Source organism: Xenia sp. Carnegie-2017, unplaced genomic scaffold, assembly GCF_021976095.1.
Source record: "Xenia sp. Carnegie-2017 unplaced genomic scaffold, XeniaSp_v1 HiC_scaffold_23, whole genome shotgun sequence".
Classification (NCBI taxonomy): domain Eukaryota; kingdom Metazoa; phylum Cnidaria; class Anthozoa; order Malacalcyonacea; family Xeniidae; genus Xenia; species Xenia sp. Carnegie-2017.
Window position 1 is genome coordinate 4,665,083 of NW_025813486.1, and position 144,179 is coordinate 4,809,261.

Here is a 144,179-nt window from a genome sequence, read left to right on the forward strand (position 1 = left end):
CAAAAAATGACGAAACTTATGACCTATTTCTCAAGCATCTGTGTAATTTTATAATATTAAACTTCAAAAGAAACAATGTCAAAAGCATTATTGTCATACTTGTATATATGATTCGTCGTAAATGATCTTTCCATTCACTCCATTTATGGCAATGTGGTCGATGTCACACTTCAGTATCACTATAAAAATTTAGCTTATGTAAAATTTTATGGACTGCCTTCGTTTGAGAACATTTTTCATTCTGCATGCCAATTATAATTCAGTTGTTAAAGATCTCAGTGGGAAAAATATACACCTGTACACACATATAACTTATAACTAGAAGTTCTAACGCAAGAGGATAGGAACTTCTAGTTATAAGTTATGAGTTTGCCTTCTGTCTCATAATGGTCACCATTTTGTAAACAAATAATCATTTTACAGAATTACCAGTATCGCATTTTCCCAAGGATAGTTCATTTTCCATATTATTTTCGTTCTTACTTCAGCTAAAATTTCCCGTTGATTTGCAAAAATTATCGAATTAAGCGCAGTAGCTGTTTTTCTTTTTTCACCAGAAAAAATGTTGTATTCAGTTAAAGTTTTACTGAAAGGCAAAATAAATATGCTGTACTTTGTAAGGTCTATATCATTTTTTAAACTTAAACCAGGAATAACATAAGAATTACAGAGAATTGTCCAAATTTTTTGACCAAACGGATAAAATCAATAATGTTACTATAAACTCAATGTTATTTACCTTCGGTTCTTTTAAATGAATGTTCAAAGTTTTATTGTTGTATAGCACTGTGCTTACTTTTGATTAATACAGGGCAAATCGTGTAAATTATTGAAAGCACAGCATTAGAATGTTGTCAAATCCCAGCAGCGTAAATGGATGCTGCCATTCCTCCTATGCAAAATATAAAGTCGCAGTTTTTTGCTACACTGAATGTACATCTATAATTGATTAACTTTTCAACAGGGTTTTTATGACTTAGTAGGGTGTCACACCACAGCTAGCGACCATCAGCATCAGTTATGCTCTCGTTATTCTTTGATGGAGATTGGAAAACTTTGTCTCTTCGTCATTGTGTTTATGATAAATTGCTAAATCTTCTATTGCCATATATGGTCACAAAATGTTCCAACAGAAAGATTCTGTTACAATAACTTCTTAAATGGTGAGAACACAGGAAGAAAAGAGTATTTTTGGAGCAAAATGAGAATAGACATTTTCATTTATTAACGATTTTATTTTCTCCCTGCAAATTGCCTTACATTTTACAGTTTCCTCATGAATATTTTGGTACATTCAATATCTCCTGCTGCAGGAGGTTGTCTTGGAAAGCGCACGAAAGAAAAACGTTATGGTAAATGTTAATCAAGACAGCACGGCACTGTGAGGGAAAATACTGCAAATTTAAATCTGGTGCTGCTTTGTTCATACGCAACCCATTGGGTCCCAAGCAAATCATTGCATCTCGAACAACTTCCGTTGAACACTCAACACAACAAGCAATATGTCCTAGATATAATTTTGTTACGTAAATGAGTTTCAAACAGGCAAGATAAGATAGGTGGAGGAAAATTTTTCTGTAATTTAATAACAAAATACCTAACTAAACTAAAGTTATACACCCGTGAAACCAGCTAAAATTTAAAATTGAAAATGTTCAAAAATGAAGGACATATACTCTGTGCGCTCTATTAGTAACTTAGTTTCTAAATTGGCGAATGTTAAAAATCTTTCGTCCATCAAGGTATATGCTCTGTTTTGCACCACTCTCTGGATCTATTCCTGCTCATCTCCGACCTTTCTAGTCAACAATCATCTTCATGAACAATGTATCATCTTTAATGTACTGGCGATTTTTTAAACTTTCCAATGGCATAAAAAGAGGTGATCCAGAGGCGATATTCATATCTGACTTTGGTCGCTGAAACGAGGAGCTTTGAGGATCTGAATGAAAAGCATCAATCATGTGATCACCGTTTCCTTGATCCATTAACATCATCGTGATCTTTTTTTGAAATGGCCATGTTTGAAGTGCATCGTAATCACCTAAGAATAATAATATGCAATTACATACGATCGTTAAAAGTATTTTGCACTTAAAAATGTCGACACAGTTCGGCATAGTGCTTAAGTTGAATTCCCACGTAATTTCTGAGAATTTCTAAATTTCCCTTATTAAAGTAAACGTTCTTCTCCTAAGGTTAAGTGTTCTGTCTCATATCAACGCATCTACTTATGGACGCTGTTTAATGTCAAGTGCATCTTTTCATGCTCTGATTTAAATTAAGAACGATCCACAAAATTTCTCCTAAAAACCAAAGGCGTTTAGCTTCATTCACCTTCCAACACAATTTGTTTTATTAGCAATTGTTATGTAACAATTTACGTTGCTCCTTTATACTTTTCTTTTCTACCTTAAGAACTAACTTAATGACTTGAAAGTTTATGGTTCAAATGTTGAATACTCTGTTTCAGTCAATTTGAAGATATCTAGTCTAAAATCAAAGACCACTATCTTCTGTGAAGTTAACAATCACATTGCGTTGCAGTGTTTTTTTTTGAAACAACTGGCCATGATAACTTTGATATATTCAAAGATACCATCAACTTCCAAATATAAAAAAGGTCATATAGACAAGCTGTGAATATTCTAGGCTAGTTTTTCCAAAAAAGAAGAAGATAGTTCGGGAAAAGAGCAAATGGCATAGAAAATCAACTTGAAAGGAAAATATTCGGCTTGTGCGCATGCAGCTACCCAAAAGTCAAAAGCGGTTATTTCTTAGAAAACGCCAAGTCTGGTCACAATAAGACTATCTATAATTCAAGACAGAAGGAAATAACGAGGGAGTCTTTGACTCGATCAAAAAAGGAAGTTTCCATTATGATCTGTACACAATACCAATGATGCTAGTATTTTAAGTTTATTATGTCTTGACTTTAAACATTCAAGTCCATATTCAATAAAAATAAGCATTGAATAAATTCCATTCTGTTAAAAAGTAGTTCTTCGATTGAGATTATCTCAATTCACATTCCCTGATAAATTTAATTTTAACCTTAAACATATCTTTATAATGATTGAGTTCATTCTTATTATATCGTAGCGTAATTATAGAAAGTCTACCTTAATCTTATCTTAGCTAAATCATAATGTCGAAAAAAAGAAACAGAAAAATATATACATCCACTACTTTCAAAGCATCAAAAATAAAACAAAGGAAAATGTCTATACCTTTCATGACAACAAAGAACAAAGATAAATGAGTTCCCTTTCCAAAACCATCACCATTCATATAGATCTTAGCACACATCTTGTAACCATATTGAGAACTGTAGAATGGTGGACTGTACAAGGCTGTTTTGATACCATTAATGGCGTCCTGTCTCTTTTTCTTGAAGTTATCTATTTTCCAAAGTAACGTACCATTGTAGCTGTGTATAGCCTGATTTGAACCTAGTGCTCGAGTACTGCGTTGCGCCTCCAGGTCCACAATCTTTACAGTGTTTCTCGCAAGTGATTCGTCATTTTGATCAAAACGTTCACGAAATCGTAGTATAGTCGAGGAATTATCTCTCACTTGTCGTTCTAGAGTCGCAATCCTATCACGCATCGAGGAAACTTCTGAGGACGTCTGAGGGTTACTGTCGTTACCACTGCGACTCTCGATGCTCTCAATCTTCCTTTCAAGACCTGTATATTTACCTTGTAACATTCCAAATTTTTCTGAGAGATTCGAACGAACAGCAGTGATTCGGTCACCCAAGTTTTGAACAGCAGTAGTAAACTCTGGACGTGGTACATAGTTACTTAGCTGTGTAACAAATGCCATAACATATCGTAACAAGGCGCTGACATGATGAATTAAATTGTCATTCATATGTTGACGGATCTCTTTTCGTTTTAAAGTCTGCAAGAAAGACCAAAATCACGACTGTGCTACAACACCATATGTTTCTGGAAATTTTGTTGTTTGAAAAAGTTTAATTAAAGCACTTCATGGCCTCTTACAAGTGGAAGATTGTTGCAGATTGTTACGTTGTTTTTGACATAGAATTTTGAATAAATTCAAATGTTCTTACTTTATCATAGCTGCATCCAATGGCTTGAAATTCACATTCAGCCAGCACTTCATCACAAGTCGTATTTTCATGCTGTTCAATATCCTTCCTTGGTATCTTTTCTTCACAATACTTACAAGCCACGGGATAATTTTCACACACATTTTCCAAGTGATGCTATTGGTTAAAAGGCAACAACAATTGCGTAATTAGCGTACGGTCTAACATCTTTAAAGATTTACATTGGTGGTTTCAGCTGAAAGGCGACAATTATGATGTTGGAGACAAACATATTTTGAAATATTTAAAAAGCATTTATTGTTGTGTTGATTGTCAGGATTGTTATAAATGCTAATTAAAATATTATAGAATTTCAGCAATTTTACTGGTCGAGAGCTAAGATCTATAAGACGACATTCAATCAGAATTGCCTTGTTATGGAAATGACTTCTTCTTATGACTATGAAGATGACTACCGCTAAGGTTGTCGAAACGCCAGTCAACAGCAACAAAAACAGTCCTTCTTAGGACTATACCAACCTGGACGATCTACATTTACAAACATGTATCTTTAACTGTACAAACAACGGTTATTTAACAAATGTTATCTAATTGTTAAATATTAGGCGATTCATCTCATCTCGTTAAGCTCCTACGATCCATTCTCGTATATTTTGCTTACCATATATGAAGCATACGGGACATCTTCAACACAATATTCACATTTCACATTTCGATATTCACAATCATTCTTCAAATGTTCGTCAAAGAGGGAGCGAGGTAACTGAATGCTACACTGTTTATGTATACAGCTTATGATCGCATGCTCACAAACTTGAGAATGACTCTAACGAAAAAAAAATTATTTGAGTATTTGAGTAAAAGTTTGCAATTTTTTGATAATTTGCTCAGCTCAACTCACTTTCAATTCGTCATAGTTACCAAACCAATCGCACTTGTCAGAGGGACAATGTAAAAGAATCATTTTCAACTCACGTTTTGTGAAAGCATCTGGGAAAATCTATGTTTTTAAAAATTTCAATGGTTGGTGGATGTTGGTATTTTAACTCACGCAGATGAAGCAGATTTAAGAATGATTTTTTACGCAATTACACTTAGCCAAATGATGTTATTTGTTAAAGTCTTTTCGAAGAAACTAGTAATAATATATGTGTATGGAATTTTCTTTCCACGTACTTTGTTCTTGGTTAATTTTTCTTGATCGTCGGGACATTTTGGATTTGGACCTCTAAACATTGAAGACTCATGAAATTTACGACTATTTTAATAAGTATGAAATTGAGGTTAGGTAAATAGACAATTCAAAACTTCCCCACCATTTAGCCACGATGATAAATGGCAGATTTGAAATTGTGATACAACATTTGGCTATGTGATACAACATTGGGATATGTGATACAACATGGGATATGTGATACTACAAGGGATATGTAATACAACATTGGGATATGTGATACAAAATTGGGATATGTGATACAACATTGGGATATGTGTTACAACATTGGGATATGTGATACAACATTGGGATGTGTGATACAACATTGGGATATGTGATACGACATTGGGATACGTGACACAACATTGGGATATGTGATACAACATTGGAATATGTGATACAACATTGGGATATGTGATTCAACATTGAGATATGTGATACAACATAGGCATAGGTAACACGCACTGCTTTGAGATATGTGATATTACATTACATAATATTGTGATTATAACATTCTAGCAATACCTGTTAAATGTTGTCGATCGATCAAGAATTCTACCGTAAATTATCGAATAAACGCCCGGGATGGTAAATAAATATCAGGGGCGAAACTAGAACATTAATTAAGGAGAGAATATTCATACATTGAGATCTGCCTTGCTGATTTCTTTTGAAATTATAAACGCTAACAAACCAAATAAGTCAAGCAGAGCTGAATATATGAATATTTGCTCCCCCCCCATTTTACGCTTTAGTTCCGCCGTGGGATGTGGTTTCTATTAAAGACGGGAAGATTGCTCAGAGAGGCGTCTAATACAAACTCACGTTTCAAGAAAGGCTTTTAATAGATACTAGTCGTTTATTTGATAGAGAGAGTCGCGATTATTTTATCATTGTCACACATTATTAAAACAACGTGTTAATTTTTACACGAAAATTTATCTTACCCAAGTAGAATGTCAATACAAGATTGACAAAACAAGTGTCCACACGAAGTCTGCATTGGATTGAGAAGGAGCAAACGACAATAAGTACATATAAATTTCGCATTAATTTTTTTCAGGTCTTTATCACGGATCTTTGTTCCAGGCATATTGAATGACGTCGATTCTTTCCAACAGAATAAAAAAAATCAATACGAATAATTCTTTGAATAAAGAATAATTTGTTGCTTTTTATAAAATTATAACAATTTTGTGACCACATGCATAACCTAATTGTGTTTCAGGGATAGGGAGAAGGAACAATTTTGCTGAGTAGCGCTGTATATCCTACACACAGAAAGCAACAGAGGGCGTTACAAGAAAGGCTTGCACAAGCAACTTTCTTGAGGCAATAAGGCCCGTTTATAGATTACTGTGCGAAGTACTTTCTAATGGAATCTAATATTATTTTAAGTGCAAAATCATATTAAAATTATGAATGCATTTCATTCAAAAGAAATGAAAATACGTAGCTACAAGACTTTTAATAGCTAATACTGCTTTTGAATTCGTCATAACGAATTCAATACCAAACTCATACATGCATTTCCACAGTTATGCACTATAACAAATACGATAGTCTGTATGTTCATGGAATAGCTAAATGATAAGATAAACGCAAGCCAGTCTTACCGGTAAAAATCGTATTAGGAAATGCGGAAATATGCAAGCTTTTTCACTCACTCTGTAGTCTACACGTATATTTATAAATAAATAGTGCAGCTATATAAAGGTTGTTTTTTCTACATGTAATCCACCGTATGTTTTCCAGACTAATCTGCCATATCGTAGCTAAATTTAATTCTTAAGCATCTTTCCTTGTGAGGGCACCTGCAATAAACATATGTACATCTTTAGAATTTCTGCTCTCGACACTCAAGGATAATCTTGTCTGAATACAAATCTTGTCTATATATACTTACATCCTAAAGTTTGCTCCGACAACACGAAATCACGAAAGCTATATCCAAATACGGTAAAGTGAAGAGAAAATGAAAACGAAAATGAAAGTATACATTAATCATTATTAGCAATTTTGCAAAATTGAATACAAGCAATACTAAGTAATTTTGTATTGTTTCCAAGAATTGAGTATGATAATTAAGATGCTCTTCTAAAAGGTCACCGAGGGTCACAACAAGTTAGGATTTCGACGCAAGGCCAAGTTCATTAAAACTGCAAAATCATGATAATTTCAAAACCAAAGGAAAAAAGTACTGTAAACATCGGGAAAAACCATGCTAGAACTCACGACAAAACCACGCTCATCATATGGCGGAAGTAAAACATACACAGGTTCAGTGCTGCCAGTCGTACGGGAAATCCCCTATAGTAGAGAGATTAAGTGGTTTGTAGGTGGTAGGGGAAACCTAGTTCCGAAACCTACGGGGAAAACTGTAAAATGTAGGGGTATTGTTGGGGAAAAGAAAATCTTTCAAAAATGAGTCTCATTTTTGCCCAAAATACTCTTTTCTTCCTGTGTTCTCACCATTTAAAAAGTGATTGTATGTAACAAAATTTTTCTTTTGGCACATTTTGTGACGATATATGGCAATAGAAGATCAGCAATTTAGCATAAACTCAGTGTGTCATTTGCGTCACTTGTATGCTATTAATTCGTGTATGCCACAAATTACTAACTTTGGCGTCCGAATGTTCCTAGTTTTCAATATAATCTACTTTTGTATTCATTTTTAAAAACAGATTTAAATGTTCTGTGGTGTGAACCGACGTAGGTATATAAGTGTGGGTATGTTGTTATGTAGGGAAAAGTAGGAGAAAACAAGGAAAATAGTCGTAGGGGGGGATGTAAGGGGAAAATAAAGTTTTGGTAATGTCCTCTGGCATTCCATATAGTTGCAAGGCCTTTTCTAACTATGCCTTATTGCTTTTAGTACAAAACTAAGTATATTGCTATTAACAAAGCAAGGGAATAATTGATCTCCTTTTAATTTTTTCTTCATACAACTTTTGGTTCTTTCATAAGTACAATCATTTATAGACAATTATTAACTGTCTACGATTTTCTATGGAAAACGTGTCGGCACATGCATGATGAACTGCCTATAAAGCTTGCAGAGAACAATATACTCGCCGTGAGGAGGTGAAAATCAAGTAATATAACCGTTGCACCGTTGCTTGACGGGTAACAAAATTTTGTGAAACCGTCGTGTAAACATCTACAAAGCTGAAATATTACCTTTACCCGAAGTATAAATGTATTAAATATAATTTATCACTTATAATAGCACAACAGAATTAATTCAGCCAAACTATTAGTCAATGAGCTCAGCTTCCATTGAATTCCGTGTACTTCTTGGTACTCTATCACACCCATCCATAATAGCCGAAAATCATCTGGTCATTTTTCGTGCTTAAAACTTTGTTGAATTTAAGAACGCGAGAGGTTATGTATCCAAGGCTTTTGAAGGTGAAAATAAAAAATATTTAGAGAAAATGAAAAAATATTTAAAAATATATTACAATTATTCTTCAAAAGTTGAAGGAGAACTGAGTTTGAAGTTAAGGTTATAACAACTTCTATAGGTTGCTTAGAAAGTGAAATGAAAAAATTTAAAGAAGACATACAGGAATTGTTTGATAAAAAGGAAGCTGCAGTAGGCAGTTAAGAAATGCAGAAATTATTTTTGTCGGAAAGTGAGGAAAACATTATCAGGAATGACAAGCTGAATGATTATTTGTAAACAATTAACTACTAAAGTTTGTTCGTTGATAAATATCCTCAAATATGCTGACGATAAACATCTGGCAATTAGCATATAAAATTTGTTAAGTTAATAGAACGAAAAACAGCAATAAAGAAAAGTTTACTCCATTTTTGATAACATTATCTCAATTGCAAATCTCTTTCTTGAAGGTAATATATAATCGGCCAACTGATTATATTAAACAGTGAAAATATTTAGAACAAAACGGATATGAAGTTACAACAATATTTTCAAATTGAGAAAAAATTAAGACCTTAATCATATTTTATTTATACAACATAAACTTCATTATATTTTCCACACAACGAATGATACAAGTTTCTCCTTATATTTTGGTTAAATTTTGCCTTTAAAAATGTCTAATTTGGCTCAATGTTTCATAAATTTTATCATTACAAAAAGGGGAAAAAATTAAGTGCGTAATCCCACTGCGAATATAACTGCACATTTCGAAACCTTTAAAGAAAAAAGAACAGTTGCCACTTCCAGAAAACATATTTTCAAGTTTTTCTTGAGTAGCCGGTACGAATATGCACAACATTAGTCTTGCGTTTTTGAAGCTGGCTAATGACAACGGTTTAAGTTTAACTTGTATCAATCAAGTATAAATTTAAGCAACAAATTCTTGTAATGGTATATAGATGCAACATGTTTTAATAATACCACCATATTGAGGTATGTATAACAAATTAGAGGTTTGCGTTATGTACAGTTGTTATGTACATAACACAAACCATCATTACCAAACAACAGCATTACTGTCATAAAACTCCAGTCCTCTATCAGTAATCTTGCTATATAGATGATTTGAAGCACTTTTGATTGCATGAGTAGTATTTTTAAAAACAAAGAGTAGCATTTTTAAAAACAAAAGTATAACATTCAAAGAAAGAGAAAAGTGTTGTGTCTATCAATATTGTTCTAATAAAATCCACCAGCTTTTGACAAACACATCATATGTATTATAATTTTAGGAAAAGCATTAATTTCCATTCAGAAATATTGCAATCTTATTCACTACAACACAAATTGATGATTTGAAATCAAAATTAACCAATGAAAAATTGCTTAACGTAAGCATTGATAGAAACATTTTTTATCTTTTAGTTAGAGTCAACCAAATGTTTTGCGACCATAAACGTTAACAAACGTGCGCCTCAAATCAAAAGTGAAAAAGGAATTTTTGTCCGGCATTTTGTATGTTTTCTAAAGCAGTAGTTTTATGAAAACGTCAACTATAGAAAACCTTTGAATTGTGGTGCTGAAAAATCTTGAAAGATCCGTTGTCAAAAAAAGCAATACTGAAGAAATACATTGCAATATCTCATTGTGAATGCACAGTTAACTACGGTTTGAGGAAGATACTGCAATTCAGATTACATCCTTTAGCACAGCACTTTATTGAAAAAAACCATTGCACCCTAAACCATCCATGATAACAACCCAAACCACTCAAAAGGAAATACCCCATTCGTTTCTATTTTGACAGTATTCACATTTAAACGCTCGAAATGTTTCTTCACAGGACAATATAAATACGTTAAATTGCTCTCAACATGCTGACTGAACATGCAGGCAACTTTCTAGACTTAACATGTTCAGAGCATTTGCACACCCTGCTGAGAAGTGTTGAGTGGCATTAAACGGTGTTGACTGCTGTTGAGAGAAATTTAAATCTCCTCAAACTTTCCACTCAACAACTTTTAACATTTTCTTTGTCGTGTAGTCACCAGAGCATAGCTCAGCATTATTTTGTGCGTTTGAACAGCACACTCAACAATTTTGAGCTGAAACATGTGCGCTGTGCTGCTTCTACTTTTGTGAATATGGTCTCAGAAAAGATAGAAATTGAAATTTCAGCAAATCGCTGAGCCAAGTAAGAAATTGTACGGACAGGTGTAATGGAATATTTTACTTCGTGATCTGGCGAATATGTTGAGCCATGTTAAGCGCGTTTTCGAACAATTCGCTTTAACATCACACAACACACTGCTAACTTTAAGGGTAATTTTTACCCCCCAAAATTTATAGTGCACACGCTAGACAATAATTAGTCAGCAATGGCAGATTATTAACTACGGGGCCTGTATACGCTAAGGCAAAGTTCTGGACCTTTAAGGCCAGTTTTCTTTGCTATTGCGTTTTATGTTTGTAACCCAACATGGTGGAAAATGGGGAAAATTTCATTCAAAAGTTCTAACGAAATTTCCAAATCATTGACATGGTCATTGATGAGCATTGCGCATTCTGAGAATCGCCAATTTGAACAGTAGATAGCCCTAAAGCCATTTTTACTCTGCATTCAATTGCTCGTAAGGTTTTCAAAAGCATAAATGATCTAAGTTGTACACATTTAGCTAGCCCTGAATAGCAAAAACTTCCAAATCCTAATAATGTCTAGATACAACGGGCTTCTCGAAAGCCCGGGCCTGTAGGCTTAAGCCTTCTTAGCCTACTGGATACTCCGCCCCTGAATGAGTGCATGTTCAATCATCAAGTTGAGAGGCGTTTGTAATTAACTTAAAATTTCCTTTGAATAAATGAAGTCTGTTTACACTATGTAACAGCTGGTAAATGGGAAAAAACTCTCACATCAATTTCAAATAAGTATACTTCATGTGCGTGGTATTATGCATGTCAGAATTTTGATCTCTTGCAAAACTTCCATCACAATTACAGTCAAACATGTATTAAGTTGCACTCTGTAAAGTCCCAAATTTAATCTCATGTATAGCTAATTTGTAAAAATGAGACCTCTATCAAGCAGACTCTATTAAGTGGACATTAATTTGTTCCACCAGGTGCCATCTTAATACAGGCTTAGCTGTAACAAGCTTCAAATTTCCAACCTGATTAGTCAAAGATGAGCTTGATAAACAGAGTATCATCTTTAATATACTGACGATTTTTTAAACTCTCCAATGGCATGAAGAGAGGTGATCCAGAAGCGATATTCATATCGGACTTTAGTCGTTGTAATAAAGAACTTTGATGATCTGAATGAAAAGCATCAATCATGTGACACCATTTCCTTGATCCATTAATATCATTGTGATCTTTTTTTGAAATGGCTATGTTTCTAGAGCATCGTAATCACTTAGAAAAAATAACTTAAATATAACATGTTTTCAATTAAGTTTTCTTTGTAGAATCTTGAAAAATTATTCATGAATCCACTTTAATACTCTCTACAAAACCATCAAAACAAATACACCAATAAGGCAAAAAAATTCTCTAAATAAAATAACTCTTAAAAATACCATTTATTTCATATAATCATTTAATTGTTATTCTCAAAGAAAAAAATTGACGATTGTAGTTACCTTTCATGACAACAAAAAACAAGGATAAATGAGTTCCCTTTCCAAAACCATCACCATTCATGTAGATCTTAGCACATATCTTGTAACCATATTGAGAACTATAAAATGGTAGACTATACAAGGCTGTTTTGATACCATTAATGGCGTCCTGTCTTTTCTTGCTGAAGTTATCTATTTTCCAAAGTAACGTACCATTGTAACTGTGTATGGCTTAATTTGACCCCAGTGCACGAGCACCACTCTGCGCCTCTAGATCTGCAATTCTCATCGTGTTTCGCCGAAAAGATGTTTCGGTTTGATGTAATCGCTCGCAAAACCGTTGTACAGAAAAGAAATGATGTCTCAATTTGGCTAGAAAGTTTCACTATTGTAGCTGTGTATGGTTTTATTTGACTCTTGTGTACGCACACCACGTTGACCCTTGTGTTACTTGTGTACGCACACCACGTTGACCCTTGTGTTACTTGTGTACGCACACCACGTTGACCCTTGTGTTACTTGTGTACGCACACCACGTTGACCCTTGTGTTACTTGTACGCACACCACGTTGACCCTGTGTTATTGTGTACGCACACCACGTTGACCTTGTGTTACTTGTGTACGCACCACGTTGACCTCGTGTTGTGTACGCACACCACGTTGACTCGTGTTACTTGTGTACGCACACCACGTTGACCTCGTGTTACTTGTGTACGCACACCACGTTGACCCTCGTGTTACTGTGTACGCACACCACGTTGACCCTTGTGTTACTTGTGTACGCACACCACGTTGACCCTTGTGTTACTTGTGTACGCACACCACGTTGACCCGTTACTTGTGTACGCACACCACGTTGACCCTCGTGTTACTTGTGTACGCACACCACGTTGACCCTCGTGTTACTTGTGTACGCACACCACGTTGACCCTTGTGTTACTTGTGTACGCACACCACGTTGACCCTTGTGTTACTTGTGTATGCACACCACGTTGACCCTTGTGTTACTTGTGTACGCACACCACGTTGACCCTTGTGTTACTTGTGTATGCACACCACGTTGACCCTTGTGTTACTTGTGTACGCACACCACGTTGACCCTTGTGTTACTTGTGTACGCACACTACGTTACGCTTCGAGATCCGTAATTCTCACCGTGTTTCTCGACAGTGATTGACCAATTTGATCAAAACGCTCGCGAAATCGTAGAATAGTTGAGGAATTATCTCTCACTTGTCGCTCGAGGATAGCAATTCTTTTGTGCATCATGGAAGCCTCAGTGTTATTATCATTGCTACCACCCCGATTCTCATGATTCTCAATTCTCCTTTCAAGACCTGTAAGTTTACCCACTAGCATCACAAAGTTTTCTGAAAGATTAGCACGAACAGCAGTAACTTGAACAGCCTTGTTTTAAACATGTCCACAGTTTATTACACAGCCTAGTAGTAAACTGTGTACGTGGTACGTAGTTACTTATCTGTGTAACAAATGTCATAACATATCGTAACAAGAGGCTCACATGATCAATTAGATTGTCATTCATATGTTGTCTGATCTCTCCTCCTTCTAAATTCTGTAAAAGAATAAAGACAAAGATGATGATAATGCCTTCACATTTATCTGAAAATCCCACGCTATTATACATCATTTGCTCGTAATATAAATCTAAATCTTAACCTTGATCCATGATGCATATAGCTTATGTATTAGTGATAAATCTATTTCGCTTCATACTTTGATAGTGAGTTGTTCAAAGACTGCGTCAAGATAGTTTTACTTTTTAGAATCTCTACTCTATGAACAATAATTTAATTTCTTGAGACTCAGGAATTGACGAAAATCTTTTTAATCAACACTCAATGTGCTGATTCTTACTCAGATGGCAATATTTGAATTAGGAAATATTGCTCATTATCCCAGCTACGCGTCGTGGAATCTGTATTGATTAAGTGATTTAAGTTGACTAATCCCTTGCTCTGCCGTCAAAAGGATTATGTCTTTAATTAACTTGCTGATGAAGTGATAATGTCATTCTTCCTTGTCTCCATTATAGAGGTAAATTTTGATTGTTCATATAAGCAGACGTGGCACATCGTCAGGTTTGGCGCCAAACTGATAAGTTTGAAGGCTACTATAGGTGGTTTGCATGTAACGTCAAGGCAGCCATGTTGGTAGTCAAATATAAAAGAATATTTTATTAATGCTATTGTTGGCACCAGCCATCGTAGGTGAGCGACATTATTCGGTAGTTCTCTGAAACATTGCAGCAAATACTTGTTTATTTTGAAAGGATTCAACTGGATGTATTCAATAATATACATGTTTATCCATGAATCATTTGTACGTACACATATTTACAGAAGCCTTTTGTTTGGGAAGATGTGACGAGTATTTATATGTCTTATCTAATTTATCTTTAAAACCAAATCTCATGTAAGTTTGAAATAAAATTGTGTTTTTCTAGAAATTTGTACGTCCACGGAAAAACATTAATAATGATTGTTTTAGGTGAAATACATTTACAAAACTGATGTATACTTAGAATTTTATGAGCATTTTTGTGCTACTTTGGAACAAAAACGCTTTAGTTTTTGGCACATTCGCTGCAGACATACCAAACAAATAATAACAGCAAAATACCTTCTAGTTATGGTTGGCTATGGCCTCCTTTACAAAAATATATTTGTCAAAAAGTTGTGTATACTTGGTGTTAAGCCTCATTTGTGAAAGTTTTATTTGCCAAATTAAGCGAAAAAAGACTTTATGTATTCGTAGTTTGTACAAGTTATTTTACGCTTCTGTCTATCGGCCGTGTGTTTAAAAATGCGTGGAAAGACTGGGAACTACAGGCTTCAAAATATCGACTGACGTAACCTTCCATCTATTTAGTTCAATGGTTTATGATAAGAAAGTTTATTTAATTATTATTAACATCAATAAGTTAAAAAGTATCAAATGAAATAAAAGTTTTCAGCTTAATTAACAATACTGATAAAAAGTAACAAGAAATAGCTAAACATATTCCTAGCTTAACACAACATCGTTTAATAAATTGATGTTGCTTAACATGAATATTAATTGGTGAGTATCTTTTAGTTAGCCAGTGGGAATTCAACAAACTTTCTCTAATTATAAACTTACTTATTGACCAGGTTTTTACGATCTAGAAATAGTTGTCCCATTATATTTTTATTCCGTCTATACATATAATGTTCTTCAAATTCCGCTTATCGTTGATCTTCATCCAATCAAAACACGAAATTGATTTCTAAAGAAGTAAATTATAAATCATTCTACCTAAAAGTTAAAAGTTTGATTTTAAATTTTAAAAAATTAACTGAATGTAAATTGAAGTCTAGCTAAGAATTAAGATTAAATATGATCAAAAACCTAAACTCTTTGAGTTATCGTAACCATTTCAGTCAACAATGAGCTTAATGAATAATGTATCATCTTTAATGTATCGACGATTATTTAAAATTTCCAATGGCATAAAGAGAGGTGATCCATAAGCAATATTCATATCTGACTTTGGTTGCTGAAATGAAGAACTTTGGGGATCCGAATGAAAAGCATCAATCATGTGATCACCATTTCCTTGATCCATTAATATCATTGTGATCTTTTTTCTAAATGGCCATGTTTGTAGCGCATCGTAATCACCTGGGAAGTAGAATACTTAGTTATGTTTCTTTTTAATAAAAATAGCATTCAGCCAAAACCTCAAGATCTGTTGCTGCTGTGTGACTATAAAATTGTCGATGTTGTTCAGTATATAATATGTGGGTTGAAATTCATCGCCATTTCCAAACATTTAGAAATACTCCTTACTAAATTAAATGTTAATTCTTCCAGGCTCCATGTTTTCAAGAGTTGATACCCAAAAGTTTTCTACCGAGGAAAACAAAACTGTATACGTTCAAGATAGCTCTATTCACATTCTAAATCAATTCGTTTTCATGATTGACAAGTAACATTTTACATTCCTTAATATTTTTCAGTCTTTCAAACTAGTTTTAAATTTTCTGCCTTCGCTGGTGCGTATGTATATTCTTTAGTGCGCAATATGCTCTGAATATGTTTTGAATATAAACAAAACGCCATCACCTAGCATCTATAAACTTTGCTCTCCTGTCCCATATATATATATAGAAAAAGTCATTAAAAGTCATTGAACATCTTCAAGTTCACAGATAGAGCATTTTGCAATAGCTTATTTCATTGAAAGGAAAATATTCGGCTTGTGTATGACATGCGTGGATCCAGACCTTGTCAACCGTCATATGCAGCTTAAAATTATTCGTACGCCCACAAGAAGGCAGTTATTTCATACACAACGCAGATTTTGGTTTTAAAAGCAGTTTGTATTTAAATAATTAGGATGATTTTGAAAGACTGATATCTCGTGAATAGAACTCAAAGTAAAATTCTTACATTTCTTACGTAGAATTGTCGTCTGATACTATGGAGAAACTAACGCCAGTCAAGCTTTAGTGAGTTGCACTCAAACTGAGGCAGTAGCAAATCAAGGGTTAGACAAAATAAGTTATAGCTGCTAATCTTTTAATAAGCTATCTTTATAACAATGCCACTGGTTATGAACTTACAAAGAAAAAAATTTAGTTATTGGATGAGCTGTTGTAATTTATTTTGCTTAACAAGGCATCCGCCACTGCTAAATCACAACCGTAACATCTAACTATATTCTCTGTTGCCTAAATCTTTAAGTCACAAGACATCCACACATTCATGTTGACAAGTTTATTTAAAAAGTGAAACAGAAACATCACAGGAACATATGTTTTAACAATTTCAAGGAAAATTTGTTATTCTTAGCAGGTGTATGTCTTAAATCAAAAAAAAACGATATCTGACGCAATGATTAAGCAGCCTTTTAACTCAAAATATCCTCTATAAATAAAAGAACTTTGTATAGAAAGCAAAACAGGAACATTAAGCTCACAAGTTCCTGGTAAAAGTATGCATTATGCTCTTCCCACACAGAGCTATAAGGGGAATACTTATTGCCATGCACAGGGATTCCCCTAATATTTGTGAAAGTCAAATAGAGGCAATTACACGATAATGACCACAATAACAATATCAAAGGTATAGAAAATCTGCCATTATCGTGAATTTATACTATATCTCGACTTTAAGCAATTGGGCACCGTTTTCAGTTATAATAACAAAATAACTGACATTCATAAGCAGCTATATTAACGCTAAAAAATATTCTTTCAATAAATTCCAATGATTGCTAAAATTATTAATTGATTGAAATGACTTTGTTAAATTTCTTGATGATTGCAAACATAGTATCAATTTGAGAACTTAATGCAAATAAATGAGTTAACATTTCACTCAATAATATTAAAATCTATACCTTGATTGAATCAGGCTGAGAAATGGCTCTCACAAAGCTTGCAACATATACACAAGCCAATTTTAAATCATTAAAAATTAAAAAAAACCTAAAAATGATTTTACCTTTCATTACAACAAAGAACAAAGATAAATGAGTTCCCTTTCCAAAACCATCACCATTCATATAGATCTTAGCACACATCTTGTAACCATGTTTAGAACTGTAGAATGGTGGACTGTACAAGGCTGTTTTGATACCATTAATGGCGTCCTGTCTCTTCTTGCTGAAGTTATCTATTTTCCAAAGTAACGTACCATTGTAGCTGTGTATGGCCTGATTCGACCCCAGTGCACGCGAGCCACGTTGCGCTTCAAGGTCCGTAATCTTTATCGTGTTTCTCGCGAGTGATTCGTCAATTTCGTCTAAGCTCTCACGAAATCGTAGTATATTTGAGGAATTATCTTTCACTTGTCTCTCGAGAGTCGCTATCCTTTCAGACATCGAGGAAACATCTAGATAATGGGTGTTATTAATATTGCTATTACAAGGATTCTCTAAACTTTCAATCCTCCTTTCAAGACCTGTAAGTTTACCCACTAAAATTACAAATTTTTCTGAAAGATTAGCACGAACAACAGTAACTTGATCACCCATGTTTTGAACAGCAGTAGTAAACTCTGGACGTGGTACATAGTTACTTAACTGTGTAACAAATGCTACAACATATCGTAACAGGAAGCTCACATGATCAATTAAATTGTCATTCTTATGTTGTTGGATCTCCTTTCGTTTCAGCAGCTATGAAAGAAAAACTATTATGTTTGCATACACAATCTTTTTCAAAAAACTAATATGAATACGGTTTTGACTGAATCTGTAGTTTAAAGACCGTCGCAGTGACCCTGTGCCGTTGATGACATGAATTGCAAACAGTTCAAATATTCTTACTTTAACGTAGCTGCAACCAATAGCTTTAAATTCACATTTCGTCGGCACTTCATCACAAGTTGCTTCTTCATGTTGTTCAATATCTTTCCTTGGTATCTTCTTCTGACAATATTTACAAACCACGGGTGCATTTTCACAAACATTGTCTATGTGGTCCTATATGTTAATGGGCAGGGGCGGATCTAGAGTATGTCAAATCCGTCGCGCGACTGATGTTTGAAATTCAAAAATTACCTATTCATATTAATTAAAAATTCATTAATTATTCTTACTTTATTATCGCATTTACTTCGTGATAAAAATCCAGCTTTATTTATTATTGAAAACTAATGACTAATGCAACGAATATCACCTTGGTAACCAGATCAGTTGAATTTTAATTGACCTGGAATAACCGACTGATAAGCGGGGTGGCTTGACTGGTTCGACTTATAAAGGAGTCTATGAACGCCAGAAACGCTATTTTATTGGTCAATGGCCAGATCAGTGGACAGTCTGGAATAATCTCGACCGATAATAGGGGTGGCCGGACCTATAAGGGAGTCCAATTGCTATCTTACAATTGGTTCATTTGAATTTTTGTCTTACTGTGATTGGTTTGACCGATTTCGAGTGATAGCCAACTGAACTAACATAGTCAAGCTCATTGTCTGAATTGAATGTTTGTTCGTTCATAGTAATTTTCTGAAGCATGATAGAAACTAAACTACAATCAGATGGAATTTATGGAAATCTTTTACAAATTCATATGTTGACATGAATGCTGCTTTCCAAACTGGGAATTTTTTCAAGAGGGTGAAAAATTTATGGATGAATTGTAAATGCTTGGCAAAGACGATCTCGCGAGCGACATTTCAGTCATTGATGTTCAAAAGCAAGCCAACATTGTTTTGAGTTTTATCAGCAGAAATTTACATCGAAAATCGTAAGTAAAGGACAAGTGAAGTGTATGCATGAATGCAATATATCAAAGTCAATTTATGCGAGTGTGTGATGCGATTTATGTCAATATGGCGTATGGTAAGCAGATTGATGCTTCTAAATTTTTTGTTGTCGAAGGACTTTTAGCTATGATTTCTTTAATGCTTCGGGAATCATGGCCGTTATATGGCAGCGAAATCCTACATTTCTGCAAATATATTTCAATGGACAAAAAATCTGTAGCCATAAGGTGCCATACTATTATTTACTTTATCATAAACAAATGTTTGGGGCTTTTCAGTTTATGATCATTGATCATTCAATAATTGGACAGTTATAGTACATATTGTTTAAGATTTGAGAAAACTAACATTGATTACATGAGAAGCTGTTTACTATAACCTGTGATTTTGAGTCTTATGATCCATGAAGCTTTTTATTTTGACAATTTGACTGGAATGGTATTAAACCTGAGTATTTCACATACATGAAATGTTGTCCCATGTCACATATTTTCCCCTTTTCTAACTGAACACCTCATGTAGAGATGTAAAGGTGTGTTAATCTACGGCTCATACCAGATTGCTTGCCATAAATTCCAAAGGGCTATTGATGTATGAATAGCATTTTCTATAAAGTAAAAATGTCGTCCAATGTATGCAGATAAACCTTGAAATTTGGCAAAACAGCAAAGTATTTTTCATGATCACTAGGTAATTTTTCTGATGATCAGTATAATTTCTAAACTAAATTATTTCAGATTTACATTTAAACGAGCTTTGATCATATGAAAAGATATTTATCATAACCAGTAAGCATGACACATGAACCAATTTTAACATTCATGTAATTATATAATTAAAGACATGTTGGTTACATTCTGTTTGTATTTGCAAATACAATGCTACTAGTGATTGCTATATAGCACACCTTGCATATACTTACAGAAGATAATAGTCTAGTAAAATGCCTAAGAAACATTCATGGCATTAAGCTGTCCTTAACTGCAATTTTTCACTTTGATAATTTTCTTAATCTTTGACCGAAAAAAATTTTGAGTTTTTTCTTAAAAAGTGAATTTGCTGGCTCTGATGTGGAGATGGGTAAAGGGTTACAATAAACTTACATGGTTTGAAGTCTGAGCTTTTCTATATTTATGAACTGTCACTTGTAGTACCAAATTTCTAACTTAACTTATTACATAGAGGTTTGAATGGGGGTCTCTAGGGGGTCTATGCCTGACAACTTGGTAGAAATTTTTAAAGACTATATCTGTTTTTGAATAGCATTATTGTAAAATACATTTTACGTTCCTAGACATGCTAATGAGCCATATATTTGGCATGATAATGAGCCTAAATATTTGGCAAAACATTCAAGTATTGTTCATTTCATTTTGTTTTTGAAAAATACGTAAGCAAAATGTGTTGTTTTTACTGAAAAACGATGCCCACAAAATACATCTTGTATTGCTCTAAAACGCTGAAAATGGCATTTTAGAGGTTCTGAAATTCAAAATTTCTCAGGGGAGAATTCCTCAGACCCCCCCCGGCGCGGAGTGTCTCCGACGTTTTATGACTGATTTTTGAAAAATCCTAGATCCGCCCCTGTTAATGGGGTATAAAACAACAACAATTCAGTAGGTATAATGTGCTGTCTAATAGTTTAAACATGGATGGAATGTTAACACCAAATTTCTAGATAAAATATCTGAATGGTTTAACTGTTTGCCATAAATCCCAAATCCAGATGTAAGGTAAACAGTTCAAATTGTGTGCCGCTTATCGATAATTTGAGGGGTGGGAGCTCATACGAATGCTTTAATCCGGAGAATACAATAGATTTAAAGAAACTTAATACGGCATATCATGCACATATAAATATAAGTCCCTTCAATTATTGATTGTACTGCAGCCCTTACGTAATGCTTCACATCTTGCAATGCTCTCCTTTTATCTGTGTGCAAATACTCCGCATACCTTAAGTAAAGCATACGGGACGTCTTTACCACAATATTCACATTTTACATTTCGATATTCACATTCATTCTTCAAATGTTCATTGAGGAGAGAGCGAGGTAACTGAATGTTACACTGATTGTGAACACAGCTGATGAGTGCATGCTCACAAACTTGAGAATGGTCCTAACGCAAAAGAAATTTGAATAAATAAAAATTTTACATTCTACAGATAACTTCCTTGAAAAAACTCACTTCCAAATCTTTGTAGGTACCAAACCATTTGCACTTTTCAAAAGGACAATGTGAACGAATAATTTTCAATTCACGCTTTGTGAAAGTATCAGGGAAAACCTACAAAAATATGGTAGAAATGCAACGGTTTGTATAGTAAATCTGCATAAATTCACATGAGCATGTTGGCAATGAGTTTTGTTGGTAATAACATAAGAGTAAGTTAAGTTTTTTTGTACTAAGCTTTCCAAAGCAATGATCGGTAAGGTTGTACCAAAATTTCCTATCAAAACTTTATAATATTCTGGCAGTTTAGTATAAAACATCACCTACGTCATCCTTGCTCAATTTTTCTTGATCTTCAGGACATTTTGGATTAGGATCTCTATAGATTGAACAAGCATAAAAAGTCTTAAGAAATATGATGAAAATATACCGTAACTGAGGTCATGCTAGCAGACGGAAAATACACAGACTGCTTAAATATAAATGTAAACTTTGAACTTGAAGATGTCTCTTCACTAACCAATGCAGGCATATCACTAGGATATGTCACACGCCATTGGGCTTTGTCATACTGGATACAACATTGGGTTGCATGATACAGCATGGCACAAAACGTTGCATAAAACATTGGGATATTTGAGTAAAACATAGGAATATGTGATACTATATTAATATGACTGGGTTGCTATGGTGACAAGCATTTTACTATTTCTGAAAGTTTAAGTTTACTAGAAACGTATAGCGATGTATGATATCAAACACGTTTCTCAAATTTTACTGGTAGGCTTCCATAAATTAATTTTGTTAATGTAGTAATAAGGAGCCAAACAAGCTAATTTAACATAATATCTGGTTGACTGGTTCATCGTTCTTGTCGTTGTCCGTGTTTTTATGAAGTGTTTTATAACAATTCAAATATATTTAATTTTATTATATTTTCACAAATTTTGACTTCATTGTGTGCAATCTGCCTTACTCAAGCAAAATGTCGATACAAGAATTACAAAACAAGTGTCCACACATTGTCTGTATTGGATTGATAAGAAGAAGATCACAGAAACTACATATAAACTTAGCGCTAATCTTTTCTCGATCTTTATCTTGAATATTGATTCCTGGCATCTTCGATGACGATAAATCCCTTCCTTGATATTTTGCATGACTTGAAGAATCGACTGTTGTGTTTTATGTAAACACCAAATTTCCCTTTCACCTAGAGTGTCGTCATTCAAGGAAACGAAATTCCGTTAGAGTTTAAAAAGGTTAAGTTCGAAAGGAACTTTCTGCTTGCGCTCAGTTTTAATTAGGACTGTGTTTATTTTAGACAGTTTAGACTGTTGAAAACAAAACGATCTACTGTGTAAATTTGGACTTCTCTAAAGTCATAAAGTAGTGGGTATTTCCAGTTTGATCATAAATTTCTTATTGTTTAGTTTTTTCCGGGTTGGCTGAATGTGCTTAATTTAGACAATTTAGGCTGTTGAAAACGGTAAAATCTATACTGTTTTAATGTGCAATGGTCAGAAATCAATTTGGAGGAACTCCGACTATCGTCATACAAGAAAATAAATTTATTGTTAGGTTTAAAGAAGTTAAGTTCCAAAGGAACTTTCCCAGTATTTTGTTCAGCACATCATTCATGTTTTCATGATCTCAATTCAGATCCAGTTATCAGACATCATAAACATCTGAGTATACGCTTTTCTGTACTGTCCCCCCCCTGATACGTTACTCAACTGATCAAGCCACAAGTCAACACTTCGGGGAATTCCCCAAATGCAGTAAGGGAATTTAGCACCTCTTGGTCTGAGTTGAACTACAGTATCCGTTTAGCTTTGAACAGCTGGCCTCCGTTTATCACTTCCATGGAACAAAATCCATATTCTGAAAGAACATACTTCAATATTTGCGACTGAAGACACCTTTATTGTGCAGTGGCTTATCCAGCTTTATAATTTATTAATGGTGACGATTGTTAAAAATCTGAATAGCTCTATAGAATGATTAAATTGTCATGTTCATTTTATAATTTATCAGTCCTCCGAGATCAACTGGAACGCTACATTCCGTCTGAATAAATTAGTAGACGTTTTATCTTTATATTTGGAATTAAGTAAATTGGAAGACTAGCCGCAGACATGATTAAATCAGATATAGGATATTTGAATAAGAAGTAGTTTATAATTTTGAAAATGTCAAATTTCAAGGTCCATGCAGAAACGTTTGATAATGTTATTAAAGTGGTTATATCACGAATTTTAGCCCCCCTTTTTTATGAGCTTAATTGAAAATTTGGATTATTTGAAGAACTATGACATGTCGCTGGACTTAAACAGATAAATATAAGTTGCTTAATTTTGCCTCCAAAGTCGGGTACTATTTGCGAATTTTTTACGACGCCATATTGATACTTGTGACGTAGATAGTTGAACACGTCTGTTTCCGTCAATAGACCCATTGCATATGACGTCACAATCCCAGTGACGTTACATCTGGAGGACAAGCAAACGCGACATGTAAATAACAAAGAAATATTATTGTCAAGGATGGTAAACTTTTGCGCAATTTATGGCTGTTCGAAGCGTGCTGATAGGGATAAGGAATTAAGTTCTTATCGCATACCAGCTGTGAAAACCAATGCGAGCAAAATATTGCAAGATTTACACAAGGAACGTCGTTCTTTGTGGCTTCGAAGAATTCGTCGGGCAGACATTGATGATTCTAAATGCACGTATTTACGAGTGTGTAGCCTTCATTTTGTTACTGGTAAGCCAATGAGTTGTAAAAAGCTTTGTTGTGCTCGCTTGTGTCATTTTATACCATTTGTTGTTTTGTTCACAATGGCAGGGAAACCATCGGCTTTAACGGACCAAACTAAGGGGGTGTTTACATGAATCCGGAATGAGTTTCGATCCGGAATGAACTCATTCCACTTTAAAAGAAATCCTATTGCATGTTTACATGAATCCGGAATGAGTCACAACTCGATCCGGATCGAATTCATTCCTAGTTTCATTCCGGATCGAAATTTCATTCCGGATGGAAATTTACTTTTATCTCATGTAAACGCGAATTGAGTTTCATTCTAGAATGATATTGTGATTAATGACGAAGCACGCATGTGCCATGGGTACTGTCTTCTGGCAAATTGAAGCTCGTAAGTAAATAAAGAGGCTAAATGGGTTAAAATGAGTGCGAAGAAAAACAACAATTAGTTTCATGTAAACACGGATTGACATCAAGTTTCGATCGGGATTGAAAGTCATTCCGGATTCATGTAAACACTAAACACCCCCTAATCCAGACTGTGCTCCATCTCAAAACCTTGGACATACATATGTCGAAAAAGTTGATGTCGATCGCTATGCTCGTATTTCGGAAAGAAATGAAAAACGAAAAAAAGTGAATCCGTTGAAACAGTACTGTCAGCAGTGACTCAATTGACCTTGACAACCCATCTTGTAGACGATGAACACGGAGTCATATCAGCCACATCTGCTTCATTGTCAGAATCAGAATCGAACACCAAATATTCACAAAGAGAACTGAGTTTAGATAAAATAACTGCAATGAAGAGTGCGATAAATCGCTTGACCCAAGAAAATCTTGAGCTAAAAAACAAAATAAGTGACATGACGCTTGACGAGAAATCCTTCTTAAATGATGATGAAAAAGTCCTTTTTTACACTGGTCTGCCAAATTAGAAGATCTTGTCAGCAACACTGGAGCTGGTACGCCCCTACCTTATGCATTCTCCCAAATGCTCTTTGTCACCATTTACGCAGTTGCTTTTAACAGTTATGAAACTGCGACTTAATTTAACTGGTGTAGATTTGGCTTATCGATTTGGAAACATCAACAAGGGAACTGTATCAAGAATTTTCTTACAAGTAATTGTTCTTTATAATTGATTAAGCCCTCTTATTTTATGGCCTGATAGGGAAGCCTTAGAAAGACCTTGCCCATGGATTTTAGAAAACACTGCCCTAAATGTGTTGCCATCATTGACTGCTTTGAGATTTTTTTGCATCGTGCATTAAATCCTCTTGCGAGGGCACAAACTTACTCATCCTACAAGCACCACAACACGATTAAGTACTTAAATGCTGTCACTCCCCCAGTGTACAGTTAGCTTTGTTTCCAGTGGCTGGGAGGGAGAGTCAGTGACAAACATTGGACTGAGAACAGTTGTCTCCTTGATAAGCTCTTACCTGGAAATGTAATCTTAGTTGATAAAGGCTTTGATGTCCAGGAGTCAGTTGGTTTGTACTGTGCAACAATCAAGATGCCAGCTTTTACTAAGGGGCAAAATCAGCTCAGTGGCATTGAAGTTGAACAAAGCAGACGAATTGCTAATGTGTAGATTCATGTGGAAAGAGTGATTGGAAACATTAGAAAGAAATATGCACTTCTGAGTTCAACTCAGCCAATTGATTTTGTCAATTCTAAAGAAAATGAGCCCACTACGATTGACAAAATAGTTACTGTTAGCTGTGCACTAATTAACATTTGTGATTCTGTCTTACCTTATAACTAAATAATATCTTTAAAAGATTTTGCATTCATACACTTAAAATTGTACTAATAATATTCATAAGACATTTGATTTCATTATATTTCATTTATTCAATTTTTTGGGTCTTCAGTACCATTTTCCAGTTAACTCTGGAAGGAGTCTACTCAACACAAATTTCTTTGCTGCCTCCATGTTCCTTTCAAGTAATTCGTTATTTTGCAAGATTTGTTCAACAAACAAGTTTTTCTCTGTCCACACAACAAATCACAGTATCTCAAACCTGTGCATGACAACTGAGCCATAACCTAAAAAAGTGAATTTCTATGCATTAAGCTTGTTAAAGGAATTTATGAAAACAAGTCTTTTTCTGTCCACACAACAAAATCACAGTAGCTGAAACCAGTGCATGACAACTGAGCAATAACCTAAGAATGTGAATTGCTATACATTAAGCTTGTTAAACAAAATTAGAATAATTTACAAATTTACTTACTTGAAAGTAATATGCATGATTCTTTTAAGTTGTTTTGTGCCATCACTTTTTACTTCAATGCAAAACAACCTTTCATCTGTTGAAGTTTCAATTGTCTCATCTTTATGGCAAAATGACACAATCAAAACAAAATCAACAGGTAATGTAATTAATATGTTGACCTTTCCCCCATGAAACATAGACACAATGACTAACAAACCTTTATTTCACAAATCCCATTGCCACAACATTGGCAAGAGACAAGTCCATCTTGAGAAGCACCAAGAGATCCATGGGTCAAATGAATCCAGAATCCACTGTTTGTTACTGAAACATTTTCATGGTTTGTGTTTACCCATTTCCGATATTTGTCTCTTGGCACCTCCTCATGCTGGCAACCCCATCTTGTTGAAAATTTCTTCAGCTCTGGATAGCAAATGCTTGTGATCAGACTCTTGGAAGGTGAATCTCTGTTGGTGCGACAAGCTGCTTTGAGCTATATACTCCAGATGATCCCGATGGAATTCTCCCTGCGACCTTAGAACAACGAAGTGATGGCGTAATTCCACTCGGTGAATGGTAAGTTGTTGTTTTCTGTTTGTAATATACATGAAGTTACTTTATAAACCACAATGCTCCCACGTTTCAGGTGTAATTGTCAATGCTGTCATACCGATTTGTTAGAAGGCGCATTAGAGTACAGATGCTGTAAGGAAATAGGACCAGCTTTGCAGAAAAGGACATTCGATGGCAGCATTGAGAAAATATCATGCATAACACAGCATGCCAAATTTGGGCCTTTAGTTCATGAGGCTGTCCTTGAAAATGTCGGGCCACTATTGAGAGATAGGAATGGACGTGCTTATCGCCGCCAAGCATCACAATCATTAAATATGTAAGATTGTAAATTGTATGAGAAACAATGTTATCATCAACATTGTTTCATCAACAATAATTAGTCCAACCTTTTTATTTACTTCAGGTACTTGAGAGCTGTGGCATACAGATGGTTGATGCGATGGTTTTGTGGGTCTATGGGATGGGAGAATGCTCGGCCTTTACCTGCTTGTGTTTACCACTTTATTCGGAAAGCATATCCAAGTGGTAACACAAAAGGTTACATACCATCAGAGGGGCGATGATGGAAAGGTCTTTTAACTTGTGCACTGTAGAGACTGTTGGCCTTCTTTGCTGAGTTTAGAATGGTCAGGAAATATGCCTAGATGAAACCAAACAGGAGATACATGGATGCACTATATGGTAAAGAAAATCTTTTCTTCAATGTCAGTCTGGGAAAAAAGACAAAAGAAAAATTATATGGAATTAAATCATAGCATAAATATAAAAATGGAAAATAGCAAGCCACATGAACTTATCTTATAAGGTCTTCACACTTGAGTGCACTGCATCTGCAAAGGGCATGTTGAGCATTAAACTACAATAAAAAAAATTATTCATGAAAATTAATTAGTTGCACAATTGAGTGAGATAGTCATCTTCAATCTGACAAGTATACATACCATTCAATGTTATATTAATACTGTAATCATCAGGAAAGGTGTGTATATCAGTGCCCAGATAGGGAGGCTAGAGGGTACTATCACTTGCCTAAGGTGAACCCTCAGGCTGGTGGTGGGAAGGAGGTGCCTTACTTCTCCATTCCAGACAGGCTCCAAGCAATGTCTGACCACTGCCCTATCATCTACCAACTTCAATTTATTCTTTTTCAGTGGAGCATTGACCTCGAGGATGTCCTTTCATTGGAGCTTTGCATTTAGTACATTTGCGAGTACTTTTATTCCCAGCGCTATTTAATATTTGATCCGCATCATCTGTTAGGTCTTGTCACTGCTGTCTTTGCTGTTCCACTAAGGAAAAAATGCAGATCATTACATCCTAAAATAATTGTAAACAATACCATTATCCCATACTTACAGCACGGATAAAGTGCATGACTGACATGCTTGTTCCTCGCAACATATTTTTTTATTGCCTCAGCCTTGGATCGTTTGGTGGGAAACTGGCTGCACAAAGGTTCAGGTGCTTTTCCTCTATATCTTTCCATTATAGTTGAAAGTTCTTGTTTATTAGACATGAAAAGAACATTCTTTACTTGTTCAACATATTCTACAAATTGATATGAAAAATAATTTGTTACTGATGCTTCAATTCTCATATTCTACAGCGATGGCTTATGGGAAGTATGTCGAATAATCTACAAAACTTATATCGAATTTATATGACAAAAGAAAAATTAACATAAACAAGCGTAAACTTACTTGTCTGCGCTTTCGATCGGTTATTTCGTCCTGTAATGGTTCAGGAATCCCAGCCACGTCAATGGTTGGGATAGTATCTTTCTTCAATCTTCTTTTGAGCTTGACTTGCACGCTCAAATTAAGGTCAAAACAAGAATCTTCAAAATGCGCAGAACACAGACACGAGGTAGAGGAAGCCTCAAAACCCGGTCTATGTTTACGCACAAAATTTACCCGTTTTCTATGTCTTTGCGGCTCTGTTTCTTTTTTAGGAAACAGATGCATCGACATTCCTTCGGTTTTTGAATCATTGGCGCAACTAATTTGATTAGGTCCGCCAGCAACACAGCGTTTTCCTCCGCGTTTCTTATTAAGATTAATAGTAGAATACGCCATGTTGATATATGTGTTCAACTTTCTACGTCACAAGTCATTAGCATACCGATCAAAAAGTTCGCAAAAAAATGCTGAAAATCGTGACTTTGAACCTCCGTAAAATCACTTTCACCAATCCAATTTCAATTATAATTGCAGATTTAAAATCACAAGGTCTTTCAATTTAGCTAATAAAAAAGGGGGGCTAAAATTCGTGATATAACCACTTTAAGTCTGTGTCGTGTGTGTGGTGAGTAATAAAATTGGGGTAATGGCTAGGTGGGCTGGGTACGGAAGCCACACCATGAGTTGAGAAGAAACTATTTTTGAGCAAAAAAATGGCAGAACTTTTGAAGTGCGTTGGATGACGATCTCACATATTTTACAAAAATTCAAACTTTATTTTCTACTTTAAAAGTGTCGTCAAAGTGCTGTAAATGACAATGTACAGGCTAAGAAAATGAAAAATGTCCTAAAAGTGTACCCCCGGACAACCTTATGTCTTTTAGCAACCAAACAACTTCGAAATCGGTGACAACAGGTTTTGAAAGGATGTGTGTTAATTCGGCTAATAATCTAAAACACAAAATGTACATGCGACGGTTGACCATAAATTACTTCATTGAATTAATGGCTCTTGAATACATTAGAAATCGTGAGTAATATCCTATCTACGACAGTATTCAGTTTTTATGTGCTGTTATTTGTTGTTTGCTGTGGTCGTACTATACGTATCATGTGAAAGCGTTCCGTTTGCCGCCATAATTTTTGTCCTGAAGATAGCTAATATTTGGCAGATTTTTGAATGGGGTAAAATCAAAAGCAGATGCGTGGGGGACGGTGTGATATTTTAAAGTTTCATTTATATTTTATTAAGTTAAATCTATACACAATTTACTTGGACACTTACGATTGATCATTAATACCAAAAACACAAACAAAAACACATAGGCTGCATTTCTTCAAATATAAGTTTATTGAGAAGAAATAAAATACACGAAAAATTAGTTACAATGTTATCTTCAAAACGAATTTATAAGCCTATAAGAAAGCTCGGTTTGCAATTGAACTACACAAGCATTTGATACAACCACGTTACATCTTTATCGTTTTCAAGAAATCTCCAATTTTCCTTGAAAATCACAATTTCCGAAAGACATCACAGTTCTATATACACATAACAATGATTTGAAATCAAGATAAAAAATAAAATGCACAAAAAAATTAGTTACAATGTTATCTTTAAAACGAATTTATAAGCCTTAAAAAGAGGTCAACCTAAAGAAAGATATCGTTGGCCAGAAAAATCAATCACATTAATATATCGGTTTGCAATTGAACTACATAAGCATTTGATACAACCACGTTACATCTTTATCGTTTTCAAGAAATCTCCAATTTTCCTTGAAAATCACAATTTCCGAAAGACATCACAATCCTATATACACATAACAATGATTTGAAATCAAGATAAAAAATAATAATAAATTGTTTAACATAGGCATTGATAAAAAAGCCCTTACTACTTTTTATGAAAATATGTTAATTGTCCTGCAAATAGAAAAAACGTCAAAAAAGTGCCAATTGTTGGATAAAATGGATAAAGTGAACAAACGGTCGTTAATCTCCTTCAGTCATGAGCTGCTTGAACATCTGTCTAACAGAGAAGAATTGATTGGGGGTTTATAGAAAAAATTCACATTTTCGTATTCCAGGAAATGGGTTGAAACCATTGTATTGAAAAAACAAATGAGGAGTACAAATGTGTAAGGATATCAGGTCAAGGCAAAACACTATTAGATTACTATCTATTGTGGTAGCACTGTGCTATAACAACCGCAATCTTTTTCCAATACCTCAATTGGAGTATCTCATTCTTTTGAAGCAAGTTTTTCTTGAGAAAGTTTTTACTGTCAAGAAATAATTGAATTTGAAGAAAACATTTCTAAAACAAATAATAAACAAATGTGCTTTAAAAATGAAGACTTGTTTCGTCAATGATCAGCTTGATGAACAGTGTATCATCTTTAATATATTGACGATTTTTTAAACTTTCCAATGGCATGAAGAGTGAAGATCCAGAAGCAATATTCATATCAGACTTTGGTCTCTGAAACGAGGAACTTTGAGGATCTGAATGAAAAGCATCAATCATGTGACCTTCATTACCTTGATCCATTAACATCATTGTGATCTTTTTTTGAAATGGCCATGTTTGAAGTGCATCGTAATCACCTAGGAATAATAATATAGATGACCGCTGTTGTTTTTCAACTCTTTTTATACATTGCCATAATTTCAAAAACTAATCGAGAAATTTCACGAGTATTTTAGAAACCTTAAACTCACGTATAGTAAACAATTTAACTGTAATGATTTACAGTGTCAGATCACCGAACTCGAGAATAAAAATTCAAGAAATTCCTGGGTGAATATCCATGTTAAAACCAAGTAATGATTTGCCTTTGTCAAATAAAGAAAGTGCATGGTAAAATGATAATTAAATGTTTTAATTACGATGCATTTTATGTATCAATTTTCAAAGCGGTAAAACTTTAAATATTAATGTACCTTTCATGACAATAAAGAACAAGGATAAATGAGTTCCCTTTCCAAAACCATCACCATTCATATAGATCTTACCACACATCTTATAACCATATTGAGAACTGTAGAACGGTGGACTGTACAAAGCCGTTTTGATACCATTAATGGCGTCCTGTCTCTTTCTATTGAAGTTGTCTATTTTCCAAAGTAACGTACCGTTGAAACTGTGTATTACCTGATTTGATACAGAAGCATGCGCAGCAATTTGCTGCTCGAGGTACGCTATCTTCATCACGTTTCGTGCTAATAATTCATCAGCCTGATTCAAACGCTCAGAAAGTCGAAGTATAGTAGAGGAATTATCTCTTACTTGTCGCTCCATGGTCGTGATTCCTTCGTTCATTGAGGAAACATCTACAGACAATTGGACGTGGTTACTATCGTTGCCAACACGACCTGTAAGCTTACTTACTAGCAGGGAAATCTTCTCTGAAAGATTGGCAAGAACAGCACTGATTCGGTCAGCCATGTTTTTAACCGCAGCGGTAAACTCTGGACCTGGTATCAACCTTGTAAGAAATGCTCTAACATTACGTAACATGGCGCTCGAGTGAACAATTAGACAACCATTCATATGTTGCCGGACGTTATCTTGGTTTACAGTCTGTGAAAAAATAACAAAAAGACATTATTTAATATAATACTTTAAAAATATAACTAATATGACTAATCTTTCAAGACATTGAAATACATATATATAAGGAATATACAGGCAAAATTCGGTTTCTCAGCCGCTACATATCTTCCAATAGACATAAACCTTATATTCGTCAAACCTGCACCATCATCTAATAGCATAACATATTGCATAATTGAGTTAGCAAATTATAAATGTCACAGCTGCTTGTATATGACTAGTGATAAGCTGCCATGATACATTGAATTTCATACTGCTAAAGTTGGTGTCGGTTGATTGTATTTGATTTCAAAGGGGCTGTTGTAAGGCAAAAATTTGGAGTAATATAGTGGCGGTGACACATCCCTAAAGCCTGTACAACGACTTTTTTACTAAAATATTGTTTGCAATCACCATCGGTGCGCTAAAGAGTATATCCGCATCAAGGCTTTCAACAATTAGAGCGTCCAAATTTAAATGCAAGTATATACAATCATGGAATAAGGTGGTTTACATATATGTCCAAACGCTGAGATGGGTTACACAATGAACGTACGAAGAGTGATTTGGCTTATTTTTCTTTCATTCTCTTTTGCATTGCATGTCTTGACCATCATGATTAGTTTTTGCACCTTGTCTTATGCCATGACTGGTGACTGATCGTTACAAAAGTGGAATTGATTAAGAGTAGACTTTTTGATATGGTGAAACTATAGTACACGAAAAAAATGCTCAGGTTTTGTCTAGTAGTTTTGAAAAGTAATGATTGTCATCCAAGCCAAAGATTGTGTTACTTAATAGACAGTAACGGATGCAAAGTGTAAGTAAAGCAAGAGAATAATCCAATAGTTATTTAACATACGATTATTTTTTGTTGTGCACAAACTTACATCTAATGTTTTTGCTCTTTGTACCAATTATACTATTTTCTATTGATGAGAATGCATGCCTGTGCATGTGTATATTTCTTCTTTTTCATCGCAATCCTGATTGTGCAGTTCAACCTCAAATTTTATGATAATAATGTTACAAATAAGATGTTGTCTTCTAAAATTGTTAAGCATAAAAAAAAATTATTGACATAAAAATGTGTACAGTCCAAATATACTTACTTCATCATAGCTACATCCAATGGCTTGAAATTCATAATTAGTCGTCCCTTCATCACAAGTCGTACTTTCATGTTGTTCAATATCTTTCCTTGGTATCTTTTTCTTACAATACTTACAAACCACGGGAGAATTTTCACACATGTGGTCCTATATGTCAAAATAAGGTACAAGGCAACGAAAATTTAGTTGCTGGATTAAAATTATGGTAACGTTATTTCACTGATTCGAAAGATGGTGAAAGAGAGCAGCAGCAAAATTATGGCAGGGAAACAGAAAATTTGTGTATTGAGATATAATATGTGTTTGAGACAAATGTTCGATTGTTATAAGAAATATATTTTGCGATAAATATCGCTATATATTTCAGCTCAGGTTTTTCATCTTATCTCAAAGTATTAATCCCTTTGATCGCTAATATTCCACGTATCTTAAGCGTACCAAAAGCAACAGCAGTTGCACAGTGCACGCAGGTGATGAGCACATGCTTATAAACTTGAGAATGACCCTGCATAAAAGAAACTGTAAAGTTAGTTAAAGGTTTTGATAGAACTTCCTGAAGACAACTCACTTCCAATTCTTCGTAGGGGCCAAACCATTTGCACTCTTCAGAAGGACAATGCAACAAAAAGCTTTTCAATTCTCGTTTTCGGAAAGCATCTGGGTTAATCTATAAAAGATTTATACAATTTCAAAAGGTCATTAAACAAACAGTTCATCACTCTATGATTAATGTCTGAAGAATGTGTTTTTTTTGAAATGACATGATACTGTATTGATACTATCAACGATTCATAAAGCTGTATATTGAAGTTTCTTGTCTAAACTAAGGAATACTTCCACATACTCTGTTCTTGTTCAGTTTTTCTTGATCTTCAGGACATTTTGGATCAGGACTTCTACAGATTGAATGTATAGGAAAACTTTCAACAATGTATACAGTGATACAATGGGCACCGGTAAGAAAAACATGTCCAATCTGTGGTTTCAGCTTAGATAAACTACATTTAGATTTAAATATCTTCAAGCATTGGACAAATTTATAATATGTGTCACCACCGAATGATCCAACTTTTACATACATATTTATAATAATTGGAAAAACTAGACTATAGTGATATGACTGATATCACATTGCTATTTGTTGTCAACTAAAACTATAAGTAAATTAGCAGAAATAGAATTTCTTTTCTAATGATGAATCATGTCTCTTTCATGCAATGGCCTCCACGTTTCTATATCGGATATGCTATTTCACATTTGAAAGAGAGGAAAAAAAAATGCTCGGCATTCATATGTATTAGCAGCAAAGTGACAAAATATCTTTATGTCGTGAAGAAAAACATTAATAAAAGTAAGATCAAACTTTGTTGAACTTATCGCGTTTAGCTACTTACATATCTCGGGTTAATTATGTTCACTAGCAAATCAGTTCTTAAAAGCTTTTGTTTGTATTATGATACTGTTGACAAAAGAACCTAGAGCAAGTAATAAGTACTGCCCTTTTTCAACACGTGATTTTGTAAAGAAAAAGTTATTATAAAAGTACTTTAGGAGTAGTAATTCTATATGATTGGAGTGAATTTTTTTATTTGTAATTTAAAAAACATCTGGATGATGTCTATAATATTATGTCTTATAGAATGAATCAAATATTTCCTTACCGAAAAAGAATGTCGATACAAGATTGACAAAACAAATGTCCACACGAGGTTTGCATAGGATTGACAAGGAGAAGACAACAGTACGTACAAATGAGGTACGGCTGGATTTTTTTCCTGTCTACATCACGGATTTTGATCCCAGGCATCTTGAATGAGGGTATTTCTTTTCACGAATAGAATCTAAAATTTGATAAAAAAAAAACTATTCAAATAAAATCTAAAAATACACGACAATTTGACAAAAAGCACTGGAACAGAGGTAAGTAATCATTTTAGTGATTTTACACAAACGTTTCAGCAATTTCACTCAAACACATGCTCAAAAAACTCGCTGTGTATGTCTCTTTTTTGATCGGATAATTTTCAAACAATACGGTGGCAAAATATGCAAAAAGCTCATTTTGCAATAAAATCTATTATGCTTCATTCACTTGATCAACCATGCCGGATTTACAATGCTTCATTCTCTTGCTCCACTATGCCGGGTTTATATTGCTTCATTCTCTTGACCCACTATGCCGGATTAATAATACAATGCAACTGGAATTTGTACCAATCTTTCATAAACATCATTGCAGATGAAATTTTGGTAGCAGTAGTAGGATTCTGTAATATTTCTACATTTTTTAAGAAGAAGCATCATGATATAATCTCCAGTTTGTTTCAAAACAATGCAGGTCGACCTTGTACCATCTCAATTTTCTGCGATTATAAAGCCAAGAAGACAAACGTTATAGGATTACATATATTTCTCAGTTGTTCTGTCCCTTACTATACTTTATACATAAATGCGTTATCCATTGTAATATACATATCAGTCCGAGGGTCTCCATTTTAGTACTTTTTTGTCCTGGATTGAGGATCGGCACATTGGCCATGTTGATCGTTATGGTAATTTTACTCAAAAACAGTTGAGATTGCTTAATTCATTTAAATGAAGTGCATAAATAGAAACTCTTGTACCGGTTTGCAATTTACTTATTGTATATCATTAGATTTTCTACTCTTCATACTCAATTCATAACTATATCTGATGTGACTACAAATCTTACATAATTACACCTATGTATAGTATGGATGTATTCAGAAATTAACTTTTAACTAACTCGTATATTTACAATACGCGGAAGTGAGGCAAATATATAGGTTGTCAGCACTTTCGCTATGAAGGAATGATGGAAATTTTCAAATGAGTGAAATAGAAGAGTTGCTGTACACAAATAATACAAAGCATTTGAGAATATGCACACGAAAGTTCTCTAGCATGGAAAAGCAAGGATGTCCCAACACTAAGCACATGGGGTGTATACATGGGTGCGTGTAAAATATAGCAACTCAAAAAATTGGAAAAAATTGAAAAACGTAAACAAGAGTTGTTAGCAAAAAATACCAAACTTTTGACCTGCACGTGACCTGATACCTGACTACATGGGATTTTCCCTTTGAAATATGCAAACTACGTGTACATGTTTCATGCCAGCCTGTTAAAGGTTGTGGTTGTGTAACAATTTTTTAGTTTCTTTCAATAACATTTCATACTTCCCTGTTGATTATCAACCGATCGAAACTAATTTAAATCTTACATTTCATATTTTTGAAAACAAGCGAAATACTACATCCAAACTACGTACCGATTAACGCATTCGATCGATGTTGTAATGGAAGCAAGCAATATCAAAAAAAAGAAAGTATTAAAACCTGAAACATATATTTATGTGCGCTTGACCTTTAAAATTTCAACTTTTCGTTGGAATGCAACGTTTAGGTAAAGCTAAATTAATAATGTTTGATATTTCTGACTGGGGGGATTTATAGCTATAGGCTACAAAAATACTATACTACAAATCATACTTTATATTATTGTTAAAAACTCACCAAAAATTAACACGAACATGACTATTGAATAGCGACAATATATGGAGAAACAAAATTTCTGTGACGTAGTTTAGATGTAAACATACAACATGAATTGTGAGGGAATAACGCTCAACTAAAATCCCGTCGCTTACGCAAACGTTACATGACTATTATTAAAAAATTTTGAATACTTACGTAAATATTTAGGAGTACAAATAGTCGCTCTCGCATACAGTTTAAAGTTGCCGTGTTAAACTCGGCTCTTTAAAACGATCAAAAAATTGGGGGAAATCCCTAATGCTTAAGGGGAAGTCCCGAATAAAATGGCACGTGATCCAATTTCAAACAATATATATTGTTTCCTAAATATTGCATACCATAGAAGCCCATGCAAAAGTCATATAAACGTGAAATTAAACAAATTCTATTTCGTCACTGTTCTACGTCACTAGGAGGTCATGTGAGATAGAGCGCGCGATATCAAGATCAGTTCGAGCGTAGCTTTCACAGCGTTATCAGTTACAAAAATTTTTTTTCCACACTATATTACATAAAATCGTTTTATTAAAGTCTGTAAATACATCCTTTTTTTGCATGAGGAGGTATCACATGATCATCTTCAGTTTGAGTCAATACAAAATGATGTTCCAATCAACATCAGTATCCTATGAATTTTTCCCTTTAACTCTAATGGATCAACTTATCTTTGTCAAAAGCTCTTTTATTTTTAAACGTAAAAAAATGTTTTACTGAGTTTAACAAATTGCTATCAAAGTTTATTTCTAGTTCTTAATTTTCTAATCAAGTCTTACGCCGAGCAACAAATTAAGAGGTTTTTTCTCGGCATTAAGTATTAGAAGGATTTTTTTAAAAAGTCCACACTGTTCAAGTTTTTCTATTTCCCTTCCAATCACAGGACTCTCGCACTGCGATTAGCTAGTTTAGCGTACTTATGGGTCAGATTTATAATTGTGGTTATCATGAATCAATAAAATATAAAATTTTTCAAAATAACAATTGTGGAACTGGTGGATGGGTCTCTTTTACGCTACATTTAATTAGCAATTTCATTTTTATTTATTTAATTGTACTTACAGAACATTGAAACGGTAGGTCATCACAGACTCTTTATTTATGTATGGAGTTTTTCAGATAAAACTTACAGTAATATATATTGCAAATAAATGGACATCATTTTATGATCTTGCTATATCAAAGCTGCATGTTAAATTACATTTACAATACAATATAACATAATATCAACACAATTGTATTATAAATTCACAAGGATATTCCATCATCGTGGATTTATGATACAATAAAAAAATACAATGAACATTTTTAAAAATTACCAAAGTATAAAACTGAATAGACAAAAATCATTTCCCCGAGTAAAAAATAATAATAAATTGGCAGGTAGTTACGAAAAATAGCAATAATTGCTTTGCATGATTTCATCAAAGTTCGGGAGCCGCATTTTGTGCTTCCATATCGTCTACCTCGTATTCCAAACGCTCGGTATTCCATTGTATAGCAGATGTATTAGCTCTCACTTCACGCTCTAAACTTTCAATTCTCCTTTCTAGGCCTGTAATTTTTCCAACTAAAATCACAAATTTGTCCCAAAGATTGGCACGAACAGCTGTGATTCGGTCGCCCAAGTTTTGAACAGCAGTAGTAAGCTCTGGACGCGGTACATAATTACTTAACTGTGTAACAAAGGCCATAACATATCGTAACAAGGCGCTCACGGGATTAATTTGACTCATATTTTGACGGGTCTCCTTTTGTTTTAAAGTCTGCGAAAAAAAGAAAAGATAATTGCAAAGCATTATTTTCCACAAAATAGCGTTACTTGCAACTATTTTCGGTTATCCTAATCTAAATATGATGAAGAACAAATTTTGTTTCCTCTAAGCACTGAAATCATTAAATTAATAAGAATGCACAAGCGTGCCCGTTTTCAAACAGAGAACCTATACAAATCAAAAAAATCCAAAAAACCAAAAAAAAAACATAATTTCATTTCTATACTCAAAATATTGGTATCGGTGGTGCTTATCTTTGTTTTGAAGTTCTATATTTTGGCAATAATAGGTAGTAAAAACCCATGGGGGATATGTAAAGAAATTACGCCCAGGTGGCTAAATACGGTGACTAAAACACCGTACTCAGAGCTTACATAATCTAAAATTGGTGACTTTCAAAAGAACAGATAAATCATTAAAAAAGCTTTTCCTTTTTTTTGGTAAAAAATTTGCTATGCATTAATTTTTTATGATCATTCTTGTCAGAGGGGTGCTAAAGCTCACTCCCCCCCATTTCAAAAAAATGCCATGAAGCACAAAATTAGTCATGTTACCTTACCAAAACGACTTATGTAATGTGTAAGTGTAAATAAGGCTATTTCAGTTGAAATTGGGATAATTGAATGTTTTATTTCATGTTTTTCCATTTCTTATGTCATGGTGGTTCATATTGACACAGCAAATTTCGTACGTCTGAGAAGTAAAAACCATAACAGCAAATAATCTATAAAATTATCCTAAGACCCATAAAATATCGCATTCTTTATAAGATTTTGATTACCGACAATGTTTGAAAACAGAAATAAGAACAGAAGTTAAGTCTAAATGTCCAAATGTGACGCAAGATTTAGAAGTAAAATGGCCTTCAATATGTTTTGTTTGTAGCATGAGAAATACAACATCTTTAGTAAAAGATTCGTTAGGTTGGTAGCAGTTCTCGCCTTAATTTGTCAAAACTCACTCTACCATCACACTTATGAAAGTATCCCAACTGCGTGCAATTAAAGTTAGGATAAACACACACGACTTACACGAGGCTAATTGAGAACAAAGCATTTACTTGTGTAACGGATAATTATTTTTACTTACTTTCTATTCCCCAAGCAAAAACATGTCATATGTTTAATATAACGGGGATAAATAAATGAAAGACAAGAAGTCTATCCTGACGATATGATCCACTGAAAATGTCCAACTTTTCAACTGTAAATTTTTTCAATTCTTAATTTTATAAAAATTAAGCGTAAGCAAATTTTGAAACACTTAAAGCCAGTCAGTGTTGCCAGATGAAATTTTAAAATTTCATGCTCGCCTGCGTCAAAAGTTCACAAAAATGGCAAAAGGTTCATTTTACATCTCATTTTTAAGATCGGAAGTTAACGGATTAACTCGGGAATTTTCGGAAAACCTCGGAAATTTTCGAAAACTCTCGGAAGTATTCGTTTTGAAAGAACTGTCGAGCTATGAAGATTTTCTTTCCATTGAACTATGATTTATCTATACATTCTTTATAAAAATGACGAAAATACAAAAATGCATAATATATAGAAAAGTTCACAAAAGTTCACAAACTTTTAATTATCATGAAATGTTTATGAACAGAGCAAAAAGCTCATAAATCTGTGATTTATCGCTCCAGTTGTTATACAGTTCACTGGCACAAACCAATAAACCAGGGACTGCGGAGTAACATATAAAGAGGCTAAGTCTTCAATTCTACTATAGTGTCTTAAAAAACACTTTTAAAGAACAATTTCAGCTCAGTCTAAATATCTTTATTGCAAAAAGTGGGGAACTTCAGCCCCTCCTGTTCTGGCGTCCCTGTGAACAACGCCACGACAAACGACACACAACGGCGAACTCTTCGGAAAAGATAATTTTTACAGCTGAAACTTAACTACATTGAGTTCGTTGTAACTTACAGCGTTCATGGAAGAAAAAACCTACTGAAAATCACACTGTTTGCTGAAAAGACAGTATAATCAGGAAATATGACGAAAAATACTTAGCCAAAAAATTTTCTTTCATTTTCTTTTCATTTTCTTGCATTTTTTTTCATTTTTTCATTTTTCCTCTCTTCATTTTTCTTTTCCCTTTTTTTTCATTTTCTCTTTTTATCTGAAACAGTGTTCGACAGTGTTCGTCATTCTTTGTCATTTAACTGGATTTAAAAATCTGTTGCTTCGTTCTTATTTTCAAGCAAACGCAAGGAAAAAAAAATGAAAGTCCAGTTTCAAACAAAGTGTGGAGTCAAACTTGCAATCATGCATTTTTAAAATTGAAAAGATTTTGTCATTTTGACTTTGATAGTGCTTGAAGTATAAATGGTTGTCATATCGATAGAAATGATTGAATATCTTTAAACACTTTAACATATATTAAAAAAATGACAGATCTATGATGTATGACAAAAATTAATAATACCAAAAAGTTGTGTTTGTCCTATATTTAAATTTTGTCAAATGAAAATTTATACCAACAAATCGTTTCAGTTTATTAGAAAATTTTTTATAGAACTTGATTGGATAACTTTACAAACAATACACTGGCAAGACATGCAAAAAGTTAATTTTTCTAATATAATTCACAATGCTTTTGCCGTCTTGTTCCGCCATGTTGATTTTTCAATTAATGCAAACCCCAACTGTGTTACACAGCTATAGTTTGAAGACCTACGCAAACATCAACAGCCGTAAAATTACTGATATAGAGAAGACATGTTGTTCATTTGTTAGATTGCCATAGATTGGTCAAAGAATGGCATATATTTTCGAAAAAGATCGGCCTTGGCGGTAGGTTATTTTATTTTAAAACTACACATCTTACGAACGCTTAGAATACAAAAATATAATAAAAATAAACGCTATTCATGAATTGTAAACATTTCGAGAGTTTCACATGACAACTGTAAGACATGATCATTTTAAATCTTTAACGCTCTGAATTTTCGCGTTTTTCATTCAAAAAATGCCATAAAAAAGATTTCTAAGAAATAAGCTCTTGCTCTGTCACAGTGTTATCCCGTAAAATATGTTTCACCTTGGAAGAAAGCGTCTACAATATATTATTGGCAAAAGAACCATGTCTTTTACCAGCAACCTACTCCTTCCTTTAGTAAGTTAGTATAATAATATAATAACATAAATAGTAATCGTTTGAATAGTTTGCGAAAATCAAACTCCATGGAGATTCGTACGATGATGTAGATAAACAATGTTCTTACCATCGAAGGTATCTAAAACTATACAATTTCTATGTGCGAAATATTCTTTATTTCTGTCTTATGACGTTTAAATTCTATCGAGCAGTAATGTTTGAAAACTACACAATCTAGAAACTTCGCATGAACAATGAAAATACCATTGAGTCGATTGTTTACTAATATGCATTTTATAAACTTGAGACTGTTTAGTGTAGGTTGTATTCAATATGTTTACAATACTTAATAATAACACTGCCAATATTTTTGCTCATCTTCAAATACATTTTCCCCAGAAGCAACAGATTTCATGGGGGTAACATAAACCACTGTTATATCACTTATAGCAAAGAATAGAGATCACAAACTCTCGTCAGAGCATTGAAATTTTTGTCTCCAAAACGCCATGTTGAGAGGTCTCGTTCAACGTGGCATCATATCGACATTTATAGAGAAATATCGGTTTTTCGTATTTATTGTTCCTACTATGGCGCTTTAACATTTAGAAATGCATAATGCCTTATGCGAGACATTTTCTTTACATTTTTTTGTGTTATATACTATTGATAACTTGGGTGTATAACTTTTTATGTACAATATCTGTATCAATTGCTTTAACATCGAATAACTGAATAAGGGTCCAAAACTTCTTGTTCTTGAACTACTTAGATGTTTGGTAAAAAATAATTAATGAAAAATACAATATAAGCCTTAAGAATTTTATTTTTACCACAATATAATAGTACTTCTAAGTGAAATTTCCCAGAGGCTTTCTCTCAATATGGCAGTGACACCGGAAGTCAAATGTATTTGATGGACAAAACACACGTGTCTCAAATAGATTGGATAACGCATCAAATTGTAAAAATTGAAACCGGAAGTAAATTTTAGCGAATCGAATTTGGGAAACCACCTTTCTATGGATTTGTATTACAGAATCGCAGTTTTTCAAATATTTTGCCTTTTACGCGTTTCTGATAGGATCAATTTTTTTATCGCAACTATAGAATGTGGAAAATATTTTGAACGAAAAGCTTGGGTTAATTCCACTTCACAACGCTGTGAAACTTGGTGTGAACAATTTTGATAATGCGGAAGTTTGTTCTAAGTTTAAGGCGGATGACTCTTAACAGAAAATCGATTCCAAATACAGAGTTAATGATCAGGTTTTACAACATTGTAAAATCGAAATATTTTTCCACATCCTTCAAAATTGTGCTATCATTTTATATTTTCATTGTAATTTTATTTCCATTTTAACTGTAATAAATTCGAAATATCACTATATCTTATTTTGTGCTTTCTTTAATCGTTAATTATGAGCTAAAGATGGAAATTATTTTGGGAATTTGTTTCGTGTTACGTATATAAATCTCAAAACGACAGTGAACGTTTTAAAACAGTTCATCTACACAACCAGTGATGTTATAATGCATAATTGTTGTTGCAAATTTATAAATATCCTTCCTTTTTGTGACATCTTTCTAAAGAAATACTAATGAAGTATTTTATATAATTAACACTTTACAACGAGTGAAGCTCTGTCCATTTGATGTAACTTATCAGCAAATATTCTTGATTATTCCATATCTCATTATGCAATGTGACGTCACTAGTTGTGCAAAACAGTCATTTCAAAACTTCGACATCTTAAGAAATACGAAGTCTACTGTCATGTTCTCTTCAATAAAAATGTTCTCTTCAATAGAAATGTCAATTTAAATAAGCAAAAGTTTCGTTTTACTAGAACTTTGAAATACAACTATGATCAACATGACATTGTCGTGAGTGTAGTGAGCCACAAATACAATTTCTTTTTATCTCTTTACGCAAATCTCAGTCTGTTAAACACTCTATAACCTAACTGATTTTAGTCGTATGTTTCCACTTGTTTGATATAATTTTATTTTACTCTGTTTTTCTAACATAATATTTTAATGATATACTAACCTTTGAGAAAGTCTTTATCTGTTGCCAAACATTTAAACTTTAGACTTTCGCTTCATTGGAATCTGAAAAATTAAAAACAGAAACTGAGCAATATTACCGTAGTCAGCTTGCTACTTCCGAATTAAGTGGCTTTATAGTGGCTACTATCAGGGGAGCGCTTAGTTTCGAGTTGTTGTCTTCAGCATCGGTTGACTCTAAATGCACTCTTTATAAAACGGTATTTTTTTTATTTGTTTGAACTTGTAAAGTTGCCATAGTTGACACAAATGCACAAATAAACAATTTCACCGTCAGCTACTTTGCATCGTAAAATATATTTCTTAGTTTAAATAGAAAGTTTGAAAGTAGTGTAAAGTACTCCTTCTTCCATCTAACAATAAGCGTTACTAGCTCAACTTCATGTTTCCATTATTGCGCCTGGTATTTTCAAAAATAAATCTCACCTAAAAAGTAGCACAAAAAATAAACCCTCACCCTCTGTAATAACTCTGATAGTTATAAGTCTACGTTTATTTAGCTATCTCTCAGCTTACACGTTCTTGCTCTACATGTGCTAACATAATAATGAAGTCATGCCTCAGTGCATGTTAATTATATATGACATAACGGAAGTTTATAGTTAATTATGTGCATATATTACATCCCTCTTTTCTTTAATTGAAAATAGTTTAAGTTTAAGTGTTCAGGTGCTATAGATAACACGTTTATATTTCAAGTCTTGTAAATTGGATTTGGGTTGATTCGTCTACCATTTTGACTTGTTTTCACTTGGTGATTTGTATCAGTTTGTGTAGGATTTGAGACGTTGTCTTTTTCTTTACTAGCTTCTTGTTGTTGTGGTGTTAGGACTTGGGCACCGTCAATATCCGTGGTGTTGTAATCAGATATTTCTTCATTTGTCTTTCTTAGATGTCTGCGATTCCGTCTGCATTCTGTCCCGTTTTCCCCTTTTACTATGTAGCTTCTGGGTGCTTCATGTTTTCGTGTTACCGTTCCGCGAGTCCATGGTGCTGCAGGATCTTTACGAAATCGAACAATATCTCCTTCTTCAAGTGGTGCCAAAGACTTGGCTGTGCGGTCATAGTGTTTTCTTTGCTGTTCTTGCTGTTGTTGACGTGCTGCTTTAAACGTAGTTCGGTTGATGAGCTTTGGATTAAGTTTTCTTTGAGAGGTGGGAATGGTTGATCGAAGTCGTCTGCTCATTAGTGCTTGCGCCGGAGTTACACCGTCAATAGGGGTATTACGATAATCTAACAACGCGAGGTATGGATCTTCGCCGTTAGCTTTGCATTTCTTTAGAATATTCTTCATTGTTTGGACTGTCTTCTCATGTAATCCACCAGACTGTGGATATCTCGGACTTATGGTGTTGTGGCAAAAATTATAGTCTTTTGCAAACTGTCTGTATTCTTCCGACGAGTATTGTGGGCCATTGTCGGACACTACAGTTTCTGGGATTCCATGACGACTGAATATGGACTTTGTCATGTTAATAACTGTTTGTGCTTTCGTGTCTCGAAGTTCAGCCACTTCGGGATACCGGCTATAATAATCAACAACTATTAGATGTGGTTTTCCATTACAATCAAAAAGGTCAGAGCCAATTTTTTGCCAGGGACGACTGGGAATATCGTGTGGATGGAGTGGCTCTCGTTGATTGGCATTTGCGTAGTACTGACATGTTGAGCAGTTTGACACTACTTCTTCTATTTGTGCGTTCATACCTGGCCAGAATATGCTCTCTCTAGCCAGTCTCTTGGTCTTCTCAGTACCTTGATGTGATTGATGCAGTTTCTGGAGTGTTTCAGCTTGCAATGTTGGTGGAATCAGGATGTTGTGGCTCTTGTAGATAAGACCATCTTCCGTTGTCAGTTCTTCACGGTCTGGATAATAAGGTTTTAACTCAGTTGGTATCAATATCTTATGAGGCGGCCATCCGTCTTGTATCTGTTGTACCAAGAGTTGCATAGTCTTGTCTTTGCGGATTTCATCTTTGATGGCTTGAAGTTTCCGGTCTGTGACGTAAGACTTTGATGACATCAGATGGATAAATCTTTCTGACGCGATGTCTTCTTCAAATTGTTCATGTATAATCTCGGGTGGAAATGCACGCGAGAGCGCATCAGCTATGTACATTTCGCTTCCTTTCTTGTACACCAGATTTATATCGTAGGATTGCAGCTGCATCAACATTTTCTGGAGTCGACTGGGTGCTTGAGATAGTGGTTTTTTGAGTATCATTTCCAGGGGTTTATGGTCGCTTTCAACGGTTATGGTTTTACCGTAGACATATTGATGGAAGCGTTTGCAGCCAAAGACGACAGCTAGCAGCTCAATCTGCGCGTAACGTCGTTGTGTGTCATTCATGGCTTTTGATGCGTACGCTACTGGACCCTGGTCTTGAATTAAAGCAGCTCCAAGGCCATTCTGTGAAGCGTCGACCTGGAGTATCACTGGTTTTGCTACATCGTAATAACGGAGAGTATTAGGATGAGTTAGTAAATGTTGTAGATCTTGAAATGCTTTCTCATGTGTTTCATGCCAGTGGAATTCAATGTTCTTCTTTATAAGTTCTCTCAGTGGAGCGGTGACGTCCGAAACATTTGGTGCAAACTTGGCGATGAAATTAACCATGCCCAACAACCGTTGGACGTCCTGCTTGTTTTCTGGTTTGGGGTAGTTCTTGATTGCTTCAACCTTGCTCTCATCAGGTTTGACACCATACGCTGTTAACGTTTCTCCAAGGTATGTTATCTCGGTTTGCCGAAACTGGCACTTATCCTTGCTTAGTGTCATATTGACGTCTGCTACACGATTGAGAACACGCTCCAGGTTGCGATCGTGTTCCTCCAGTGTCCGTCCCCAGATTAGTATATCGTCGATATCTGTTTCGCATCCCTTTAGATGCTGAAACTTCTCGTGTACTGTTTTATGGAACACCTCTTGTGCGAACACTACTCCAAAGGGTATTACAGTAAAACGATATCGACCAAATGGCGTATTAAACGTCGTCAGGTAAGAGCTCTCCTCGTCAAGAGGCATTTGCCAAAATCCCGAGTTTGCATTCAGTTTGCTGAAGAATTTGGCATTGGTCAAACGGCTGGTAATCTCTTGCTGGGTGGGAAGCTGGTAATGTTCTCTGAGGAAAGCTTTGTTGAGGTCACGTGGATCGATGCAAATGCGTAACTTTCCAGAGCGTTTTTCATTAACTACCATCGAGTTGACCCATGCTGTTGGCTCATTCACTTTCTTAATTATTCCTTTGGATTCCATATCCGTTAGCTCGTTGTGGACACGTTCTCTCAGTGCTGAAGGTATCTTACGAGGAGGATGAACGACAGGTGTTGCATTAGGCTTGATCTTGATATGATAAGGATCTGATATGCGTCCTAATCCGTCAAAGCATTTTGAGTATTTCTCAAATATTTGTTCTCTGGAAAGTCCTGTCAGTGAACTTATATGTGTAGTCCCGTCGTTCTGTTTACTGCGCAATTGATCTACATTGTGGAATGTTACGAGCTTCATACTTTTGCAGTTGGCGCATCCAAGCAATGATTTACCATTTTCAACCACTTGAAACTCGAGTACTTGCGTTGTTCCTTTGTATTGGCATTTTAAATAGCATTTCCCTATGACTGGAATATTGTGGCCTCCGAAAGCAGTCAATTTTGCTGTGCTGAGCTTCGGGTTTACTAAAACGTTGCCGCTTTGGAATAATAGTTTCATAATCTTTCTTACTCAGAACGTTTGTTTCTGCCCCAGAGTCAAGTTTCACTCGGATTGTCTTGTTGTTTATTTTTAGATATGCGTGTTCCTCATCACTGTCATTTGTGACAGCTTTCTTTACCATATCTATTCCGTGCGCTGAAGAGTCGCTTTCATAATCGACGTCGTGTATCGATTTCTTGTTGTTTTTTGTTTGTGATCGGCAGTACTTAGCGAAGTGTCCCAATTTCTGACAATTACATTTTTTTCCATATGCCGGACATGATTTCGGCTCGTGAATTCGACCGCAATTGCCGCATTTCTTTGGAGATCTTCCGTTTTCCGGTTTGTTGTTTTTGCTTTTTTGGTTGTGAAATTTCCCTTTATAACCATGTTTTAGCTGATCATTCCCCAATGTGTCGACATTGGCAGAATTCTGGTCGTTTAGAGATTTCATTTGCTCGCGAGATACTTCAGACGCTCGACATATATCTACAGCTTTCGGCAGTGTTAAATCCGACTCTCGAAGTAAGCGTTCTTTGATATTTTGGTTTCGTATTCCACATACTATTCTATCGCGAATAAGCCCGTCATGAAGTGCTTCAAACTCACATGTTGCGGCGAGAGTGCGTAGGACAGTCACATACTGGTCGATGCTTTCGTTGTCTTCTTGATTTCGTATGTTGAATTTATGTCTTTCATACGTTATGTTCTTTCTTGGGTTGCAGTAGGTTTTAAACGCGGATTTTAACTCATTCGTTGTTCTCAACCACGTTATTTCTCCCTCAGCATTGGTCTCTGTTTCTGGCGTTGCGAATGTTAAGGTTTTATATACTTCTCTGCCCCTTTCTCCTACACACAAAAGAAAGTAGGAACATCTTTCCTCTTCAGAGCGTCCTTTAAGTTCGGTCTTCTCGAACAGCGTCCAGTGCTCCTCAAACTTACGAAAGTTTTCGCTAACGTTCCCGTCTAATTTCAGAGGTTTGGGGGCTGCCCATTGAAGGTTACCTGATGCCATACTAATTGCTTTTTATGGTATCCCGCTTCTGACACCATGTAATAACTCTGATAGTTATAAGTCTACGTTTATTTAGCTATCTCTCAGCTTACACGTTCTTGCTCTACATGTGCTAACATAATAATGAAGTCATGCCTCAGTGAATGTTAATTATATATGACATAACGGAAATTTATAGTTAATTATGTGCATATATTACACCCTCTATCCTCCCCTTTCAGTAAAATGAAAAAATCACGGGTCAATCCCGCGATGAAATCAACAAATGCTAATTAAGATTTATTTTTTGTTACAAGCTTTACTCGTTTAAAATTTACGACTAAATGATAACTTGATTAATGTTGAAATTTCCGATAAAATTAACGTCATGTTTAAACTAATACCACAGAACAACGACTATACAGAATGGTTACTTAGGTGTACAAAGTGTCCTCATGTCGTCCATTATTCCAGCAATATGATTAGGATTTCTCACTTGTTTCTAACCGTTAAAATTACATGACGTCAATACTTAATAATTTAAATATATTTTGACTTAAGAAATGACTTTGGATCATTTTAAAGGTTTGGAAAAAGTCAAAAACCTTAATCATCTGGCTGGAATAATGGCGGCACGACATGCGCGAGGACGAAAACATCAAAGGTTCCGACACGAGGGACTCTTCTGTATATTCTTATTCTGTGCTATCATGTCTAAATTATTATGAAGCATGTGTTGCGTAATTTATTTTGCGCCAGCAATTTTGCGTGAAAATTTGTTATAGAATAGCTTCTTTTTGGACATTCTCCGTTCCATTAATTCCATAGTTTAAAGGTAGTAAAAAAACCCGGGGGGCTAAGTAGAGAAAATACACCCAGGTGGCTAAAATCTTTATGATGTTGTTCTGATCGTGAAAACACCGTACTCAGAGTTTACATAATCCAAAATTGGCGACTTGCAAAACAACAGATAAAAACATTGAAAAAGCTTTTCCTATTTTTTTTGGTAATAAATTTGCTATGCATTAAATTTTTTATGATCAATCTTGTCAGAGGGGTGCTAAAGCTCACCCCCAGGTCAGTTGACATCCCTACACTCATTTGGTTCACCCCTGATTTCATGTTCAACTGTGCTAAATATTGTTTAACATATAATGCTCATATTTTGGATACATTTTTATTAACTAGTTTAACATAGAAATCAAATATATTTTAAACTTAATAATTTATTTATTTGTAACATTAAAAAAACGACTGCTCTATTCTGCGACAATTACTGCTGTCCTTCAAATTGAGAGCAAAGAAGTCAGTTATACTAAATGGATAAACTATGAACAGTATTTGCCACTCTCAATCAAATTAACTGCAAATTTACTAGCAAATCAAAAATATTAAACATTGTCCATCCCATATTTAGATGTAAAACTGTAAATTACACATTTTTATTGTCAAGTATATAACCAATAGATATTTTTGCAAAATGCTCATTATTTGATATTAAAAATCACAGTCGAGAGAAGAACATGAGAGTATATCAGAGCAAAATGTTTAGCAAAGTCTCAGCAACATGTCTTAAAAATAAAAACTAATTCTTCACTAAATATTTCACTCTAGCTCGAAGAGAAAACTAAAAAAATCTCAATGGGAATTTAAAGGGAAACATAACTCCACCTCAAACTAAATTATCATCATATTGCAATAAGTTTTGACAATTAACATGCACTAGACATCAATATCATTAAAAAAAATGGGATGAAGCACAACATTGGTCATGTTACCTTACCGGAGCATGAGAAATACAACATCTTTAGTAAAAGGTTCGTTAGGTTAGTAGCAGTTTTCGCCTTGACTTGTCAAAACCCACTCTAGCATCTCACTTATGAAAGTATCCCAACTGTGTGCGATTAAAGTTAGGATAAACACACACGATTTACACGAGGCTAATTGAGAACAAAGACATTCACTTGTTTAACGGATTTTCATTCTTACTTACTTTCTATCCCCCAAACAAAACATGTCGTATGTTTAATACAACGGGAATAAATAAATGAAAGACAAGAACTCTATCCTGACAATATGATCCACTGAAATTGTTCAACTTTCCAACTGTAAATTTTTTCAATTCTTTATTTCACAAAAATTAAGCGTAAGCAAATATCAAAATATTTAAAGACCAGTGAACCGTAATAACAACTGGAACGATAAGTCAGGGGGGAATTGAAGCCAGAAGATGGCAGCCATGCAGGTCGCTCGTTAGGTTAGTAGCAGTTTTCGCCTTAATTTGTCAAAAATCAATCTAGCATCTCACTTATGAAAGATCCCAACTGTGTGCAATTAAAGTTAGAATAAACACACACGATTTACACGACGCTAATTGAGAACAAAGACATTTACTTGTTTAACCGATTTTTTATTCTTACTTAGTTTCTATTCCCCAAGCAAAAACATGTCATATGTCTAATATAACAGGGATAAATAAATGAAAGACAAGAAGTCTATCCTGACAATATGATCCACTGAAAATGTTCAACTTTCCAACTGTAAATTTTTTCAATTTTCTATTTTACAAAAATTAAGCGTAAGCAAATTTCAAAATACTTAAAGCCAGTCAGTGTTGCCAGATGAAGTTTTAAAATTTCATGCTCGCCTGCATCAAAGTTCACTAAAATGGCAAAAAGTTCATATTACATCTAATTTTTAAGATCGGAAGATAACGGATTAACTCGAGAATATTCGGAAAACCTCGGTAAAATTATCCTAAGACCCATAAAATATCACATTCTTTATAAGATTTTGATTACTGACAATGTTTGAAAACAGAAATAAGAACAGAAGTTAAGTCTAAATGTCCACTTGTGACGCAAGATTTAGAACTAATATGGCCTTAAATATGTTTTGTTTGTAGCATGAGAAATACAACATCTTTAGTAAAAGATTCGTTAGGTTAGTAGCAGTTCTCGCCTTAATTTGTCAAAACTCACTCTACCATCTCACTTATGAAAGTATCCCAACTGCGTGCAATTAAAGTTAGGATAAACACACACAACTTACACGAGGCTAATTGAGAATAAAGACATTTACAAGTTTAACGGATTATTATTTTTACTTACTTTCTATTCGCCAAGCAAAAACATGTCATATGTTTAATATAACGGGGATAAATAAATGAAAGACAAGAAGTCTATCCTGACGATATGATCCACTGAAAGTGTTCAACTTTCCAACTGTAAATTTTTTCAATTCCTCAATTTACAAAAATTACGTGTAAGCAAAACTTGAGAGTACTTAAAGCCATTGAACTGTAATAACAACTGGAGTGAAAAGTCAGGGGGGGAGTTAAACCAGATGACGGCTGCCATACAGGTCGCTCCAGTCCTTTTGTAAGCTAAATGGAATTTTTATATTTATAAAATTTTGAAAAGTAAACTTTGCGTTACTTTTTCTAAATACTATTTAATTTGAAGAATATTGGTAAGACTGAGCCCTAGTCTTTTGCGCGGTTTCTACGTCAAAACGCCACAAAAGATAAGTTTTTAAATGCAAAAGCACAAACCCAGTGAACTGTAATATAAGCTGTAACGATAACTCTTATAGTTTTGTCCTGTGATTGGTTGAAGCCAAACATTCAGCTAAATTTTAATGAGCTCCCCCCGATATAATGTGTGTTTTGATTGGTTTCTTCGCGACTGTCGTTTGTTTTCACTTCTTGGCAGTTAAAAAATTATTTATTGTTGTTTTTTTGACAGATTTGTGCTTTAAAATTGAATTTACTTTACTTAGTGTATGCTACAGCTAATACTAGCTATGAATAATGACGGACTAAATGCCATAAAATACATAGAAATATTTCAATATTTAAGGCATTTTATAAAACTGTGTGATTCACGTCCTTTTACATTTTAAAAATGTTCCAGTGATATATTTTATTTGATGACCTACAATTTTCCTTGTTCATTTATTGTTTTCTTTTTACAATACATACCAAGGTTACCGGCTCGTCTTATGAATGTGTTTTTTTTCTTTTCTCACTTTTTCTGCTTTACACAGACAGCACAAGAGCTATGTGTTATGTATTTAAAATAAAACCTTGGTTTTATGCATTTACATTATTAAAAAAAGGTTTTTAAAACTCTTTTTGCGAGGATCTTGAACTTTTCTTAATGACACTGAGCTGTATACATATTTGTATTGTAAATGTTTCATGGCATGAAAAATGCATATTTCTCTTTTGCAAATGGCTCACTATTTACCAAAAATTGTAGGTTTGTGTATTTAACATGGAAGTACGAAAGTTTTATGGTTTGAACGTTTGGCTATGTCTGAACTTTCAAAAACTCAGAAAAATCAACTAAAAATCGAGCGGCCATTTTCTGATTTTGGACTTTGGTTTCAAATTTTTTAGCAATACTATAAATTTCGGCCATTTTTTCCAACAACCTGTAGATTTGACCAATATTCTTCAAATTTAATAGAATTTAGAAAAATTAACGCAAAATCTACTTTTAAAATTTTATAAATATAAAAATTCCATTTAGTTTACAAAAGGACTGGAGCGACCTGCATGGCTGCCATCTTCTGGCTTCAATTTCCCCCCTGATGATCATTCCAGTTGTTATTGCACTTCACTGGCACAAACCAATAAACCAGGGTCGGCGGAGCAACATATAAAGAGGCTAAGTCTTTAATTTTACTATAGTGTCTTAAAAAACACTTTTAAAAAACAACTTCAGCTCAGTATAAATATCTTTATTGCAACAAGTGGGGGAGTTCAGCCCCTCGGGTTCCGTTGTCCCTGTGAACAACGCCACGACAAACGGCACACAACGGCGAACTCTTGGCAAAAGATCATTTTTACAGCTGAAACTTAACTACATTGAGTTCGTTGTAACTTACAGCGTTTATGGAAGAAAAAACCAACTGAAAATCACACTGTTTGCTGAAAAGACAGTATAATAAGAAAATATGACAAAAAAATACTTTCATTCTCTTTACATTTTTTTCATTTTTTTCATTTTTCTTCTATTCATTTTTTCCCTCTTTTTTTCATTTTCTCTTTTTATCTCAAACAGAGTCCGACAGTGTTAGTCATTCTTTGTCATTTCACTGGATTTAAAAATTTTGTTTTTAATTTCAAGCAAATGCAAGAAAAAAAACACGAAAGTCCAGTTTCAAACAAAGTATGGATTTAAACTTGCAATTATGCATTTTTAAGAATGAAAAGATTCTGTCATTTTGACTTTGATAGTGCTTAAAATATAAATGGTTGTCATGTCGATATAAATGATTGAATATCTTTAAACAATTTAACATATATTAAAAAAATGACAGATCTATGATGTATGACAAAAATGTATAATACCTAAAAGTTGTGTTTGTCCTATATGTAAATTTTGTCAAATGAAAATTTATACCAACAAATCGTTTTAGTTTATTAGAAATTTTATGCTATAGAGCTGTGGATAAACAAGAAATAAAATGAATATTTTTTTGGTAAAAAATAAATTTTTACTTGTTCACTCTTGATCGTCAGACTAGTCAAATATTATCAACTGAAGTTAAATTAAAGCTTAAAAATGGGGACTCAACGATTAGAAAAATACAAATAGTTTATGAACGCGCGAGAAACTAAGCCGGCAAGGAATTACGACACAGATTACAAATGATGGCGACAAAAGATTTTTTCTGGTTCCTTTTTTTGTCTTCAGTTATCATTCCAATTGAGTTCAAAGTGTACCAGATGTGTAGCCTGCAAACCCGCACAAAATGCCAAACTCCTTTTTAGCCCAAAAACTAAAAACATTCCGAAAAATAGCTATTGAAAGTTAGGGTGTTACGAGGCCCACTCACGCTTTGGGCCTTTCTCCCACCACCCATGGATAGTTTTAGTTTAGCTGAAACCTCTGGCAAGCAACAAGGCAAATTGCCTCTTTCCTGCCTCCTCTCCCCTCTAAAACTTTCCTTCCCAAATTTGCGTCAAAAATTTCTTTGAAAATATTTAATTGAAGTCAAATTACACATTTACAAATTTTTTGCTTTACACAAGGATGGATAATTGACATAATTGATAATTGATAAATGGATAATTTACACAAAGATGGATAATTTAGTGGGCCATATTCATATATATATGCTTTATGTTATTGAGTTTCTTTTGAAATAAATTGTGATTACAGATTATACATCATTATATCTTATAAAATACAAAAATAAAAAGCGTGCGCTGCTTGGTCTTTAGCACAACGTTTGCACTGCAAACCGCTCTGAGCTCAATCAACGAAATCAATTAATCAATCACGAATACATGTTACAGGAAAAACTACAACGTTTATGATTTAAATTTGTGTTTCGCATTATTGTTATTTCATAAAAGAATATTATCATCGACCTTATTATCGGCCTCCTGTCGTCCCTAGCTGAAATGCCCTTAAATAGATTTAATATATCCTGTGTCACAAAAAAAAACGAATAATAAAAAATCGTAAAAACATTTAAAAAACGTGTAATAGGAACACTGCTGAAAATATGTATCCTGAGACTTCAAGTCCGTCTACATCAAACGGTAAAATTTTAGAGGGTCAGTTTTTTCCATTTATAAAGTTTTTGGATGTCAATTTTCAATAAGCTGTAAAGTTTTAGGGTAAGAGTCAATTCTTTTTTCAACTGCAAAGTTTTGAAGTGTCAGGTGTTTTTGTAAAGTTTTTGGATGTCAGTTTTCAATTAACTGTAAACTACGGCATATTTGAATATTTTCTTTCTTAAAATTGAAAGCCATCATGAATTTTGTGCTCCAATTTCACAATGCGATCAGTAGCGTGTGCAAGATTTTCAGTAGCAAACAAGAAGAAAAAAGTATTTAAATACACGTATTGTTCTAAAATAGACAGCACACGCATGATATCTTACATATTAGACAAACGAATCAGTGTTTAATGTTGTAATTATGTCGTGTATGTTACTGCCGTCATCGAAGTAATTTTTACTTTGGGTGTATGAAAATCCCGACTGTTTGTTTTAAAGATGTTGTGAACACATGTTGCTACCTCAAGTAAGGTGTTTTTAACGGTGGCACAAGTTGTGTTACACAAGCTTAACTATCTAAAGCGTTTTTTATTTGGCAATGAGACAGAGTTGGCTGAGTAAGCCTATGAAAATTTAATGTTCATCATGCGTCGTTTTTGCAGTTGTTCACTTGAAGAAAATGTAAACATTTTGATGTGCGATAAGAATTGAGCACTCAATAACAAAAGATCACTGTTTTTTCCTCCAAAGAATCCAAATTAGCGCAGTTTTAAAATCATATAATTAAATTTAATTATTTTACATTGATATTTTGGTCTAATGCGACTTTTACAGGATATCACATAATGCAGGGGTGGGCAACATACGGCCCGGGGCCGAGTCCGGCCCCTGAAGGAATTTTGACTGGCCCGCCGACTGTATCCGACCACCGAATATTGAATATTATTATTGTAATAATCCGGCCCACCAATAGCTTCATTTTCCTAAATCTGGCCCGCCGACTGGAGAATTTGCCCACCCCTGACATAATGTATATGATCGCTTTTCTCGATTAAATACAAATTTTAAATAATTAAGAATAAACCTGAAATTGATTAGAGAAATAAGCTCGTAATTTTTGAAATAGATTCAAAGTTTTTTCTGTATGCTTTAATTTCGTACGCCCCTCTTGGAAATCCGCAAAGGATGCTAAAGAAAAAGTTTATTATATTTGGTACGCGACAACAACTAAAGAAACTGCCAGATGATCTGTCTATTCAGTTTCTGGGAGTCTCTCACACCATCCAAATCAGTAAAGGATCTTGGCGTAACTTTGGATCGAGAACTTACCTTTGATGAGCATATAAATAATGTGGTAAAATGCTACATGTAGTTACTCATTATGCCAGATCTCCATGCAGAGTTAGCCATTTGTTCAATAAAGAACACATTGAAGTTATTCTCAACTCACTAGTCTTCAGCAAATTATAGTTTATTTCCACTGTGTTGTCAAACACAAATAAGAGAAATGTTGCTAAGTTACAGCAAGTACAGAACTTTGCTCCTAGAATTATGGACAATAAGAAGAAATTGGAACATATAACCCCAACGTTGAAATCCCTTAAATGGCTCTCAGTATCTGATAAGTTGGTATTAAATAACGCTGTCATGAATTATAAAAATATAGTCGGTGAAGCAACGTCCTATTTTTGTTCCAAGACAACAAACATGTGTGAGCAAACACATCAATATAATACAAGATTTCACTCATCCGGCAAGATAAAACAACAACTTTGTAGAACATCCACAAGTCAACGATCCTTTTTAGTTAGAGCTATAGATCTGTGGAACTATAGTATTGAAAACAATATCCATAAAACAAATTTGTTCATTTTTAATAACAACTTTTTAGATTTTTAAACTAGTTTTTAAACTTGTAATAGTTCACTGAAAAGCCCTTTCAGTACTACTACTGCTTCTGTTAAAGTAAAGGTTTCCCATTGATCTATCTACGTACGAAAATAGTTTGTTTATAACAATATAAAGATCCAACAATGTAAATTTTCCTAATGCTATCTATGAAAAGTTATAATATTGGATATTATTGTACAGCTATTTTTGTAAAAATTTTATGCTAAAAAATTTGCCATTTTTTTAAATACCCCATAAAAAGATTATAAACAAAGATCTCTCAATCGCAAATAGCCTAACTATCCAAAAGCCTAGACTTCCACTGTAGATGGTAGAGTACTTAATGTACCTAAAAAGGCAATCGAATGTTTTTGTTGCCACGAAAAAGCGCTTGAATACGATGAGTAGGAGGCTTTGCTAGGCGAAACGGAAACTCGAGGAGTAAATTGCTTGACGTGTGTTGAATAATAAAGTGTGTTGAAGATAGACGTGTGTCGGCATCTTGAAGAAAACTGGCCCCTGTCTGATGAGGATCTATTGATAGATGATTCCTCGTACTTTATTTGATGAAGAAATTTTTTTGTACACCCTGTTTCGTACGCATCCTCTGCAAAATGGAGTGAGCAAATTCTGCTGTTCGCCAATGGCTCGAATGATCTCCTTTTGCAAAAATCAATCAATAGTTTTCTTCTCTTTTGCTGTGCTTCTGATTTTCGATGAGGGAACCGAAAGAAATGAATATCATTCTCCTTTTTTTTGAAGTCGCTGTTGGAACCGTACAACGGGCAATACATGTTTAAAAAGTAATCTAAACTGAAATATACCTTTCTAATTATGGGCAACATTTCCTTGTACATCAGCTTTTATAGCCAATGTATCGTGACAATAAATCCGTGCTGTGTGTTCGTAAAAGATATCTTTGGTGTTCATGTCATCAATCTAACAAGCATATTACGGTATTTTTCTTCTGATGTTATCACGAAAGACCGTAAATTCAAAGTCTTAGACAGACGCTCTTTGATGTTCTTTGTAGAAATGTTGTCTCCAATGTGGCTCGACAGTTTCACTACTGTAGCTGTGTATGGCTTTATTTGACTCTTGTGTACGCACACTACGTTGCGCTTCGAGATCCGTAATTCTCACCGTGTTTCTCGACAGTGACTGACCAATTTGATCAAAACGCTCGCGAAATCGTAGAATAGTTGAGGAATTATCCCTCACTTGTCGCTCGAGGATAGCAATTCTCTCGTGCATCATGGAAACCTCAGTGTTATTATCATTGCTACCACCCCGATTCTCATGATTCTCAATTCTCCTTTCAAGACCTGTAAGTTTACCCACTAACATCACAAAGTTTTCTGAAAGATTAGCACGAACAGCAGTAACTTGAACAGCCTTATTTTGAACACGTCCACAGTTTATTACACAGCCTAGTAGTAAACTGTGTACGTAGTACGTAGTTACTTATCTGTGTAACAAATGTCATAACATATCGTAACAAGAGGCTCACATGATCAATTAGATTGTCATTCATATGTTATCTGATCTCTCCTCCTTCTAAAGTCTGTGAAAGAATAAAGACAAAGATGATGATAATGCCTTCACATTCATCTAAAAATCCCACGCTATTATACATCATTTGCTCGTAATATAAATCTAAATCTTAACTTTGATCCATGATGTATATAGCTTATGTATTAGTGATAAATCTATTTCTCTTCACACTTTGATAGTGAGTTGTTCAAAGACTGCGTCAAGATAGTTTTACTTTCTAGAATCTCTACTCTATCTGATTGTATGAACAATAATTTAATTTCTTGAGACTCAGGAATTGACGAAAATCTTTTTAATCAACACTCAATGTGCTGATTCTTACTCAGATGGCAATTTTTGAGTTAGGAAATATTGCTCATTATCCCAGCTACGCGTCTAGGATTCTGTATTGATTAAGTCATTTAAGTTGACTAATCCTTTGCTCTGCTGTCAAAAGGATTATGTCTTTAATCAACTCGCTGATAAAGTGATAATATCATTCTTCCTTGTCTCCATTATAGAGGTAAATTTTGATTGTTCATATAAGCAGACGTGGCACATAGTCAGGTATGGCGCCAAACTGATAAGTTGGGAGGCAACTTTAGGTGGATTCCTTGTAACGTCATGGCAGCCATGTTGGTAGTCAAATATAAAAAAATATTTTATTAATGCTATTGTGGGCACCAGCCATCGTAGGTGAGCGACATTATTCGGTAGTTCTCTGAAACATTGCAGCAAGTGCTTGTTTATTTTAAAGGATTCAACTGGATGTATTCAATAATATACATGTTTTTGCATGAATCATTTGTACGTACACATATTTACAGAAGCCTTTTTTTTGGGAAGATGTAACGAGTATTTGTATGTCTTATCTAATTTATCTTTAAAACCAACTCTCATGTAAGTTTGAAATAAAATTGTGTCTTTCTATAAATATTTACGTCCACGGAAAAACATTAATAATGATTGTTTTAGGTGAAATACATTTACAAAACTTTTGTGCTACTTTGGAACAAAAGCGCTTTAGTTTTTGACACATTCGCTGCAGACATACCAAACAAAATACCTTCTAGTTATGGTTGGCTATGGCCTCCTTTACAAAAATGTATTTGTCAAAAAATTGTGTATACTTGGTGTTAAGCCTCATTTGTGAAAGTTTTGTTTGCCAAATTAAGCGAAAAAAGATTTTATGTATTCGTAGTTTGTACAAGTTATTTTACGCTTTTGTCTATCGGGCGTGTGTTTAAAAATGCGTGGAAAGACTGGGAACTACAGGCTTCAAAATATTGACTGACGTAACCTTCCATCTATTTAGTTCAATGGTTTATGATAAGAAAGTTTATTTAATTATTATTAACATCAATAAGTTAAAAAGTATCAAATGAAATAAAAGTTTAACAATTCTGATAAAAAGTATTAAGAAATAGCTAAACATATTCCTAGCGTAACTCAACATTATGTAATAAATTGAAGTTGCACAACATGAATTGGTGAGTATTTTTTAGTTAGCCTGTGGAATTCAACAAACTTTCTCTAATTATAAACTTACTTATTGGCCAGGTCTTTACGATCTAAAACTGGTTGTCCCACTATAATTTTATACCGTCTATACATATAATGTTCTTCAAATTCCGATTATCGTTGATCTTAATCAAATAAAAACACGAAATTGATTTCTAAACAATTAAATTAAAAATCATTCTACCTAAAAGTTAAAAGTTGGATTTTAAATTTTAAAAAATTAATTGAATGTAAATTGAGGTCTAGCTAAGAATTAAGATTAAATATGATCAAAAACCTAAACTCTTTGAGCTATCGTAACCATTTCAGTCAATAATGAGCTTAATGAATAATGTATCATCTTTAATGTATTGTCGATTATTTAACATTTCCAATGGCATAAAGAGAGGTGATCCGGAAGCAATATTCATATCAGATTTTGGTCGCTGAAATGAAGAACTTTGGGGATCCGAATGAAAAGCATCAATCATGTGATCACCATTTCCTTGATCCATTAACATCATTGTGATCTTTTTTCTAAATGGCCATGTTTGTAGCGCATCGTAATCACCTAGGAAGTAGAATATTTAGTTATGTTTCTTTTCAATAAAGATAGCATTCTCTTTTTAAAGATAGCATTCAGCCAAAACCTCAAGATCTGTTGCTGCTGTGTGACCATAAAATTGTCGATGTTGTTCAGTATATAAAATATGGGTTGAAATTCATCGCCATTTCCGAACATTTAGAAATATTCCTTACTAAATTAAATGTTAATACTTCCATGCTCCATATTTTCAAGAGTTGATACCCAAAGGTTTTCTACCCAGGAAACCAAAACTGTATACGTTCAAGATGGCTTTATTCACATTCTAAATCAATTCGTTTTCGCTGGTGCAAAAATCAATTCGTTTTCTAAATCAATTCGTTTTCGCTGGTGTCTTTGCTGGTGCGTATGTATATTCTTTAGTGCGCAATATGCTCTGAATATATTTTGAATATAAACAAAACGCCATCACCTAGCATCTATAAACTTTGCTCTCCTGTCCCACATATATATATAAAAAGTCCTTAAAGTCATTGAATATCTTCAAGCTCACAGATAGAGCATTTTGCAATAGCTTATTTCATTGAAAGGAAAATATTCGGCTTGTGTATGTCATGCGTGGATACAGACCTTGTTAACGGTCATATGCAGCTTAAAATTATTCGTACGCCCACAAGAAGGCAGTTATTTCATACACAACGTAGATTTTGGTTTTAAAAGCAGTTTGTATTTAAATAATTAGGATGATTTTGAAAGACTGATATCTCGAGAGTAGAACTCAAAGGAAAATTCTTACATTTCTTACGTAGAATTGTCGTCTGATACTATGGAGAGACTAACGCCAGTCAAGCTTTAGTAAGTTGCACTCAAACTGAGGCAGTAGCAAATCAAGGGTTAGGCAAAATAAGTTATAGCTGCTAATCTTTTAATAAGCTATCTTTATAACAATGCCACTGGTTATGAACTTACAAAGAAAAAAATTTAGTTATTGCATGAGCTGGTGTAATTTATTTTGCTTAACAGGGTATCCGCCACTGCTAAATCACAACCGTAACATCTAACTACATTCTCTGTTTCCTAAATCTTTAAGTCACAAGACATCCACACATTCATGTTGACAAGTTTATTTAAAAAGTGAAACAGAAACATCACAGGAACATATGTTTTAACAATTTCAAGGAAAATTTGTTATTCTTAGCAGGTGTATGTCTTAAATCAGAAAAAAGCGATATCTGACGCAATGATTAAGCAGCCTTTTAACTCAAAATATCCTCTATAAATAAAAGAACTTTGCATAAAAAGCAAAACAGGAACATTAAGCTCACAAGTTCCTGGTAAATGTATGCATTATGCTCTTTCCACACAGAGCTACAAGGGGAATACTTATTGCCATGCACAGGGATTCCCCTAATATTTGTGTAAGTCAAACAGAGGCAATTTATACGATAATGATCACAATAACAATATTAAAGGTATAAAAAATCTGCCATTATCCTGACTTTATACTATATCTCGACTTTAAGCAATTGGGCACCGTTTTCAGTTATAATAACAAAATAACTGACATTCATAAATAAGCAGCTATATTAACATAAAAAAATATTCTTTCAATAAATTCCATTGATTGCTAAAATTATTAATTGATTGAAATGACTTTGTTAAATTTCTTGATGATTGCAAACATAGTATCAATTTAAGAACTTAATGCATCATCCAAATAAATGAGTTAACATTTCACGCGATAAAAAGCAAAATCTATACCTTGATTGAATCAGGCTGAGAAATTGTTCTCACAAAGCTTGCAACATATACACATGCCAATTTTAAAGCATTAAAAATTAAAAGTAAACCTAAAAACGATTTTACCTTTCATGACAACAAAGAACAAAGATAAATGAGTTCCTTTTCCAAAACCATCACCATTCATATAGATCTTAGCACACATCTTGTAACCATATTGAGAACTGTAGAATGGTGCACTGTAAAGGATGTTTTGATACCATTAATGGCGTCCTGTCTCTTTTTCTTGAAGTTATCTATTATCCAAAGTAATGTGCCATTGTAGCTGTGTATAAGCTGAATTGATCCTAGTGCGCGCGAGCCACATTGCGCTTCAAGGTACGTAATCTTCACCGTGTTTCTCGCGAGTGATTCGTCAATTTGATCTAAGCTCTCACAAAATCGTAGTATAGTTGAGGAATTATCTCGTGATTCCCGCTCGAGAGTCGAGATCCTATCACGCAACAAGGAAATCTCTGAGGACACCTGAGGGTTACTATCGTTACCACCACGACTCTCGATGCTCTCAATCCTCCTTTCAAGACCTGTAAGTTTACCCACTAACATCACAAATTTTTCTGAGAGATTTGCACGAACAGCAGTAACTTGATCAGCCATGTTTTGAACAGCAGTAGTAAACTCTGGACGTGGTACGTAGTTACTTAACTGTGTAACAAATGCCATAACATATCGTAGCAAGGCGCCAACATGATCAGTTACATTGCCATTCATATGTTGACGAATGTCCTTTCGTTTTAAAGTCTGTGAAAGAAAAGCAAAAATGGTGGCATTTACCTTTTTTAAACAGATAGTTCTGTTAAAAACTCTTATATTTTAAGGGTTGTGATATAAATTCCAAGGCAGAGGGACTAAAGAGTCCGATTGGATGCTAAACTTTGGTTATTGTGACCACAACCGAAAGTTGGTACCTGAAAATTGAATTGCCAATGAAAATCTTTTATAATGAAATTTAAATATCTCATTATAAATCACAGATTGAGAATTCGTGGAACATAGTTTGCTTGGGAAATAATAATGTGCATGTCTTTATAGCTGAATCAATTATGCTCATGCATGCTATAACAATCTAGTATAAGAAACTTTGTTGTTTTTTGGGATAACAAAGCTATAAACCACCTTACAGTGACGAATAATAATGGTGGTAGTTATTTTAAGAGTGTTACGGGAAACATTGATGGGAAATGAGTAACCTAACACTCAAGGGCGGATCAAGTTTTCACGGGGCCCTAGGTGGTCCAAAAGCTACCCCCGATCCAACTGACATATTTTGTCCTCGAAAACTATTAAAAAGAATAATCCTTTTTCTTTTATAAAGAAAAAAATATGTGCAATAACTCATGTCGTATTTACTAAAAATGCTTAGCTGAAGTGTTTTACACAAAGGTTGTTTTTCTACAAGGGTTTTCTTACAATGATGAGCCAAACGTTTCTTACGATGACTAACAAACATAAAATTTGGTCCCATTCATACTATGTAATAATGCATCATTGTGACATGTAATGAAAGCACTCGACGTTTCGTCTGTATTTTGAAGTTTTTGTACTGGTTTTGACACGTGGGGCCCCTGACCAACGTCCATAACGCCCTCCCCTTAATCCGTTCCTGATAATACTTCATGGAGTCATTCTTTGGTTGATGCTTAGAGAGCAATTCTACACAAAGGGAAAACTAATTTTTTAAAAAGTGTTCACCACCATGTCCAAGTCCAGATTGCTCTCTCTATTATGCTGAGTTCGTAACATTGTCAGGCTGTCTAGACACGTTTGTTTAATCACTGACCAAACAAAGATTATTCTTCCATAAGACTCGTTGTGCTGAAATTGAATTTAAATTTAGCTCATGAAACGGGCAAAGTTCAGGCAAACAACGCAAAACACTGAAGCTCAAGAAAGACTTCTTTTAATTTCCCAAACGGCTTTGTAATTGCAGAAGACACTTGAAGTATTCTTGCTCCTTTTTCTATTAAACAAGTGCTTGAACGTGAGCACATCAGAGAGGAGTCTGGTGTTGTTGCAATTGAATAACTTTGCAAAAGCCACAAGAAAATTTTTCTTCACGAATTTCAGTTGACAAAGGAGACAAAGCAGCAGCTCCTTTCGGATCTCGTTGACATCCAGCAATTTACATATTGTAAATCTCCTTCCAGTCACTTCTTGAATCTCAACCTCGACGATAAAATCTCCAAGCTTGGGCTGCTTGTGGTTGTTGTTTTCTTCTTATAAGTTGTATATCCGACTTTTCAGCCTCTACCTAGAGCTTCTGAAATTCTCTATGAGGCTTGCAAGTTCTCTTTCAACAAAGGCTGAAGGCTTGCGTCAGATTATTGGTCATCTTATGCAGCATACCTGAAGCAAAGTTGACTTTCCACAGGATATATGTAATGATTAGCTGTTAATTACTGGACATTTAACAAAAATGTATTAAAAATTTTGTGTATTATTAATAAATCATAACAATACAATTTTTATGCTTTTCTCGCAAAATTTTGCTTCGATTATTTGAATAAAAATATTCGTAGCTTCCTGTAGTTAAAGATTGTCGTAACTACTTTGTGTGGTTGCCGAAATGAAATTGAAAGTCTAAACATACTTACTTTATCATGGTTACATCCAATGGCTTAAAATTCACATTTAGTAGGCACTTCATCACAAATCGTACTTTCGTGTTTTTCTATATCATTCCTTGGTATCTTTTGATTGCAATATCCGCAAACCACAGGAGCATATTCACATATATTATCTATGTGGTCCTATATGTTAAAAGACAATACAAATCAACAGCATTTAGATGTTGAATTTCTTGAACAATAGTAAAGAAGGGTTAACCCATCTGATAGGCTAAAACTAGAACGGCGGACAAAAAAGTTTGTCCATCAAGTGTTGGTGAACAGCTCAATTTTTTGCAAAGTGTTGAAGAGAGTTGGCTCCATCTACTTAGAGAGAATGATGTTCGAGTATCAGAACTTCATGTATCCTGAATCCAGATATTTAGTAAATGTCTTAATTAATAAGCTGGTTCTTAATTTCTGTAAAAATAAGGTTGAAATTTTCTGCTTTGGTTATTGCTATTTACTTAGAGCCATTGGTTAGGCTATTCATCACATTTCACTGTGTTCTTTTAAATTATTCCAAATACCTTAAGTGAACCATACGGGACATCTTTACCACAATATTCACATTTCACATTTCGATATTTACAATCATTCTTCAAATGTTGACCAAGAAGAGAGCGAGGTAACTGAACGTTACATTGTTTGTGTATACAGCTGATGAGCGCATGCTCACAAACTTGAGAATGACCCTGAAGAAAAAACATTATGAGGACCAAAGGGATACTTTTATAATAATTTTCGCAGTCCAAACTCACTTCCAATTCATCGTAGGCACCAAACCATTTGCACTGTTCAGAGGGACAAAACAAACGAATACTTTTCAACTCACGCTTTGCAAAATTGTCCGGGAAAACCTAGATAGGTTTCATAGAAATTCGTCAAGTCATAAACATATATTAGTAATATATTAAAATATATAAAATATGTTTTGTGAGTAAAGAAACAAAGCCCAGTAAAGTTTTTGTGCAAAACTTTGCAAAATAACAATGAAATTGAAATTTAAGTACTAAATGAAATTTCTTGCCAAAACTTTATTGGAATATTTTTTCACTTACGTCAGTTTTTATTAATTTTTCTTCATCTTCTGGGCATTTTGGATCTGGAGATCTACGGATTGAATGAATAAAAAACTTTGAAAATACAATGAATATGAATCAGGTTATGCGATACCGATGGGGGTATGTGACACCACATCAGGATAAATGTTCCACATAGTGATATGTGACACAACATCAGGATAAATGTCTTACATAGGGATATGTGACACTACATAGAGATATATGACACCACATAGGGATATGTAACACTACATAGGGATATGTGCCACCACATCAGGATAAATGCTCCACATAGAGATATGTGACGCAATATTGTTTACTTATACGAGTTTGTCAATGTCGTCGCCCGTGTCTCATGTCCTGTGTTTCAATGAACTCTTATGTATCATTTAAATAGGTTTTTTAGTTAACTTCAACAATTAAATAAGTTGTTGTTCCTATTCCAAGGAACGCAACAGTTTCTAACAAAATACAACTCTTGCTTATCATTTAGAAAAAAATTTCCTTACCCAAGAACAATATCGATACAAGATTTACAAAACAAATGTCCACACATTGTTTGCATTGGATTGAAAAGAAGTAAGTGACAGTAAGTACATATATATTTTGTGTCGATTTTTTGTAGGTTTTTATTACGGATCTTTATATCTTGAATAACTACAAATCTCTTCAATCTGCAGTTATAAATAAATCATTATCAATCAACATCACTAGAAACTGTAGTTCAACCTTACGAGGTTACACATTGTTAAGCAATTATGTGGTATTGTCCGGAAAATTTCATAATATAAATACTATTTAAGGGATCTTTATTGAACAGTAACCACTATTTAGTAGACGCAACCTTGTTTTCCAAGGTCCCAAACTAAATTTTTTATTATTTTGAAACTGTATTGATCGGTTAGGTAAAATAACGAGCAACATATTACACATATATAATTAAAATGCATAAATTAATATATAATTAAAACTTTGTTCGGAAACATTTCAACGTCTTTATGTTTGAGCCTTCAGGAACAACAAACAAAAAATCACGTTTGTGTTTCATCAGAAAGTTTAAGACCGATATCGGGCTGTCAAACTTGTACAAAGCTGGGAAATCCCCGCTAAAATGTATACATCCGCTATATAAATTAAAGCAGGTACACTAATCAATCTTGCCCTATTTGAAAAAGCATAAAGAAATTTTTGCTCATTTCTCGTTTATTTTCATCTAAATTAAAACAAATTTAATGACTTCTTCCTTTACCAATGTGAAAATAAACCTCAACAAGTTTATAACTACAGGTATTAGTTTATGAAAACGAATTCTCCAGGCGGAAATAATATTAAGATTTTGCACATCAGCAGAATTACTCGATTGCTATTGATGAAAACACCATAATTCATAAACAAAACGCATTTTCTCTTAAAAAACCTCTAGAGTTTTCAGGAGCAGTCGTTCTAGTAAAAATATATTTCACCACTAAAGACTGCAGCCCGTTTTCATAAGATTAAAACAAAAGGATAAGTTCTGAAGGCATCCTTACTTTCACATGCTGCAATACGCACTTGTTTAAATCATTTTTTGCTCACCATTCATATCTTTACCATCTCAAATCACATCTAAATTTTTGATACATCAAAAAGTGCATGCTTTGACTCTACTGCGTCCATTAACTTTTGCACATAGCTTTATGTTGCGAACGTTTTTATATGATTTAGTGGAAGGGAATTTTCGGGGGTTCCCTACATATTTACAATATCAATTTATGCAAGACAATACACACTTCGTATAAAGTAAACATTATTTAGTTTAAACGTTTCGACATGTGATATCATGCTTAGGGTTTACAATTACTAAGTTGCAGTTTTATCTGCGTATGTGGACATATAGAGTGTAGAATTATCACGAATTCGTGTTTGAAACATAGACACACTGATTAAACTATCCTTACCTTAATTAATTTCTTCGCCAATTTGAGATGTTTTTCTGATTTTTAGATCTACCACTGGCTTCAGTGGTTTTCGATTTGTACAAAATGTGTACAACTAGCACATATGCACATCTTTTCTGTTTGTGCATGCTCCCATATAAACCGATGAGACATTTACCTTTTGTCCCTTATACATGATCTCTTTTATAAAACTATCAAAAATGCCTCTCAAAATTCAAATCCTCCTATGGTAACTAGTCTGAGTAATATACAATATTCTTGACTTGCAAACAGCCATGTTAGTGGTATGATACAAAAGAATATTTCATCATTGGTTATTGTTGGCACCAGACGACGAGGGCGTTCAACATTGTTTGATAAATCTAATGAAAATGGTTTCACGTCAAGAATATGTCACAGCGCCTCTCCTAGCGTTGAATTTGCTCTTCTTGCTGTTTATGTTCTATTCTTGTGCAATCTGCGTCATGGCCGCCATGTTGGATGATTTTATCACAGCATTTTCCATTTTTCCTTATATATAATGCAGATGGTGGCAAAAATTCCATTGTTCTCTCACTCCCAAGAGAGTAACAGCACACCATCTATGCTATTCATACTTCATAAGAATAAGGCGTGCACTATGATTCAAAACACGTGGCACTTTTGCGGTTAAATGCAAATGGTGATCGTAACTAATAGTGATATTTAAAGTGATTTGACGCAACAACTCGAAAATAATCTTTAAATTTGCATAACACAATAGCTCTTTATCAACATCCAATAATTTCTTTTTTGAGGTTTTTCCTTGAGCATAAGCAAGGTATAATAAGACAATTAAAATTGCAGCATTTCTTAAGATGTTAGTTAATATTAAAGCGTAAAACTTCCATTGTCCCAGTCGTTAATAGATTAGATAAACCAAACAGAAACGATTTATATTTGCATAATGCATATTCAAACTTCGGGAAGATTTATGATAAGAGCTAGCAAATAGTGGCAAGCTATGTACGTTCTAGACCACCTTTTCATATACAGGTTGTGTGCGTGGGCTGTCATGTTAGGGAATAATACAGCCTTCGTGGTAAAGTCTTCAGAGCCATAGCCTATCCGGGGAAAGTTAGAGTATGAAAATGTTGTAATTGGGTGTTAAGTTCAATAAGTTTATAAGAATTTTTCATCTTTGAATTTCTTTGCAAATTTTTAAGCAACAGAGTCGTTTTTCTTACTTTAGCCTTGATTTTCGGTCGATTTTTAAAAACGTGCGTAAAATTTAAACTAAACATACTCTGAAAGATTGTCTTCCTGTGAATATATTACATGTGAGCTTCTAAGGCTATTTGCCATTAGTGTTTATCCTTAATGCGTTGGCAGTGAGTTTCACTCCGCTATGAAGAGAATTATATGGATAATTATACATTCCATTTAGTGATATAAAATGGTCATATTATTCTTCATATTTTCAAGCTTTATTGAAAAAAATACAATGCTCAAATGTCAAACATGAGCTTTTCGTGAAAAATTTAAATATTTTTCCATTTTGAGAGTCAATTTATCTTTTGATAGACAAACATATATAACTTACATGAAAAATTGTGTTCAGAATTTTTACTTCACTGTTTCTAATATGGAAAAGTAACTTTTTGCGTTTGGTGGAATGGCTTAGATCACGGATCATTTGTACAGTGTCTGGGTAAGGCCTTGATCATAGCAAAATCATTTCATGTTCATTTAATTGTATCATGTAACTCAAATATTCATCAATAAAAAAATACAAACAGAATTACTTGGTATGCTTTTATTGATTCAACACAAAAGATATATTCAACAAAAAGGATATATTAAGTTACAAGAATATTTTAAAATTGAAGAAAAATAACTACTTTAATGGTGCAGTCCCAAAAAATATCGTTCGTTGAAAAAAATTGCTAGCATTAATCAATTTACCCGAATGGTATTGAATTTAACTATCCTTAAAAACATTTTGAAGCCTTAACAAAATTTGATATATATACTTGCTTATTCAACAAGAAAATTTCTTACTCCACAAATCTGTCACTATAAAGAGAAATCATTCTAATCATCGAATAATGCCATAATGCACTCTAAATGTCTTTGCAGGCATTTTAAACGTGAATTATGTACAAAGAACAAACCATCATCACCTAACAACAGCAATGATGCCACACTGTTACAGTCGACAAACATACCATAGGTAATTTCAAGCACTGTTTACCTGAGTAGTACTTTCATAAAACAAGAATAATGAAGAAAACACCAAGAAAATAAGATAAATATCGTAGCTACCTACATCATTTAACCAAACTTCGCAGGCATTTAATACAAACACACACACACTCATCATATGTATTGCAGTTTAAGAAAAAACATCAATTTCCATTTGGAAACATCACAAGCTTATAATCACCACAATGTACATTTACACAGCCACTTCAAGCTCACGCACAGAACTCAGTATTTCAATTACTTAAGTCTGTTTTAAACGTGAAACTTTACATGCACCAAACGCATCAAAAACAAAAGAAAATGAGACAAACTTCCTTATTATCTTTGTTTTAAATGTGTTTGGTCCATGTAAATTCGACGTTTGACCCAGGACTAAAAAACAGAATTACTCTTCACAAAGTCGCAATTTTTTCACCTCAAATACCATGCACTATACAGCCACTGGCGTCAATCGAACATTATATAAAAGGGGATATTTCACATATTCTGTTAAGCCAGGCTGATTTCATTTTAAAGTGAAATCATTTTCAAAAGAAATTAACCATGCAATGACAGAATATATGAATATTGTCACCATGCCGCCAACTAACGTTCGACTGACGACAATGCATACAGCACAAAGTGTGGAAAAAAAACAATTTCCAACCTTTTCAATCATCAATCACCTTAATAAACAGTGGGTCATCTTTAATATACTGACAATATGTTAAACTTTCCAATGGCATGAAGATGAACTTCCCAATGGTGATCGAGAAGCAATCTATATATCTGACTTTGGTTGCTAAAATGAGGATCTTTGGGAATCTAAATGAAAAGCATCAATAAAGTAATCACGATTTCCTTCATCATTAACATCATCATTAACATCATCATTTTGGAATTATAAAACATATGTGTATTAGATGCTTGTACTTTATTCTATTTAAAAAGGCCTTTTTTGACCATTAACTGATTTGTCAATCTAATCTAAACACTTGCAAAACCGTTCTATGGTGGCTAAATTCTCCCTCGTTTCTCCAAAATTGCAAATTTATCGCAATCAAGGAAACTTCTACGGACAACTGGGCGCATTCACAGTTCACTATTGCTATTACCTCGACCCTCAAGGCTCTCCATCCTGTCATTCATATGTTCTGGAGCATCTTTTTCTTTTGAAGTCTGTGAAAGACAAAGATAAAGAAGGAATATTTTTTAAGGAAAGTATTTAGGAAATTATTTATCATCGATAAGCATTGTTCATTAGCAAATATATTCTAACTACAGTTGGATTTTACGAAAAATTTCGTGTCTCAAGGATAAGGTCTGTTTCCAAATCAACAAAATAAACATGCTTTTAACTGATTATTTCAAACCTCTTTGAAAGCTTTATCATCTAGTGACATCGCTTAACTTGCGAAATTAAGACAAAAAATTGCATTTCTTTGAACAGACGATTGTGCTGAGTGATACGACCTTTATGACATCAGTAAACAATACAACTGTATCTTTCAATACCGTTACTTGCACCTACATTGGTGTTCAGAATATCTAGATGTTGATATTGTTCAACTCTGATACTCGTCTTCATATAAAAAATTGCAAGTGCAAGTTTATTTAATGTAGAGTTACGATGCAGAATTATAACCCCATCATTTTTAACATATTTTTCTTTTTTTCTTGTAAGTTAGTAACTTTTAACAATTTCATATCTTACACGTACCATTACATCATGTCTATACTCAACAATTATCATTTTTTGTTTTAAAAAAATAAAAAGAAAAGATATCACCGAGGTAACTAACTAATGCTAAAAGCAAACCATACAGGGAAGTTTATTATTATCCCACTTCATTTTTAACCTTCCTATAACGTTGCCAGATCGATAGTTGAGGTTGAACTTTTCATAAATTAGTCTAAATATTCTCACGTGAATTTTGCGGCAAAACTTGTTCAGGTGGTCTTCAATATCCTTTCTTCGAATTCTATCTTTGCAATATGCACAGACCATGGGGGCATATTTGCATGTACTTCCTATGTGACCCTTTACGTTCCAAAAGAAATTAAATAGCAGTAAAATTTATAATGAAGACGCACATGACAAACACATTCTCGTTAACTAGAAAAGGACACTAAAGATAGAAAAGATAGAAAACAGTACTTTTTTGAAAATTTCTCAGCGCAATTTACCTTCAATTCTTGATAGGGGCCAAGCCATTTGCACTTTTCATTGGGACAATGTAAAACAATACAATTCAACTCCTGCTTTATGTCATCATTTGGAAATATCTGTATAAGTTCATAGAAATCCAAACTTTTTTTAATTTAACTGTATTTTAGTAAACGATACAACTGTATCATTCAATACCGTTACTTGCACCTACATTGGTGTTCAGAATATCTAGATGTTGATATTGTTCAACTCTGATACTCGTCTTCAAATAAAAAATTGCAAGTGCAAGTTTATTTAATGTAGAATTACGATGCAGAATTATAACCCCATCATTTTTAACATATTTTTCTTTTTTTCTTGTAAGTTAGTAACTTTTAACAATTTCATATCTTACACGTACCATTACATCATGTCTATACTCAACAATTATCATTTTTTGTTTTAAAAAAATAAAAAGAAAAGATATCCCCGAGGTAACTAACTAATGCTAAAAGCAAACCATACAGGGAAGTTTATTATTATCCCACTTCATTTTTAACCTTCCTATAACGTTGCCAGATCGATAGTTGAGGTTGAACTTTTCATAAATTAGTCTAAATATTCTCACGTGAATTTTGCGGCAAAACTTGTTCAGGTGGTCTTCAATATCCTTTCTTCGAATTCTGTCTTTGCAATATGGACAGACCACGGGGGCATATTTGCATGTACTTCCTATGTGACCCTTTACGTTCCAAAAGAAATTAAATAGCAGTAAAATTTATAATGAAGACGCACATGACAAACACATTCTCGTTAACTAGAAAAAGACACTAAAAATAGAAAAGATAGAAAACATTACTTTTTTGAAAATTTCTCAGCGCAACTTACCTTCAATTCTTGATAGGGGCCAAGCCATTTGCACTTTTCATTGGGACAATGTAAAACAATACAATTCAACTCCTGCTTTATGTCATCATTTGGAAATATCTGTATAAGTTCATAGAAATCCAAACTTTTTTAATTTAACTGTATTTTAGTAAACGAAACGGATGTTGAACGTGCATAGGTTTCTATCGCGCTCATGAATTCAATGAAGTTTTTCTTTTCAAACAACTTGAAGCCGACTGATAAGAGCAATGTGGAACAGTTTTTATCAAAACTTTGTCCTATTCCATTGAAACATTTCACTTACATTGTTTCTGTTCAAATGTTCTTCATCTTCAGTACATTTTGGATTAGGACGTCTGCAGATTGATCAAATATGAAAACTTGTTACAATTTTTAGGGGATTAATTTTGCTTGAACAACTTCATGAAAAACAAATATAGAGCTACAAAAATATCGGTTTATAGGGATTTATTTGAAAAGCATCATTGAAGTAAAAAATGATCGACATTTTTAACGTAGGCACAACAATGGGATCTAGATAATGTCTAGATAATGAAAAAAAGTTGGATTATATGAAGACACAAGGAGACAAATGAAAGCACACATAATCTATTACTGTACACCTGATTGGCCAATTTAATTTGCAATATGTTTGTAAATGATGATCGTCCAGGTTAATAAAGTCCTGAGAAGGACTGTTTTTGATGTTGTTGACTGACGTTTCGACAACCTTAGCGGTAGTCATCTTCAGAGTCAAAAGGGTTCTCCCGGGTTCAAACCATTTACTTTATTAATTTGCAATGTTATCTAGACACTACTTCCAAACATAAGATTAGACAAAAATTTCCTTACCCAAGAAGAATCTCGATACAAGATTGACAAAATGAATGTTCACAAGACGTTTGTATTGGATTGACAAGAAGATCATCACAGTAAGTAAATATATACTTAGAGTGGATATTTTTCCTATCTTCATCGCGAATCTTGGTCCCTACCATTGTTGACTAGAATCAATTTTATCTAGTTTAAAATAAACCATTAATCCCTTATCATCTAGTTAACTAGCATTTATCTAACTGATACAAAATTGCTCTAATTGCTTGATGAAAATGACATGAAAATAAAAAAAAAATTTTGAGAAAATCAATGAATGGAAATAAGATATAGTATCAAGATTAATTCTTACCAAAAGTATTTAAAACATGTCTACAATCATAAAGCAAATGCCATACTCTGGGAGAGAGAGAGCGGGGGCTCTCCTAATTGATGGAACGAACAGTCAAGTAATCAAAACATCCGAGCAACGAATTCATTTCTTAAAGTAAAATATTATGAGCTTTCATAAATGAAACACAAAACAAAATCCAAATACTTCGATAGCCGATACTCAAAGAAACGTCTATTTTACCCTTGAAGCCTAATTCACAATTGTCCTGAGAATGATACTTCTAAAAATAAAATTAAGTGCTTATAATATGCAGGCAAGTTGAATCGTCGGTTGTGCACTCACTATTTATAAAAAGTATTAATTTAAATAATGAAAATACGAAACTTCCATAATTGACTGTTTCAATTTACATTCAAAGACATGAATGTAAAGAGTGGAATTTTGATCAAAATAATGAAAATGAAGACCAACTATTGTCCAATTTATGTAAAGTAAATCAAGATTTTAACATCGCCATACTTACAAAACCACATCGCAATGCAACTAAATTGCTAAAGAAATGGACACCAGGAATAGCGGATATAAATTCACAAACTAAAATTGAAATTAATCATTTCATTTCCTTAGAAATTTATCATTATCTAAACAATAAACAAATGCCAAGGGTGCTACGCAAGATTATTTCGCATCAAAATTATGATGCAAAAGGGCTGGAGACTATGAAATATGAGTCGACTTCTTGGGCAATAACACATAATGAAAGTGAAAGAACCATATTGTGATGAAATCCGATAAAACACGAGTGCATCTCGTGAATTTGAAACCAGCTGTGTGGATCTGTTGTATGTTAACCCATTGGTTCAAATATACAAACAGATCAGAAATTTCAATAAAATCTACGAGCCAATATTTTCTTAACTCGTATTGTAAATGTAAATACTTCCCTAAGTCAGAAAACTTCGAATGGTGTGACTCGATCTTATACAAGTTTCATACAACTGCGAAGATTAACTATCAAAGGACGCTTTCTTATTTATGCCCATCAAGCATTTGTTGAGTACCTCACCTATCTACCATTTCCTTTTATCAGGGTTGATGTACATAAAAAGAAATGGTTTAAAAAGTCAAATTAAAAACAGCTCAAGATTGCAATTCAAAGATTCAAAAAATCGTGATTGATAACATTATCGGAGACAGTTATATGCCAACGACATGACACTTTATACATGTCCTTAGTTAATCAAATGTACGTTCATTTTGACAAAGAAATCTTAACTTCACAGTTACTTAACTATAACTACAAGCATATATTACGATTGCTTGTGCAGCGGTGCAAGGCGCGATTTAAAATTCTACTGATTCCTAGCAAGTGCTACTTGACTTCCGTTCTACTTCTAAATACTTCACAAGATCATTGTCTATAAATTGTTTAAGTTAAGCAATCGCAAATTTTATACGTATGTTTTTTTTGCCGATATGTGATGTCGATATACATGTTCCCACCAGGGATGTACTTATGTTCAACCCATACACTCGCTTTACGTTAGTATAAAATCGTATTCAACGACACTAAAACGACACTTTCATTAGGGAGGCATGACAGCGACCTAACATCTGCTATGAGCACTTCAGGATGTATGGAAGTTTGAGATACATACCAGTGATATGTATATTAGACTGGATAACGCATTCTTTGCGAAAATTGAAGCCGGAAGATCGATCATTTGCTACTGGCTTCATGGGGGCTATCGGTCCCACTTTACTATACTTTTGTATTACAAAATCACAGTTTTCGCATTTGTATTCCTTTTACAAACTTCTGATTAAAGCAAAATTCTTCTCACATGTAGAGGAAAACAGGCAGAGAGTTTTAACCCTAAAGGTCTTTTTTCTTGGCTTTATAACGACTGAAAAATAAGATGGCAAGTTGTATTGAAATTTGAAAGTTGAAGGTGACGAGGACAATTTCACCGTGCTAAGCATTTTTTGAAGATGAATACTTAAATTAGAAAGATACAACAAAGAAAGAACAAAGGTATTCATATCTTCAACATATTCATCGATATTGAAGTTGTTCACAAAGGAACTGGTTGAAAACTTTGCTTCGCTTAATGACAACAGAGGTACTTTAATTCGCATATTTTGATGATGTACATCTCGTAGAGTTTGATGATACCGTTTTCAACTTACTATTGTTCATCAAAATGTCTTTCTGATTATTTTTCTATGTCGATTTGTTTTGTTTCTTCACTAATATAATAAAAACGTAATTTGAAATTATTATGATATTAGCGATGTGAATAACAAAGTGTTGTTAAATAAGTAAATTTGTAGCAATCTTCCATAAACGTCATTACAGATGAAATTTTGGTAGCAGTAGTAGGATTTTGTAATATTTCTACATTTTTTATAAAGGAGCAGCATCATATAATCTCCAGTTTGTTTCAAAACAATGAAGGTCGACTTTGTACCATCGCAATTTTCTGCCATTATGAAGCCAAGAAGACAAACTTCTTAGGATTAAATATATTTGTCGGTTGTTCTGTCCCTTACTATATTTTATACATGAATGCGTTATCCAGTGTAATGTACATATCAGTGATACGTACGTCAACGCCACATTTCTGAGGGTCTCTATTTCAGTACTTCTTCGTCTTGGATTGAGGATTGGCACATAGGACATGTTGATCGTTATGGTAATTTTACTCAAAAACAGTTGAGATTGCTTAATTCATGTAAATGAAGTGCATAAATACAAACTCTCGTACCGTTTAGCAATTTACTTATTGTATATCATTAGATTTTCTACTCTTCATACTCAATTCATCACTATATCTGATGTGACTACAAATGTTACATAATTATACATTACAAGAAAAAGTGTTCTTTGAAAGAACACATTTCATATTTTTGAAATCAAGGAAAATACTACATCCAAACTACGTACCGATTAACACATTCGAGTGATGTTATAATGGGAGCAAGCAATATCAAAATAAGAAAGTATTAAAACCTGAAATATATTTATGCGCGCTTCACCTTTAAAATTTCAACTTATATTTGGGAATGCAACGTTTAGATAAAGTTAAATTAATTGTTTGATATTTCTGACAGGGGCGGATTTATATCTATAGGCTACAAAAAGACTATACTACAAATCATACTTTATATTGTTGTTAAAAATTAACCAAAAATTAACACGAGCATGACTATTAAATAGCGACAATACATGGAGAAACAAAATTTCTGTGACGTAGTTTAGATGTAAACATACAACATGAGTTGTGAGGGAATAACGCTCAACTAAAATCCCGTCGCTTACGCAAACGTTACATGACTATTATTAAAAAATTTTGAATACTTACGTAGATATTTAGGAGTACAAATAGCCGTTGTTGCAAACAGCTTGAAGTTGCCGTGTTAAGCTCGACTCTTTAAAGTGCTACTGAAGTGAAATTTTGGGTATCGATTTTTTTCTACGAACAAAAAATTGGGGGAAATTCCTAACGCTTAAGGGGAAGTCCCGAATAAAATAGCACGTGATCCAATTTCAAATATTTACTGTTTCCTAAATGTTGCAAAACAAAGAAGCCATGCAAAATTCATATAAACGTGAAATTAAGCAAACTCTATGTCGTCATTGTTCTACGTCACTAGGAAGTCACGTGAGATAGAACGCGCGATATCAAGTCAGTTCGAGCGTAGATTTCACAGCGTTATCAGTTACAAAAATTTTTTTTCCACACTATATTACATAAAATCGTTTTATTAAAGTCTGTAAGTACATCCTTTTTTTGCATGAGAAGGTATCACATGATCATCTTCAGCTTGAGTCAATACAAAATGATGGTTCCAATCAATATCAGTATCCTATGAATATTTCCCTTTAACTCTAATGGAGCAACTTATCTGTGTCAAAAGCTCTTTTGTATTTAAACGTAAAAAATGTTTTACCGAGTTTAAAAAATTGCTATCAAAGTTTATTTCTAATTCTTAATTTTCTAATCAAGTCTAATGCCAAGCAACTAATTAAGAGGTTTTTTCTCAGCATTAAGGATTGGAAGGATTTCTTTAAGGAGTCCACACTGTTCAAGTTTTTCTATTTCCCTTCCAATCACAGGACTCTCGCACTGCGATTAGCTAGTTCAGCGTACTTATAGGTCAGATTTATAATTGTGGTTATCATGAATCAATAAAATATAAAATTTTTCAAAATAGCAATTGTGGAACTGGTGGATGTGGCTCTCTTACGCTACATTTAATTAGAGATTTCTTTTTTATTTATTTAATTGTACTTACAGAGCATGGAAACGGTAGGTCTTTACAGACTCTTTATTTATGTATGGAGTTTTTCAGATAAAACTTACAGTAATATATATTGCAAATAAATGGACATCATTTTATGATCTTGCTATCTTAAAGCTGCATGTTAAACTACATTTACAATACAATATAGCATGATATCAACACAATTAAATTATTAATTCACAAGGATATTCTATCATCGTGGATTTATGATACAAAAAAAAAAACAATGAACATTTTTAAAAATTACTAAGCTATAAAACTGAATAGAATAAAAATCATTTACGGGAGTGAAAAATAATAATAAATTGGCAAGTAGTTACGAAAAATAGCAATAATTGCTTTGCATGATTTCATCAAAGTTCGCGCCGCTCATTTTGTGCTTCCATAACGTCTACCTCGTCCAAACGCTTGGTATTAGCTCTCACTTTACGCTCTAAAATTTCAATTCTCCTTTCTAAACGTGTAAGTTTTCCAACTAACATCACAAATTGGTCCCAAAGATTGGCACGAACAGCACTGATTCGGTCGCCCAAGTTTTGAACAGCAGTAGTAAACTCTGGACGCGGTACATAATTACTTAACTGTGTAACAAATGCCATAACATGACGTAACAAGGTACTACTCCCGTGATTAATTGGATTGTCATTCATATTTTGACGGATTTCCTTTCGTTTTAAAGTCTGCGAAAATAAGAAAAAGATAATGGCAAAGCATTATTTTCCTCAAAATAGCGTTATTTGCAACTATTTTCGGTTATCTTAATCTAAATATGATAAAGAACAAATTTTGTTCCCTCTAAGCACTGAAATCATTAAATTAATAAGAATGCACAAACATGCCCGTTTTCAAACAGAGAACCTATACAAATCAACTTTCTGACAGGTCAAAGCTGTTTGACAACATTACAAACTAATTATTTTACATATTGCATAATTTTGATAACAAATAAATCAGTTGTGCAGCTGCTTTAAACTGGACGTTACCATAACTTCATTTCTATACTCAAAATATTGGTAACGTTGGTGCTTATCTTTGTTATGAAGTTCTATATTTTGGCAATAATCATTACAAAATAACAAATTTCAAACGCGGTAGTAAAAGGTAGTAAAAACCCATGGGGGCTATGTAAAGAAATTACGCCCAGGTGGCTAAATACGGTAACTAAAATACCGTACTCAGAGTTTACATAATCTAAAATTGGTAACTTTCAAAACAACAGATAAATCATTAAAAAAGCTTTTCCTTTTTTTTGGTAAAAAATTTGCTATGCATTCAATTTTTTATGATCAATCTGGTCAGAGGGGTGCCAAAGCTCACCCCCTAGGTCAGTTGACATCCCTACACTCATTTGGTTCACCGTTGATGTCATGTTAATCTTTCTTAAATATGTTAAACATATAATGCTCATATTTTGGATACATTTTCATTAACATGTTTACCACAGAAATCAAATATATTTGAAACTCAATAATTTATTTATATGTAACATTAAAAAATCAACTGCTGTATTCTGCAACAATTACTGCTGTCCTTCAAATTGAGAGCAAAGAAGTCAGTTATACTAAATGGATCAACTATGAACGGTATTTGCCACTCTCAATCAAATTAACTGCAAATTTACTAGCAAATCAAAAATATGAAACAATGTCCATCCCATATTCAGATGTAAAACTGTAAATAACACATTTTTATTGTCAAGTATATAACCAATAGATATTTTTGCAAAATTCTCATTGTTTGATATTAAAAATCACAGTCAAGAGCAGAACATGAGAGTATATCAGAGCAAAACGTTTAGCGAGCCTCAATAACATTTCTTAAAAATAAAATCTAATTCTTCACTAAAAAATTTTCCTCTAGCTCGTAGAGAAAACTAAGAAAAATCTTGTAGTGAAGGATTAACTACGCATTGACCTGAAGTTAGGCTTTAATCAACGATAAACATAACCTAATTAACAAACATTGCGGCTGCTAAGACAGAAGACCGCTGACAATGATAATAACTGACTCATAAGCCACAGGAACCCCCAAACCATATAAAATGTACATAGAAGCAAATGCGGTTATCACGACGATCTCAATGAGAATTTAAAGGGAAATATAACTCCACCTCAAACTAAATTATCATCATATTGCAATAGATTTTGATAATTAACATGCACTGGACATCAATATCATTAAAAAAAATGGTATAAGGCACAACATTAGTCATGTTACCTTACCAAAACGACTTATGTACTGTGTAAGTGTAAATAAGGCTATTTCAGTTCAAATTGGGATAATTGAAAGTTTTATTTCATGATTTTCCATTATTTTCTTATGTCATGGTGGTTCATACTGACACAGCAAATTTTGTATGTCTGAGAAGTAAAAACCATAACCGCAAATGCTTTCGAATAAAATTATCCTAAGACCCATAAAATATCATATTCTTTATAAGATTTTGATTACCGACAATGTTTGAAAACAGAAATAGGAACAGAAGTTAACTCTAAATGTCCACATGTGACGCAAGATTTAGAGCTTATATGGCCTTCAATATGTTTTGTTTGTAGCATGAGAAATACAACATCTTTAGTAAAAGATTCGTTAGGTTAGTAGCAGTTCTCGCCTTGATTTGTCAAAACTCACTCTAGCATCTCACTTATGAAAGATCCCAACTGCGTGCAATTAAAGTTAGGATAAACACACACGACTTACTTGAGGCTAATTGAGAACAAAGACATTTACTTGTTTAACGGATTTTTATTTTTACTTACTTTCTATTCCCCAAGCAAAAAGATGTCATATGTTTAATATAACGGGGATATATAAATGAAAGATAAGAAGTCTATCGTGACAATATGATCCACTGAAAATGTTCAACTTTCCAATTGTAAATTTTTTCAATTCTTTATTTTATAAAAATTAAGCGTAAGCAAATTTCGAAATACTTAAAGCCAGTCAGTGTTGCCAGATGAAATTTTAAAATTTCATGCTCGCCTGCGTCAAAGTTCACAAAAATGGCAAAAAGTTCATATTACATCTAATTTTTAAGATCGGAAGATAACGGATTAACTCGGGAATATTCGGAAAACCACGGTAGTTTTCGAAAACTCTCGGAAGTATTTGGAAAACATCAGATTATCTTAAAATGTTTAGCAAAGCCTCAGCAACATGTCTTAAAAATAAAAACTAATTCTTCACTAAGAATTTCACTCTAACTCAGAGAGAAAACTAAGAAAAATCACAATGGGAATTTAAAAGGAAATATAGCTCCACCTCAAACTAAATTATCATCATATTGCAATAAGTTTAGATAATTGACATGCACTGGACTTCAATATCATTAAAAAATGGCATGAAGCACAGCATTAGTCATGTTACCTTACCAAAACGACTTATGTACTGTGTAAGTGTAAATAAGGCTATTTCAGTTCAAATTGGGATAATTGAATGTTTTATTTCATGATTTTCCATTATTTTCTTATGTCATGGTGGTTCATACTGACACCTCAAATTTCGTATGTCTGAGAAGTAAAAACCATAACAGCAAATGTTTTCTTATAAAATTATCCTAAGACCCATAAAATATCACATTCTTTATAAGATTTTGATTACCGACAATGTTTGAAAACAGAAATAAGAACAGAAGTTATGTCTAAATGTCCACATGTGACGCAAGATTTAGAACTAATATGGCCTTAAATATGTTTTGTTTGTAGCATGAGAAATACAACATCTTTAGTAAAAGATTGGTTAGGTTGGTAGCAGTTCTCGCCTTGATTTGTCAAAACTCACTCTACCACCTCACTTATGAAAGATCCCAATTGTGTGCAATTAAAGTTAGGATAAACACACACGACTTCCTTGAGGCTAATTGAGAACAAAGACATTTACTTGTTTAACGGATTTTTATTTTTACTTACTTTCTATTCCCCAAGAAAAAACATGTCATATGTTTGTTGTAACGGGAATAAATAAATGAAAGACAAGAAGTCTATCCTGACAATATCATCCACTGAAAATGTATAACTTTCCAACTGTAAATTTTTCAATTCCTCATTTTACAAAAATTAAGCGTAAGCAAATTTCAGAATACTTAAAGCCAGTGAACTGTAATAACAACTGGAGCGATAAGTCAGGGGGGGTTGAAACCAGATGACGGCTGCCATACAGGTCGCTCCAGTCCTTTTGTAAACTAAATGGAATTTCTATATTTATAAAATTTTAAAAGTAAACTTTGCGTTACTTTTTCTAAATACTATTAAATTTGAAGAATATTGGTCAAGACTAAGCCCTAGTCCCTCGCGCGGTTTCTACGTCAAAACGCCACAAAATATAATTTTGAATGCAAAATCACAAACACAGTGAACTGTAATACAAGCTGGAACGATAACTCTTCTAGTTTTGTCCTGTTATTGGTTGACGCCAAACATGAAGCTAAATTTTAACGAACTCCCCCCAAAAATAATGTGTGTTTTGATTGTTTTCTTAGTGACTGTCACTTGTTTTCGCTTCTTGGCATTTACTTTACCTATTGTATGCTACAGCTAATACTAGCTATGAATAATGACGGACTAAATGCCAAAAAATACATTGAAATATTTCAATATTTAGAGCATTTTATAAAACTAACAGTATATGATTCACGTCCTTTCACATCTTAAAAATGTTCCAGTGATATATCTTATTTGATGACCTACAATTTTCCTTGTTCATTTGTTTTCTTTCTACAATACATACCAAGGTTACCGGCTCGTTTTTAGAACTTTTTTTTTCTTTTCTCACTTTTCCTGCTTTACACAGACATCACAAGAGCTAGGTGTTATGTATTTAAAATAAAATCTTGATTTTGTGCATTTACATTATTAAAAAAGCTTTTTCAAAACCTCTTTGCGAGGATCTTGAACTTTTCTTAATGACACTGAGCTGTATACATATTTGTATTGTAAATGTTTCATGGCATGAAAAATGCCCTTTTCTCTTTTGCAAATGGCTCACTATTTACCAAAACTTGTAGGTTCGTGTGTTTTACATGGAAGTACTAAATTTTTGTGGTTTGAACGTTTGGCTATGTCTGGAACTTTCAAAAACTCCGAAAAAGCAACTAAATATCGCGCGGCCATTTTCTGATTTTGGACTTTGCTTTCAAATTTTTCAGCAATATTATAACTTTCGGCTATTTTTTCCAACAATCTGTAAATTTGACCATTATTCTTCAAATTTAATAGAATTTAGAAAAATTAACGCAAAATTTACCTTTAAAATTTTATAAATATAAAAATTCCATTTAGTTTACAAAAGGACTGGAGCGACCTGCATGGCTGCCATCTTCTGGCTTCAATTTCCCCCCTGATGATCATTCCAGTTGTTATTACAGTTCACTGGCACAAACCAATAAACCAGGGACGGCGGAGCAACATATAAAGAGGCCAAGTCTTTAATTCTACTATAGTGTCTTGAAAAACACTTTTAAAAATCAACTTCAGCTCAGTCTAAATATATTTATTGCAAAAAGGGGGAGACTTCAGCCCCTCGGGTTCTGGTGTCCCTGTGAACAACGCCACGACAAACGGCACACAACAGCGAACTCTTGACAAAGATCATTTTTACAGCTAAAACTTAACTACATTTAGTTCGTTGTAACTTACAGCGTTTATGGAAGAAAAAACCACTGAAAATCAGGAATTACAACAGAGATTACAAATGATGGCGACAAAAGATTTTTTCTGGCTTCACTTTTTGTCTTCAGTTATCATTCCAATTGAATTCAAAGTGTGCCATATGTGTAGCCTGCAAACCCGCAGAAGCCGCCAAACTACCTTTGTAACCCAAAAACTAAAAACATTCCAAAAAATAGCTATTTAAAAGTTAGGGTGTACGAAGCACAATCACCTTTTGGGCCTTTCCCCCACCACCCATGGACAGTTTAAGTGTAGCTGGGACCTCTGGCAAGCAACCAGGCAAATTGCCCCTTTCCTGCCCCCTCTCCCCTCTTAAACTTTCCTGCCCAAATTTGCGTCAAAAAGTCCTTTGAAAATATTTGATTGAAATCAAATTACACATTTACAAATTTTTTGCTTTACATAAGGATGGATAATTGACATAATTGATAATTGATAAATGGATAATTTACACAACGATGGATAATTTAGTGGGCCATATTCATATATACATGCTTTATGTTATTAATTTCTGTTGAAATCAATTGTGATTACAGATTATACATCATTATATCTTTTAAAATACAAAAATAAAATGCGTGCGCTGATTGGTCTTTAGCACCACGTTTGCCCTGCAAACTGCTCTGAGCTCAATCAACGAAATCAAGTAATCAATCACGAATACATGTTACACAAAAAACTACAACGTTTATGATTGAAATTTTTGTTTCGCATTATTGCTATCTCATAAAAGAAAATTATCATCGACCTTATTATCGGCCTTCTGTCGTCTTTAGTTGAAATGCCCTTAAATAGATTTAATATATCCTTTGTCACAAAAAAAACGTAAAATAAAAAAACGTAAAAACATAAAAAAAATGTATAATAGGAACACTGCTGAAAATATGTATCCTGAGACTTCAAGTCCGTCTACATCAAATGGTAAAGTTTTGGGGTTCAGTTTTTTTTCCTATTTATAAAGTTTTTGGATGTCAATTATCAATTAGCTGTAAAGTTTTAGGGTAAGAGTCAATTTTTTTTTCAACTGCAAAGTTTTGAAGTGTCCGTTTTTCTTTGTAAATTTTTCGGATGTCAATTTTCATTTAACTGTAAAGTTTTAAGGTGAGAGTCAATTTTTTTTTCAACTGTAAAATTTTGAAGTGTCAGTTTTTTTTGTAAAGTTTTTGGATGTCAGTTTTCATTTAACTGTAAACTACGGCATACTTGGATATTTTCTTTTTTAAAATTGAAAGCCATCATGAAGTTTTTGCTCCAATTTCACAATGCGATCAGTAGCGTGTGCAAGATTTTCAGTAGCAAACAAGAAGAAAAAAGTAGTTAAATACACGTATTGTTCCAAAATAGACAGCAGACGCATGATATCTTACATTTAAAATCATATAATTAAAGTTAATTATTGTACATTAATATTTTGGTCTAACGCTACTTTTACAGGATATCACATAATGCAGGGATGGGCAAGATACGGCCCGCGGGCCGGGTCCGGCCCCTGAAGGGATTTTGACTGGCCCGCTGACTGTATCCGACCATTGAATGTTGAATATTATTCATGTAATAATCCGACCCACCAATAACTTCATTTTTTCTAAATCTGGCCCGCCGACTGGAGAAGTTGGCCACCCCTGACATAATGTATATGATCGCTTTTCTCGATTAAAAACAATTTTAAATAATTAAGAATATAACTGAAATTGATTAGAGAAATAAGCTCGTAATTTTTGAAATAGATTCAAAGTTTTTTTCTGTATGCTTTAATTTCGTACGCCCCTTTCGGAAATCCGCAAAGGGTGCTAAGGACAAAGTTTATTATATTTGGTACGCGACAACAACTAAAGAATCTGCCAGATGATCTGTCTATTCAGTTTCTGGGAGAGTCTCTCACACCATCCAAATCAGTAAAGGATCTTGGCGTAACTTTGGATCGAGAACTTACCTTTGATGAGCATATAAATATTGTGGTAAAGTGCTACATGTAGTTACTCATTATGCCAGATCTCCATGCAGAGCTAGGCATTTGTTCAATAAAGACCACATTGAAGCTATTCTCAACACACTAGTCTTCAGCAAATTATATTTTAGTTCCACTGTGTTGTCAAAGACAACTAAGAGAAATGTTGCTAAGTTACAACAAGTACAGAATTTTGCTGCTAGAATTGTGGACAATAAGAAGAAATTTGAACATATAAACCTCAATGTTGAAATCCCTGAAATGGCTTCCAGTATCTGATAAGTTGGTATTAAATGACGCTGTCATGACTTATAAAAATGTAAACGGTGAAGCTCCGTCCTATTTTTGTTCCAGGACAACAAACATGTGTGAGCAAACACATCAATAGAATACGTGATTTCAATCATCCGGCAAGATAAAACAACAACTCTGTAGAACATCCACAGGTCAACGATCCTTTTTAGTTAGAGCTATTGATCTGTGGATCTATAGTATTGACAGCAATATCCATAAAACAAATTTGTTAATTTTTAATGAACAAATTTTTAGATTCTTAAAATAGTTTTTAAACTTGTAATAGTTCACTGAAAAGCCCATTCAGTACTACTACTGCTACTGTTAAAGTAAAGTTTTCCCATTGATCTATCTACGTACGAAAATAGTTTGTTTGTAACAACATAAAGATCCAACAATGTAAATTTTCCTAATGCTATCTATGAAAAGTTATAATATTGGATATTATTATACAGCTATTTTTGTAAAAATGTTATGCTAAAAAATTTCCCATTTTTTTAAATACCCCATGAAAAGATTATAAACAAAGATCTCTTACTCGTAAATAACCTAACTAACTATCCAAAAGCCAAACCAGAACGAATGAAGAGTTGTAGTCAAGAGCTAAACCAGAACGTTCATTGGGGGGTGGGGTGGTGGGTAAATATTCATATACTCAGCTCTGCCCTGCTGATTTCTTTTGTTTGCAATGTCAATTTCAAAAGAAGTCAACAGAGAAGATCTAAATATATGAATATTTATCCCCCCCAATTAACTTTCTAGTCCCCCCCTGGTTGTAGTTCAGGTTATCGTTTGTGCAGTTGATGTCTTAATATTACAACACGAAATCCAACATCCCAAATTTTTTTATGAACTAATGTTGAGCACAGTGTATGTTCTTTGTGTAATTTTTTTCTTTTTTCTTAAGGTACATTTACACACAACGATTTGTCGGGACGACTTTGACGCCATATTACGTGTTCTTGCCATATTTGGAAAGTCGTCCGACTCTAAAAATCGGATGAAAATCTGTAGCAAGTTACAGATTTGATCCCGATTTTTACTGTGTTGCGATAGCTTCTGGAACAAGCAAATTATGATTATCAAAAAATAATGATCGAAATGTCTTCTGTCAACACGGAATAGGAAAATGTTGAGAGGGTTGTAGTTTTCATCAAAAACCAAAAGCTGCAGCGATTCAGAAAAAAGAAAAAAGTCAAGATTATTTTCTGAAAAGGAAATACGGCAAATTTACCTCGATTTGCATTTCACCTACACTGATCTTTAATTTCTTTTTTTTTTATTTTTTGAGGCGATAATAATAGTAAAAATTGCCTTGATTGTTGCTACAATGAAAAGTAGTTCTTTGACCTGTTTGCTTTTTTTCGGCTTTCGAAATCACGAAAATAATTCGGATTCATTATTTTTTACACCCAGCGATTTGCCGTACACGACAAATTTTCCAAATATGGCAAGAATCACGTATACTGGCGTCAGTGTCGGCCTGACAAATTGTTGTGTGTAAACGTACCTTTGTATTGTGATAAATCTGTATAACTGACGTTTTTCATGTAAAAATGGAGTGATCGTGCTTCAATAAATTTTAGCTGTACAAATTTATCTGAGCTTTAGTCCTTACATCTGAACTTCTTGATGATGTTCTGGCTGCCATTAATTAATCATCTACACTTTGGTCGATACATCTGAGCTCCTTGCTATAAGTAAAGACTAGATGGATGGTTAGTGCAATTCCAGAAAATTACTTATCCTGCAATTCCACCAACCATCCAACTAGACTCCAGTCTCCATCTAAGCTCGATGTAGATGTTTGGAATTCCACTGATCATCCATCCAGATTTTGGTCCTTTTATCTCAGCTCGCGTTGTAATTGGTCTATAATTTTTAATCGTCCATCCAGATTTTGGTCCTTTTATCTGAACTCGCGTTGCAATTGGCTTAAAATTTTACTAATCATCCACCCAGATTTTGATCCTTTTATCTGAGCTTGTGTTGGAATTGGTCTAGATTTTCACTTATCATCCATATAGCGAATTTGCTAGTCGTGTAAGAGCTTTTCGCAATTCCGAAGAAACTTTGGGTAATCCATTTCATCCTAAACGCCTCAATCAACGAATTTGAAGAAAAATTTATCAAACAAATATAAACAAAACTGTTTAGTCAACAATCATCTTAATGCAGAGGGTATCATCTTTTACGTACTGACGATTTTTTAAACTTTCAAATGGCATGAAGAGAGGTGATCTTGAAGCAATATTCATGTCTGACTTTGGTCGCTGAAATGAGGAACTTTGAGGATCTGAATGAAATGCATCAAACATGTGATCACCATTTAATTCATCCATTAACATTATTGTCATCTTTTTTTGAAATGGCCATGTTTGTAGTGCATCGTAATCACCTAGGGAAAAATAACAGAACCATTAAAACAAATAATAAACAAACAAAACTTTCACAAAAAAACTGTCCTTGTAAATAAAGTTTAGTCGGATGGCATTTTCGAACACAAACAGAAAGTTCAGTGTATTTCTCCAAGTGACATGAATTATAATTTAGGTAGAAAAAGGACAACATGTAATCTTATGGAATAAGTATCCTCATGAAGATAGTTGTCTAATTATGCCCAGGAGTTATACTACCCACATATAGATTTTCTACATAATTATGCCCAGGAGTTATACTACCCACATATAGATTTTCTACATGGATAAAGGAATAAAAAAAAATGTGGTAGACAGATTGTCAGTCAAGATTTACTACAACGATTGACTAAGTTATTGGTGCGCATCAGCATCTATAGATCATTCGCAATATACGTTTTGTAAAAAATTTATAGGTATTCTTATTTGTTTTCTTTCACCGTCAAAGCTATCTTACGACCAACATACAAGAAATAGCGATGAACATCGATAATTGGGAAGTGGAGCTCAAATTTATATATGCATGATACGCTGGGTAAAGTTCTTTTGAAATCCATTGTTTTTAATGCATTAAAAAACGTGCATGTCTGAATATTAACCCCCCCCGTAATCATCGATCTTCCTTCGCTCTTGGCAATAACCCAAATTAAAAAATTTCCCGTAATAAGCAATTTTTCCAGTCCTCTACAAGCACTTAAATCCCTGAGCTGTTGTTCAAGATAAAACAGCCAAAAAACGTAATTAAAGAAGAAACATACGCATGCAAATCAAGATCACCCCTTCAATCAACAAAGAGCTTGGCTAAGAGGTGATGCATTCTGAAAAAAATCGAGCGTATTCCTATGGAACTCGAAATACTTAAGAGTGAAGGTGCTTGACGTCCAATTACAATTGAGACAAATGATGAACATACAAAAAATACACCAATTGAATGGAATTTATAAGAAACTTATAATATCATTTTAAGAAACTGGAATTTTATGAAAAGAGGTCGAAGCAAACGACATTCATCTTCAGTAACCGTAATTTAGATTTAAGGAAAATCATCACATCTTACTACTTACTACTTCCTCCGATGCAAAAAATCTTAAAATCACAAGATATTCACACATTTATTTCTGAATTGTTTTTAGAAAGAGAAACAGGAACATTTTCATTTTCATTTTCAGGAACATATTCATTTTCATTTTCAAATCACAAATCTGTTGTACAATTAACTTCCGTTGATTCAAAGAACCACGTATAAAGTTCACGAAACGAAATCCCGGGAATACTTAAGGATTCCTCCCAAATAAATAAAAAACCTAGTTGCATGTTAAGCACACAATATCTTCCAGGTATAAAAGCTTCAAGAAATAAAAATCGTAATATTCATAAGCAAAATAAGGAACCAAAACTGAATACAATTAAAAAACAAAAAAAATAATAAATAAGTATTATAAAATACGCGAAAAAATAAATTGCCAACTATTTCTTAAACTTTTCCTGCAATATCAAACGCAACATCTATTTTAACGATGAATATAAAATTTTCAAATAAAAATGCGCATGACACAGTTTTAACAAATAAAAAGGTGGAAATTTAACCCACTCACACAAATGCCCGTAAATTTTAAGGGGGTAAATAGTAAATGCAGTAGAACAAATGCAAAAATAAATAAAAATTGCCTGTACCTTTCATGACAACAAAGAACAAAGATAAATGAGTTCCCTTTCCAAAACCATCACCATTCATATAGATCTTACCACACATCTTGTAACCATATTGAGAACTATAGAATGGTGGACTGTACAAGGCTGTTTTGATACCATTAATGGCGTCTTGTCTCTTTCGATTGAAGTTATCTATTTTCCACAGTAACGTACCATTGTAGCTGTGTATGGCCTGATTCGACCCAAGTGTACGCGAACCACGTTGCGATTCAAGGTCCGTAATCTTAACCGTGTTTCTCGCCAGTGATTCGTCATTTTGATCTAAGCGCTCACGAAATCGTAGTATAAATGAGGAATTATCACGTAATTGCCGTTCGAGAGTCGAGATCCTATCACGCATCGACGAAAAGTCTGAGGACAACTGAGGGTTACTATCGTTACCACCACGACTCTCGATGCTCTCAATCCTCCTTTCAAGACCTGTAAGTTTACCCACTAACATCACAAATTTTTCTGAAAGATTGGCACGAACAGCAGTAACTTGGTCACCCATGTTTTGAACAGCAGTAGTAAACTCTGGACGTGGTACATAGTTACTTAACTGTGTAACAAATGCCATAACATATCGTAACAAGGCGCTCACGTGATCAATTAGATTGTCATTCATATGTTGACGGATCTCCTTTCGTTTTAAAGTCTGCGAAAGAAAGACAAAGATGATACTAACATATTCCTCAAACAAAATTACATATTTGCTACAATTATTTGTTGTTTTAATATAAATATAATCTAATTATGCAATATAAAATGTCATTCCACGATAAAAGCTGTCAAACAGGTTTGATTCGTTAAAACGTTAAAAGCACGTTTGGTCTGTTCATTGAAAACAGGCTTTACTAGCTGGGAAATGGAATATTCCCATTATGACAGTGGCGATAGATTTTCCAGGCAGGAAACGTAATCTTATAATGAACACAAGAGCAATATGGCAATAATATTAACTGCTATTGATGAAAATAATAATTTAAGAAAAGAGTTTTATTAACGTTTCGTCGCAACGCGCGACATCTTCTGAATGATAACATAATAATACAAAGCAGGAATATCAATGACAGTATTTACAAAGTATGAATAAATTAAGTAGAAATAGAGAGGTCGACCAAACATAGGGAGGCTAACTGGTAATTCAACAGTACAACTACAGAATCATGTCAAGGGTGTTTGATGAAAATTTTGTTTAGAAACAGTTTCAAAGTTGAATATTTCATTGCTGACATGAGATAATAAATCACTTCATATCTTCTTACTTTATCATAGTTGCATCCAATAGCTTGAAATTCACATTTAGTCGGCACCTCATCACAAGTTGTACTTTGATGTTGTTCAATATCTTTTCTTGGTATCTTTTTCTTACAATATTTACAAACCACAGGATAATTTTCACACACATTTTCTTGGTGATCCTGCATGTTAAATAAAGCAAACAAAATTTAGAAAGTAAAATTCACTATAATTTTTCTTCAAAGTTACAAAGATTGGTAACAATAGGCAAAAACGTTTAAAGACACACAATTTTACAAATATTGAAACAGGAGAAAAGCGCTCTTTAGTTGTATTGATTTTTTTATAGAAAAAAATCTAACGATTTTACTAATTGGTATAAATGTTATGCAATGAACATCGTGTGAGAATATTCCTTTCATCCGTGTGAGAATATTCCTCGTACCTTAAGTGAAGCATACGGGACATCTTTACCACAATATTCACATTTTACACTTCGATATTCACATTTATTCTTCAAATGTTCATCAAGAAGAGAGCGAGGTAGCTGAATGTTACATTGTTTGTGTATACAGCTGATGAGCGCATGCTCACAAACTTGATAATGACCCTGACAAAAAAGAAACTTAATAAGTAAAAATGCCAAACTTTTTTAATAAATTTATCAATTCAACTCACTTCCAATTCTTCGTAGGAGCCAAACGTGAGTTGAAAAGTATTCGTTTACATTGTTCAGAAGGACAATGTAAACGAATACTTTTCAACTCACGTTTTGTAAAAGCATCAGGGAAAACCTGTATATAAGTTTCATAGAAGTTCAAAGATTGGTGTAATAATTTCACATTGGTAGATAAAGAATATTTTGAGAATGGAAGAATATTTTACAGGAGTTTCTCAATCAACATTTGATAGAGCTGTATGGAAGTTTTCTTTAAAAACTCTAGAATATTTCCACCTACATCATTTCTGCTCAATTTTTCTTGATCTTCGGGACATTTTGGGTCAGAACTTCTACAGATTAAAAGAATGTTAAAACTACAAGGTGCATCAAAAAAATTATAAAACTTAAATATCGAGAAAACTATCATTTCATCAAAATTTCTCAAAAATGTTCCCGCGTTTATGTATTTTGGCATTGTTTGGTTTATATTAAAGTAAAAACAATCAGAAAAATTAATCTCAAAAAGAGGGAGAGCAGTTTGTAAAGGCCTCAATTTTAGCCATTTGCGCAAAGAAAATGAAATGTTTAAAATCTAATTTGATTTGAACAGGTGAAAATTTGAAGTCTGTTGCGCATTGTACTTAAATTTTAGATTCAGCTCTTTGAATGAAATTAGATTTTAAATGCCTAAATTTCTTTGATTGATTTCACTGGTACATAAACTAGATGCCAAAATACATTGACACATTTTGAAGAAATTTGGATAAAATGATATTTTTCACACGTTTTTAAAGTTTCTAAATTTTTTATACATTCTGTAGTAGCAAAAATGTTGAATGTTAAGAAAATATCATGGTGAGACACGCAAAACATCATCTTCTGTAAACTGCTTAATCTTAGGAATTATGATGAACGTAAACATACGCCCGTATTGTAAAACCTAACTCACAATTACTGTATGGAGCTTAAAAATTAGCTTATAATTGTTTGAACACGGTATTTTACCTCACTATTTTATTGATTGGAAAAAATTTAGCAAAATTCTTGCCACCGAAGGAGAAATAATTTCGTCATTGATGAATGGGAATAGTGTTTTACATCGCACTCAGTGAGAGTGAGTATGAGCAAGCTTTTTGAATACGGGCGATAATGTTTGAATTACAGAGTTCATTTATATATTTTTATGCTTTATAACAATTTCTCTTACGAGTTTGAGTTGAATTTCAACAAAGTTAAGTCGATAAAGCAGCTTGCAATTGAAGTAACTGACTGACAACAAACACAACATGAATGACTAGTTTCTCCAGTAAATCTTCACGAGCTCTGATTCGTGAGAACATTTTTAAGTTGATGTGTTATTTGAAAAGGAAAAACGTCAATTATGCTCAATACATAATATAGATATGCATCACTTTGTAAAACAAAGAATAGTATACATGTTTGTAAATGTAGATCGTCCAGGTTGGTATAATTCAGAATTTTCTGTACACACAATACAATGACGTAAGAACCAGATAACAAATACGGCTAACCTGACGTTAACTCCTCATTTGACTCTGAAGATGACTACCGCTAAGGTTGTCGAAACGTCAGTCAACAACAACAAAAACTGTCCTTCTCATGACTATACCAACCTGGACGATCTACATTTACAAACATGTAACGATACTCCCGGGTTCAAACCATTTACTTTAAAGAATAGTATTTTAGAACTCAATCGTCGCATTAAATATAGTATTTTAAAATATACACAGTAGTTTGATGTTGTACCTATCATGTTAAAATAAGGTATAACAGATATCAAGGCTGCTGACCTCATCGATACCATAGTAGATAGTTGTACAATAATGAGATATAAGACACCACAAGATAGGATAAGATAGGATAAGGTTGAAACACGTGATACAACATTGGATAAGAAGCAACATTGCCAATGATATCCATGATTTTAATAAGTCAGAGCTTCCAGTTCACAGTTTTGATAGAAAATAATCTTACCCAAGTATAATGTCGATACAAGATTGACAAAACAAATGTCCACACATTGTCTGTGTTGGATTGACGAGGAGGAAATGGCAGGAAGTACATATATACTTCGCTGGGATTTTTTTCCTGTCTACATCACGGATTTTGATCCCAGGCATCTTGAATGAGGGTAATTCTTTTCACAAATAGAATCTAAAATTTGATAAAAAAAAACTATTAAAATAAGATCTAAATATACACGACAATTTGACAAAAAGCACTAGAACAGTGGTAAGTAATCATTTTAGTGATTTACATAAACTTTTCAGCAATTTCACTCAAATACATGCTCAAAAAACTGTCTGTTTATTTCTCTTTTAAAGCTCATTTCGCAATAAAATCTATAATGTTTCATTCTCTTGTTCGGCCATATCGGATTTATAATAGCTACCATGAAAACCCCAAACTTGGTAATAGAGCAATCTATGTCAGCTGTTACGTATGGAAAACACAAACATTAAGGACCTACGCGAATAGCAAATGCAATAATTTTACTTATGTAGAGAATAGATGCTAGGCATTTGTTATAGATTGATCGAAGAATGGCCTACATTTCGAAAAAGATTGGCTTTAGCGGTGTGTTATTACAACGATTTCATAATAGAAAACCTACAAAAGGTTAGAACATCTTTCTTTCATACAGAAAATTTATTGAAATAAAGACCTTCTACGAATTACACCATAGCAATAAATTTCCCAATGATTTGTGCTGCACCTATAAGAAATCTGTTTACTCTGAGAAAAAACGAGCACAACACATCATTAGGACATTATTTTTATGGCATATCTTTTAGCTACCAAAGACTGCTACGCTTGCAATATGTTCAACAGTTTAGTCATATAATATCATAATATCAGTTATTCGTCAAAACTGTTTCAGAAATTTCAATTCGATGGAGATTAAAATTTCAAATGGAGACTCGTATTGTATCTAAATTTTAGAATTCCTGTTCGTGTAGATTCTTCTTATTTCTTTCAGATAACGCTTAACTTTTATCGAGCATTAAATTCGTCAAATTAAACAATCTATAAAGAACAATTCATCTTATAACTTTGTATGAACATGGAAAATGTAGTAGAGTCTATTATTTAGAACATGCATTTTGTAGTTAACAGTCTTCTTGAGACGTTGTTTTAGAGTACGTTGTTTTACATATTAACAACAATATTAAATCAACAGACTTTTCGTGCGAATAACTGACATTAGTAATGCTTTTACTCATGTTCAAAACCCTTTTCTTTAGGAGTAAATGATTTCTCAGAGTAACACAAATCACTTCGATAGCGCGAGGAGCGAATTCAAGGTTAAGTAAAATATTAGCCGTTCATTCTTTATTCAAAATCTTTTATAACAATGCCATTGGCAACGAGTTTTCAACTATAACAAATTTGACCAATCAATGAGTTTTTGTAATTTATTATTCCTAACGCTGGACTTTTCACTTGAAATCGAATTACAGCAAAAAAGAGCAGTTTAAGAAGTTAAAGCACAACTATGAGTAAAATAACTTTATCATGAGCAATGAATATCTCTTCCTTTAACTTCCTTTAACTTCCTTTAATCTCTTTACGCAAATCTCAGTCTGCTAAACACTTTGTAAATGTAACCCATGGCGTAATCTATACGTAACTGGAAGTCTATGTTGCGAACATAAGAATCGAACTCAACATTTACCTTAGAGAAAATCTTTATCTGTTGACAAGTAATCTTTAGAGTTTCACAACAATATATATATATTGAAGTCTGAGAATAGAAAGTATTCTATATTTTTCAATTTGAAATTGAAAATTATTGAATAATTATTGAATGAGTTTGATAACCGGCTCAATGGTCGGATATCAAGAATTATTGAGACGAAGGAAAACGATGGATAAAACACCTGAAATGGAATAACCAAATGGGAGTATGCGTAAAAATGAGGTTGATATCCTCCGGCTCAATGGTTGAGCATGATATCAAGAATTATTCAGACAAAGGTCAATGTTATCCACCGAAGCAAAGCTGAGGAAGGAAACGATGGATAAAACACCTAAAATAGAACAGTCAAATGGGAGTATGCGTAAATATCCGAAAAAAAAACACATTAAAAAATCTATTATAGTCACACAAATTTGGGTGAAATTTACATTGAGTTGTCTTCGTTTCGGCCAACGAAATCGTAGACCAGTTTTCGAATAACGTCACAGCCAGCGTATTTGTGTGATTTAATACCCCTATAGTTAAACTAGCTATGATCAATAATTTCGCCCATCTTGACAAACAGTGTTTTGAATTTTCTAATACGTGTCGGGTGGATATCCCTAACATATTAGACGAACTTATTTGCGAGTTCGTCTGCGTAAATACGAAGACGAATCAATGCAAGAACTGAAAAATTTCACCACACAATGCGTGAAAGTAGTTATTTAAAGTATTTGTGTGCTTTTTTTGCCTATACTTCCCATTTTCTCATCTCCTTGTGCGCATTTTATCCTTTTTTCTTTTATTCCATTCTGCATTTAATGCCTAACATGTCTCTAGGACCTTGGTGTTTTTTGACATTCGTGCACAACAACAAAACACTATAATTAAACACTCACACTCTCACACATTTCCTTTGCATACATCACATGCTATAAACCTGACAACAAATAAGGGATATTTCTCACATTAGTGATTCAAATTTACATTCCACTCCCACCTTTTTTGGTAATTATACTTATCATCAATGCTTATACATGTGTAGCCCACATATGGTGGTGGTTTCTAAAATTATGCTGCATAGTTGTTTTTTGTTGGAGAATTGTCTCTTTTTTGTCAACTTTTTTCTAAGAATAATTCAGAGGTATGTTATACTATAGCAGGAACACTATAGTCCTAGTAATAAGCAATACAAGCAAAAAACCATTCCCATGAAACAGTGGAAGATTTACTGTTGGTCAGAATACCATATATTGTTTAGAGAACATTCTAGGACTACAATATTACTAATAGCATTTGTTTTTTGTAAAATATTTTAAAGAGGAAATACATTTATATTGATGTTTCAAAGCCACTTTAATACTGGCAAGAAGCAATATAGTATACTTGATTTTTGAACAAATAGCTTAATTCAGCTTAATTTCAAAAATGAAAATTGAAGCAAAACAAATCAAGCAGCTCTAAGACAAAACAATATTACGGCAATATTCATATATGTAAGTATTCATTATGCTTGTCCATCAACCATTACGTGAAGAATGGTATACACAGCAGGTTATGTTGGAATCGGCAATAATTATGCATGGCCAAAATTTATATTAATTATAATTTGTCTTCACTAAATTAAAGCTGCTAAGAGGATAAAACAATCAGAAGTAATCAATTATTCCATCAAAATTGATCATGGTTCATACCATAAATAACAGGAGATGCCCCACTTCAATTATGAAGGCCAGCCACAACCCTCAATGTACACATATCTGAGAGCAAATACTGAAATATATCTTTTATACAAGAAACATACCAGTAGCACATGGAAAAAGTTCGAATTAGATATAAGTATAACGCTGATGTGTACTTATGGAATATTTATTAAATGAACTGCGATATTATTTTACTGCTGCAGTTACAGTGAAACGTGAAGTGGTCAACAAAAATGGCATATTTTTCAATATCTTGACTACACTTACACGTAGGCAAAATCGGACAAAGAGTTTCTTATTCAATGATTTTCACTTACTTTAAATCATGTACGATATTCACTTTAAAAGTGGTGTCTAAACTTTTAATTAAACGTTGTAAGTTCAAAAAATGCTTACCAAAGCAATCTGGAATACAAGTATATAAACTATAAATACATCAACAGCAAAGCACGATGACGAGAAGCCACGCACAAGCCACGCATACTTAACACGTAATTGTTTTCAAATAGTAGCGAGAGACTTGCCGAGCGGAAATCGAACTCGTGAAATAAAAATTAATGCCCAACATAAAGTTCTGATTAGAGGCATAGAAATAGACCAAAAAAAAACAAATTGTAAAATTAAATTTATTGTAACGTTTCGTCTTTACTCAAGACTTCTTCAGACAAATAATAAATAGGATGTTAAGACAAGATATTATATTTACAAAAAGGTGTTAAATTACTACTAAAGGAAGCGGTGTCGAATGGATATATGATAAGGAAGTTAGGAAGTAAAATAAAGAGAAATTAAAAGAGGTTAAGTGGAATGGAGTTTCCTTGCACATTAAGTGAAGGCTTGTATTTATTGATTAGAAGACTTTCATGAATGGAGAGTTCATAAGTATCGTTGGAAGAGGAGATTATTTTAAAGTTGTCTAAGTTGGGGGTGTGTCGAGTTGCGTTAATGTGAGCAAGAATAGAGTAGATTTCACGACGCGCGTTACAACGACGCGAGCTTGGCGCGCATGGCCTGGTGCGACATCGCATGGATTTCCTTTACAACGCGAACTTGTGAGTTCACTACCTATACTTTCAAAAAAATGGCCTCCTTCAAAAAAACAAGAAATGCTATAGCTGTTGCGTATGACGCTGCTTTGATAAACGAATAAGAATTTGCGCTTTTGTATGATATTTCGCGTTCAAAGAACCCAGAATTAAAACATGGCGACTATTCATCTTTTGATTTGGAGGAAATCGATGAAGTTACATGTGCTGTAGACTTTCGTTTTAAGAAACACGAAATTCCTTTGCTGGCTGAAGCGTTAGATTTTCCTCATCGTTTCAAATGTAAACAAGGAACAGTTTGTGATGGGCTGGAAGCTCTCTGGTTGCCTGTAAGGGGGGATATTCAAAAGTGTTCCGAAAATCTGGTGTGTAGATGACCCACATACGAGGCGTTGCAGCTTCGACACTTGAATAAATAGACTACACCAAATCTCAGAGGTTTGGGAAGGCTGCAGCACAAAGGCTATTGATTTGTGTGCGAATTTGAAGGGAGTGTATGCCGGTGAAAGGAAGACAGAAATAAATGGGCATTTTGTGAGCAGTCAAGACAGGTGGTTTGGGGGCAAAAGGTGGTGTTAAGGAAGCGACGTGTGATTTGGTCAATTATACGTGAAGAAAAACCGTTTTTGGTGAGTGACTTTCTGGTAAATTCGAGTTGTGTATGAAAATTTTCGTAAGTAGAACAAAGGTTGAAGATGCAGTGAAGTAAGCAAGAGACTAGTGAAAGTTTGTAAGTAAGTGGGATGAAGCTGTGGAAGTTGGTGAAGAGGCCAGTGAAAGTAGGTTTGCGGTAGACGGAAGTGGTGAATTTTCCATTAGTACGAGAGATATCGATGTCAAGAAATGAGAGCTTTCTGTTTTGTTCGACTTCAGCTGTGAATGTGATGTTAGGGTGTTGTCGGTTCAGATAGTCAAGAAAGAGAGGGACGTGATCGGAGGAATAAAAAAGTAAAAAACAGTCGTCAACGTAGTGTCGGTAAAGTAGTGGTTTGAATGAAGAAAGACATTTATTAAGCCAGGATTTTTCGTGAAAGGACATGAATATATCATCAAAGAGAGGGCCCAATGGACTGCCCATAGCCATACCATCAATTCGCTGGTACATTTTCCCGTTAAAGATAAAGTGACAGTTCTTGACAGCTAGAGAGAGAAGTTTTTCAAATTCTGTTTCAGTGAGTCCGTTGAAGTACTGGTGGTAGTTAAAAATGCTTTTGGATATTATGTGGATGATTTCGTCAACAGGTATGTTAGTAAATAGGGATACGACATCAAAACTAGCAAGGACAACATTACTGGAGTTGATATCGCAATTTAGGATTTCTTCAACAAAGGAGAAAGAGTCTTTGATGATGAGGTTGCTTATAGTGAAGGGTTTTAGGAGTGGGATGAAAAACTTTGTTAGTTTATACGAATAGTGATTAATGGAGAAACGAATGGGTCTGAGAGGGATGTTACATTTATGTATTTTAGGAAGACCATACAATATACTTATTCGTGAACCAGTGGGGTAAAGTTCTTTGTAAGTTTCTTGGCCGATAGATTTAGCATCTTTCAACTTTTTTAATAAAGACTTCACTTGATTTTCTCGTTGTAAAGTGACTTTAACTGGATCTCCAATAAGAGGTTGAAACTTTGTAGTGTCAGATAAGAGTGTGTCCATTTTCTTTATGTAGTCGTCTTTGTTAAGTATTACGATGCCATTTTCTTTTGTCAGGTTTAGTGATGAAGATAGTTCTGTCGTTTTTTAAATTATTTAAAATGTTCAAGTCTTCTTGTGAATATAGAAAAGGTGGTGGGCTGTAACTTCGGAAACCTGAGTGGGCAATGTCTTTCAATTTGCATTTGATCGAGTCTGGAAAAAATCCTGATGATTCATTAACATGTTCTCGTTTGAGACGGTTTTTTTCGTTTTTCAAAGGGTGTTAAGAAGGTGCAAATGTTTAACTTTTTCAGTTGGATGGAAAAGTTTAAGCCTTTTGAAAGGATTTCTTTCTCTCTGTCAGTAATGAGCCGGTTTGAGAACACCACTTTCTCAGGGTCGATTGGGATGTTGTTGTCATTTTTGGATGTGAGACGGAAAAGTTTGCGATCTTGGATATGTTGATGTTGCGTTAGTTTTCTTGAATTTTCACGATCGGAGACTTTCTTAAGGTGTATAAAGTCAATTTTGGAGATTAGTAACGCCAGGTTGGAGTGTGCTTGTGTTAGTTGTGCTGAGAGGACGCATATACGAGCGTGTTTCCCGTTTATTTCTTCTTGAAGGAGTTTCCCACCTTGCGTTATCAAGCATTCTTGCTCACATTAACGCACCCCCAACTTAGACGACTTTAAAATAATCTCCTCTTCCAACGATACTTATGAACTCTCCATTCATGAGTCTTCTAATCAATAAATACAAGCCTTCACTTAATGTGCAAGGAAACTCATTTCCACTTAACCTCTTTTAATTTCTCTTTATTTTACTTCCTAACTTCCTTATCATATATCCATTTGACACCGCCTCCTTTAGTAGTAATTTAACACCTTTTTGTAAATGTAATTGTTTTAATTGTTTTCACATGACGTCATGTATCCGCCATATTGAGAAAAAATAATGAAGTTTTCTTTTATGTTTCACTAGGAAAGAGTGAAAAGTAAGAAAACGATCTATAAAGTAGAGAAAGTGTCGTTACTTAGAGAAAGAACATGAAAGTCTCTTCTCGGGTATATCTGTATGCATAGATGAAAAAGGCAAAAAAATAGTTTTTTTGATAGGAAGACTTGTGAGAGTTGCATGATCAAGGGAATCAGCTGGCAAAACAAAGTAACATCAATATGAACATAATAGCCCAACACAAGACTTTTAAAAAAGCCATCACAATAATAAAATAAAGAAAGATAAAAGGTTTTTTAATAATTACGTTTCGTCTTTAACTTAAGACATCTTCAGATTATTTGAGATAAATTATATAAATGAGGTTTTAAATACAAGTATTTATTACAGGGTGTTAATTTACATGTGAGGGGAGTAGGAAGTTTAGATGACGGAATTAAATGAAAAGGGAGGTATATTAAAGAATGTGAAGGTGGATTGAGTTGCCTTGGGTGTTAAGAGAGGGTTTAAGCTTGGATATAAGAAGGCTTTCATGAATCATAAGGTCATAATTGTCGGAGGAGGAAGAGAGAATTGAGAAGTCATTAAAATCGACAGAGTGAGATGTATTTCTTACACGGGAAAGAATTGCAGATGGTGGTGGACATAAGGAAGGTTTCCCAGTTAAGGGAGCGATTCCCAAGTGTTCCGATGTTCTGGTGTGTAAATGACGCGTGGTTTTACCCACATACGATGCTGAGAGGAATCGACACTTATAAGAGTATTCAACACCGGATCTCAAGAGCTTGGGGACCCTATCTTTAAAAGGCAAGAAAGAGGAGAGACGCCTGGAAAAACGAAAAACAAAGCGAACGTTGATATGAGAAAGGCAGCATTGCAGAGTCGAGTGATTTGAGTGCGAATCTGAAGACAGTTTAGACCAGTGAAAGGGAGGCAGTAGTACATGATTTTCTTAGGAGCAGTGTGAATAAGATCTTTGGGTTCAAACGTATTGTTGAGGAAGCGGTGAACATGATTGTCAAATATGTATGAAGGGAAGTTGTTTAAGGTGAATAATTTTCTAACAACTTCTAGTTCAGTATGAAAGTGTTCATAGCTGGAACAGAGTTTGAAAATTCTGTGAAGTAAAGAGGAGATTAAGGAGCGTTTGTATTGAATGAGAATGAAACTATGAAAATTGGTGAAGACTGAAGAGACCAGTGAAAGTGGGTTTACGATACACGGAGGTGGAAAACTTGCCGTTTGAGCGAGTTATTTTTACAGTGGTCATCCCCCTTTAGAGCAATTTTTTTTAGTTTTATAGGTAGACACTTTAAAACGACATTTTTGGGAAGTGCTGAATGTGAGAAATAATATCTGACAATTTTTTTTTGATCACTCATTAATTATGCTAATTATCAAAGATGGCGACTAATTAATTAGCATAAAATGAGCCTCTTTTCAAACATGATTGCTTCAAAACTACTAATCAGAAACTTATATATAATACATATTTACAAAGCTTATATCAAGAGCTAGTGCATGACACTTTTTGATTTTGTTAAAAAGCTATTTTAAAAGAAACGTGCTTTTGATTTTAGGAATTGTTCAGTCAATAATCATCTTAAGAAAAAGTGTATCATCTTTAATATACTGACGATTTTTTAAACTTTCCAATGGCATGAAAAGAGGTGATCCTGAAGCGATATTCATATCTGACTTTGGTCGCTGAAATGAGGAACTTTGGGGATCTGAATGAAAAGCATCAATCATGTGATCACCATTTCCTTGATCCATTAACATCATTGTGATCTTCTTTTGGAAAGGCCATGATTGTAGTGCATCGTAATCACCTAGGAATAATTACAGAACCATTAAAAAAATAATAAACAAACAAAAATTGATAAAAAAATTGCAGACCAATGTCATTTTTACATAATAAATCACTCCAAGTAAGTTATATTGGTTAAGTAACAATAGAAGCTAGTTGTCTATTATTACCCAGGATTTATGCTACGCAAAAATGGATTTTTTCTTTTCTAAAGGAATCAAAAAGATACATTTGGTGGACAGATTGTCAAGATATATAAGAACGAGTAAACAATTGGCTCTTTCATTTGTGTGCATTATTATGTATAGATCATTAAAAGTATGTTTAGCAAGAATTTCACGATTCCCGTATGTACACTTTTTACGTCAAATAAATATGCAATGTCTAACGATAAATATACCATCACACAACAAAATTAAAAAAAAATAGCAATGACTTTAAAGAACAATTTCTCCTGTGCGCCTGCAAAGCAAGATCATCCCTACATTATAACAAATAGCTAGGCTAAAAGGCCGGTACAATCTGTAAAACTTGAGCGTATTTCTTTGAAAGTTGAAAAACTTAAAAGTAAAAGTGCTTGACGTCTAATTATATGGAAACAAACGATAATCACAGAAAAAATAGCTACACCAACTGACCGAGATAATTTTAAGAAACTGGAATCTTATGAAATGGATTTGAAACAAACGACTTATAGAAAAGATAACTTAGACATTCATCTTAAGTCGTGGTTTGCCAGCTCAAGCGAATTTTTTGACGAAATTTTTTGAAATTATCAACAAACGTTGAAAATCTTTCGTGAGACCTAATATCTGTACCGTTCAAAACAAGAAAGAACAAAGATAAACGAGTTTCCTTTCCAAAACCATCACCATTCATATAGATCTTAGCACACATCTTGTAACCATATTGAGAACTATAGAATGGTGGACTGTACAAGGCTGTTTTTATACCATTAATGGCGTCCTGTCTCTTCTTCTTGAAGTTATCAATTTTCGAGAGTAGCGTACCATTGTAGCTGTGTACAGCCTCATTTGACCCTAGTGCACTAGGTCGAATCAGGCCATACAAAGCTACAATGCAACAAATCCGATATTGGCAAATGAGACGCGAGATTGAAATTAATGTTTATTAATAAACATTACCAAAATGATGGTCGATAAAAAAATTGTCTTGCATGTGTAGCCATTACCTTTGTTTGATAATTTTGAAAAATTGCATCGAAAAACTCGCTCGTGTAACTCCGGCTTTACTAACCGTAATTTAGATTTAAGATTTAAATGCAATAACATCTCATCACTTCCATTGATGCAAAATCAGTCACAAGACAAACCACTTATTTTTGAATTGTTTTTTGAAAAAGAAACAGGAACATCTTTATAAGAATTCCCAGTAAACATACGTCATTCTTTATCTGGTGCATGTCACAAATATTGAACTAAATACACAACTGGACTGCTGCCTTGCATGCCTGTACAATGCACGAAGCCACAATTTACCCTCAGGAGCACGTGCCTGGCGGTCAAATCCCACATTCTAGCTCATCGTCGTAAATGAACTTTCTTTAGGCCTTGCGTGAAAAGCCTGGCACTAGTTGAAATGCAATGGCTACAAATTTATTTGCGGGAGGAAGCCTTCCAGCCTTCCGTATTCAATTCAATGGTCACAAATCAAAAGACACATCTGTTATACAGTTTATTTCGGTTGATGCAAAGGACCACGTATACTAATGGATTCAAAAATCGTTTTAAAAAGAGCAAATACGATGGTGAATGGTCAAAATAATAACACAATAGTTCTTAAAAGAACTGTTTAAAACCAGAACACTAACTCAACAATTCTAACAGGAACTAAGATTCTAAAAACAAGAATTCTAATAGGAAATAAATTTCTAAAGGAATCTAATAGTTCTTAAGAACTATTATGTTATCATTTCGACCGTTCACAATAGTAGCTATTTGCTCTTTTTAAACGATTTTTAATTTGTCACCAGAACAAAATCTTTATTTAACTAAGGGATTTCCTAAGAAGAAACAAAAAGACTAGTTGTACGATGAGCGCTAAATATAATCAAGTAATGAAAGCTCCAGAAATAAAATCATAATATTTCTACGTAAAATAAAGAACAAAATTTCTCTTCGATTATATAATAATTCGAAAGTTGCCGACTATTTCATACAAGTTGCATGATAACTTTAAACGCAACATCTATTTTAATGTTGAATGTGTACCATACAAATCAATGGGCGCGGGCATGACACAGTTATAACATGTAAAAAAGTTGAAATTCAGCCCACAAACAAAACACTCAGCAATTTTTAATAGTTAAAATAGTAGGAGATTTGCAAATTGTCTGTACCTTTCATGACAACAAAAAATAAAGATAAATGAGTTCCCTTTCCAAAACCATCACCATTCATATAGATCTTAGCACACATTTTGTAACCATATTGAGAACTGTAAAATGGTGGACTGTACAATGCTGTTTTAATACCATTAATGGCGTCTTGTCTCTTCTTCTTGAAGTTATCTATTTTCCAAAGTAACGTACCATTATAGCTGTGTATGGCTTGATTCGACCCCAGTGCACGCGAGCCACGTTGCGCTTCAAGGTCCGTAATCTTCACCGTGTTTCTCGCGAGTGATTCGTCAATTTGATCTAAGCGCTCACGAAATCGTAGTAAAGTTGAGGAATTTTCTCTCACTTGTCGTTCGAGAGTTGGAATTTTATCACGCATCGAAGAAACCTCTAATGACGAGTTGGCATTATTACTATCGTTATCACCACGAGCCTCGAGATTCTCAATTCTCCTTTCCAGACATGTAAGTTTACCCACTAACATAACAAATTTTTCTGAGAGATTTGCACGAACAGCAGTAACTTGGTCACCCATGTTTTGAATAGCAGTGGTAAATTCTGGACGTGGTACATAGTTACTTAACTGTGTAACAAATGCCATAACATATCGTAACAAGGCGCTCACGTGATCAATTAAATTGTCATTCATATGTTGACGGATCTCCTTTCGTTTTAAAGTCTGTGAAAGAAAGACAAAGATAATACCAACACAATCGTTAAACAAAGACTACAAGTTTGCAACAATTTACTTGTTGTTTCAATCTAGTGACGCAGCCAGAGGAATCTGTCAGGGGGAGGCAGTCAAAAGGGAAAGGGAGCCGTAACTATCATTTAAACAATATAATATACATGAAACATAACATTTTAAGGGGAGGGGCAAAGAATTTTTCTTGGGGAACCTGGACCCCTATAGCTTCGTCTCTCTAAATATAACTAAGATTTTAGGCGCGATGGATGAATGTCTCCTTAACGCAATGAAATCATCAAAATATAAAGACGAACATTCCCAGGTCGGTAAGGCCTGTTTACAATGGACAAAACAAACCTATGTCTGAGGCTTTAATGTGTCGAACATCTTGTCATCGAATGACATGACATTATATATTGCATACAAATTTGAAAGTTCACATCTCAGCAAAAATGGAATAAAGTAAAAATCCGTGCAAGGAAAATTTAGTCAATATTTTAGAGCTAGGTGCAAAACATTGAAAGGAAAATCATAAAAACCAGGCTCAGAAATCACTTAGCATCAACATTACAAATTTCGGGTTCTACAGAACCTGATTGGCTAATAACTAAAAATGTAAACAAATTGCAACAAATCGTTGATTGGTACATATTATTTTTCGCCCATGTTACCAAACCATGTGAAATATCGTGATTTCCATACTTCCATTAAACTGAACATAAAAATGCATGGTGACATTCTGTCTATACAAACATGTCTATACTTGCTCGCATTTTAACTTAATGTCGTAATGAACTTTTGATGGCATTTGAAGAAAGATTGGGAGTAGTTCAATTATTTGCTTTAAACTTCGGAGAAAGATAGTAGTATAAAGTTAAGTGCCATCATTCATCGACGCGCTTATATCTATATGTTGCAGGCTTGCAGCTGATGTTGTTGGTTGTATACCGAAACATGTTTTCATACAAAAAGCTTCATTGTAAATTTCCATTACTGTAAATGGTCAACTTTTCAATCCAATACCTTAGTGGTAATTGAATTTACGTAACCAAAACAAGTCATCATTAAACTATCACTACAAATGTCAATTACTTTAGACGGAAATTTTGTTTAACTTGAAAATTTCTGGCTAAGTTAGCTTGTTTCATTACAGACATGGGAAAGTAAATTAGTTCAAATGACCTTACCTTATCATAGCTGCATCCAATGGCTTGAAATTCACATTTCGTCGGCACTTCATCACAAGTTGTATTTTGATGGTGTTCAATATCTTTTCTTGGTATCTTTTTCTCACAATATTTACATAGCACTGGTACATTTTCACACACTTTTTCCACGTGGTCCTTTATATTAAATAGCAATACAAAACCATAAATATTTAGATTATGAATTTTCTAGAAGATGGCAAAAAGAGTTGAAAACAGAATCGGTGGAGAAAACTTTTTGTGTGTGAAGATGTTTGTGAAAAAGCTCAATTTTTTTTTCATTTCATATGGTAAAAATATGGTGTAAATAATTTGATACGAATATCACCATGTTCTTCAGGCTAATATCTTCCACCTGCCTACCGCCCTCCCCTACGTTCTTTTATCTGTTTGAAAATATTCTGTGTACCTTAAGTGAAGCATACGGGACATCTTTACCACAATATTCACATTTCACATTTCGATATTCACAATCATTCCTCAAATGTTCGTCAAGGAGATAGCGTGGTAACTGAATGTTACATTGCTTGTGTATACAGCTGATGAGCGCATGCTCACAAACTTGAGAATGACCCTGACAAAAAAGAAACTTAATAAGTAAAAATGCCAAACTTTTTTAATAAATTTCTCAGTCCAACTCACTTCCAATTCCTCGTAGGTGCCAAACCATTTGCACTTTTCAGAAGGACAATGTAAACGAATACTTTTCATTTCACGTTTCGTAAAAGCATCAGGGAAAACCTGTATATAACTTTGATATAAGTTCAAAGGTTGGTGTAATAATTGCACATTGGTAGATGAAGAACATATTGAGAATGGAAGAACTTTGTAAAGAAGTTTCTCAATCAACGATTGATAAAAGTTTCACCACGTAAGTTTTACACAAATGGAAGATGTTAGCGGTTGGTTTATTAACTATAGTTCTGTAGATGAAGTAGATGATGATAATAGATTGTGTTAGTGCTGATCTTTCAATCAAAGGATGTTTTCTATCAAAAAAATTGGAATATTGTTACTTACGTCATTTCTGCTTAATTTTTCTTGATCCTCAGGACATTTTGGATCAGGTCTTCTAAAAATTAAATAGTTATGAAATTTTTTAATAATTAAAATGATAAAAAACTAATCGGATCCGAAAAAACGGATCGTGTGAACTCATATAAAGTGGGCTCACTAAGTGATTATTATGCATTCAATTTACAATTCTAACGAATCGCAAACTTCCACTTAAAAGTCAAACAAAAATTACCGTACCCAAGTATAATGTCAATACAAGACTCACAAAACAAATGTCCACACGAGGTCTGCTTAGGATTGACAAGAAGGTGATGACAGTAAGTACATATGAATTTTGGGTGGATTTTTTCCCGATCTTCATCACGAATATTAATTCCAGGCATCTTTTGCACAATTTTGGAATCGATGGATAGTGAAAACGCCACAATTCTGTAACAAGAAAGTTAAATGATGAATAATTGATGCAGAACATGGTGATTAGGTTTTGGTTGAGTTTTAAAATGATCTTTCTTGTTGCATTCTTCTATATACTCAAGACTAGAACATCTTTTCATGAACCACGACTTTTGTCTTTCGATTTCAAATCAAATCGAATTTTCATTATCATACCGGTGTATATCATCCGTATGTAACGCAAAATTGCAGCAACAAGCTTTAGAGCTTTACTGCAAAAGTTTTTCATTGTTCAATGTACGCAAACTAACGAGAAGCTTATGAAAAACAGGCACGTACACAAAACATGTTTCCCCCCCCCCCAGCCAAAATTTTTGAAGTTGTTGAATTGTTTGTTGAAATATGTCAGATTCTTGCATCCATATGTTCTCTAGATTTATCTGATAATAGAAAATAGAAATCTTTCGTTTTTTTTTGTTTGCCAAAGATCAAAAATAACATATGAAAGTTGAAAAGATGAATTGATGTATTGCAATTATACACAAAGATATATTCCCTGCTATATGCACGTTGTATCAGCTACTATGCTGGTTACTATTTTTCAAACATCTTGTAAAGTTAAGCTGATGCGATAACAACCTTTCGTCTAAACTTAAACACCTTATCATGTTCTTCAAAAATATAAAACACCGTCGTCTTCTTTTATGAATAACTAATCCACTGTAGGATGTTGTTTTTCTATTATCTGGGGAGTGGAGGCCCCCTGCACTCCGCCTACGTCAGCACCTGCCCCCACCAAAAAATGTTGCTGAATTGCCAAATTTTTTACATCCTAGATACCGTGCCTGATTGAAAATATTCAATTTAATCTTCCTGGAAACCAGTATCCTTTACAAAGAAAACTTTTCAATATTCGTGTTATAGGGACTTCCCCTTTTTTTATCTGGTAGCTTATGTGATTGTCGGTGTCACTTTATTAAATTTTTGTAATACAAAATGAAATTTTTTGAGTTTTATCTTTCCCTCGAATAAGAAATCTGTAAAATGAATAACAAACGAAAAGTGGGATTTTGTAATACATTTATAGTTGGGAAGTTTCCAAAAAGACACGAATTACTAATTTTTCAACTTATCAGTTTTGACTGCAGACATTGCGAACAACATTTAGAATATGTTCGTGATTTCTGCCAAGCAACTGTTTTGTGATTAATGTTGCTAACAGTATATAATCGTTTTTTTACCGCCCACAGCAGTTCTGAGTCAATGCTTATAGCCTTGGACTCAGCTGGATTCAAGAATTACGCAATTTATTGTGCGCGTCAACATGGCGATTTCGATGACAAGAGCTTTTCTACACTGCTCGTCTAACGTAAAATCAAGACCTTAATAATTATTTTTAAGGTTGACCGCCATTGAAGTTTTTATAATGTTTGTAGACTCAAAGTCTGTAATGTGGAATGAAAATTCAATTGAGCAATCACTCTGGATTTTTCTAGAACGTACGACTAGATAATAAACATAAACATTTAGATAATTACTACATTGCTTCATATTAATACACGCTCAGAAGTTTCGAGTAGTAAAATCACATACAGAGAATATACAGAATATTTAGTGAAATCTTTCGTTCTTAAAATTATTACAACAAACAAACTGAAGTGGCTGAACGGCTAAGGTAACTAGTCAAAAAAGTTCAAATGAAAGTATCAAAATCAATAATGTAAATTTGATATCTCTGTATGAGTAGTCTTATTTCGTGAACTCCTAACTTCAAGGTTACAACAGTGAATACTTTAACTTCTATGTACATGAAGTACACCAAATACTTTTTGGTAAACTTTTCCAGTAATAATGAAAAGTGACATTATGATATTGCCATATGTCAGCCATAAAAATCTTTCTTTCAGCCCTTTTTGTAACCTAACTAAACTTTAGTGATAATTTATTAATTGTTAAACATAATTTTGTCTTAGTCTGTATAGCTAGAATATTTTTTTAATTTTGAATTTACCTTTGAGTGACTCTGATTCTATTGACAAGTAACCATCAGCTATCACTTGAATGTTGTAATCTAAAAATAAAAGAAGATTCTGACATATATTAAAGTGAAAATAGGGCATTGTCATTTCCTATTTTAGTTTAATTACAAAATAAATATAAATTGCCAATTCACATATTCATATACTCATGCTATGAATATTGGCCAACCCCCAAAGTAAATATCAATTTTCGTATGCCTATGCCCTTTACTTTCCCTGGAAAAGAGTTTTAGTGGGCTGAAGGTGTTAAAACCCTTTAGAAATTTTACTGCTGGGTGAATAGTTCTCCACAAATTTTTAGGTTGCCAAGTGTCGTTACAGGTATCAATTAGTACATAAATGTTAGCTAAATTATATTATTGCATATATATACTTTGATTACAGGATTATCCAATACTTTCTGATAGTTTTTCACACTTTAGCATAGCAAAGAGACTCATGAGAGTACCATGATTTTTAATGATTACAAAGGAAATAAGTACAAAAACCTGTATTACTGAAGTAAATTTAGTACCTCAAAAAGCAATACTTCAAATAGAATCTTGAGGACATCTATAACAAATGGTATAGTCATGTTAATGCTTGCCTAGCTTAAGAGAAACTAAAAATTAATATTTTCCTTTCGAGTTACAAAAACTTGTATCAAATAGGAATTAGGTCCCTGCATTTCTATAGATGATTATATGATTCATTCTTTATGGTGATATGTCCACAAAACAATGAATTAGGTCTCCAATGTCTGTAGACCTTCCATTCTGTCAGATGTTGACTGGCATAAACATAATACTTTGCAGTCTTTCTTGGTTCATAAGCAATTTTAATGCTTTATTTAGTGAGAATATTTTCAATAACACTGCGATGCTCATTAAAACACAGGAAAATACTCAAATCAAAGTGTCGAAATTGCTAAGCAACCAATGTTGACATTATTTTCCTCAGAAGAATTGGTGAACAAGTTGAAGATTAAACAAGTTGGGTTTGGTAGTAACATAAGTAGCCAACTAGCTATCGCCCCCTTCTCCTAATTTCTACCCTGATTTAGTCTTTTTGTGAGGTCATTACCTCTGTTCATTGGGGGTTATATAAGCCCCCATCACCTTGTCTATGCCAATGAGTATGCGCTGGTAGTTCTAACTGTATTCCTCAATGTTTTAAGTCATGAAAGAATTATTGAACGTGACCCCACGAAAGTATGTACCCATTAGACTAAACAAACAAAACAAGAACAAACAAAAACCTTCAGTAATTCAACAGCATTTCACATACTTTATATATTCAGCCATGTGCCATTCAATTTATTAAACTTTCAAACCACTATGCCATTATTTTTAGTTAAACTGTTAAGAAGAACACTCCGAATCATTCCACATGCGGAAGTGTTTAGTGGTCACAAACCGCTTTATTTTGGATTCGACTTCCGTTCAATACTGCTTTGACGAACGAATTCCTAGTAATGTTGAAAGAAAATTAATTCAATTGTAAAAAACCTAAACTGTTATTTGGAATATCAAGAAAACAGGATGTCTATATTTGGAATTTGTTTCATTTCGTATTGTCGAAAATTTAATATGACGTATTTGTATTTTAACCACAGCACAAGGCAGAAAAATAAACAATAGAAAAACTGCATTCTCAGCGAAACGCGTGTGGGAGGAATAAATTCGTCGTCTATTTTAATTAAATATGTCATTTATTCCACTAAATTATATTTCATACATAATTTTACTACAACACATTTGTCCAATGAACTGTAATACAACTACAAGTTCGTCCAGGTTGGTATAGTCCTGAGAAGGACTGTTTTTGTTGTTGTTGACTGACGTTTTGACAACTTTAGCGGTAGTCATCTTCAGAGTCATATGAGGAGTAAACGTGTCAGGTTAGCCCTATTTGTTATCTGGTTCTTACGTCATTGTATTGTGTGTACATGAAATGTGTGGGTGTCAATTGTGTATTGTTATTGTGAATTAGTGTGAAGTGTGACGTTTTTAGTTCATCGTTTGTTTGTATTGTGATAAAGTCGTTTGTAAGGTGCAGATAATTGCTGTGATCTGTTCAGGGGGGTTTGTTCCAAGTCGGTATACAAACTTTCTAATGTAAGCCGTTGTCTATAGTCTGTACTGTAAGTAATGCATTTTGCCGAGTCCCAGTAAATGTTGTGCTTTGTGATTCGGTGATGTTCGGCAATGTGATTAGTTTTGTCTTGTTTCTTAGTAGCTCGTTTGTGTTCAGTAAAGCGCGGGCCACACTATCGTCGAAATGCAACGAATTTCGTGACGAGTCGCTCGTCAACGAGCCGTCGTGACGAGTACATGTGCCACATTGTAACGATTTTCCGTACAAGCATGGACGATATCAGCGCAAAAAGAAACTTCTATTATTGAAGAGAAAAATTCTACTGCTTCTAATTTCTGCAAAACGACGTACATACAAAAGAAGGTTCTGGGTACATCCCATAAATAAAAGGCGAGAAGAGAAGGGCTTGTATGACACGTTGTTGCAAGAGCTTCGTCAAGCTCTATTGGTCGCAACTTTCAGTTCCCGAGCAACATTCTTCCAATTATTTTTCTTTATATTGCGTGTATCTTTATAGTCAGGATGAAATTTGTCCCACAAACATCGCCTCTCTCTCACTAGCTCAATTAACATTTCTTGCCAATCCGCCATTTTGCCACAGCACAGTGAAAGTAAACATTAGTCATGTGATTTTTCTTGTCCAATCAGAGTAGATATGCAACAATTACTCGTCACTCGTTGACGATTTCGGTGTGCATGCTCAACGGCGACGAATTCGTCCATATCGTCATATTTTCTCGTTGACGAGCGACTCGTCACGAAATTCGTTGCATTTCGACGATAGTGTGGCCCGCGCTTAAGTCTTTTGTTTAAGTTCCTGCCAGTTTCCCCGATAAAGGAGGCGTGGCAGTCGGAGCACTTTATTTTGTAAACTGCACTTTGTCGTTCGTTGGGTTGTTCTTTGTCCTTTATGTTAGTTAGTACTTGTCGTAACGTTGTGATTGGTTTATGTGCGACACGTATGTTGTATGGTCGTAGGATACGCGAGATAGTCTCAGACGTACCTTTGATGTAAGGTATCGTTGCTGTTGTCACTGAGTTCTTTGTTTGGTTGGGTTCGTTGGGTTTGTAAGTTTTGCGTTTGATGAAGTCTGAGTTATAATTGTTCTTTTCAAAAACACGTTTGAGATAGCTATTTTCTTTGTGTAGAGCGTCCGGTGAATCACATATGATTTGTGCACGTCTTGTTAATGTTCTGATTGTGGTTGCTTTGTGTGATGTAGGGTTGTAAGATTATTGGTCTAGTAGTCGGTCAGTGTGTCTTGGTTTGCGATAAACTGTTTTTGATTGTCCTGTTTTACCAAACATGTGCATGTTTGTAAGTCGTAAGCGCCCGTTCCTCTATAGATTGCATTACAATTTCAGCAACTACAACAGAAACAGAGCCATTTTGACTCTGAAGATGACTACCGCTAAGGTTGTCAAAACGTCAGTCAACAACAACAAAAACAGTCCTTCTCAGGACTATACTAACCTGGACGATCTACATTTACAAAAATGTAACGATACTCCCGGGTTCAAACCATTTACTTTATTACAACTGGAAGGCCAACTCACAATACACATGCCTAGTCTTGGCTGAAGCCACTTAGAAGCTGATTCGCCGCTTCGCATGTATTTTGCGTGGACTGTTTTATTTGCGTGACGGATTGTTTTGCAAAAACAGATAACTTGGAAATACAATGCTAGCTTAAATATTTTAATTTTTTGAAAACCGTTAGCAAAATTTGGTTATTAATGTGTTAAGATGCATTGTGGACGTTCCAAGGCATGTTTTGTATGCGTAACGCTGTATTATATAAAACATAAAAGTGAGAACTTGCTTCGAAATATGAACGTCTCATTTGTCGTCGAAAGACCAAAAATTTAAGATAAAACTGATAACAGGTAGTCTGTATATTTGAATGCTGTGCAAAATACACACAATCCAATTAAAATAACTCGTTTCGTAACAATTTTATTGCTTTTAAAGTTAGACTTTCTTTGTAAGAATTTCACATGCTCTTTTTGTAATGTGTGAAAGTGATGATTTGAAATTTTGAGCTGTGGGTGATTATTGGTTCTTGTCATTTACTCCTTTCACTTCTTAAGAACTGATGGAAGATTTGACATTCATCAATATTTGTGTGTTGAGCATTTCATCAGCAAGTTCATGCTTATAAATAAATATTCAAGTGTACAACATGACAAGTATTGCTAACAGAGGCGTAACTAGAACGTTAATTGGGGGGTGTGTATATTCATGTATTCAGTAGGGCACAACGGAATATATGAATACGCACCCCCCCCAATTAACGTTCTAGTTACGCCTCTGATTGCTAATATAACCTGCTCTACATTAATGCCAAAAACAACCCTTATCCTCAGTGGTTTAAACATGGGTTTTAAAATGATTATAAAGCAGGGAGAGCGATATTATGTATCAAAATTTTATAGTATATCATATTGATTGTAAAATTAGTTTTGCACATGCATCTTCAGTTGACAAACTACAAATGGTCACAACAATTGAAACGCAATTTTGTGTGGAAAAAGTGCACTCCCCCTCCCAAAGCCACTTAGCCAATCATTATCTAGTATTTTTCAATTGATTTCTCTGTATCATAGAATCTAAAGCCTGCAGCACACTGGTGCTTTTGAGTGCGTTTTTGTTATTCGTGTGGAATCGACCAAAAATTCCTAATGTGAGGGAAAGTTTTGAACAATATTTGTCATTAATGACAGATGAGCTAAGTTATCACGAGTCAATAAATTACAGTGCAGACGACCAAACGACCACTACGCTGTGACTAATTTCACTGCTAGTTAACATTAATGCCGAACGTAATGCTTTAAGTAGAGCCACAGAAAATCACGTAAACCAAGTGTTATAGAAAGTTTTACAATAGATATTATATGACATTTCGTTTTTCACAAATGACGAAGGAGAATTATTGAAAACTTCTCTGCAAAAAAGCCAGTTTTCCCGATCCAAATCAGTGTGACGAACAATAAGTACGCGTTCTAAATTCACCAGGGTGCAACTACAAGTTGCTTAACTTCATCTAGTGATAGGCGCTTTGAAGCTCAAGGAAAATGTTGTGTTATAGTGAAAACAATGGAATAATATAGCTCATTTGTTTTGTTTAAGTCTAATCAATTAGATATTGTGTTATTGTTGTTCATTTCCATATTAGCACTCCCTAAATAGAAAATACTAATGAGGTTAAAAGACTACTAATTATTGAAGTGACTCCAATAACTATTTTACTAATACGAAGGTAAAATTTAACCCATTTCTTAATTCTTGTGATGATGTAGATATAGTCATGTTGTACACAATTTTAAAAAGAAAAAGTAAGCATCACACAAAAAATTCAAAACATGTGTATCATTTAAAATAAAGTGGCATATACTTGTTTCTCCATGCTCGAAAACCATTTATGTGTTGTCTTTTGAATCTTTGTTGTGCCAAGAAATACTTCTTTCTCTTCCCCGAAGCCTCTACCTTAATTTTTTTTAACTTAAAACGTAAAATGGGGAAGCTAGTTAAAGGGCATACCAAACTGACTTTACAAGGATAGAAATTGGATTAGAATAGTATAACATCGAAACCGACTCGCTTCGACGGCCATTTCGTGATATTATTGTCTGTTGTTTTAATGTCTATAACTTGTCACGTAGATTTCAAACCTTGATTCGTTGCAAAGCAAATATTTTTCCAAGCATTGACTGTTGTTTGATTACAGACATTTGTCAATTTTTGATATTAAAAATTCATGCCAATGCAATTGTTTTTACCGATTCGATTTCCAGTCAAACTTTACTATTAGAAGTATTAGTTTTATAAGTACCATCGCCATAAATAAACATGTAAAACGAAAAGAATCATTTAAACTTGTAGTTGTTGTAGTTGCTTGTCATGTAATAGAACTATTTCATTGAATGTAATAAATAAACTTATTAAAAATAACTTAAGTTCAGCTTTAAATCAACATGATTGATTGATTGATTGATTGATTGATTGATTGATTGATCGATCCTTTTGTTTCTACTGATCTGAACAATCCGTCCTCCGTGACTTTTATATTTAAAATAGTTTACATTAAAGAGAGTATTATTAACCAAAGAAACACACTAATACGCGAGATGATTTCTTTAAGTATAATTTTATATATAAAAAACAAAAATAACATCGTTGATTAAAAAAAATTGATAGCATTGATGAACACGTTTGTAATTGATCTACGCCATTGTCAAAAATATTTTAATACCTTTAAAACATTTTTGCATGTAATACATCTTTTTTCTGAACTCAAAACATTTGTGTAGAATGCATTTTGACAAAAAATCAACCAGGTTCAATTTGTGAAAGCTAGATAACAAAACTGTTTCATACTGTTTCAAACTGTTTCATGACAAAAATGTAAGCAAGTGTGATTGAATATGTAAATTCAATAAGTTTATCTTTTGAATACTGTTTTTAAAAAGCTATTTCATAGAGAACATATTGACTTCTTTCTATTGAGTTCAAAAACATTAGTGAAGGTTTAGGAGAAACTCGAAATTGTTCGAAAACTTGCACTTCTTGCTCGTGCTTGCAAAGCAATTTCTCGTTTCACTCAAACTTTCCCGCTTGTTTCTTTAACTCTTTTGCAACTCGGAAAATGTTTTGCTACTGAAATTACCAAATGAAATCATCTTTTGAATTTATATCTGTAAAAACAATCAGGAAACGGTTCATTAATAATACTACCACATATTGCATCTATATTTCATAAACGCTCATGCATTATTCTACTCATACAATAAATGATACAAGTCATAATCATGACATAGTAGCTATGTGACATATACATGGTTGTCACGGCACCATATATTAGTACCATCCCTTGAAATGTTCGACCACCTCACAAGAGTAAATGAGTAATTTTATGAATTTATAAACTATCAATTATAAATTCAGACAAACGTGATTCGTCATTATTTCGTAATTGCCGCTCGAGAGTCGAGATTCTATCACGCATCGAGGAAATCTCTGAGGACATCTGAGGGTTACTATCGTTACCACCACGACTCTCGAGACTCTCAATCCTCCTTTCAAGACCTGTAAGTTTACCCACTAACATCACAAATTTCTCTGAAAAATTGGCACGAACAGCAGTAACTTGATCAGCCATATTTTGAACAGCAGTAGTAAAATCTGGACGTGGTACATAGTTACTTAACTGTGTAACAAATGCCATAACATATCGTAACAGGAGGATCACGTGATCAATTAAATTGTCATTCATATGTTGACGGATCTCCTTTCGTTTTAAAGTCTGTGAAAGAAATACAAAGATGATACTAACATATTCCTCAAACAAAATTACAAATTTGCTACAATTATTTGTTGTTTTAATATAAATATAATCTAGTTACGCAATATAAAATGTCATTCCATGATAAAAGCTGTGAAACAGGTTTGACTCGCTAAAACTTTAAAAGCACGTTTGGTCTAATCATTGAAAACAGGCTTTACCAGCTGGGAAATGGAATATTCTTATTATGACAGTGGCGATATTTTTCCACGCGGGAAAGGTAATCTTATAATGAACATAAGAGCCCAGCTTAATGCAATAATACGAATTGCCATTGATGAAAATGATAATTAATGAAAGAGTTTTATTGACGTTTCGTCCAACACGCGACATCTTCAGAATGATAATATACTGTTACAAAGTGGGAAATATAAATGACAGTATTTACAAAATATGAATAAATTAAGTAGAAATAGAGAGGTCAACCAATCATAGGGAGGCCAGCTGGTAATTCAATAGAACAAATATAGAATCATGTTAAGAGTTTTTTGATGAAAGTTTTGTTTAGAAACAGTTTCAAAGTTGAATATTTCATCGCTAACATGTGATAATAAATCACTTCATATCTTCTTACTTTATCATAGTTGCATTCAACATCTTGAAAGTCACATTTCGTCAGCACTTCATCATAATTTGTAATTTGATTTTTTTCAATATCATTTCTTGGAATCTTCTTCTTACAATATTTACAAATCACAGGATAATTTTCACACACCTTTTCAATGTGATCCTACATGTTAAATAAAGCAAACAAAAATTTAGAAAGTAAAATTCAGTATACTTTTTCTTCAAAGTTACAAAAGTTGGTAACAATAGGCAAAAACCAATGACGTTTAAAGACACACAATTTTACAAATATTGAAAAAGGATAAAGGCGCTGTTTAGTTGTATTGATTTTTCAATAGAAAAAAATCTAACGATTTTACTAATTGGTATAAATGTTATGCAATGAACATCGCTTAGCACTTTTGGCTATTAACTCAATTCTTATTTTCCTTTTATCCGTGTGAGAATACTACACGTACCTTAAGTGAAGCATACGGTACATCTTTACCACAATATTCACATTTTACATTGCGATATTCACATTCATTCTTCAAATGTTCATCAAGGAGAGAGCGAGGTAACTGAATGTTACATTGCTTGTGGATACAGCTGGTGAGCGCATGCTCGCAAATTTGATAATGACCTGATAAAAAACAAATTTAATAAGTAAGAATGCCAAACTTTTTTCATAAATTTATCAATTCAACTCACTTCCAATTCTTCGTAGGAGCCAAACCATTTGCATTGTTCTGAAGGACAATGTAAACGAATACTTTTCAACTCACGTTTTGTAAAAGCATCAGGGAAAACCTGTATATAAGTTTCATAGAAGTTCAAAGATTGGTGTAACAATTGCATATTGGTAGAAGAAGATGTTGAGAATGGAAGAATATTTTACAGGAGTTTCTCAATGAACAATTAATACAGCTGTATGGATTTTTTCTTTAAAAACTCTAGAATATTTTCACCTACATCATTTCTGCTCAATTTTTCTTGATCTTCGGGACATTTTGGATCAGAACTTCTACAGATTAAACGAATTTTAAAACTACAGGGTGCATCAAAAAATTAAAAAAGTTAAATATCGAGAAAACTTTTTTTTCATCAAAATTTCTCAAAAATTTTCCCGCGTTTATGCATTTTGGCATCGTTTGGCTTATATCAAAGTAAAAACAATCAGAACAATTAATCTCAAAAAGAGGGAGAGCAGTTTGTAAAGGCCTCAATTTTAGCCATTTGCGCAAAGAAAATGAAAAGTTTAAAATCTAATTTGATTCGAACGGGTGAAAATTTGAAGTCTGGTGCGCATTGTACTAAAATTTTAGATTTACCTCTTTAAATCAAATTAGATTTTAAATGCCTAAATTTCTTATTTAAAATTGAGGATTTACAAAGTACTTTCACGGATTTCGAAATAAATTTTTTTCATTGATTTCAATGCTACATAAACAAGATGTCAAAATACATAGACACATTTTAAAGAAATTTGGATAAAATGATATTTCTGACACGTTTTTAAAGTTTCTAAATTTTTTCATGCATTCTGTAGTAGCAAAAATGTTGAATGTTAAAAAAAGATCAGGTTGAGACTCGCAAAACACAATCTTCGGTAAACTGCTTGAGCCTAGGAATTATGATGAACGTAAACTTACGCCCGTATTGTAAAAGCTAACTCACAATTACTGCATGGAGCTTAAAAATTAGCTTATAATTGTTTGAACACGGTATTTTACCTCACTAAATTATTGATTGGAAAAAATTTTAGAAAAATCCTTGCCATCGAAGGAGAAATAATTTCGTCATTGATGAATGGGAATAAGACTTTTACGTCGCACACAATGAGAGTGAATATGAGCAGGCTTTTTGAATACGGGCGATAATGTTTGAATTATAGAGTTCATTTATATATTTTTATGCTTTATAACAATTTCTCTTATGAGTTTGAGTTGAATTTCAACAAAGTTAAGTCGATAAATCAGCTTGCAATTGAAGTGACTGACTGACAACAAACACAACATGAATGACTAGTTTCACCAGTAAATCTTTATGAGCTTTGATTCGTGAGAAAGTTTTTAAGTTGATGTGTTCTTCATAAAGAATGCTCAATTATGCTCATTCCACGATATAGATATGCATCACTTTGTAAAACAAAGAATAGTATTTCAGAACTTAATCGTCGCACTAAATCTAGTATTTTAAAATATATAGTTTGGTGTTGTACCTATCATGTTAAAGTAAGGCATAACAGAAATCAAGGCTGCTGACCTCATCGATATCACAGTGGATAGGATAAGGTTGAAACACGTGATACAACATTGGATAAGAAATAACGTTGCAAATGATAGCAGTCCATTCAATCCATGATTTTCATAAGTCAGAACTTCCAGTTTAAGTTTTGATAGAAAATTATCTTACCCAAGTATAATGTCGATGCAAGGTTGACAAATCAAATGTCCACACATTGTCTGTGTTGGATTGACGAGGAGGAGATGGCAGGAAGTACAAATATACCTCGCTGGGATTTTTTTCCAGTCTACATCACGGATTTTGATCCCAGGCATCTTGAACAAGGATAATTCTTTTCACAAATAGAATCTAAAATTTGATAAAAAAAAAACTATTAAAATAAGATCTAAAAATACACGACAATTTGACAAAAAGCACTGGAACAGAGGTAAGTAATCATTTTAGTGATTTTACATAAACTTTTCAGCAATTTCATTCAAATACATGCTCAAAAAACTCGCTGTTTATTTCTCCTTTCTGATCGGATAATTTTCTAAACAATACGGTGGCAAGAACTGCAAAAAGCTCATTTCGCAATAAAATCTACAATGCTTCATTCACTTGATCTACTATGCCCGATTTATAAGAGAAACAAACCCGAACTGGGTAACAGAGCAAAATTATTTCAACTGTTTTGCACAAATATATGGGAGAAAACAAACATTAACGACCCCCGCAAATAGCAAAAGCAATAGTTTTACTTAGATAGAGGAGAGATGCTAGGTATTTGTTAGATTGGTAGAGATTGAACGAAGAATGGCCTAAATTTTAAAAAAGATTTGCCTTAGCGGTATGTTATTTCAACGATTTCATAATAGAAACCTACAAAATCTTAGAACATCTTTCTTTCATACAAAAAATTCAGTGAAATAAAGACCTTCTATGAAATACACCGTAGCAATAGATTTCCCAGTGATTTGTGCTGCACCTATATGAAATCTGTTTACCTATATGAAATCTGTTTACCCTGAGAAAAACGAGAATAACACACCACTAGGAGATAATTAAGGCATATCTTTTAACTACCAAAAACTGTTACGCTTGCAACATGTTCAACAGTTTTGTCATATAATATCATAATAGCAGTTATTCGTCAAAACTGTTTCAGAAATTTCAATTCGATAGAGATTCGTATTTCAAATTAAGACTCGTGTTGTATCAAAATTTTAGAATTCCTGTGCGCGTAAGATTCATCTTATTTCTTTCAGATAACGCTTAAATTTTATCGATCATTAAATTTGTCAAATTAAACAATCTATAAAGAGCAATTCATCTTATTATTTTGTATGAACATGGAAAATTTAGTTGAGTCGATTGGAATATGCATATCATAGTATAACGCAGTTAACAGTCTTCATGAGACGTTGTTTTAGAGTACGTTGTTTTATACATTAACAACAATATTAAATCAACAGTCTTTTCGTGCGAATGACTCACAATGGTAATGCTTTTACTCATGTTCAAAACCCTTTTCTTTAGGAGTAAATGATTTCTCAGAGTAACACAAATCACTTCGATAGCACGAGGAGCGAATTCAAGGTTAGGTAAAATATATATTAGCCGTTAATTCTTCATTCAAAATATTTTATAAAAATGCCATTGGAAACGAGTTTTCAACTTATAAAATCTGACCAATCAATGAGTTGTTGTATTTTATTTTTCCTAACTCTGGACTTTTCAATTGAAATCGAATCAGGGGCGGATCTAGGATTTTTCAAAAATCAGTCATGGAAAGCCAGAGGCGTTTCCCACCTAGGGGGTCCATGCTATCACGGAAATTTTTGAATTTCAAAGCCTTGGAAATGCTATTTTAAGCGTTTTAGAGCAACACAAAATGTTTTTTGGGGCATGGTCGTTGCGTAAAAACAACACATTTTGCTAACGTTTTTTTATAAAAAATCTGTGAATTGAATAATACTTGAATGTTTTTCCAAATCTTAAGGCTCATTATCATGCCAAATGTAAGGCTAGTTAGCATTATTAGGAACATAAAACTTATTTTACAATAATGCTATTCCAAAAAAGATATAGCCTTTAAAAATTTCTACCAAGTTCTCAGGCATAGACCTCCTAGAGACCCACATTCAAACCTCTATGTAATGATTTAAGTTAGAAGTGAGGTACTACAAGGGACAGTTCATAGATGTAAAAAAGCTCAGACTTCAAACGATGCAAGTTTATTGTAACCCTTAACCCAATTCAACTTAAAGTGGCAGAAAATTTACCTTTTGAGAAAAAATTCAAAATTTTTTTCTACCAAAGATTAAACAAAGATTGTCAGAGAGGAAATCTGCCATTAAGGACAGCTTAATGTCATTAAAGTTTATGAAGCCTTTCAGTAGATTATTACCTTCTGTAAGTCCATGCAAGTTGTGCTATATAGCAATTACCAGTAGCATTGTACTTGCCAAGAAGAACAGAATGTAACCAACATGTCTTTAATCATATAATTACATGAATGTTAAAAATGGTATATGTGTCATGCTTACTGGTTATTATAAATTTCTTTTCGAATCTGAATCGAATCACACACTTGCATAAATTGACTTTGATATTTTACTTTCATTCATACACTTCAGTTGTCCTTTACTTACGGTTTTGGTTGTAAATTTCTGCTGAGAAAACTCTAAACAATAATAGCTTGCTTTTGAACATCAATGACTGAAATGTCTCTCGCGAGATCGAATCCTGTGGTACCTTCACAGTAGTGTAGACACAGTGTAGTTTCTATCATGCTTTAGAAAATTACTATGAAACGATCAAACATTCAATTCAGACAGTGAGCTTGACTACTTTAGTTCAATTGGCTATCAGTCGAAATCGGTCAAACTAATCACAGTAAGAAAAAAGTATAACGAACCAATTACACGATAGCAATTGGAGTACTTATCGGTCCGGCCACCGCGCTTATCGGTCGAGATTATTCCAGATTGTCCACTGATCTGCTTATTGACCAATGGAATATTATAAATAAGCGTTCTTGAACTCCGTTATCGGTCGAACCAGTCGAGCCACCCCGCTTATCAGTCAGCCAGCTAATATAATTCCAGATATATTAAAATCTATCGCATTCCAGATCTGTTTATTAAGGTGGTATTTATTTAAGTTTTGATAAATAAAACAGAACTTTGACGATGAAATCCAAACGATTACAGAACGGGAATTTAATGATCATAAAAAGTTATTATCATTAAATTTGATGAATAATTTTTTAACTATAAACATGAGTCGAGTGATTGATTTGACATACCGTAGATCCGCCCCTGAATTGAATTACAGCGAAAAAGAGCAGTTTAAGAAGTTAAAGCACAACTATACGTATGATTGAAACCACATCCTCCTGCGTGTAGTGAGCCACGAATATCTCTTCCTTTAACTTCCTTTAATCTCTTCACGCAAATCTCAGTCTGCTTAAGACATTGTAAATGTAACCCATGGCGTAACCTATACGTAACTGGAAGTCCATGTTGCGAACATAAGAATCGAACTCAACATTTACCTTCGAGAAAATCTTTATCTGTTGACAAGTAATCTTTAGAGTTTCACAACAATATATATATATATATATTGAAGTCTGAAAATAGAAAGTATTGTAAGCTTTGCAATTTGAACTTGAAAATTATTGAAAATTATTAAATGAGGTTGATATCCGGCTCAATGGTTGAGCATGATATCAAGAATTATTCAGACCAAGGTCAATGTTAGCTGCCGAAGCGAAGCTGAGGAAGGAAAACGATGGATAAAACACCTGAAATGGAACAGCCAAATGGGAATATGCGTAAAAATGCGAAAAGAAAACACATTAAAAAATCTACTGTATTCACAAAAATTTGGGTGAAATTTACATTGATTTGTCTTCGTTTCGGCCAACGAAATCTTAAACCAGTTTTCGAATAAAGTCACTGTCAGCGTATTTGTGTGATTTAATACCCTAAGAGTTAAACTAGCTATAATCAATAATTTCGCGTATCTCGACAAAAAGTGTTTTGAATTTTCCAATACGTGTCGGGTGGATATCCCTAACATATAAGACGAACTTATTTGCGAGTTCGTCTGCGTAAATACGAAGACGAATCAATGCAGGAACTGAAAAATTTCACCACACAATGCGTGAAAGTAGTTATTTAAAGTATTTGTGTGCTTTTTTGCACGTACTTCCCATTTTCTCATCTCCTTTTGTGCATTTTATCCTTTTTTCTTTTATTCCATTCTGCATTTAATTCCTAACATGTCTCTTGGACCTTAGTGTTTTTTGACATTCGTGTACAACAAAAAAACACTATAATTAAACACTCACACTCTCACACAAATCACTTCGATAGCACGAGGAGCGAATTCAAGGTTATGCAAAATATATATTAGCCGTTAATTCTTTATTCAAAATATTTTATAACAATGCCATTGGAAACGAGTTTTCGACTTATATATATCTGACCAATCAATGAGTTGTTGTATTTTATTTTTCCTAACGCTGGACTTTTCATTTGAAATCGAATCAGGGGCAGATCTAGGATTTTTCAAACATCAGTCATGGAAAGCCAGAGGCGTTTCCCACCTAGGGGTCCATGCTCCCACGGGAAATTTTGAATTTTAAATTGGAAATGCCATTTTCAGCGTTTTAGAGTAATACAAAATGTTTTTTGTGGCATGGTTGTTGTGTAAAAACAACGCGTTTTGGTTACGTTTTTTTATAAAAAAATCTGTGAATTGAATAATACTTGAATGTTTTTCCAAATATTAAGGTTCATGATCATGCCAAATGTAAGGCTCGTTAGCATTCCTAGGAACATAAAATTTACTTTACAATAATGCTATTCCAAAAAAGATATAGTCTTTAAAAATTTCTACCAAGCTCTCAGGCATAGACCTCCTAGAGACCCCCATTCAAACCTTTATGTAATGAGTTAAGTGAGAAATGAGGTACTACAAGGGACAGTTCATAGATGTAAAAAAAGCTCAGACTTCAAACCATGCAAGTTTATTTTAACCTTTAACACATTTCCACTTACAGAGGCAGAAAATTCACCTTTTGAGAAAAAACTCAAAATTTTTTTCTGCCAAAGATTAAACAAAGATTATCAGATTGAAAATTTGCAATAAAGGACAGCTTAATGCCATTAATGTTTATTAGGCATTTCATGCTTCCTGGTCATGATAAATATCTTTTCATATGATCAAAACTAGTTTAAATGTAAATCTGAATCGAATCACATACTCGCATAAATTGACTTTGATATTTTACATTCATGCAGACCCTCAGTTGTCGTTTACTCAAAATTTTGGATGTAAATTTCTGCTGAGAAAACTCAAAACAATGATAGCTTGCTTTTGAGCATGAAATGTCTCTCGCGAGATCGAATCCTGTGGTACCTTCATAGTAGTCTAGACACAGTGTAGTTTCTATCATGCTTTAGAAAGTTACTATGAAATGATCAAACATTCAATTCAGACAGTGAGCTCGACTATATTAGTTCAGCTGGCTATCAGTCGAAATCGGTCAAACCAATAACAGTAAGACAAAAATTTAAACGAACAGTTACAGTTGTAATTCAATTGTTAGATTTAAAAGTGCCGAATAAAAAAGTCTTACCGATTAGAATACTTTTATGCATCATCAATATCTTTTAGAACATATTACAAGCAAGCTCAAAGAATGAGCGTTTGCAGTAACATTCGTTATAAAAACGACCGCATATTTTGTAAAAGCCAAATGAACATAAATTGACTTTGATATTTTACTTTCATGCATACGCTTCAGTTGTCCTTTATTTACGATTTTGGATGTAAATTTCTGCTGATAAAACTCAAAACAATATTGGCTTGCTTTTGAACATCAATGACTGAAATAACGCTCGCGAGGTTGTCTTTGTCAAGCATTTACAATTCATCCATAAATTTTTCCCCGTCTTGAAAAAATTCACAGTTTGGACAGCAGCATTCATGTCAATATATGAATTTGTAAAAGATATGTACACAACACTGAGAGCAAATACTGAAATATATCTTTCATACAAGAAACATACCAGTAGCACAGGGAAAAATTTCGAATTAGATATAAGTATAACGCTGACGTGTACTAATAGAATATTTATTAAATGAGCTGCGATATTATTTCACTGCTGCAGTTATAGTGAAACGTGAAGTGGTCAACAAAAATGCCATATTTTTCAAGATCTTTACTAAAATTACACGTAAGTACAATTGGACAAAGAATTTCTTATTCAATGATATTTTACTTACTTTAAATCATGTATGATAGCAAGATAGTATACTTGATTTTTGAACAAATAGCTTTATTCAGCTTAAAATTGAAGCAAAACAAAACAAGCAGCACTTAGAAAAAACAATACGATGGCAATATTTATTTAGGTAAACATACATTCTCTTGCCCATCAACCATTACGTGAATAATGGTATACCCAGCAGGTTATGTTGGAATCGGCAATAATTATGCATGGCCAAATTTTATATTAATTATAATATGTCTTTACTATATTAATGCTGTTAATAAGATGAAACAATCAGAAGTAATCAATTATTTCCATCAAAATTGATCATGGGTAATACCATGAGTAAGAGGAGATGCCCCACTACAACTATGAAGGCCAGTCACACCTCCGTACACAACACTGAAAGCAAATACTGAAATATATCTTTTCTACGCGAAACAATACATAGAGGTAGCACATAGACGAGTACTTGTAGAATACTTATCAAATAACCTGAAATATAATTTTACTGCTGCAGTTACAGTGAAACATGAAGTGGTCAACAAAAATGGCATTTTTTTCAAGATCTTTACTACAATTACACGTAAGCATATAAACGGACAAAGAAAGAGTTTCTTATTCAATGATATTTTACTTCCTTTCAATCATATACGATATACATTTTAAAAGTAGTGTCTAAACTTTTAATTAAATACGTGTGATAAAAATCAATGCCCAACATAAAGTTCTGATTAGAGCCATAGAAATAGACCAAAAAAAAAACAAATTGTGAAATTTAAATTTATTGTGACGTTTCGTCTTTACTCAAGACATCTTCAGACAAATAATAAATAGGACGTTAAGACAAGGTATTATATTTACAAAAAGGTGTTAAATTACTACTAAAGGAAGCGGTGTCGAATGGATACATGATAAGGAAGTTTAGAAGTGAAATGAAGAGAAATTAAAAGAGGTTAAGTGGAATGGAGTTTCCTTGCACATTAAGTGTAGGCTTGTGTTTATTGATTAGAAGGCTTTCATGGATGGAGAGTTCATAAGTATCGTTGGAAGAGGAGATTATTTTAAAGTCGTCTAAGTTGGGGGTGTGTCCAGTTGCGTTAATGTGAGCAAGAATGCTTGATGATGCAGGGTGGGAAACTTGGTTGCCTGTAAGGGGGGATATTCCCAAGTGCTCCGAAAATCTGGTGTGTAGATGACGTGTGGTTTGACCCACATACGAAGCGTTGCAGCTTCGACACTTGAATAAATAGACTACACCAGATCTCAGAGGCTTGGGAATTTTGTCCTAAAGGGAAGAAAGAAGAGATACGTTGAGAAGGGCGGAAAACAAATTTAATGGATATATGTGGGAAGGCTGCAGCACAAAGGTTATTGATTTGTGTGCGAATTTGAAGGGAGTGTATGCCGGTGAAAGGAAGACAGAAATAGATGGGCATTTTATGAGCAGTCAAGACAGGTGGTTTAGGGGCAAAGGTGTTGTTAAGGAAGCGACGTGTGATTTGGTCAATTATACGTGAAGGAAAACCGTTTTTGGTGAGTGACTTTCTGGTAAATTCGAGTTGTGTATGAAAATTTTCGTAAGTAGAGCAAAGATTGAAGATGCGGTGAAGTAAGCAGGAGACTAATGAAAGTTTGTAAGTAAGTGGGATGAAGCTGTGGAAGTTGGTGAAGAGGCCAGTGAAAGTGGGTTTGCGGTAGACGGAAGTGGTGAATACTTAACAAAGACGACTACACAAAGAAAATGGACACACTCTTATCTGACACTACAAAGTTTCAACCTCTTAATGGAGATCCAGTCAAAGTCACTTTACAACGAGAAAATCAAGTGAAATCTTTATTAAAAAAGTTGAAAGATGCCAAATCTATCGGCCAAGAAACGTACAAAGAACTTTACCCTACTGGTTCACGAATAGGTATATTATATGGCCTTCCTAAAATACATAAATGTAACATCCTTCTCAGACCCATTCTTTCCTCCATTAATCACTATTCGTATAATCTAGCAAAGTTTTTCATCCCACTCCTAAAACCCTTCACTATAAGCAACCTCATCATCAAAGACTCTTTCTCGTTTGTTGAAGAAATCCTAAACTGCGATATCAACTCCAGTAATGTTGTCCTTGCTAGTTTTGATGTCGTATCCCTATTTACTAACATACCTGTTGACGAAACCATCCACATAATATCCAAAAGCATTTTAACAACCACCAGTACTTCAACGGACTCACTGCAACAGAATTTGAAAACTACTCTCTCTAGCTGTTAAGAACTGTCACTTTATCTTTAACGGGAAAATGTATCAGCAAATTGATGGTGTTGCTATGGGCAGTCCATTGGGCCTCTCTTTGCTGATATATTCATGTCCTTTCACGAAAATCCTGGCTCAATAATTGTCCTTCTTCATTGAAACCACTACTTTACCGACGCTACGTTGACGACTGTTTTTACTTTTCATTCCTCCGATCACGTCCCTCTCTTTCTTGACTACCTGAACCGACAACACCTAACATCACATTCACATCTGAAGTCGAACAAAACAGAAAGCTCTCATTTCTTGACATTGATATCTCTCGTACTAATGGAAAATTCACCACTTCCGTCTACCGCAAACCCACTTTCACTGGCCTCTTCACCAACTTCCACAGCTTCATCCCACTTACTTACAAACTTTCATTAGTCTCCTGCTTACTTCACCGCATCTTCAATCTTTGCTCTACTTACGAAAATTTTCATACACAACTCGAATTTACCAGAAAGTCACTCACCAAAAACGGTTTTCCTTCACGTATAATTGACCAAATCACACGTCGCTTCCTTAACAACACCTTTGCCCCTAAACCACCTGTCTTGACTGCTCATAAAATGCCCATCTATTTCTGTCTTCCTTTCACCGGCATACACTCCTTCAAATTCGCACAAATCAATAACCTTTGTGCTGCAGCCTTCCACATATATCCATTAAATTTGTTTCCGCCCTTCTCAACGTATCTCTTCTTTCTTCCCCTTTGGACAAAATTCCCAAGCCTCTGAGATCTGGTGTAGTCTATTTATTCAAGTGTCGAAGCTGCAACGCTTCGTATGTGGGTCAAACCACACGTCATCTACACACCAGATTTTCGGAGCACAGAATATCCCCTTACAGGCAACCAAGTTTCCCACCCTGCATCATCAAGCATTCTTGCTCACATTAACGCAACTGGACACACCCCAACTTAGACGACTTTAAAATAATCTCCTCTTCCAACGATACTTATGAACTCTCCATCCATGAAAGCCTTCTAATCAATAAACACAAGCCTACACTTAATGTGCAAGGAAACTCCATTCCACTTAACCTCTTTTAATTTCTCTTCATTTCACTTCCAAACTTCCTTATCATGTATCCATTCGACACCGCTTCCTTTAGTAGTAATTTAACACCTTTTTGTAAATATAATACCTTGTCTTAACGTCCTATTTATTATTTGTCTGAAGATGTCTTGAGTAAAGACGAAACGTCACAATAAATTTAAATTTCACAATTTGTTTTTTTTTTGGTCTATTTCTATGGCTCTAATCAGAACTTTATGTTGGGCATTGATTTTTATCACACGTATTCGATTTCCGCTCGGCAAGTCTCTCACTACAATTTTAATCAAATGTTGTAAGTTCAAAAAATGCTTACCAAAGCAATCTGGAGTATAAGTATATAAACTATAAATACCTCAACAGCAAAACACGATGACGAGCAGCAGGCACAAGCACTGATATGCATTTTACACTGGAATCCACATTTTTTACAACAAGAAATTGAACGTGTACAAAGAATAAGTTTAAAAATTTTACAACTACATAAAAACTACTTGTCCTTGCAAAGCATACGTGAACTAGTTACTACCCAAGAGATCAAAAAAATTATAGAGGAACCTGATCATCCATGCAAATCTTTAGTACCTTATCCCAAAGAAAATTCGCACGAGTTGCGTAAAAGCAAAACTTATAGTATTTTATCCCGGACCAAACGTCATAAGCAATCTTTTATTGCTAGATCCTGTAAATATATATATAATAAAGTTAACATGTAATTCTTTGTATAGTATGATAAATATATAGAAAATCAATGTAAATAAATCGTACTTTTTAATCTGAAGATGAATGATAAAAACCTTTAATCATCTTTAAGGCCAAAAATAGTTTTTTTTTGATAGAAAGACTTGTGAGAGCCGCATGATCAAGGGAATCAGCTGGCAAAACAAATTGACATCAGTGACATTATCATCGTATACTTTTACTTTACAATAATTCATAAATATTATAAATATTCATAAATAAAACATTCATTGTCGCGCACCATTCATAAATAAAACAAATAGGAATGGACCTAATATTTTCCCAAAATGAATGACACACCAATTGAAATATTCTTCATGCAAGGTCTTTATATTTTCTGCTACTGTAATAATAACTGATCTATTTAACAGATAAGACTTAAACCAGGACACAGTTGTACAAGACAGTTCATATTGTGAAAATTTTTTTGAGAAACAGTGGTTATAAGTTTCGAAGACTTCGCTCAGATCAAAGGCAATATAAAGTCTGTAACGTGGTCTAAGTTCATAGATTGCAAAAATTATCTGCAAACTTAGTAAGCGAGTTTGATTAGTTAATCCGTGCCCGGATTTTGTGTGAGTGTGACGTAGGCAGTGGGGTGGCGGAGTCCTGAGCATCCCTAAAATGTTATGCTTTACCTATATTATATTGTTTAAACGACAGTTGTGCCCCCCTTTTTTATACTACCCCTATGGAGGACATAGTTGGCGAAAGATTTTCAGCAACGGACAAGCGAGTGAAATTTTCACTTGCTGTAACTTTTTCACGTTACCCTCGGCAATGAGACAAAAATCGAATCAAATATTTGTTCACTCAAAAGTCTAGTTATGGAAATTAGACGTGTAACACTGACTGTTTGTTTCTTTGTTTGTCGCACAGTTCGCCTAATTGTAATATGTTATATGATCTTTTGTAGTTAGAGCATCCGAGAAATATCAAAATTCTTTGACGGATATCCGGAGGGCGAGAGACAATTTTCCCGGTTTGCGCCTTAGAGAGATGCTAAAAATATTGAAAATTAGAAGAGGCGAGACGTTTTTCTCAATTAAGTTTGACGGTGGTTATGATTTGTATAGCCAAACTTGGGCTTGGGTGAAAACTGATAATTTAGCAGGAGCTTCAGAGAAGGGGGTCTAAAGCTCCTTAGTTTTCTTAAAAGAGAATAGTTACAACTCATATATGTAATATATTACATAGGTTTTAACAAATGCATGTTGGTAGAAAACAAAATGAAAATCTATAGGTAATATAATTCTTAACAAGAGAATAAACTTTTTGTTGTGGAATAAGAATAAAAAACTCAATAAAAAACTTTCTGCAAATGTCGCCATGCGTGCTATTGTAGCGCAATGATTTTAAAATACTATAATTGCATAGCATTTTTATTTTTCTGTATTTTTCAGAGTCACTAGATGGATGGTTAGTGACATTCTAGAAAAATACTCGTCCTGCAATTTCACCAACCATCCATCTAGACTTCTGTCGTCTCATCTGAGCTCGTTGCAGATGTTTGGATTTCCAAAAATTATTAATCCAGATCTTGTATCTTTTTATCATAACTTGCAGCAATTGGTTTAGAATTTCATAATTCGTCCATTCAGATTTTGTTCCTTTTTAACTCGTTGCAATTGGTATGGAATTTCACTAACAATCCATATAGCTGAGTTAGTCGTTACATCATGAAAATCTTTGAAAGTCATTACATTTACGAAGAGATTTTACGTCATCCATATCATCCCATGACTCCACAAGAAAATATCTCACTCTTCAGTGAGTGTTAACATTAAATAATTAAGTTTGAACTCAAACAAAACATTCTCAAACGAATTATTATAATCGAAACGTGCTTTTAATTTTAGGAATTGTTCAGTCAATAACCATTTTAAGAAAAAGAGTATCATCTTTAATATACTGACGATTTTTTAAACCTTCCAATGGCATAAAGAGTGGCGATCCAGAAGCAATATTCATATCTGACTTTGGTCGCTGAAATGAGGAACTTTGAGGATCTGAATGAAAAGCATCAATCATGTGATCTCCATTTCCTTGATCCATTAACATCATTGTGATCTTTTTTTGAAATGGCCATGTTTGTAGCGCATCATAATCACCTAGAAATAATTACAGAACCATTAAAAAAAATAAACAAACGAAAATTATAAAACAAATTGTTCTTCTAAATAAAGTTTATTCAGAAGGCATTTTTAAACATTAAACGGACAAAAAAGTTTGGACTCGATTTCCTATCAATCACCGAAGTATACATGATAACATGAAGTATATGATTTAGGCAGAAAATAGACAACACAGTCACACAAACTTATCTCGTAAAAAGCAATACGCTCTTTTATGGATATATATTATCTAATGAGAATACGTGCAGACCAATGTCATTTTTACATAATAAATCACTCGAAGTAAGTTATATTGTTTAAGTAACATTAGAAGCTAGTTATCTATTATTACCCAGGATTTATGCTAACCAAAAATGGATTTTTTGTTTCCTAAAGGAATTAAAAATATAAATGTGGTGGACAGATTGTCAAGACATATAAGAACGTGTAAACAATTGGCTCTTTCATTTGTGTGCATTATTATGTATAAATCATTAAAAATATGTTTTGCAAGCATTTCACGATTCTTGTATGTACACTTTTTACGTCAAATAAATCTGAATTGTCTAACGATAAATATACCATCACACAACAAAATTAAAAAAAATAGCAATGACTTTAAAGAACAATTTCTCCTGTGCGCCTGCAAACCAAGATTATCTCTACATGATAACAAAGAGCTGGGCTAAAAGGCCAGTGCAATCTGTAAAACTTGAGCGTATTTCTTTTTTAAAGTTGAAAAAAAATAAAAGTAAAAGTGCTTGACGTCTAATTATATGGAAACAAACGAGAATCACAGAAAAAATAGCTACACCAACTGACCGAGATAATTTTAAGAAACTGGAATCTTATGAAATAAATTTGAAACAAACGACTTATAGAAATGATAACTTAGACATTCATCTTAAGTCGTGGTTTGCCAGCTCAAGCGAATTTTTTGACGAAATTTTTTGAAATTATCGACAAAGATTGAAAATCTTTTGTGAGACCTAATATCTGTAGCGTTCAAAACAATAAAGAATAAAGGTAATTGAGTTCCCTTTTCAAAACCATCACCATTCATATAGATCTACGCACACATCTTTAACCATATTGAGAACTGTAGAATGGTGAACTGTACAAGGCTGTTTATATACCATTAATGGCGTCCTGTCTCTTCTTCTTGAAGTTATCTATTTTCCAAAGTAACGTACCATTGTAGCTGTGTACAGCCTCATTCGACCCTAGTGCACTAGGTCGAATCAGGCTATACATAGCTACAATGCAACAAATCCGATATTGGCCAATGTGACGCGAGATTGTAACCAATGTCTACTAATAAACATTACCAAAATGGTCGTCGATAAAAAAAATGTCTTGCATTTGTAGCCATTACCTTTGTTTGATAATTTTGAAAAATTGCTTCAAAAGACTCGCTCGTGTAATTCCGGCTTTACTAACCGTAATTTAGATTTAAGATTTAAATGCCATAACATCTCATTACTTCCATTGATGCAAAAATCAGTCACAAGACAAACCACTTATTTTTGAATTATTTTTAGAAAGAGAAACATCTTCATAAGATTACCCGGTAAACATACGTCATTCTTTCTCTGGCGCATGTCACAAAAATTGAGCTAAATATATAACCGGACTGCTACCTTCCAAGCCTGTACAATGCACGAAGCCACAATTTACCCTCAGTCACACGTGTCTGGGAGTCAAATCTCACATTATAGCTTATCGTCGTCCATGAGCTTTCTTAACGCCGTGCGTGGAAAGACTGGCACTAGTTAAATCGCAATGGCTACAAATTTTTTTGCGGGTCATATTAAGTTAAACGGTCACAAATTAAAAGCCATTTCTGTCATACATATTACTTCGGCTCATTCAAAGAACCACGGATACGAAGGGATTCAAAAATCGTTTTAAAATAAGCAAATACCATGGTGAATGGTCAAAATAATAACATAATAGTTCTTAAAAGATCTGTTTAAAACCAGAACATTAACTCCATAAAGAGTAAGATCCTAAGTGCATCTAATAGTTCTTAAGAACTGTTATGTTATAATTTTGAACATTAATCATAGTATTTGCTCTTTTCAAACGATTTTCAAATTTGTCACCAGAACAAAATCTTTATTTAACTAACTAAGGGATTCCGCCAGAGGAAACAAAAAGCCTAGTTGTATGCTGAACGCAAAATATAATCAAGGAATGAACGTTCCAGAAATAAAATCATAATATTTCTACGTAAAATAAAGCATAAAATTTCTCTTCAATATTGTAATAATTCGAAAGTTGCCGAATATTTCATACAAGTTGCATGATAACTTTGAACGTAACATCTATTTTGATGTTGAATGTGTACCATACAAATCAACAAGCGCATGACACACTTATAACAGATGAAAAAGTTGGCAATTTTTAATAGTTAAAATAGTAGAAGATTTGCAAAATGTCTGTACCTTTCATGACAACAAAAAACAAAGATAAATGAGTACCCTTTCCAAAACCATCACCATTCATGTAGATCTTTGCACACATCTTGTAACCATATTGAGAACTGTAAAATGGTAGACTGTACAAGGCCGTTTTTATACCATTGGTGGCTTCCTGTCTCTTCTTCTTAAAGTTTTCTATTTTCCAAAGTAATGTACCATTGTAGCTGTGAATGGCCTGATTGGATCCCAGTGCACGCGCACCACGTTGGCCCTCCAGGTCCGTAATCTTTATCGTGTTTCTTGCAAGTGAATCGTCAATTTGATCTAATTGTTGGCTAAATCGTAGTATAGTTGAAGAATTATCTCTCACTTGTCGCTCGAGTGTTGCAATCCTACCACGCATCGAGGAAACCTCAAATGACAAGTGGACATTATTACTATCGTTATCACCACGAACCTCGAGACTCTCAATCCTCCTTTCCAGACCTGTAAGTTTACCTGCCAACATCACAAACTTTTCTGAAAGATTGGCACGAACAGCAGTAACTTGGTCACCCATGTTTTGAACAGCAGTAGTAAACTCTGGACGTGGTACATAGTTACTTAACTGTGTAACAAATGCCATAACATATCGTAACAGGAGGCTCACATGATTAATTACATTGTCATACATATGTTGGCGGATCTCCTTTCGTTTTAAAGTCTGTAAAAGAAAAACAAAAAAAATACCAACACGTTCGTTAAACGAAAACTACAAGTTTGCCACAATTTACCTGTTGTTTCAATCTAGAATATATTATTCCTTTGTGATGTATCCAGGAGATTCTGTCAGGGGGGCAGACAAAAGTGTAGGGAGGGGCGTAACTGTGATTTAAACAACATAATATATGTAAAACATACCGTTTTATAGGGGCCTGCCCCCTTCTAGTTACGTCATTGCTTCGATCTGAACATAATTAAGACTTTCGGGGCGATTGATAGCCCGAATCATCAAAGTAGCACGAATATTCCCAGGGCAGTAAGACCTGTTCCAATGGACAAAGCAAACCTACTTCTTAGGCTTTAATAGGTCGAACCTCTTATAATCGAATGACATTATATATTGCATAATAAAGGGAAATTTGGAAAGCTGGTATCTCAGCAAAAAAGAAACTAATTCAAAATCTTCGCAATGAAATTTTAGTTAATAATTTGGGAATATGATGTAAAACATTAAAAGGAAAATCATAAAAATCCAGGTTTTAAAATCCAATTGTATCAATGACCATAAATGTTTAGAAATTTCGGGCTCTACAGAATTTGTTTCGCTCAAAAATAAAAATGTAAAAAAATCGTTAATTGCTCCAAATTATTTTTCGCGCTTGTTACCAAACCATGTAAAATATTTTCATTTTCATATATACACAGTTACACTATGAGAAAAATGCTAATACTTGCTTGCGTTTTTACTTAATGTCGTAATATACTTTTTTATGGTCATTTGAGGAAAGATTGGGAGTAGTTCAATAACTTGCTTCAAACTTTAGAGAGAGGTAACTAGTGGAACAAAGTTAAGTACCAACATTAATCAACCCGCTTATTTCAATACCCATATGTTGTAGCTGATGTTGTCAGTTTTATACCGAAACATGTTTTCATACAAAAATCCTCATTGTAAATACCATTACCACAAATTATCACCTTATCAATTCAATAACTTAGTGGTAATTGAATTTATGTAATCAAAACAAGGTGTCATAAAACTTTACTACAAATACACCATGTCAATTTCTTTATACTCAAATTTTGTTTACTGGAGATTTCCAATTTAGCTTTTTCATTACTAGCACGAAATGGTAAAATAGTTCAAATCGTCTTACTTTCTTATAGTCACATCCAATAGCTTGAAATTCACATTTAGTCGGCACTTCATCACAAGTCGTACTTTCATGGTTTTCAATATCTTTCCTTGGTATCTTTTTCTCACAATATTTACAAAGCACTGGTGCATTTTCACACACCTTTTCTATGTGGTCCTACCAGTCAAATAAAAATACAAAGCAAAAATATTTAAATTAATTTCCTAAAAGATAACAAAAACCAGTTTGTTCCATTTGATATGCTAAAACAAGATCGGTGAAGGAAAATTTTGATAAATGAAGTTGCTTATGAGAAGGCTCAAATTTTGTTTGGTTTTACTTAATAAAAATATGGTATAAATACTTTGTATCGTATTTTGTTGTATATATCACCATGTACTTCAGTGATATACACAACAAAATACACAACAAACTATTATTCGCCCCCCACCCTCAGTTTTTTTTTGCTCCGGGTGAGAACATACGTAGTTTCTTCCATCTTGGCTATCTTCTATCGATCGACCGACAATTTTTAAATTCATTTCATTATCAAGTGCACCATATGACGTCATTAAAATCTTGAAGACACACCGGGCGTGGTGTAGTTACGTGCTCGGTTACGCGTAACTGCAGCCTACCTTAAGTGAAGCATACGAGATATCTTTATCACAATATTCACATTTCACGTTTCGATATTCACATTTATTCTTCAAATGTTCGTCAAGGTGAGAGCGAGGTAACTGAATGTTACATTGTTTATGTATACAGCTGATGAGCGCATGCTCACAAACTTGAGAATGACCCTGACGAAAAAGGAGCTTTTGTTAATAAAATGGATACACTTTTTCATAACTATCTTGGTGCAACTCACTTCCAATTCTTCATATGTACCAAACCATTCGCACTTGTCCGAAGGACAATGTAAACGAATTATTTTCAATTCACGCTTCGTAAAAGCATCGAGGAAAACCTGTGCAAGTTTTGAAAGAATTACAGGATGTTAAAGGTTGGAGCATTTGCAAACTATAAATGAGTTAATGAAATAGATGTTCATGATAGATTTTTAGTAATGGCTGAAAACAAAGTGAAGTTTTTTGGGTAGGACTCTCAAATAAAACTTTAGAATATTTTCACCTACTTTATTTCTGCTTAATTTTTCTTGATCCTCCGGACATTTTGGATCAGAACTTCTATAAATTAAATGAGTATGAACACTTTTGATTAAAAATTAATGCCCAACATAAAGTTCTGATTAGAGCCATAGAAATAGACCAGAAAAATTGTAAAATTAAATTTATTGTGACGTTTCGTCTCAATACATACACTCCCTTCAAATTCGCACACAAATCAATAGCCTTTGTGCTGCAGCCTTTCCACATACATCCATTAAATTTGTTTTCCACCCTTCTCAACGTATCTCTTCTTTCTTCCCCTTTAAGGACAAAATTCCCAAGCCTCTGAGATCTGGTGTAGTATATTTATTCAAGTGTCGAAGCTGCAACGCCTCGTATGTGGGTCAAACCACACGTCATCTACACACCAGATTTTCGGAGCACTTGGGAATATCCCCCCTTACAGGCAACCATGTTTCCCACCCTGCATCATCAAGCATTCTTGCTCACATTAACACAACTGGACACACACCCAACTTAGACGACTTTAAAATAATCTCCTCTTCCAACGATTCTTATGAACTCTCCATTCATGAAAGCCTTCTAATCAATAAACACAAGCCTTCACTTAATGTGCAAGGAAACTCCATTCCACTTAACCTCTTTTAATTTCTCCTTATTTCACTTCCTAACTTCCTTATCATGTATCCATTCGACACCGCTTTCTTTAGTATTTCTTTCATTAAATCATTCTTTAGTATTTTCTTTAGTATTTCTTTCATTAAATCACTCGACACCGCTTCCTTTAGTAGTAATTTAACACCTTTTTGTTATTATAATATCTTGTCTTCACATCCCATTTATTATCTGTCTGAAGATGTCTTGAGTAAAGACGAAACGTCACAATAAATTTAATTTTACAATTTTTCTGGTCTATTTCTATGGCTCTAATCTTTATCACACGAATTCGATTTCCGCTCGGCAAGTCTCTCGCTACAATATTAAATCATCACTTTTGATTAATAAAATGATGTAAAACTAAGAACGTTTAAAGACGGCCAAATCACAATTTTTTTAGGTCTTATTTTTGGGAGGGGGGGGGGGCGAGGGAAGATAGGCAGCTTTAACTAAATTACAATGACGAACATCAATTTAAAAAATCAAAAATTCTCGTCTTGCATCGTATCTTCTATTTTGACATCATAAGACTGTACGGTGTACAACAAGTGAGCTCCACAAAGTTTGGGAAAAATTTATTTAAATCGTTAAAATGTAAATAGTGAACTAAAAATAACAGTATGTCATATTGCAAATACATCTGCTAATCAAGTTTACGTACTTAAAACACGTATCTTATAGGGGCTGTTTTTCCTGATCTCAAGTACTTGAGTTACCCTACTGGCCGAGAAAAGGTTACATATGTAGCGTTTGCAGGAGAGATTATTAAAGTAAATGGTTTGAACCCGGGAGTATCATTATGTGTTTGTAAATGAAGATCGTCCAGGTTAATAAAGTCCTGAGAAGGACTGTTTTTGTTGTTGTTGACTGACGTTTCGACAACCTTAGCGGTAGTCATCTTCTGAAGATTATTGTTAACTGCAAGCGATTTTTCAACTCGTTCCCAGTTCACTTTACATTCATCAAAATCCAAGATTGATGTGTTCATGTCGTTGAACTATAATACATGGAACGCTACCTGTAATAGAAAAGCCTAATAATTTTTTGAAGCTAAATTTTACACACAGACACGCGTGTGCATTCAATCAATTTTCACTCCTCAAGAGAATCTCGAAACACTACGCACGCGTTTCTGGGTGTAAGATTTGCTTCAAATATTTGCTTCAGGTAATGTTCCATGTATTTTAGTTCAGTGGCTTATGTTCCATAATTTAACTTTGCGTATGCGTTATGCAAAACTTGTTCTTGTTACCAGGATTAAAGTGTTTGTATGACAAAAAACTTCTCTCACCAAGTAGGGACACCCTCTTTCTTAAATAAAGTAACCATAGCAGTAGGGTCACCCTGTTCAATAGAATGGCTCATGTAAACGCTTGCTACTAATTTAATATGTAAATTATAATAACTTATCCTTCACAGGGTGTCTCAGCCGGGAGGGTAACCCTAGTACTCGAGACCTTATAAACGACTCTTATACACATTTTAAATCAAATTTCACCAACGATTTTGTAGAACAAGTATGAACCTTTTTATGTTTATAAATCCATTTGTAAGCAGTTTTTGTAGGTCACTCAATCAGGCAGGGAAAACAGTCCAAGGGAAACACACACGAAGCGGTAAAACAACATAAAGTTTGCTTTATGCAAGTCTAGGCATGTTTACACAAAGTTAGCCTTCCTGTTATATTAAAAAATTAATTAATGGTTTGCGTGTTTGGATGTTCTGATTCAAATATGCGGAAATTAAGCACGAGTTAAGAAAACCGAGCGAAACACGAGGCAAAGGCGACTTCGCCAATTTTTATTTAAGTTCACATTGCCAAAAATGCACTCCAAGTCACTTTTGGGAAGAAATCGCTTTTGTTTTTAAGCAAGTTCAAAATTTTCACGACTGCAGTTTCCATGTTTAGATGGCCTAGCGTTTTTCATATTTTATATTGGGTTTACAGGGCACAATAGTTAAGAAATGGAGACATCATAGCAAGATTCCTGTACCAACAATTTAGGGCAATAGTGATTACATTGAAAGACAGTACGCACGACAATTTTAACGCGATACTGCATTTGAATACCTCGCAAAATTATGATGTTCAATAAGGAAAACATTTAATAACATTAGCACACACAATGTGTAGCATCTCATCTTGCAGTAATATATCGTGTATTTAATTTACAATTTGAACCAGTAACAAATTTCCAGTTGAAAGTCACAAACAAATTTCCTTACCTTAGAAGAATGTCGATACAAGATTTACAAAATAAATGTCCACACGAGGTCTGCATTGGATTGACAAGAAGGCTATTACAGTAAGTACATATGAACTTTACGTTGATTTTTTTTCGATCTTTATCACGGATCTTTGTTCCTGGCATCTTGAGTAAATCTCTTTCAACTACAAATAGATAAAAAATTAAAATAAATAAGATCTTCCACAGTTTAGTATCAACGGTAATAAAAACGCCGCGAAATTAAACTGAGCAAATTGAGTTTTCAAAAGGTATCTTTCCTATAGCATTCATCTATGTACACGCAACTAAAACATTCTATCATTTACACGATTCCTGCTTTACGATCTCAAATAAAATTCCGTTCATGATTATCATACCAGTGTGTATCATCTGTATGTAACACGATAACAGAACTGTAAGAACAAAATTCAAGTGACGTTGCACTAAGTGTAGGAAATTTTGTTCCAACGTTTTTCATCGCTCTATCTATGTATGTATGAGAAAATTTTTTTTTACATAACAAGATAACGTTTTCTCGATATGAACGATTGAAAATAGCTTTTTGTTGTTCACGTTTGGAAATGAATAATATTGATCTGCATGTAAAAAAAATTGTGGAGAAATAATAGTAATGAGCAACAGCATTCAGGAACAAAGATATACGAATACCAACTGTCGTAATGTTGTATATGATATTTAAATCCAAGGCTTTTTATGTTAACAAATGTCATGTAAAATCGATAATGACTTACAGATTAGACGAATACTAAACTTTCTACTATTAAAGGACATTTACTCCTGCATATGTGAATTATTTTGAGATCAGTTATTAGCGCTGACTCTGGCCTAATAACTTATTTCTATTACAATATAAACGCAGCATAAATAATATAACTCACTGTTGTTATTAACAAAGAATGATGATAGATATTGTTCGTGTTTTTGTCACGTTAAACATACTTCCTGTCCTGGCAGGTACTTAACCTTATAGGTTTACAGACAAACATAGGAAGATAAAATTTATAGGCAGTCTATGCGCCTAGATATCACAAATAACAAGGCTTGGACGAATGGCAAGGAATTCAAAGAATCTATAGTTGATTGTTATTTAAAATAATGCAATTTTTATTGTTGTTTATATTGTTGAAATTATTTTGGTAAGAAGTCGAAAGTCATTCAATGTCGCATTGCGTTATCATAGTATCCTTTCTTTAGAACATCACAAACGCACTACAATAAAATATTTAGCCTTTAGTCGAATTTATCTCGGTGTAAGGTAATATGTGTAAAAAACAATGAACATTCGTCGATTTAATAAAACGTTGACATAAATAAATTATTTATAATGCTAATGCTTTCATGCATGATCTTATTACAAAACATTTTTCTTGTTGCTATGGAGTTATGAAAACACGCGGAAGAGTTTAAAAGAATCGAGAAATTGCGTGGCAAGCACAAGCTGTCAAGCACGAAGTGCAAGTGTTTCCATGCAATTTTGCATTTGTTTTTTGTGTGGAGTGCATTGTACTTTATTTGCTTCTAAGAGTTTTATAAAATTTTAATAACAATTTATTTAGAACTCTACCATTCCCAGCGATACTGTAAAATTTCTAAGTTTCCTTTCTTGATCATGGTTGCATCCACTGGTTTGAAATTCACATTCTGTTCACCCTTCATTGCAAGTCCTACTTTCACAGTTTTGCTATTCTTGCAACTCCAGTTACCAGTTTAGGCAAAGCACAAAACACTT

The 144,179-nt window shown here is 33.8% G+C and overlaps 9 protein-coding genes and 3 long non-coding RNA genes across 17 annotated transcripts in view; 1 reads left to right on the forward strand and 11 right to left on the reverse strand.

Moving 5' to 3' along the window:
• Positions 1 to 1,498: 1,498 nt before the first annotated feature.
• Positions 1,499 to 6,392, reverse strand: LOC124448734 (TNF receptor-associated factor 3-like). The gene is made up of 7 exons (XM_046999707.1): positions 6,242 to 6,392; positions 5,255 to 5,306; positions 4,980 to 5,078; positions 4,740 to 4,904; positions 4,079 to 4,234; positions 3,231 to 3,906; positions 1,499 to 2,044 (listed from the first exon to the last, which is right to left on the reverse strand). The coding sequence occupies exons 1-7, from the start codon at positions 6,385 to 6,387 to the stop codon at positions 1,800 to 1,802; spliced, it is 1,539 nt and encodes a 512-aa protein (XP_046855663.1). The 5' UTR covers positions 6,388 to 6,392; the 3' UTR covers positions 1,499 to 1,799.
• An 8,817-nt stretch (positions 6,393 to 15,209) lies between these two features.
• LOC124448251 (TNF receptor-associated factor 2-like) lies at positions 15,210 to 26,455 on the reverse strand. The gene is made up of 9 exons (XM_046999247.1): positions 26,397 to 26,455; positions 25,193 to 25,358; positions 22,268 to 22,318; positions 22,075 to 22,152; positions 21,763 to 21,861; positions 21,529 to 21,693; positions 18,629 to 18,730; positions 17,803 to 18,478; positions 15,210 to 15,975 (listed from the first exon to the last, which is right to left on the reverse strand). Exons 1-9 carry the CDS (start codon positions 26,453 to 26,455, stop codon positions 15,731 to 15,733), a joined length of 1,641 nt encoding a protein of 546 aa, XP_046855203.1. The 3' UTR covers positions 15,210 to 15,730.
• A 3,870-nt stretch (positions 26,456 to 30,325) lies between these two features.
• LOC124448252 (TNF receptor-associated factor 3-like) lies at positions 30,326 to 35,510 on the reverse strand. The gene is made up of 7 exons (XM_046999248.1): positions 35,365 to 35,510; positions 34,548 to 34,599; positions 34,272 to 34,370; positions 33,704 to 33,850; positions 31,940 to 32,579; positions 31,538 to 31,603; positions 30,326 to 30,806 (listed from the first exon to the last, which is right to left on the reverse strand). The coding sequence occupies exons 1-7, from the start codon at positions 35,508 to 35,510 to the stop codon at positions 30,799 to 30,801; spliced, it is 1,158 nt and encodes a 385-aa protein (XP_046855204.1). The 3' UTR covers positions 30,326 to 30,798.
• A 9,379-nt stretch (positions 35,511 to 44,889) lies between these two features.
• On the reverse strand, positions 44,890 to 47,703 carry LOC124448253 (uncharacterized protein K02A2.6-like). Its single transcript, XM_046999249.1, has one exon. It carries the CDS (start codon positions 47,701 to 47,703, stop codon positions 44,890 to 44,892), a length of 2,814 nt encoding a protein of 937 aa, XP_046855205.1.
• A 12,815-nt stretch (positions 47,704 to 60,518) lies between these two features.
• On the reverse strand, positions 60,519 to 66,892 carry LOC124448254 (TNF receptor-associated factor 3-like). Its single transcript, XM_046999251.1, is given in 7 exon segments — positions 60,519 to 60,893; positions 62,733 to 62,852; positions 62,855 to 63,407; positions 65,803 to 65,967; positions 66,034 to 66,132; positions 66,334 to 66,385; positions 66,846 to 66,892. Coding segments are annotated over 7 exon segments (1,281 nt in total). The 3' UTR covers positions 60,519 to 60,648.
• A 4,151-nt stretch (positions 66,893 to 71,043) lies between these two features.
• On the reverse strand, positions 71,044 to 78,098 carry LOC124448728 (TNF receptor-associated factor 6-B-like). 2 transcript variants are annotated; one of them, XM_046999695.1, is made up of 12 exons: positions 78,046 to 78,098; positions 75,204 to 75,274; positions 74,921 to 74,960; positions 74,699 to 74,827; positions 74,365 to 74,532; positions 73,817 to 73,868; positions 73,513 to 73,611; positions 73,253 to 73,366; positions 72,663 to 72,761; positions 72,403 to 72,516; positions 71,591 to 71,654; positions 71,044 to 71,300 (listed from the first exon to the last, which is right to left on the reverse strand). In XM_046999695.1, the coding sequence occupies exons 5-12, from the start codon at positions 74,508 to 74,510 to the stop codon at positions 71,278 to 71,280; spliced, it is 711 nt and encodes a 236-aa protein (XP_046855651.1). In that variant the 5' UTR covers positions 74,511 to 74,532; positions 74,699 to 74,827; positions 74,921 to 74,960; positions 75,204 to 75,274; positions 78,046 to 78,098; the 3' UTR covers positions 71,044 to 71,277. The 2 variants fall into 2 exon arrangements, with proteins under 2 accessions (XP_046855651.1, XP_046855650.1); XM_046999694.1 differs by lacking the exons at positions 71,044 to 71,300; positions 71,591 to 71,654; positions 75,204 to 75,274; positions 78,046 to 78,098 and having other exon boundaries at positions 72,130 to 72,516; positions 74,699 to 74,990.
• Positions 78,099 to 89,049: 10,951 nt separating this feature from the next.
• On the reverse strand, positions 89,050 to 92,435 carry LOC124448255 (TNF receptor-associated factor 3-like). Its single transcript, XM_046999252.1, has 3 exons — positions 92,274 to 92,435; positions 90,988 to 91,663; positions 89,050 to 89,294 (listed from the first exon to the last, which is right to left on the reverse strand). Exons 1-3 carry the CDS (start codon positions 92,433 to 92,435, stop codon positions 89,050 to 89,052), a joined length of 1,083 nt encoding a protein of 360 aa, XP_046855208.1.
• Positions 92,436 to 92,985: 550 nt separating this feature from the next.
• On the reverse strand, positions 92,986 to 96,645 carry LOC124448738. The gene is made up of 4 exons (XR_006949224.1): positions 96,609 to 96,645; positions 94,907 to 95,086; positions 93,207 to 93,258; positions 92,986 to 93,041 (listed from the first exon to the last, which is right to left on the reverse strand). It is a non-coding gene; the product is annotated as an uncharacterized LOC124448738 (long non-coding RNA).
• A 6,761-nt stretch (positions 96,646 to 103,406) lies between these two features.
• LOC124448715 (TNF receptor-associated factor 3-like) lies at positions 103,407 to 142,515 on the reverse strand. 5 transcript variants are annotated; one of them, XM_046999667.1, is made up of 10 exons: positions 112,734 to 112,828; positions 111,982 to 112,019; positions 111,440 to 111,499; positions 109,273 to 109,464; positions 109,039 to 109,090; positions 108,661 to 108,759; positions 108,428 to 108,592; positions 108,001 to 108,156; positions 106,126 to 106,804; positions 103,407 to 103,788 (listed from the first exon to the last, which is right to left on the reverse strand). In XM_046999667.1, the coding sequence occupies exons 4-10, from the start codon at positions 109,416 to 109,418 to the stop codon at positions 103,544 to 103,546; spliced, it is 1,542 nt and encodes a 513-aa protein (XP_046855623.1). In that variant the 5' UTR covers positions 109,419 to 109,464; positions 111,440 to 111,499; positions 111,982 to 112,019; positions 112,734 to 112,828; the 3' UTR covers positions 103,407 to 103,543. The 5 variants fall into 5 exon arrangements, with proteins under 5 accessions (XP_046855623.1, XP_046855624.1, XP_046855625.1 ...); XM_046999668.1 differs by lacking the exon at positions 112,734 to 112,828 and adding an exon at positions 112,530 to 112,590; XM_046999669.1 differs by lacking the exons at positions 108,661 to 108,759; positions 109,039 to 109,090; positions 109,273 to 109,464; ... (1 more) ...; positions 111,982 to 112,019; positions 112,734 to 112,828 and adding exons at positions 120,143 to 120,241; positions 120,404 to 120,455; positions 121,847 to 122,026; positions 125,217 to 125,291; positions 142,428 to 142,515.
• Positions 110,911 to 112,994, forward strand: LOC124448749. Its single transcript, XR_006949235.1, has 2 exons — positions 110,911 to 111,103; positions 112,800 to 112,994. It is a non-coding gene; the product is annotated as an uncharacterized LOC124448749 (long non-coding RNA).
• Positions 112,088 to 112,912, reverse strand: LOC124448744. Its single transcript, XR_006949230.1, has 2 exons — positions 112,863 to 112,912; positions 112,088 to 112,673 (listed from the first exon to the last, which is right to left on the reverse strand). It is a non-coding gene; the product is annotated as an uncharacterized LOC124448744 (long non-coding RNA).
• Positions 133,349 to 144,179, reverse strand: part of LOC124448260 (TNF receptor-associated factor 3-like) — an 18,728-nt gene continuing 7,897 nt past the window's right edge. Inside the window, exons 5-7 of the mRNA XM_046999257.1 lie at positions 138,433 to 138,588; positions 136,598 to 137,276; positions 133,349 to 134,147 (exon numbers count right to left, since the gene is read on the reverse strand). Coding sequence (XP_046855213.1) covers positions 133,903 to 134,147; positions 136,598 to 137,276; positions 138,433 to 138,588 — 1,080 coding nt within the window. The 3' untranslated portion in view covers positions 133,349 to 133,902. The remainder of the gene's footprint in view (positions 134,148 to 136,597; positions 137,277 to 138,432; positions 138,589 to 144,179) is intronic.

Bases quoted from the DNA above. Each gene is read 5' to 3' on its own strand.
- LOC124448255 (XM_046999252.1), bottom strand. From the start codon at position 92,435: ATGCAGGATCACCAAGAAAATGTGTGTGAAAATTATCCTGTGGTTTGT. The intron at 91,664-92,273 runs GTAAGAAGATAT...TTTCTTTCGCAG, and splicing joins TTGGATGCAACTATGATAAA to ACTTTAAAACGAAAGGAGAT. The intron at 89,295-90,987 runs GTACAGGCAATT...ATTTTTCCCTAG, and splicing joins GTTCTTTGTTGTCATGAAAG to GTGATTACGATGCACTACAA.
- LOC124448715 (XM_046999669.1), bottom strand. From the start codon at position 121,992: ATGCCTGGGATCAAAATCCGTGATGTAGACTGGAAAAAAATCCCAGCG. The intron at 120,242-120,403 runs GTAGGTGAAAAT...ACTTATATACAG, and splicing joins AAAAATTGAGCAGAAATGAT to GTTTTCCCTGATGCTTTTAC. The intron at 106,805-108,000 runs GTAAGGTCATTT...TTTCTTTCACAG, and splicing joins TTGGATGCAGCTATGATAAG to ACTTTAAAACGAAAGGAGAT.
- LOC124448734 (XM_046999707.1), bottom strand. From the start codon at position 6,387: ATGCCTGGAACAAAGATCCGTGATAAAGACCTGAAAAAAATTAATGCG. The intron at 5,307-6,241 runs GTAAGATAAATT...TTCAATGTTTAG, and splicing joins TGTATTGACATTCTACTTGG to AGGTCCAAATCCAAAATGTC. The intron at 3,907-4,078 runs GTAAGAACATTT...TCTTTCTTGCAG, and splicing joins TTGGATGCAGCTATGATAAA to ACTTTAAAACGAAAAGAGAT.
- LOC124448728 (XM_046999694.1), bottom strand. From the start codon at position 74,510: ATGGTAGGGACCAAGATTCGCGATGAAGATAGGAAAAATATCCACTCT. The intron at 73,869-74,364 runs GTAAGGAAATTT...ATCAATCTGCAG, and splicing joins TGTATCGAGATTCTTCTTGG to ACGTCCTAATCCAAAATGTA. The intron at 73,367-73,512 runs GTAAGTTGCGCT...TGGAACGTAAAG, and splicing joins GCCCCTATCAAGAATTGAAG to GGTCACATAGGAAGTACATG.
- LOC124448252 (XM_046999248.1), bottom strand. From the start codon at position 35,510: ATGCCTGGGATCAAAATCCGTGATGTAGACAGGAAAAAAATCCAGCCG. The intron at 34,600-35,364 runs GTAAGGAAATAT...TTCAATCTGTAG, and splicing joins TGTATCGACATTCTTTTTCG to AAGTCCTGATCCAAAATGTC. The intron at 33,851-34,271 runs GTGAGTTGTCTT...TTTGACATATAG, and splicing joins GCCCCTACGAAGAATTGGAA to GACCACATGTGTGAAAATTC.
- LOC124448253 (XM_046999249.1), bottom strand. From the start codon at position 47,703: ATGAAGCTCGTAACATTCCACAATGTAGATCAATTGCGCAGTAAACAG.
- LOC124448251 (XM_046999247.1), bottom strand. From the start codon at position 26,455: ATGGAGGCAGCAAAGAAATTTGTGTTGAGTAGACTCCTTCCAGAGTTA. The intron at 22,153-22,267 runs GTTAGTGAAGAG...ATATTTCTTAAG, and splicing joins CTAGTGATATGCCTGCATTG to ACTTTTTATGCTTGTTCAAT. The intron at 21,862-22,074 runs GTAGGTGATGTT...ATATTTTTGTAG, and splicing joins AAAAATTGAGCAAGGATGAC to GTTTTCCCTGATACTTTCAC.